General features: G+C 43.6%; 1 protein-coding gene across 1 annotated transcript; it reads left to right on the top strand.

Annotated features, from left to right (window-relative positions):
* The first annotated feature begins 25,160 nt into the window (after positions 1-25,160).
* Positions 25,161-132,204, top strand: LOC143958927 (scavenger receptor cysteine-rich domain-containing group B protein-like). Its single transcript, XM_077467912.1, has 10 exons — positions 25,161-25,327; positions 60,064-60,096; positions 67,859-68,164; positions 88,566-88,637; positions 97,760-98,074; positions 99,508-99,588; positions 99,679-99,753; positions 104,469-104,780; positions 118,543-118,620; positions 127,307-132,204. Exons 1-10 carry the CDS (start codon positions 25,177-25,179, stop codon positions 127,621-127,623), a joined length of 1,740 nt encoding a protein of 579 aa, XP_077324038.1. The 5' UTR covers positions 25,161-25,176; the 3' UTR covers positions 127,624-132,204.
* The last annotated feature ends 11,975 nt before the right edge of the window (positions 132,205-144,179 follow it).

Genomic DNA, 144,179 nt, shown 5'->3' with positions numbered 1-144,179 from the left:
AAATATGGTACTTATGCTTCAACAGTCTCATGGCCACAAGGTCTTTCGCTGGCACTGACATCTTCACCCTGGCTTCGTCCGGGTGCCGATATTTGTCTGATATGGGATGATGTTACTTCCCAACACACTAGCACTGTGTCAAAAATGTACATTCTGCAAAGGATTAAAAAACAAGTATTTATTTTTTTTGCCTTGACTTTCAGTTTAGTAACACATAGGGGATGATTTACTAAAACTGGAGAATGCAAAATCTGGTACAGCTGTGTATGGTAACCAATCAGCTTCTAACTTCAGTGTGTTCAATTAAGCTTTGACAAAAATAAATCTGGAAGCTGACTGGTTTCTATGCAGAGCTGTACCAGATTTTGCTTTTACTCTTTTAGTAGTTTTACTTAAGTTTGGAATAGATAAAATCAATTTGGGAAGATTCAATAAGAGTCTTTGCATATTCAAAGAATATTCTATAGACATAAATGTCATTTTAGTACAGGTATACCCCCCACTTTTAGGTACACAAGTGATTTGTTTACTAAAGCTGGAAAGTGTGAAATCAGGCTCTCTTCTGCATAGAAACCAATGAGCTTCCAGGTTTTATTACCAAAGCTTAATTGCACAAGCTAGGATTAGAAGCTCATTGGTTTCTATGCAGATGCGAGCCTGATTTTGCACTTTCCAGCTTTAGTAAATAAACGCCATTGTGTACTTATAAGTGGGGTATGCCTGTATTCCAGGTAGGAAAATAGTCACTGCAGATAGATGAAAGGGGAGATAGTCAAAATGATAACTGACATTATTAAGATGCTTGTGGTGACTGGTAGGGATTGACTGAAATAAAAACAGTGAACATTTCCATATAATTTTCGCTATCTATATCTCTAGATCTATTGATTCAGTACATGTGTTTATTAATTAAGGTAAATCTTTCTTATGCGCTTTTTTTATCATACGCTCAATTTTGAATTGTTCAGAGGAGTCAAAGGTTACCATTAAACTTGCATTGTTTATATCTACACCACTTACTCATAAAAAAAAAAAAACATAGTTACCTTTTTTAATGATTCTTGGATTTTGTAGTGTTATAGTTATTTGGAGTTCTGGAACAGAAAATCATAACTGTTATTGCTTATTTTTTAGCATTTTTGGGTGGTTTTTACAATTCAGAAAGAAATGTAAAGTTGTTTCCATGTTTTAGGGTTTCTAGGGCATTCAGCTTGGACGAACCTGACAGCTTTCAGCTGTCAATGATTGTTTAGGAAGCAGTGGGTGCTTGGATGTCTTTTTTTCTAGGTGTTTTTTTTTTGTGAATGAGTAGGGGTACTATGTATTACTATGTATTCATGTATGGGAAGAGCAGTATCTGGGGGCTTCCTTATTAGTAAAGGGGGCTTGCTGTTTCTGATTAGCTCCTCAACCCCGGAACCTTAAAACCACCAGACAAAGTTGTGGGTAAGAGAGACTTGTCCTCATTAATATGGGAAAAAGGTACTTTGCCAGGGGGAGTCCCCTTTGGCAAGGCATGTCCCATGTTGAGGATATGTGGCCAAGTATGGTTCAGGAGAGGGTGGGGGAGCATGGTCGCCCTCCCTATTTCCTGGCCAGCCTGGCTGCATGCACAGATTAAGGGTCTGGTATGAATTTCTTGGGAGACCTTACAGATTTTTGTTTTGGAAGTGGTACCCCCTTAAAATAAAAAGGGTCTGGTATGCATTTTAGGAGGTACTCTGCATTTTTTTTTGCTGTAGGATGTGCTATATCAAAAGTGACATTCACATAGAAAAATAAATACCATTCTTAATTGCTGGCATATAAAACTTAATTGCCTGCTTCTGAAAAAAAATGCACACAAACCACTTCAAAGGTTCCTTCAATACATAACAGACCCTTTGGGGGGACCTTTGGGTTCTGTGTGCCACTTTTCTTTTTTTAAAAGAAGCCAGGTGGGAGGTGATATTTGCCATCAATTAAGTGTCAGCGCTTGAAAAAAATGACTGCTTCTTGCCACATACAATTTAAAAAGTTTTACATTGGTACATGTTCCCCAGGGCAGTGCCCACCTCCTTGTCCAATTTTTTGACACCCTCTTGTCTATTAGCCCAAAAAATTGGCATTTTTAATTTACTGAATCAACTTCCATTGACTTCAGTGGAGCTTAGGTTTGATTTTCACCAAACCCCATTCAAACCGAACCCAGGACAGTTTGGGTCATCACTATTCCTCGTAGACACAGAGTTGTATTTACAATGGGACTTGGAGTATTGCCTAGAGAAACAGGGGTAAGACCTTTGTCAGTGGCTTTTTTAGTTCACCTCAAACAGATTTTGTATTCTCAATAAAGTCTACAGAAATGCACAACAGGTCAGAAGGAGGTCCACTGCAGCTCAAATTCACCTGTCAATTAATTCTGAATGATTGCAGAATCATCTCAAAGTGATGTCAAATTTGGTGCCATCAGCACCAAGCCAAAACCCTTTGACAGAAGGCCGTTTAGAAGGCAACAAGTATTAATATTTACAAATGGTGATATTCATGGCTAAATTCAGAAAGAGAACTGTGGGGTCATGGGATACAGTCTATGTTGAGAGGAGTAAGGATCTTCTTAGTTTGGGAAAGGTGAAGTCATCGTCCTTTCTTTTGTTTGGTGGCAGTCTTGTATATATTGGAGATATGCTGCTTCCAATGGAGAATTATAGCAGTAGCATTTGCTAACATATTCACATGACACAAGGGTGGTGCCTGTACAAAGGGGCATCTGTGAAGTGTACCTAGGACATCTTGACATCTAAATACAGCCTTGGCTAGATCGCAGAGATTGCTACTAAGTAGATTTAGACCTGTCTGAAGAGTGAATGTGACTGGAGATACAGGAAGGAAAGAGAGAGAAAAATTATACAACACATTCTTTGGGAGTATACTCCCTGTGACCTTTTCATGTCCTCTTTAAAGTTTTGCATAATTAAAAAAAAAAATAGATTTAGGTAAATTGAATTAAATTTCTTGCAGCCAATGTTTTGCCAGCTAAAGGAGAGGGCTGTGTGCTCCTGTAATCTATTTTCTTCTCCCCTGCCACCACTGGGCTACCGTACAGAGCGGGATCCATGTTTCAGCCTGTATCAGAGTGACAGTGTGCTTCTCTACTCACTCCTGCTCCCCCTCCCTTTTGGCAGCAATGGCCTGATCCAATCAGTGACAGGTAGGCAGAACTTTAGAGGAATACAGCTGCAATAGATCGCTTGCTGGAGTGCTGCACGGTACAGTGGATGGAGCTTGGACTTCACTACCCAGATTCCTTGCACTCAGGAAAGAGTACGTTTTCCCAGGCAATTGACCAATGGTTTGGGCAGACCAGTGCCAATCACTGGGATATTAATCCTTCCCATCACTGAAACCTGGCCTTTAAGAGGTTCTAAATGCCGGAAGCAGGCATTTAGGCGGAAGCATTGGTCTTGTAAGATGTTTACATGTGGCCTCTTGGCATTAAAGCACACCCGCCAGCATGCCATATATATGCTTACGCCAGCAGGAAAAGGTTTTAAATTGCTGCAGGTCCTCCATTACATCCAGGCGGTGTGGACTTTTTCGGGTTCAGGGCTGTCAATGTCTCCATGGCCATTATCTCATTAAGTATCTGGGCCCATTCCAATAAATTCGGAGGAGAGGTAGGTTTCCAGTGTTGGGAGATAGTAGTTTGAGCTGCCTTTGAGATAGAACCAGGCATCATCATCAGCAGAGCACTTGGAAGTAAAGTCGCTGTAGATCCGAGGGGGGCATGCATGGAAAATAAAAAAACAGCATTTTATCTTGCACATGATTGGATGATAAAATCAGCAGAGCTTCCACTCATTTCAGATCTACCCCTTAGATTTAGAGCAACTGCACTTCCAAGTGCACTTGCAGTGCAAAGTGGATTTGTCTTTCGTAAATAACCCCTATTGAATCATAAGAGGTGAAGATTTTTTGCTAGAAGACAGAGGTTAAGTGACATGTCAGATATGTTTGAATGATTAATTGAGACAGCTATATCGACTGTTTAATCAATCGATGAACAAAAGTGCCTCCAATACAGAAATAATTTATTAAAAATAATTAAGCGGCCTAATGAATTATTCCCGAGTAGGGATGAGCTTCGAGTTCGAGTCGAACTCATGTTCTACTCGAACATTGCCTGTTCGCCTGTTCAGCGAACAGTGAACAATTTGGGCTGTTCGCAGCAAATTCGAAAAGCCGGAACACCCTATACAAGTCTATGGGAGAAATCTAAAGTGCTAATTTTAAAGGGTAATATGCAGGTTACTGTCCTAAAAAGTGTTTGGGGACCCGGGTCCTGCCCCAGGGGACATGGATCAATGCAAAAAAAAGTTTTAAAAACGGCCGTTTTTTCAGGAGCAGTGATTTTAATAATGATTAAAGTGAAACAATAAAAGTGTAATATTTAAATTTCGTAGCTGGGGGGTATCTATAGTATGCCTGTGAATGGGCGCATGTTTCTGGTGCTTAGAACTGTCCCTGCACAAAGTGTCATTTGTGCAGGAAAAAAAGTCTTTTAAAATCACTTGCGGCTATTGTCGGGTCCCGTAATACAGAGAACACTCAATGAGTGTTCTCTGCATTAGCCGACAATTCATTCATTCATTGATAAAAAAAAAAATAAAAAAAAGCGCGGGGGTTCCCCTAAATTCAATTACCAGGCCCTTCAGGTCTGACATGGATATTAAGGGGAACCCCGTGTCAAATTAAAAAAAAAATTGACGTGGGGGTCCCCCTAAATATCCATAACCAGACCCTTCAGGTCTGATATGGATATTAAGGGGAACCCTGCATCAAATTTAAAAAAAAATTGACGTGGGGTCCCCCTAAAAATCCATATCAGACCCTTTATCCGAGCACGCAACCTGACAGGCCGCAGGAAAAGAGGGGGGGACGAGAGCGGCCCCCCTCCCTCCTGAACCGTACCAGGCCACATACCCTCAACATTGGGAGGATGCTTTGGGGGTCTGTGACCCCTCAAAGCACCTTGTCCCCATGTTGATGAGGACAAGGGACTCATCCTCACAACCCTGGCCGTTGGTTGTGAGGGTCTGCGGGCGGGGGGCTTATCAGAATCTGGAAGCCCCCTTTAACAAGGGGACCCCCAGATCCCGGCCCCCCCCCTGTTTGAAATGGTAAGGGGGTACAAAAGTACCCCTACCATTTCACAAAGAAAGTGTCAAAATGGTTAAAAAAGACAAACACACTTTTGAAAAATTCCTTTATTAAAAATAAAAAAAATAAAAAAAAGATTCCAGCGGTGCTAATCCACTCTTGCTATCCAGCGACGGGTCTCCGGGGTCCAGCGATGGATGATCATATCCAGCGACGGGGGATCTCTCAGTCGAGCGCTGTCCATACATCCTTCTTCTGTCTCCACTCCGGAGACACTGCAGAGATCCTAGCGCTGACGTTTCTATTTTAGGAGGGCGGGGCCACCCGTCACCTGACCCTGCCCCTCTGACGCTGGAGAGGGAAGCCAGGGGTTCCCCAGTGACGTGTGGGTGACCCCGCCCCCTCTGATGTAACGGAAACCTGCGTTACATCAGAGGGGGCGGGGTCACCCACACGTCACTGGGGAACCCCTGGCTTCCCTCTCCAGTGTCAGAGGGGCGGGGTCAGGTGACGGGTGGCCCCGCCCTCCTAATATAAGAAACATCAGCGCTGGGATCTCTGCAGTGTCTCCGGAGTGGAGACAGAAGAAGGATGTATGGACAGCGCTGGACTGAGAGATCCCCCGTCGCTGGATATGATCATCCATCGCTGGACCCCGGAGACCCGTCGCTGGATAGCAAGAGTGGATTAGCACCGCTGGAATCTTTTTTTTATTTTTTTTATTTTTAATAAAGGAATTTTTCAAAAGTGTGTTTGTCTTTTTTAACCATTTTGACACTTTCTTTGTGAAATGGTAGGGGTACTTTTGTACCCCCTTACCATTTCAAACAGGGGTGGGCCGGGATCTGGGGGTCCCCTTGTTAAAGGGGGCTTCCAGATTCTGATAAGCCCCCCGCCCGCAGACCCTCACAACCAACGGCCAGGGTTGTGAGGATGAGGCCCTTGTCCTCATCAACATGGGGACAAGGTGCTTTGAGGGGTCACAGACCCCCAAAGCATCCTCCCAATGTTGAGGGTATGTGGCCTGGTACGGTTCAGGAGGGAGGGGGGGGCCGCTCTCTCGTCCCCCCTCTTTTCCTGCAGCCTGCCAGGTTGTGTGCTCGGATAAAGGGTCTGATATGGATTCTTAGGGGGACCCCCACGTCAATTTTTTTTAAAATTTGATGCGGGTTTCCCCTTAATATCCATATCAGACCTGAAGGGTCTGGTTATGGATATTTAGGGGGACCCCCACGTCAATTTTTTTTTAAATTTGACACGGGGTTCCCCTTAATATCCATGTCAGACCTGAAGGGCCTGGTAATTGAATTTAGGGGAACCCCCACGCTTTTTTTTTTTTTATTTTTATCAATGAATGAATGAATTGTCGGCTAATGCAGAGAACACTCATTGAGTGTTCTCTGTATTACGGGACCCGACAATAGCCGCAAGTGATTTTAAAAGACTTTTTTTCCTGCACAAATGACACTTTGTGCAGGGACAGTTCTAAGCACCAGAAACATGCGCCCATTCACAGGCATACTATAGATACCCCCCAGCTACGAAATTTAAAGGAATATTACACTTTTATTGTTTCACTTTAATCATTATTAAAATCACTGCTCCTGAAAAAACGGCCGTTTTTAAAACTTTTTTTTGCATTGATCCATGTACCCTGGGGCAGGACCCAGGTCCCCAAACACTTTTTAGGACAGTAACCTGCATATTACCCTTTAAAATGAGCACTTTAGATTGTGAACGTTCGAGTCCCATAGACTTTAATAGGGTTCTAAAGTTCACACGAAGTTTAGGTCTGTTCGCAGGTTCTGGTGCGAACCGAACAGGGGGGTGTTCGGCTCATCCCTATTCCCGAGATACTTTGCCCAACGCAGATATTCTTTGTTCAAACACAATAAAATAATACCTATAGTTCAGACTGCGAACGATACAAATAACTAAAATTTATTTTACAGCAGTCACCTTACAAACACCATAAATAATAGTGAAATTGTTCTATGACACAGACACCAATATTCAAATCACAACAAATTCCTAAAAATTACCCTGGTACAACAGGTTTCTAAATTATACAATTGTTTCCCCCCTAGATATTCTAACTAGTTTTTACATTTTTGTCATAAAATTTGCCAAACAATAATCTGGGTTTGGCAAACTATATCCTTTGGTCCATTGCAGCCAGATCAAAGGGCATAGTCCATCTGTAAATTGTGCCCAACTAAATACAATAATCTTATTACAAGATGTTAGGAGATTGGAAGGGGATAGCAAATTGACCAAAACCTAACTATTGTAAACAGATAACAAATAAAAACATCAGGAAAATGGAAACTATAGTTACCCTCCAAAAGCGAATGTAGTGAATCACTAAGGCCGCGTACACACGAGAGGATTGTCCGTCCAACTTAGTCCGCTGAAACATGTTTCAGCGGACAATCCGCTCGTGTGTGGGCTTCAGCTGACTTTTTCAGCGGACAGTCTGGCGGACTAAGTCTTTCGGAATTTCCGTAATATTGTCCGTCCAAACTTGGTTTCAGCGGACAGTCCGCTCGTGAGTAGGCTAGTTCGACGGACTAAGTATGGCGCATGCTCAGAAAGGATTTACACGGCCGAAGGTTGCATTGCAGTGTATTGGACGTCGAATTTCTAGTCCCGTCGTACGTGCCGTACACATCATCGCGCAAGCTTTCAGCGGACTGTCTGTTCGTCGTGTGTGGTCAAGTCCGTTCATTCAAAAGTAGGACGGACTGTCTGTCGGATTGTCTGACGGACTTAGTTGGACGGATAGTCCGCCCGTGTGTACGCGGCCTAAGTAGAACAGGTAGGTTTTAGAATCCTTGCTATCCAAACCCTAAAAGATGTCTGTCAACCGATAGTTGGAGATAAGCTGAGTTTAGTGTGGAGTCTGTCTTCCCAAAATAGTGTCTAACTAAGATGGAAGATATATGTACCAAGATGTCTAATGGTGTATGATGTATATGTGATGTGTCTGATCTTCAATGAGGTGTGCTTCCCCCTTATCAACCTGAGTTTGTTATTTATTCATTGAAAGCAATACAACTCAGAAACCTGCCCAGATATCAGTCAAAATGATAACTGACGTTATTAAGACGCTTGTGGGGCTGGGAGGGAGGGGTAAGATTGACTGAAATAAAATCAGTGAACATGTGTTTTTTAATTAAAGTAAATCTAATGCATTTTTTTTATCATATTCTCAATTTTGAATTGTTCAGATGAGTCAAAGGTTACCATTAAACTTGCATTGTTTATATCTACACCACTTACTCATTAAAAAATAGTTAATAGTTACCTTTTATAATGATTTTTGGATTTTGTAGTGTTATACAGGCATACTCCACTTTTAAGTATACAATGGGATTTATTTACTAAAGCTGAAAGTGCAAAATCAGTCTCACTTCTGCATAGAAACCAATGAGCTTCTAACCCCAGCTTGTTCAATTAAGCTTGGTATACAAATAATTTGTATACTTAAAGCATAATTTCAGTTATTTTTTCATCTTTCCATCTATTAAATCCTCTGCCCTTTTTGTTTTAACATTTTTTTTCTGTCAGTAAATACCTTATACAGCCCACTTCCTGCTTCTTGTCTGGTAAAAAGCCTAGGCTTATGACATCATGCACAGCTCTGTCACTCACTCTCATGAGAAATTGCCAGGAAGGAGGGGGGTGAGTCATAAGAGGGCCAATGAGAGCTTCAGAGCTGGAAGTGTGTCTCTGTGTGTCTGTGTAAATTCAGGAAGTGAACAGGCAGCAGCTTCAGCTGCCCACAGTTAAAATGGATGTTGTGTGTGTGTGTTTGTGTGTGTGTGGGGGGGGGGGGTGTGGCCGGAACCCGATCTGCATGGAGGCATAGACCGGAGCTCTCTCTCAGCCCTCAGCTCCACAGACAATTTGCGACCTATCCCCAGCGTTTTAATGGGTGGCTCCAGGACGACCCGCTTGTCGAGGCATAGGGGCACCGCACAACACCCTCCAGGAACATCCTCAGACCTGCGGGATTACTTTAATCACCCGGACAATCCGCCGAGCAGAGCGGCCAAGATTGCACCGGCCGGTGACACAGGCGAGACCTCCAAAGCCCACAGGCATGTCACCATGCGGGAGGGGAGCCATCCCAGGATCCTGGATCGGTGAGTGCACTCAGTGAGCCCCTAATTAGCCTGAGGCCTTGCTACCAGCACTCCCAGTGGCCATCTTGGGACTCCCACAGAGGCCACCTCTGTACACCCAGGGTGTAGTAGACTGCTGTCCGCCCTCTAACCGGTCCCCAGACTGCCATCTGGACCCCCAGAGCCCACATTTGCAGCATCAAACAGAGGGGGGCTATCCCAGGACCCGGGAACGGTGAACCCACTTTATGGACCAGCACAAGCACCAGAGGCCTTCCCAGCAGGCTCCTCGGCGGCCATCTTGGGACTCTCACAGAGGCTGCTGCGTACTGCACCACCCCTGAGCACAACCATATCAGCCAGCAGCTCCCCAAACTCCACAGGGAGTATTGAGGACTATCCATCCCTGCTGGGGCCGGCCCACCCGCCCTTACTCACTGAGCATGGGGGGACTTACGCCCCCAGTGAACCCCCCTCGACACCAAAGCCCCAGGGACCTATAGGGACACAGGGCCCTTATCCACAGGATCCGCAGACTGCACAGGCCCATACGTACGCCCAAGCAGCCAGAACAACGGGCCCTACACGCCCTCTGCATCTCCCGGGAAAGGCCCTCCACCAGCCATCACATAGCCCGGACTGGGCCGAGACGTTGGATGATCCGCCCACCCACCATTGGCCCCAGAACCCCCCTGGGGAGTACAGCCGACAACCTAGGATGCCACCCGACAGCAGTCCGCGCACAGGGAAGGGACCACTACCCTTCCATACCCCCGCAATGGCACGCCTATCTTCAAGCCATACTGACCAAGGAGGACTTCAGGCAACTGGTAGAGGATGTGAAGTCCACTTGTAGATCAGAGATCCAGACCCTTCAGTCGGGCCTCAAACATCTAGTGGATAGAGTGGAAATGGCGGAGAAGGAAATCCAAGAAACCAAACTTGAGGTACACAGAACGCGACTCCAGGATTCGTAACACCGCTCCCTCCTCAGAGATATGCAGCTCCACGTTGAGGACCTGGACAACAGGGGACGCAGAAACAACATCCGTGTCCGGGGGGTCCCAGAAGCGGAAGGTCCTGAAGATGTCCAATCCACATTACAATCCCTTTTTAATGACTTGCTGGGGGAACCCCCCACCAATACCATTGTGATGGACAGAGCTCATCGGGCAATGAAACCCAAGGGAGCCAACGCCAAGTCCCGGGATATTATCTGCAGGCTCACGTCATTTCCCCTGAAGGAGGACATTATGAGACAAGCCCGACTTGCCCGCACAGTAAAGCTCGGGGATCACCAAATCCAGCTGTACCCGGACTTGTCCTGGATCACTTTACAAAAGCGTAGGCTCCTCCAACCCCTTCTGCATACTCTGCAGGAAGAAAATATTTCCTACTGCTGGGGGTTTCCTTTTAGCCTCACTGCCAAACACCAAGGCAAGACAGCAATCCTGAGATACTGGAGGGCTTAACGCCTTTTTGCAACACCCTGGAACTTAGGGTCTCCCAACTTCAGGAGTGGGACCTGATTGCCACCCCGCCTCCCCCCCCCCTCAGTATGGCAGAAGATCCCCCACCAAAGCGCTCCCAGGGACAGGATAAATCCCCAAGAGGAGGGCGTTCACATTACCGCTGAGGACACTGACATGCCTTTTAAAAAGTACAAACCTTCTTTTGGGACGTTTTTGCCTCCTACCTTTTTATTAGCCTTTTTTTTCTACCTCCTTTTTGGCTATAGGCAATACTCCATTGTTACCTCCAAAGAAGTGCCCCTAGCAGTGGGTCACTTACTACATAACTTGTGTCGTCCTGATTACAGGACTGATCTACACACAGGGCTAGTCTCCGTCAAGACTTTAGAGAGAGATCTTTCAGGCCACTTCCCTTACCCCCCCCCCCTCCCCTAGTCTAGCATATAGAAAAAGTTTACAGAATAAGTGGACTGCACATTTTCCCATTTTTTCCTTTTTTTTTCTTTTCTCTCTGTTTTGGGGTTCCCCTGGATTCCTCCGACTCATCCTGGGAAAGGTTGGTTCGGAGAGACTCGCGGAAAGCCTTTCTGACCTAGGCCGCAAGGCCTGTATTGTTCTGATAGTAATGATGTTCATGTCTATACATAATTTAACAATGCTAAGCAATCTTTTCTTTTTCCTAGCTTTCCTCAATCCCTCCCCTCCAGGTCTCGTCGGCTGGTTTAACCATGACGGTCCACCACATGCCCGGGTCTCCTCCCGCGTGGTGCCCATCATCATTGGCAGGGGCAGCCCGGAAGGCCTTCACCTCCACCAGATGAGTATCTACACCCCCTATCCTAGTTCCCATGGCTAAGGTTTTTTCGTTAAATGTTCATGGCCTGAACTCCAACCGTAAAAGGCATCTGGCATTGAGGGAGTTTAGGCAGTCAAGAGTGGACATTGTAATGGTCCAAGAGACCCACCTGGATACGGAGGGTACCTTCTCATTTGCCTCCAGGTACTACCCCCAAGCTTACCTCATCAAGGCCCCAAAAGGGTGGCCATCATAATTAAACAGGGATCCCCTTTTACTTACTCCTCTCACTATAGCGATCCTCAGGGCCATTTCTTAATCCTCCGAGGTCTATGGCAGAATAAGGAGGTCACGCTTTGCACGGTTTATGTCCCACGTTAGGCAGATAGGGTTCCTGAATAAAGTCCTTACACGTTTGTACAGAAGGCCACATGGGATGCTGGTGCTGAGCGGGGACTTTAACCTGGTTCACTCGGTGACCTCGGATCGCCAGGGAGTGGCCTCTAGGACACCCACAACCCGAGCACTGAGAGACTCAAAGATGTTTCACCAGTTAACCAGGAGATACACCCTCTTTGATGCGTGGAGAGCACTAAACCCTGGCGACCGACAATAAACCTTTTTCTAAGCCCCGCATCGAACGCACTCCCGTATAGACTGTATCTTTGTTGATAACATCGCCATGAATTTGACCCGAACTGCGCAAATTTTGCAGATTTCATGGTTGAATCATCTTCCCCCGTTGATGATAACTCTAGACTTAGGCACCCATACCCGCAGGCCCTATAATTGGCGTCTGAACACGTTCCTGCTCTGTGGGAAGCCCACAAGGTGGTGATGAGGGGCAAATGTCTGGCCCTCTCCTTGGCCTTGAAAAAAGATGCACACAAACTAAAAGCGCACACAGAAAGGGAGCTTAGAGTCCACAAAGGACAACTGCAACACAAACCTACTCTAAATCTCTTAAAAAAAATCACGTCCCTCAGGGCTACGCTAGGAGACTTGGCCCTGGGCCAGGTTGAAAAGGCGATAATAAAGCTGAAACAGATCTTTTACGACAAAGGTAACAAAGCCCACACTTTGCTAGCCAGGAAACTGAGGGATAATATTCAGACGTCAACCCCACACCAGATTAAAAATGGGGTGGGCACCCTGGTTTCACACCCGAAGGACATATTACACACCTTCGCAGACTTCTATAGAACTCTGTACAATAATCCAGATATCACCAGCAACCCCCCCACGCCGGAACTAACTGATCGTATACGGCAATACTTACAGGACAGTGGGTTACCCCAGCTTCAATCCGCAGACCTGGACTCCCTAAATGCGCTAATTACACCGGAAGAAATAGAGCTGACCATTAAATCCCTCCCCAACCATAAAGCCCCAGGCCCTGATGGATTCCCTTATGAATACTACAAAGAATTTCTCCCTCATTTGCTACCTCATATGTGTAAATTATTTAATGCCTTTCTGCATGACACTCCGATACCTAGAGACACGCAGAGTTCCTTTCTTACGGTAATTCCCAAACCTGAAAAGGATCCTTCCCTGTGCGCTAATTATAGGCCTATAGCCCTTCTCAATTCAGACCTGAAATTTTTTACCAAGCTGCTCTCAATCTGCCTGAACATGATCTTGCCCTCCCTGATCCATAAGGATCAGGTAGGTTTTGTTCCCCTACGACAGGCGGGAGATAACACCAGAAAGATAATTGACTTAGTTGAGGTGGCGAACAGGGAGGGCAAGCAAGCGCTGTTACTTAGTTTGGACATGGAAAAGGCGCTTGATCACTTGGGCTGGCCCTTCCTGTTTGCCACGCTGGGCCATATAGAATTCAGGGGACCTTTTATAAGGCCATCCAGCACCTGTATTTAGATCCTTCATCTCAAGTGAAAACCCCTTTCGCAGTATCTGCCTCGATACCAGTGATGAATGGCACCAGACAGGGGTGCCCTCTCTCGCCCCTACTTTTTGCCCTGTGTATTGAACCCCTAGCAGCCACTATCCGACGGAACCCGGACATTAAGGGCATGATGGTCCGAGATAGGGAATTTAAAATCTCCCTGTTTGCGGACGATATAATTCTCACGCTGACCCAACCTAGGACCTCTTTGCCGGTTTTCCATGCGGAATTGGAATGCTACAAAGCCTTATCAGGGTATAAAATAAACTCATCTAAATCAGAAGCCCTCCCTATAAACACACCAAAGGTAGAGGTAGAACACTTGAAAGCTAACTTCTCCTACAGCTAGAAAACCACAGCTTTAAAATATCTGGGGGTCAAACTTACCCCGCAATACTCTACCCTCTTTCAGAAAAAACTACCCTCCCCTTTTTCACACTATTAGAGGTCTCCTACAACAGTGGAAAAAACACCACATCTCATTACTAGGGCGGATAGCATCGATGAAGATGACAATCGTCCCGAAATGACTATATCTTTTCCAAACCCTACCTGTCCCCTATGGCCAACTAAAGCTTTTACAGGCAGAGCTCTTACAGTTTACCTGGAATTTTAAACGTCATAGAATCCCTCGCTCGGTACTGCAGGCAGCTCGGACTGATGGAGGACTAGCATTCCCCAACCTTATTAAATACCATCAGGCGGCGCAACTGAAGGCGATCACCTCCTGGTTCACGCTTCGCTCCTATAATAAATGGACCGAAATAGAGAAACTATGGCTGGCCCCCATACACCCAAATAGTTTACTATGGAGTGCGGGTGCGGAGGTAGACTCCTCACGGCTGCTTGGCCCCATGGCGCAGCTCAGGAAACTATGGCGCAAATTGGCGCAGCAGCATAATCTTTCCTCCATTAGTTCGCTCACGACTTCCTTTGCTTGCAACCCTGAGATACCAGATAGCCTGACCCACCAGATGGTTCTCCCTGCACCACCAGAGGACTATTCCACTATGAAAGTTTGGTGGATCCCTGCACGCGTAAACTGAAATCCTTCCTAGAACTGCAGGCCAAATTTGATTTGCCAAAGCAAGCATTCTATCTCCAAATCCGCCACTACGCCTTGACATTTGCACCGCAGCTGCAATTCTCCCCACCTACTCCATTTGAAAATCTTGTTCTAGCCGGATCCGCCCAAAGAGGCCTGATCTCTGACATTTATAAAATTCTTAACGAAAGATCTGCTACACTGATGGGCAAGCATGCTTACATGCTTAATTGGGAAAAGGCTCTGGGTGAGGAGATACCCATGGATCAATGGAGGATTATATGGACTCAGGCAGCCAAGAGCTCGATCTGCACGTTATATAAAGAAAACACCTACAAAATCCTATAGTTCTGGTACATGACCCCAGATGTGCTTCATGCTATTTATCCAGCTAGCTCAGACCGCTGCTGGCGATGCTTAGGAGCCAAGGGAACACTGTTCCATATTTACTGGGAATGCGCACAGATAGTCCCTTTTTGGGCTATAGTCCAGCAGCTAACATCGGCCCCTCAGAGGAAACTAGTTAGACACATCCTCACAGCGGCATGCTGTCTGGTGGCGCTGAATTGGAAGTGCAGCTCCCCCCCCCCGTCTGAAGGAGTCCTATACACTAGAATAAGGGATATAGAATTAATGGAGAAAATTACGATGAGGATTCAAGACCGTCTGGATGCTCATAATGTGATCTCGGAGTTGTGGTGACGCCGGGAGGAACAAAGAGACCCGGACAGTGGCACAAGCTGACATGGACACACCCTACCCCCCCCCCCCCCTCCCATTCTACTTTTTTTCTTTTTTGCACACTAATGGGAGTCCTTGTACTCCTACAAATGTTACAAGTTAAATGGTTTGGTTATTAACCACTTGAAATGGAGAATGAATAACCGGATATTAGCATTTTGGATCTTGTTTTCCAGATAGAGAGTAATTCAGCATTTAGGATATATAGCAGCTGTGTACACCAAGAAAGCAAGTACTTAATGTGTAAATGTATGACCACTGCATTTGAAATGTATCTGGACTAATACTAAACAAAACTGTTATTGATAAAAAAAAATGGATGTTGTATGGCTCTATATGATGTACATTGAAAATGTTGCATCTTTTAAAGTTACCAGTTGTACTAAATTCCATAATGTTTTGAATTATTTTGTCCTCATAGCATTGGAATATAGAGTATCCATATTTCATCTATAGAAAAATTCATTCTTGTCGGTTGTGTTTGTCGCTTGATAATCTTCCCAGCGTTTAGACAATGGCAAGTGGCAGAGTATACAAGGCTAGTTTGTCCTACCAATTTGGACAATAGAAAGAAATATATATACCATTGGTCCATGTTTGCTGTGTACGAGGTCTGGCAAACATAGAAAGTAGCTTCAATGGCAAGTGTAAATGGCGAGCGTGATGTCCTCAATTTGAGAAGGTGGTTACAGATAAACATGGTCCATTGTCATTGCTCGAGAAGTCACCTGTTTACCAGGAGTGTTTTTCAGGGTCTTTTACTGATTAAACTCCCTCCATTGTTTTGGCAAACAACTCCTCAAGGTGTTTTTACCACTCACTGGGAAATAGGCTTTTTGGCCTATCTGACAATCTTCCATAATTTAAAATTAGAGAAATCCTAAAATATAATTTTTTTATTCAGAGAAACTCTAACACCCACCAGATCTGTAACAGGGAACCAAGCTATTCCCCACACCTCCAACACTTTCTGGGAGAGGAATGATACATCTGATGGAGATCTACCAGGGTCCGATGCCATAGAGACAATATCTTGCTGTTATTTTCATGTGAGGCTTTTTGTCGCTTGAGTGGTTGCTCCAGCACATTCAACAGAATGTCCTCCCTCTCCCCCTCCTTTCCACTGCACGTGGTCTGTGTGTCAGCATACAGGTGGCTCTAGCAGGAATGACTAATGGGGCTTTCTCTTCCCTGCTAACCAATCAGATTGGACAGCTTTGTCAGAGGGTTCTTGCTTGCTCCTTCCCCAGACTGTACTGTGTGGTGGAGAGCAAGTTGCAGATGTTATGTGACCGAAGTATATAAAAGAGAGAAAACAATATTTGGGGCACTTATTTTAATGTGTGCTATATATGCTTTATTATATTGTTGTATTTAATGATGATCCATGCCTGTTTGGTAATATGGATTTAATGACACTTCAAGTTTAACTTTGGAGATTTTATGATTTAGCCCCGGTTCACACAGCAGCGACTTTACATGTGACAAAGTCACATGACAAGTTGCACCCCATTAATGGCAATTGAACCGTTCTAATTAGTGCGACTCAAGTGAAAAGGGTTCCTTCACTACTTTGGGGCGATTTAAACACGACTTGCATTGACTTCTGGCAAGTTTGTCCTACGAAGGGATGTCAGCTTGAAAGCCGCACAACTCTGAAGTCGCTCTGGTGTGAACCGGCACTAAAGCACAGCAGTAGTGCAGTGGCAGCTAACAGTGTATTTGGTTAGTGATATCATGAGGGATCTCTCATCAAGGATAAGGGTAAGTATTTTTAGGAGGAACATTAATATCCATACTAGACACTCTATAAGAGTCTAGAATAAAACCTTGGCTGTTTGTTTACAAACAAAAGGTAGCAGCTGGGACCTGTCATTTACCAGACATTTAGACAGCATTTTTTTTCTTTGTAAATGCAGTTTTGCTGTAGAATGTTGTATACATCGTATGCACCACTTAACCTCCCTGGCGGTATTCCGGAGTCTGGCTCCGGGTGGAATTCCAGTACCATTAGCGGTAACCCCGAGCCAGACTTGGGATCGCATTGCAGGATACAGAGAAAGTTACTTACCTTGTCCCCTGGATCCTACAATGTCTCCCTGCTGTGTGTGTGAGCTGTCTCCTCGCTCGATTCACACAGTTCAGAGTTCCGCCGGACTCCGTTCCCTGCGAGCGTTGCAACGCACGGGGACCGAGAACAGTAAAAACACAGTACATATACAGTACACTGTAATCTTACAGATTACAGTACCGTATAAGAAAAATACTGTTTTTTTCTGCCTGGAATTTGGAGATTGTCCATAGCAACCAAAAAGTGTTCCTTTATGTCAAAAGTGGTTTAGACCAGCTAGAAAACAGTGATAATAAATTAGAATCCCTTGTAGAATTGAGCGACAATGATTTGTGGGGAAATTTGTCATCAAACACTAAATCTAATGACAGCGACAATTCTGCAGCTGAGCAAATTTCACTGTTTTTGATTTGATTACATTATTGAATAATTTTTATTATTATTATATTATTTGTTATAATTATTTATAGTTATTTATTATATTATAAGTTATGATTCATTTTTCAAACTTTATCATACCTGGGATGTCTACTAGACTCTGGTTTGGACAGATTTAAGTTATTCCTAAGAATTACAGGCCTACAATATAAAACGCCAAATTTCCATGCAAAATAATTGTACTGCTTTCAGCACCAAAAATCTGAAATAATCATAATGCCAGGGAGGTTAAAAGGCTGGTTAAGGGCATCCTGCAGTCATGTTATTTAACCACAGCCCCGCGAGAGGCACGTTCTGGGAGGATGCCATATAACGTCCACTCAGAATGTCAAAAAACCTGCCTGCTTATCGTTTTACCATAAGCCAGGCAGGTTTTTTGACATTCTGAGTGGACGTCATATGACATCCTCCCAGAACGTGCCTCTCGCGGGGCTGCGCATCGGCACGATCTGCCATCTGTCATCGATCCGGTGGATGATGCCTGATCCCTATACCGACCCACTGCCAGTACCATGTGTTTGCTGTGACCAACCACAGCAGATCACATGACAATTGTAAACAATGGTTGGCTTCCCTTCATGCTATCCATTGTATACAGTTATGTTGCTAGCTGTGATTGGTCACAGTGATCACATGTTACAGACAGGACCAATCAAAGCCCACCTGTACCATATGATTAGCTTTGGCAAATCACACCTAATCACTCCAAAAGACACTGAATGAATCAGTTCAATTTAGTATAAATGGTTGCTTATACCAATAAAATTCACTGGTATAAGCAATCATAATGTCCTGATCACGTCCCCAGAGTAGTACAGTGTTACTATGGTAACACTGTATTGCTCTGGTCCCTGTGTGTTTAAAATAAAATTGAAAATAAAAAGTAATAAAAAAGATAAAAAATTTGGAGGGGGGTTTTTCTACATACTGTCACCAGTCAGTGTCTTTGATCACCACCACACCAGTTATATCATAACGCTGTACTGCACTGGTAACAGTACATTTTTTTTTTCATTTCTTAATTTTCCCACAAATTGTGACAAAAAATACAACTTCAAAAACACGCTATGCCTCTTAGTAAATACCTTGGACTGTTTACTTACAAAAAAAAGGGTAATTTAAGGGTATTTGTACTGTTCTGTCGTTTTTGTGCCTCAAGACATGAAATATACTGTATATACTATAGTTGTTGGACTCTATAACTCTCCTACAGACTAAATAATAAACACTGATTTGGATTTTCACCTAGGAAATGTAGAAGAATACATTTCGACCTAAATTAAAGAAGAAAGATTATTTATTTGCAAATTTTTATAATAGAAACAAAGAAAACGCATATTTCTTCAAACTTTTCATCTTTTTTCCCTTTATTTAGCAAAAAATTAAAAACCCAGTGGTGATTAAATAACACCAAACAAATGATAAAAATAACGGTACAGTGTTGCATGACTATGCAATTGTCATTCAAAGTGTGACCATGCTGAAAGCTGAAAATTGCCCTGGGCAGGAAGAAGGTAAAAGTGCCTAGTATTGAAGCAGTTAAAGGATTTTCACATTTGGAGGGGGTGTGACGGGATGTGAACCAGGCAGGACGTGTTTCACTGGAGCTCAACACTTCTCCTGCAAATTTCCTGCCCGCTATCCAGTACCTAGAGGTACCGGGTTCTGCCGCTCCGGGACACGAGAAAAGGGGCTTCCAAGCCAGAACACCAGGCGCAGAAGTGTCAGCGCCAGACTCGCTCCACAGGTAGCCCTGAGGTAGACCCCCCCCCCCACCATCTTGCCATCTCCACACACAGGAAAGAACGCCAAGAAGCAGGCCAAGAGAATGGCACAGGCAGTAGCTATGCAGAATCCGGACCCTGGAGTCTCCCTGTCTGCCTCTCAGGAGCAGGAAAACCCACAGGATTCCATTAGTCGACCCATTCTGGAGGCGATTAATGCAAGTAAGGCTGCTGTGATGGTAAGCATAGACCATCTGGCCACTAAGTGCACACTGCTAGACATGACTTGGACAAAATCTGGGGCAGGCTCACAGTAGTTGAGGACAAGATTTTCCTGCGCTAGAAGATGCCTCTCATTCCCAAGGCAATCAACTATATGAGTTGCAAGAAATGGGGAGATTGCTGCAAAACAGGGCTGATGACGCAGAAGACAGGCAGTGAAGGAACAATGTGAGAGTGGTGGGGGTTGTCTGAAGGGGCAGAAGGGGCTAAACCGGCCACATTTGCAGAACAATTCTTCAAACAGCTCCTAGTACTGGGGGAACGCCCCTACTTATGTGATTGAACAGGCTCACAGGGTCCCCACAGGCAGACGTCCCCTGGGAGAATTCTCCAGGCCTTTCTTGGTCAGATTCCTGAACTACAGGGACCGAGACATAATTTTAGTAGAATCCAGGAGCTGCGCTTTGAAAATGTGATGTTGTTCCCTGACTTCTCTGCAGAAACATAGAAAAGGAAACACTCATTCAATGATATGGAGAAAAGATTGAGAGCTAAGGATATATAATACAGCATGCTATATCCCAGCAGACTGCGAGTACAGCACAATGGAGCGGTGACATTTTTTGACAACACACTAGCTGCCTGTGAATGGCTGGACAGGAACCCAGGAAGCTTCCCTGGGCTCTGATAAGTATTGCCTTTATCTAGGTCTTCAAGAGAGTCCTGTTGGAGATACGTTTTGAATTACATATCCACTGTATGACTCTACATGTTGTACCTGCTAAATGTCAATAGATGGCGCGAGATGATTAGGACTCTTACTACTGCCCTTTCTTCTTTTTTCTTTATGTTACAACATGCAGTTGTTTCTTGATACTAGTCCTGTTGTAAGTGGAGCCTTCTGGTACACATAGGTAAAACAACTTGATCTATTGAACATTTAAACATCGGTTGAACTTCCAAGAAATTTTTGATAGTTATGTTTGGGACTGAAGCTACATACCAGACTTTGTTTTTCTTTTATTTCTTTTTCTATTTTTTCCTTATCTTTTTTGGTTCTGGTATAATCGGGGGGTTTGTTTCAGTTCAAGCTCAGTTCCCAGCTCTCACGGGTCACATTGTGACACTGTTTTTGCTTGGGCTCCCGGGTTCCTGCAATACAGTTTTTGGGCTCTATTGTCATGCCTAACCAAATTAAAATAGTATCTTGGCATGTACGGGGACTAAATAACAAATTCAAATGGGCCACAGTGTTTCAGTATTTTAAGAAATCTAGGCCACATGTTGTCCTCCTGCAGGAGACACACCTGGATGGGAACAGGGTCCTTGCTTTACGAAGGCCCTGGATACAAAGGGCATTTCATTCTCGTCAGTAAGGCTGTTCCGTGCACTATCCACCAGGTGTTCTCTGATCGGGGAGGGGGGTGGGCGCTATGTGGCAGTGGTCTTAGATATTTTCTGCTGTGAGCTGCTGTTGGTGAATATTTACTTACCTCCCCCATTTACTGTGCAACTGTTATATGACTTGCTAGTTAAGCTGGCTCCTCATGCCAATCTCCCATTGCTGCTCTTGGAGGAATTCAATGCCACTTTGGATGCATTGGACTTGTCCAATTCAGGTAGAATGGGGTCTGTGAAGCTTCTGTCCTAGGCCTCAGGGACTGGGCTGACAGAACTATGGCATTATAAAAATCCCACGATAGATGCTACTCACATCTGTTACAGTCCCATCGCTCGTCGGCCAGTATAGACCTGGCGTTTGGAAACACAGTCTTGTTGCCATATCTGCAGGAGGTTGCATATTTAGCAGGGGCATATAAGACCATAATCCACTTTCCCTCTCCTTAGCATTTCCAGCTGGGAGGAGGTCACGGAGATGGAAACTCTCTCTCCTGGTTGGTTACAGAATGATGGTGTGTCCTCTCATGCGTTGGACTCGATCACAACATATTGGGAAGCTAACAATGAGTCGGCAGACCCTCTCATAGTATGGGACGCATTTAAGGCAGTAGCCAGAGAGGAATGTATATCTGTTATAAAGATGGTGCGGGTGGAGCAGAATGCTGAGATTCTTTTACTGCAGGAAAAGGAAAGGGAATGTGCGGAGAGCAATGCTAATAACACATCGGACTCCTCCTACTCTGCCCTACTAGAGGCCAGGCATCTGCTCTCCCTACATTTCAATAACTTGGCACATACAGAGGCTGTTCACAGAGATAATTCTCTTTTTGCGGAGGGTGATAAAAATGGTAAACTGTGAGTTATGTTGGTGGCTGACTATAGCCAGATTGCAAATATTCCTGTCATCAGATGTAGGAATGGAGACCTGGCTAATGATCCTTTTGGTATTATGGATACATTTAGGGAATTTTTTCCAATCTATATGCACCCATTTCGAAATATGATCAGAATGCCCTGACTGCACTGTTGGATGGTCTTGTACTCCCAAGTTTGTCGGCATACATGATTCTCTTATTGAAACTGGGTAAGGACCCCCTTGAATGCTCTTCCTACAGGCCTATAGCCTTACTAAATATGGACCTGAAAATTTGATTTGGCTAATAGACTTACTGGGGCTATTTCCTCTCTGATAGATATCAGATGGGCTTTATGTCTGGTAAGTCTACTGACACAGACTTGCAAAGACTCTTTATGCACATGCAGTTACCTAACCTTAACTCCCCTACTAGAATCATAGTTTCTATTTCTATCAATATTGAAAAGGCCTTTGATTCTATAGACTGGCAATACATGCTCACAGTTCTGGAGAAAATGGGCTTCAGGCCAGTCTTCAGAACATGGATTTCACTTCTCTAAAGCAATCCCAAAGTGGCGATATGGTTGGGCCTCAATAAGTCCTCTTTCTTTTCGGTGGGTAGATGCACCAGGCAGGGTTGTCTTCTGTCACCCTTCCAATTTGCTCTCATGATGGAGCCATTGGCGATTGCCCTAAGATCCTCACCAAAGGTTGGGGCGATCAGAGTAGGCACCATTGATGAGTGCTCTATACCGATGATTTGTTGCTGTTCCTACGAGACCCAAGAGAGTCGCTGACAGCGGCTTTGCATATTATGATTAACTTCACTACTTTCTCGGGTTTGAGGGTTGACTGGAACAAATCATCTATCCTGCCACTGGATTCAGGTGCAAAGGAGGCGGCAGACCCCAATCTGCCATTGAAATGGGTGTCCACTATTACATATTTAGGAGTCCAAGTCACAGCAAATGCTGCCGACTATGTGCCCCTCAATCTGACACCCTTTAAACAGAAGGACCAAGCCATTATCCATTATCATTAATAGGGATGATTTACATGCTTAAGATGATAATTCTGCCAGTTATATTATATTTTCTAAGACACGAACCCATATGGATACCTAAATCATTCTTTAAAAATGTTGAATAGCATCACCAGTTTGTTTTTGTGGTCCCCTAAGTCACCTATTATAGGGCGGGAGGTACTTCAGGAACCCTGGGGTCAGGGAGGTTTAGCCTTGCCAGATTGGAGGAAATACTACATAGTGAGCCAGATGGTGTTTGTTCACCTCTGGCTGATTTCTGATGCTGAGCACACCTGGGATCATGTGAGTCTTTAAGACTGGCCATTCATAGAGGTTCTAAGTCAGATCTTCCCCTTACGTTGTCTATGAAAGCCACCATCAAGGCATGGAAAGAGGCGGTTGGACTGGCCTGCCCTAATCATTTGGGATTTTCTCCCACAACCCCCTTGTAGATGAATACAAATTGCCTCGCTTCTATTCTTGCCAAGACCCCATGGCATGGGTATCTAGGGGGATTAAACTTCTTAAAGACATCACTAGAGAGGGGGAATTACTGACCTTTGACCAGCTCAAAAGTACACATGATTCCCAATTCGCACTACTTCAGATTGCTCCAGCTACGTCACGCCTTCCAGGCCCAGTTTAAAGATGTGCCATTGAGTCCTTTCCCTCAGAATTAGAAAACCTGCTCACATCTTACGAACTTCCCGAAACACTATCAGTTACATACAAGGAGTTATTTAAAAAATGTCCATTGGCAGTGGTTAAATGTAGGGAAAGGTGGAAAGCAGAGGTCTCTAACATCCAGGGTGAGGAGTGGGATGACATGTGGTATCATCCCTTTCAGCACTTGATAGCGGTGAGAGACAGGCTGATCCAATTTAAATTTTTACATAAAATTTATTATACACCAGCTAGACTAGCTGCCATATACCCGAATGTTGCGGTGGAATGCTGGCAGTGAACCTTTTTGCCAGTGGCTGCTGACCATATTTTCTGGGGGTGCTCATGGATCCAACAGTTTTGCACCGAGGTTACCTCCTGCATAGCAGAGGTCCTGATGGTCCCTGTCCCTCAGACAATTAGAGTGTGTCTCCTGGGATTGGTGGAAGAGGTGGTCCCATCTCGGGCTCATAGAAATCTAATCAATATCCTACTGTTTTATGGTAGGAAGGCCATATTACTACACTGGAAGAAACCGGAGGCCTCATCCTTGCCCTTTTGGAAGGGGTTGGTAAACTCAATGATGCCATATTATAAAGTGACATATCTGTCAAGGGGATGTGGGAAGAAGTTTGATAAGGTGTGGCAGGCGTATTATAACTCAGATGTCACGGTGGAGTAAGAGTCCTAGTGACCTAAAACACTATTAAGTGTACATCCTCTTCATGACCTAGTCGGGGGTGGAAGGTATCTGAGGCTCATTGTACTCTAGTTTGCTTATACGGTTGGGGAGTTCAGCCATAATTGATGTTTGTGTTTAAACACTGGAGGTAATTGGACACTGCAAAAATACTCCTGGAGATATTTATTGAATACCAGGTGCACTAATGTCCAGATGCAAGGACTCTGAGAGGAGTGTGGAGAACCGAGTCTTAAGTTGTTGGGGGTGGGGGAGGGAGGGGGTAAAAGAGTCGTAAATGTCTAGATAGTACTTCTGTTAGTCAGTCTGTATGTTATTGTAATTGTTGGCCATATGTGTGGCTCTGTGTTGTACTGAGTCACGTTTCAAAAAAGTATTTTACAGAAAAAAAAAAAGATTTTCACATTTCACAGTTTTTAAATCACTGCACCCCAACCAATGGATTTTTTTTTTTGCTTTGTTACATTCCCCCAGGGTAGTGTCCAGCCCCCATACCACTTGTTTGACTATTTCTTGCCAATTAGCCTAGAAAATGGCCATTACTGATTTCTAAGATGCGTATACAATTATATATCTTTTTCTACAGTCTAATCTAAAGGTCTGCTGTACTGCAAATGACTCCTCATCATTTGTGCTTATGGTGGCTTCTGACGTCTGATGCAGTGTTAGTCAGAAGCAATATAAGCAGAGGGGAATAGTTATATTATGGGTAAGTATATCTATTTTCTACCCAAATATAAATCATAACTTAAGTGCATTTTTCTTTTAATTCTTAAATATAAACTTTTTTTAGGAAATTGTATTTTCTGTTCTCTTCAGGTCTGGGGTTATCTCCCAGAGTGAGGGAGATGTATGATACCTGGTGTTATAGTCTGACAGCAGAAATGAAAGGGAGTCCTTTTTACTTGTGGGAAAATCGACTACTGAGGCCAGTACTTTGGATGCTCACAGTCTATCTTGTTCCATCTGCATCCGTACTACTATTAGCCAACCCATCAGGTGAGAGTTTTCTTTATGTCATTTATCTGTCTGTGATTATTCTGAAATTGTACTGAGATCAAAAGTAGCAGATACACCATATTACCAAAAGTATTGGGACACCTACCTTTACACCACATGAACTGGCATCCCAGTCATAGTCTGTAGGGTTCAATATTCAGTTGGCCCACTCTTTGCAGTTATAACAGCTTCAACTCTTCTAGGAAGGCTGTCCACAAGGTTTAGGAGTGTGTCTATGGGAATAAAAAAATTGGAAAAAAACTGTGCTAATTAATAACCTCATAAGTAAAAAAGTATAAAAAGCAAACCTCCTATGAGTAAAAAAGTGTTAGCAGCAAACCTTTGTAATCAAACAAAATGTAATAAATTCTGATTAAAAATAATGAACAGTCCACAAATGTTGTCTATCTCCACCACCTTATAGTGATCTTAAACATCAATGCCCCCACCAACAGCTGGGAAACTCGCTTACTAGCTCCTGTGGACCCCTCATAACAAGGAGCTGTTTGTACTTATGGCTTTAGCCCAGCCAAGGCCTTTCTCCAGATCCAGTTACTCTCCTACACAGGATCACCCCTTGGCACCGTGTTACATGTAAGGATTTCTCCCAAAAAAAACAAAATGCTCCACATAGTGTAAAATTCTTTTAAAATGTATTAGAATATAAAATATTGCACTTACAACATCAGTTGATTACATGCGCCTTATGTTTAGTGTGTTGGCCAGCACACAAACAAACAGAACCCATCCTTGTAGGACCCACGTGGGATTGGTGACATGAGCACGTCACTTCATCCTACATGCTTCGTCATAGGTTGATGTCTTCCAGGGTCACGGGCGGCAGAGTCACCACACTTTATACATCGCACAGATGGCCAGATCTGTATTACTACATTACATATAACACTCAGATAACCAGGCCTCAATCTGAGCCTTGGTTGGCCATATTTTTATCTTCCTCTGCTGAAACCAAGCCTCATTGTGAAATCCAAAATACAGAGAGGGGATGCCTCTCTGTACTAAATGTCTTAGTTCCAGTGAAGGGAACTCTTAAGGTGTCAGCATACCAAGACATTTTGGACAATTTCATGCAGAACAGAAGGGGTCATCCCCAAACTCTTCCCACAAAGTTTGGATCACCAAATTGTCCAAAATGTCTTGGTATGCTGATACCTTAAGAGTTCCCTTCACTGGAACTAAGGGGCCAGGCCCAAACCCTGTAGAACAATCCCACACCATAATTACCCCTCCAGCCTATGATTTGGACCAGTGCACAAAGCAAGGTCCATAAAGACATGGATGAGCTAGTTTGGGGTAGAGGAACTTGACTGGCCTGCAGTCCTGACCTAAACCCAACAGAACACCTTTGGCAAGAATTAGAGCAGAGACTGTGAGCCAGGCCTTCTTGTTCATATCAGTGCCTGACCTCACAAATGTGCTTCTGGAAGAATGGTCAAACATTCCCATAGACACCCTCCTAAACCTTGTGGACAGCCCTCCCAGAAGAGTTGAAGCTGTTATAGCTGCAAAGGGTGGGCCAACTCAAGATTGAACCCTACGGGCAGAGACTGGGATGCCATTAAAGTTCATGTGTGTAAAGACAAATGTCTCAATACTTTGGTTAATATAGTATATATTCACATTTTTAAAAAATACTTTTAGAAACACTCATGAATTAATGTAAAACCTTTTGTAAAAGTTCATAGATATTAATTATAAAAGTGGATCAAGTCATTTTTTAGTAGTTTTAGGTATACCTATCTGTGTTCCCACTTTCTTATACAATATTCAGCAGAGCAGAAAGTAGGAAATCTCTCATTGAGAACCCATAGTCCACAAATATCACAAGGCTTACCATTCTTTTCATGTCATTTGAACATAAAATAAGTAGGAATCTCCCAAGCACCAACACATAGCAGCCCCCCACTATAAAAAAAAAGAAAAGAAAAACTGCTTTAAAAGTACAGAATCATTGAAAACAGCATTCCAGGTAATTAAAGAGCATATGTTGCATATGTATACACAGCTTTATATAATTTACTAAGCTCAGTAAACATTTAACATTCAAGTAAATCAGGTTCAAAACAGGTTTAAAATTATTTGTTACTGGCAAGCAGCACAACATTATATCTTGCCGTCTAGGATCAATTCAGGAAGAGAGATGGATGTGTAATTTCCATGCGATGACACAGCAAACATAATTGTTTGGCATTCACAGGCACTGGCAAAGATCCATTTTCTTTCTATACTTTCTGATACCGTGTACCACCCAAGCGTACATTTCCTCACAGGCGTTCTTAGGAATATTTCAAGAACTATAAGCATGACATTCTAGAAGTTATTTAAGCATAGTTGAAGTTTTGACAGAGTTTTCTAAATGAAAAATTTAGATTTAACAAAGAGTGCGAGGATAGGGAATCGTTTACTTAGAAGTATGTGTACATTTTGGGTAAACCTACAAAAGCTGGTGCATTACCCATTTTAAGTGCAAGCCAAAAAATCTGAGTGAAACTGCATAATTATAATAGTTAGGTATAAATATGCTAATAAAATAGCCCAACATTTCTATACTGCCAAATAACAAGCCATTAGCAGCGTAAGTTACAGCAGTATAACAGAGGATCTGAACACTCTGCCAAAAATGGAAAATGATGACAAGGAGAAGATGAAAAGACAAATGCTAAAGTCATAAATGGTTTAGAAAAAGCACAGGAACAAGAGCTGCCTAATGCAATCACTAAAAGACCTGTCATAGATTTATTTTGTAAGCAAATTTTTTATAAACAATAGTCTCATCATTTTCTGGATTTGCTGCTAAAGTAATCTTTAGTACAGGGGTTCTTAACCGTTTTTACAATTACAGAACCCCAGTGGATTTTCCAATATGACCCCATATTCCCACCGGCACACAAAATTCCCATCAAAATCATCACCAGAATAAGTAGGAAATTGAAGTACAGTGGATGATAATGTTATTCGCATGTCATCAAACACATCAAGTTGACTTCTCCATTTTGATTTCAGGTGTTGTTATGCTGAAAAAAGTTTTTTATTTTTTTTATTTTTTTTTAGTATTCCGATTTCTAGTTCCATATCTCTTTCATTTAGTTCCTATATCTACAAGTAGTACGAAAGTAGGAATCTTTTCCTTGATATAAAAAAAAAAAATTGCTTCAGTTCCTGAACTTGTAAACCCATTATGGGCCAGGTCTATTGTTACATCTCAGCTATGGATGTGTTGATTACTCAATAATTTTGACAATATGTGTCAGAGTCTAGGATGAGGCCGAAATGCTGAGAGGGCTCCCCTTGCGGCCGAGCGCAGCACAACCCTGAAGTTGGCACAGGGATGTAGTGCCCACAGTGGCACGGGTTGCCGGGTAGCAATAGTAGAGACCAGGTAGCAGATGGACAAGCCTGGATGGGCAACCGTGCTTAGGAGATCCGAGAATAGGCAGCGGAAGTCCAGAGAGTGGTCAAGACAGGCCGAGGTCGGGTTCAGGAAGCAGATCTGGAACGTCAGGTACAAGCCGAGAGTCGGAGCCAGGAAGACAACAGGAACGGGTCAGACAAGCCGGGTCGGTGCACAGAAGATCAGGTAACAGGAAGCACAGGTACAGGTTCTCAGGAGAGCTGACGATAATCCAGCAATGCAGGAGTGTCAGGCGAACGTTTAAATAGGTGAACTGGCCGGGTCACGCCGCGGGCGCGTCGGAGCGATCGTACGCCTACGTCTGGTACGTTGCGTATTCGTGGCATCACCGCGTAAGCCCGCCCGGTTAGACGTCGCGTCGGTCGTACGTCTAAAAACTACTTTGCGTTTGTGTAGGCGCCGACGCGCGTTAACACGAACGTGTCTCACAAAACTGCGGCTATTTCCCTGACAGTGCCCCCCCCCAAGGGGCAGCCTCCGGATGCCCAACCGAGCCCACTTTTCAGGATGTCGGGTGCGGAACCTTCGTAAAAGTTCAGGAGCATGTACGTGATCGGCAGGCTCCCACGAGTTCTCTTCAGCAGGATACCCTTTCCATTTAATTAAAAACTGAATGGTCCTACCTCTTCGACGACAGTCGAGGATGGACTCAACTTCGTATTCGGTTTCTTCACCAACCTGAACCGGAGGCGGAGGCATTTCTTCTCTTCCTGAAAATGGACTAAAGGTAACAGGTTTAAGGAGGGAGACATGAAATATAGGATGGATCTTAAACGAGTCAGGTAAAACAAGTTCAAAGGCTACGGGATTAATCTCTCGTTTGATTTCAAAAGGACCTAGAAATTTAGGTCCCAGTTTCCGGGAAGGACAAGGCAGTCTGAGATTTGCTGCTGAAAGCCACACCTTATCCCCTGTCTTAAAGATGGGGTTGGCTCGCTTCCTTCTGTCATACTGCTTCTTATATTCCTCCTGGGCCCTTCTCATGGTGTTTTGGAGTATTAGATAGTTCGAGTGAATAAATTTTACTCGGTCTTGAACTGCCGGGACGGATGACTCAGGGATGGTGTTAGGCAGGAATGAAGGGTGGAATCCGTAGTTTGCCCAGAAGGGTGACTGGTTGGTGGAGGCGTGCACGGAGTTATTATAGGCGAATTCCGCACAAGGTAGCAAGGAGGCCCAATCGTCCTGGGAGAAGGAGCAGAAGCATCGCAGGTACTGCTCTAGTGTTTGATTAGTTCTTTCGGTTTGTCCGTTACTCTGTGGGTGGTAGGCAGATGATAGACAAATCTTAATTGAAAGCAATTTGCACAGTTCCTTCCAAAATTTAGAGGTGAATTGAACCCCTCTGTCAGATACTATACTATCAGGTACCCCGTGTAACCGGACAACCTCTTTAACAAAAGTTTTTGCTGTATCCAGGGCAGAGGGAGTCCCTTTAAGCGGCAAGAAATGTGCCATCTTGGACAGGCGATCTACGACCACCAAGATGGCCGTAAATCCTTCAGAGGGCGGTAGTTCCACAATAAAATCCATGGAAATTTCTTTCCATGGTTTCTCCGGGACTGGCAGCGGTCTTAATAGACCCCAGGATCTGGTGTTAGGTCCTTTGTTGCGCTGGCAGATGGTGCAGGAATCTACGTATGCCTTACAGTCCGCCTTTAAGGTAGGCCACCATAGGGACCGCCGTACAAGGTCTGTCGTCTTCCGCACTCCAAAATGGCCTGCAAGTGGGTGATCGTGGAGGGTCTTCAGTACTAGTAGCCTGACCTGCTGGGGAACAAAAACCTTGTCCTGGTGCCATAGAAGCCCTCCTTGACTCCTCAGGGTAGAAGCTTCGGTCTCCGTGCACTGTCTAGTAGCCAGTTCAATAGAAGATTTCAGGTCTGGTTGTATTAACAGGAAATTCTGGGAGGATAAAATTGTACTAGGTGGGGCCCCCTCAGGAGTGTCGGGGAACATTCTAGATAAGGCATCCGCTTTGCTGTTTTTAGATCCTGGGCGGTAGGTAATATGGAAATGAAATCTTGAAAAGAACAAGGCCCACCGGGCCTGTCGGGGTCTTAGGCGTCTGGCCGTACGGAGATACTCCAGGTTCTTATGATCTGTGAAAATTAAAATGGGGTGAGCGGCGCCCTCTAGGAGGTACCTCCATTCTTCAAGGGCGGTCTTGATCGCTAGAAGTTCCCGGTCCCCTACATCATAGTTCTTCTCTGGGGGACTCATCTTCCGAGAGAAGAAGGCTACAGGGTGCAGTAAGGCTTTGGGACCTTGGCGTTGGGATAAGATCGCCCCGGTGGCCACCTCCGAGGCATCAACTTCTAGTACGAAGGGTAAGGCGGGATCTGGGTGTCGCAGGATGGGCGCGGAGGTAAATAGGGTCTTGAGTTGATCGAAAGCGGACTGAGCTTCTGGGGACCAGTGAAACTTGGTGTGCTGGCGAGTAGTCATAGTGATGGGAGCTACGATGGTGGAGAAGCCCCGTATGAACCTTCGATAAAAGTTTGCGAAGCCAATAAACCTCTGTACACCCTTCTTGTCAGCAGGAGCGGGCCAGTCCAGAATGGATTTCACCTTCTGCGGGTCCATGGCGATTCCCCCTGTGGAAATAATAAGTCCCAAGAAATGGATAGATTCCTTTTCAAAGTCACACTTTTCGGCTTTGGCATATAACCCATGAGTTCTAAGAATATGTAGTACTTTCTTGACATGTACTCTATGAAGCTCTAGTGAGGGTGAGAAAATCAGGATGTCGTCAAGGTAGGCGACAACAAAGTGGTCAAGGTACTCCCGAAAAATATCATTGATAAAATGTTGAAAGGTTGCCGGGGCGTTACATAACCCAAAGGGCATGACCAGATATTCGAAGTGACCGAATCTTGTTCTGAACGCAGTCTTCCATTCGTCCCCTTCCCGGATACGGACAAGATTATAAGCCCCACGTAGGTCAAGTTTTGTAAAGACACGAGAGGTACGGAATCTTTGAAGGAGTTCAGGGATAAGCGGAAGAGGATACCGGTTTTTGAGGGTAATATTATTTAAGTCCCGATAGTCCACACATGGTCTTAGGGTCTTATCCTTCTTCTCCACAAAGAAGATACCTGCTCCGGCAGGGGATGAAGAGGGACGAATGAATCCCTTGGCCAGGTTTTCGTCAATGTACAGTCGTAGAGCCTCCAGTTCCGTCTCCGAAAGGGGGAATATCCGACCAAAAGGAATGGGGGCCCCAGGTAGTAATTCAATGGGGCAGTCATAGGGGCGGTGCGGAGGTAGGGTATCGGCTCTCCTTTTATCAAAAACGTCTCTGAATTCCTGGTAGACTGTTGGTATGCGAGAAGCCGGACCGGGAGCGGGTTGCACGGTCAAACAGCCGGGCAATTCGTGAGGGGTGGAGTCCAGACAGTGCTGCTGGCAATAGGCCGATGTGAAGGAAACCGCCCTTGTGAGCCAATTGATCTGGGGGTTGTGAGCTTGTAGCCAAGGGATCCCTAGGATAACAGGGAACATCGGGGAGCTCAGAATGTCGAATTTAAGGAATTCTTGGTGACCCGAACCGGTGATTGTCAGGATGGGACTAGTTTCCTGGGTGACAAGACCTGAACTAGGTAAAGAGCCATCGGCCAAACGGACGGTCAGTCTCTGTTCCTTGCGATTCAGTGGGAGAGCCAGACTCCTGGCCAAGGTTAGGTCCAGGAAGCAACTACAGGCTCCGGAGTCAATGATTGCTTGTAGGGGGATCCTGCTGCCCGCCACCATCAACGTAACTGGAAGAGCGATGTGGGCAGAAACTGTCATTGCTACCTGAAGATGGGAAGGAGTGTTTGGAGCTGGCTTACTCGGCCTTGTAGGGCAGTTGCTAATGAAATGTCCTGATCCCCCACAGTAAAAACAGAGATGTGCCTGACGACGGAGGAGTCTCTTTTCAAAGGTTAAAGCGGGACGAGGAATGCCCCTCAGAACGGGGGATACTGCTGGGCAGGCTGGAGGTGGGGCCTGGATGGAGCACGCAGTCTGAGAGCGTTCTAGCTGACGTTCCCGTAAACGCCTGTCAAGCTGGATGGCGAGTTGGATGAGTTCTTCGAGCGTAGTGGGGATCTTTAGTCTGGCCAACTCATCCTTAAGAGCTTCGGACAACCCCATACGATATTGAAATTTGAGGGCCGCCTCATTCCAGCCAGAGTCAGAGCTCCAGGTACGGAACTCCACTGAATAGTCCTCTGCAGGTCGCCCATCCTGGCGAAGAGTATGCAAGGCTGCCTCGGCTGTGGCTGTCCGGAAAGGGTCATCGTACAAGCGGGCCATGGCTTCAAAGAACAGGTCCAGGGTATTCACACAAGGGCTGCATTGTTCCAGCAGGCCATGGGCCCACATCTGGGGATCGTCCCTCAGTAATGAGATGGTGAATCCCACCTTGGTTGTCTCTGAAGCAAAGGTCTGAGGTTGCAGGGAAAAGTAGAGGAAACATGAGTTTCTGAAAGATCTGAATTTTCTCCGGTCCCCGAAGAAGTGTTCTGGAACTGGGACTCGTGGTTCTAGGACCGCTGAAATTGTAGACACCGGAACTTGACCAGAGCAGGTGGGTGGTTCAGGCGGATGTTGCAGGCGCTCCTCCAGCCGGTGATGTTTCTCTCGGAGCTCCTGAATAGCTGGAGCAAGGGCCGTGAGTTCTCGTAGGACGGCCTCCAATGGGGAGTCACCTCTGTCGACCTCTGTCATGGCTGGATTATACTGTCAGAGTCTAGGATGAGGCCGAAATGCTGAGAGGGCTCCCCTTGCGGCCGAGCGCAGCACAACCCTGAAGTTGGCACAGGGATGTAGTGCCCACAGTGGCACGGGTTGCCGGGTAGCAATAGTAGAGACCAGGTAGCAGATGGACAAGCCTGGATGGGCAACCGTGCTTAGGAGATCCGAGAATAGGCAGCGGAAGTCCAGAGAGTGGTCAAGACAGGCCGAGGTCGGGTTCAGGAAGCAGATCTGGAACGTCAGGTACAAGCCGAGAGTCGGAGCCAGGAAGACAACAGGAACGGGTCAGACAAGCCGGGTCGGTGCACAGAAGATCAGGTAACAGGAAGCACAGGTACAGGTTCTCAGGAGAGCTGACGATAATCCAGCAATGCAGGAGTGTCAGGCGAACGTTTAAATAGGTGAACTGGCCGGGTCACGCCGCGGGCGCGTCGGAGCGATCGTACGCCTACGTCTGGTACGTTGCGTATTCGTGGCATCACCGCGTAAGCCCGCCCGGTTAGACGTCGCGTCGGTCGTACGTCTAAAAACTACTTTGCGTTTGTGTAGGCGCCGACGCGCGTTAACACGAACGTGTCTCACAAAACTGCGGCTATTTCCCTGACAATATGTATGCCACAAACACAATACATACAGTGCCTTAAAAAAAGTGTTCATACTCCTTGAAATTTTTCACATTTTGTCATGTTAACAACCAAAAATTTAAATTATTTGAGATTTTATGTGATAGACCAACACAAAGTGGCACATAATTGTGAAATCAAAGGAAAATGAGAAATGGTGTTCAAATTTTTTTACAAATAAATATGTGAAAAGTGTGGCGTGCATTTGTGTTCAGCCCCCCAATAGTCAATACTGTAGAACCACCTTTCACTGCAATTACAGCTGCAAGTCTTTTTGGGGATGTCTCTACCAGCTTTGCACCTCATTTTCCTTCAACTTCATAATTATTTGCCACTTTGTGTTGGTCTATCACATAAAATAAAATACATTTACATTTTTGGTTGTAAGTTGTAACATGAGAAAATGTGTAAAATTTTAAGCGGTATGAATATATGTTCAAGGCACTGTATATAGTTTATGTTTAGGCCAACAAGCCTTTCCTTGGCATTATATATATATATATATATATATATATATATATATATATATATATATATATATTTCCTGCGATATACAAGCAAAAAGATGTAACAAAATAAAATAAAATATTTTATCTAGTTTCACCAATGTTAGGTTTAAAATGACTAGTGTTATTAAGCATAAAATTGCACATTTTATAAATATAATTCTAATTTATAATTACACAAAATTACACTTCTAATACAATCCAATGGAGTTATTTTTAAATTAAAGTGTAAGTAAACCCCCTATCATTTTCAGCCAAGGAAGTTCCCACCTTGGCCTGTTTAGTCTACAACTGCCATGATGCTGCACATGTGATCAGTTAAGACACCAGCCATTGGATGGTTTGACAGTTTGGTTGAGGGAACAACCAATGGGAGTGTTACATTTACGGCACTTGCCGTAAATTAAACTGTTTTATAGATGAGTTTACTTCCATTTAAAAAAAAAAGGTGATTTTTTTAAATATATACAACACTACCTAAACAAACAAACAAAAACAGATATGTAAAATTTGGTTAAATTATTTAAAAAAAAAATAAACAAAAAATCTGCTTAAATAATACTTATTGGAAGAGTGGAAGTTGAAAGTTATTTAGAGTTTATAGGGGTTAACTAAAGGGTAAAAGGAGTAAATAGGAACACATTTTTTTGTTAGTTTTTCTTTTAACTATCATTATGTGCATATCCAAAGACACAGGTTTCATCAGTACATAAAAGAATGGTTTAAATTAATTAAAAAAACTAATATTGTAACTAGGTAGCTATTAACCACTTTCAGACCGGACCATTTTGCTGGTAAATGACCAGAGGTCTTTTTACACTTTGGCACTGCGCTGCTTTAACTGGTAATTGCGCGGTCATGCAATGTTGTACCCAAACAAAATTTGCGTCCTTTTCTTCCCACAAATAGAGCTTTCTTTTGATGGTATTTGATTGCCTCTGCGATTTTTATTTTTTGCGATATAAACGTAAAAAGACCGCAAATTTTGAAAAAAAATGATATTTTCTACTTTTTGTTATTAGAAAAATCCAATAAACTCAATTTTAGTCATACATTTAGGCCAAAATGTATTCAGCCACATGTCTTTGGTAAAAAAAAAGTCAATAATTGTATATTTATTGGTTTGCGCAAAAGTTGTCACATCTACAAACTAAGGTACGTTTTCTGGAATTTACGCAGCTTTTAGTTTACGACTGTCTATCTCATTTCTTGAGGTGCTAAAATGACAGGGCAGTACAAAACCCCCCCAAATGACCCCATTTTGGAAAGTAGACCCCCTAAGGAAATTGATAAGAGGCATGTTGAGCCCATTGAATATTTTATTTTTTTGCCTCAAGCGATTGAATAATGACAAAAAAAAAATTTTTTTTTTTTTTTTACACAAAGTTGTCACTAAATGATATATTGCTCACACATGCTATGGGCGTATGTGAAATGACACCCCAAAATAAATTCTGCTGCTTCTCCTGAGTACGGGGATACCACATATGTGGGACTTTTTGGGAGCCTAGCCGCGTACAGGGCCCCGAAAACCAAGCACCGCCTTCAGGCTTTCTAAGGGCGTAAATTTTTGATTTCACGCCTCACTACCTATTACAGTTTTGAAGGCCATAAAATGCCAAGATGGCACAAAACCCCCACAAATGACCCCATTTTAGAAAGTAGACACCCCAAGCTATTTGCTGAGAGGCATGTTGAGTCCATGGAATATTTTATATTTTGCCACAAGTTGCGGGAAAATTACAAACTTTTTTTTTTTTTTTTTTTTTTTCACAAAGTTGTCACTAAATGATATATTGCTCATGCATGCCATGGGCATATGTGAAATGACACCCCAAAATAAATTCTGCTGCTTCTCCTGAGTACGGGGATACCACATATGTGGGACTTTTTGGGAGCCTAGCCGCGTACGGGGCCCCGAAAACCAAGCACCGCCTTCAGGCTTTCTAAGGGCGTAATTTTTTGAGTTCACTTCTCACTACCTATTACAGTTTTGAAGGCCATAAAATGCCAAGATGGCACAAAACCCCCACAAATGACCCCATTTTAGAAAGTAGACACCCCAAGCTATTTGCTGAGAGGCATGTTGAGTCCATGGAATATTTTATATTTTGCCACAAGTTGCGGGAAAATTACAAACTTTTTTTTTTTTTCACAAAGTTGTCACTAAATGATATATTGCTCACGCATGCCATGGGCATATGTGAAATGACACCCCAAAATAAATTCTGCTGCTTCTCCTGAGTACGGGGATACCACATATGTGGGACTTTTTGGGAGCCTAGCCGCGTACGGGGCCCCAAAAACCAAGCACCGCCTTCAGGCTTTCTAAGGGCGTTACAGTTTTGAAGGCCATAAAATGCCAAGATGGCACAAACCCCCCCCCCCAAATGACCCCATTTTAGAAAGTAGACACCCCTAAATTTAGGGGTACACTAGTGAGACTAGGTAATAAATGGCGGGTGCCCTGAAACTATAAAAAAATAACTAACCAACCAGCGTCACCTGTAACAGTTATATGGTGATCACTGGTGAAAGGGTTAACTAGGGGGCAATCAGGGGGCTTTATGCGGTAGTATATGGGGGTCCCTGGCGCTATAAAAAGCTGCGGCGAACCTAAATACCTACCTGCCCAACTAGCGTCACCTGTGACACTAATACAGCGATCAGAAAAACGATCGCTTATTAGGCTGGGTTCACACTGGAGCGATGCGGGAACGCCACGAATGCGCGGCGGGTTCCCGCATCGCATGCCTCCCGGCGGCAGTTCACACTGCCCTATGCGAACTGCTGGGAGTGTCAGTGAAATGTTAATGACACCCCCAGATCAGTTCGCATATCGCAGTGCGATCTGCAAACTTGGATCGCATGGTGTGAACACCCATGCGATCCGATTCTGCTGCGGACCAAAAAAAGGGTCCCGTGCGAGTTTGCGGCGGGTGCGGCGGGTGCGACACGAATTCAGCCATACTATCTGTATAGCTGAACTCGAATCGCACAGAGATCGGATGTGATTTGCACTGCAGTGCGGTGCGAATCACATCCGTTCTCATAAACCGCTGCAATGTGAACCCAGCCTTAGTGACACTGGCGACGGGGGGTGATCACGGGGTTAAACCTTTATTGGGGGGGTTAGGGGGGTACCTTAGAACTAAAGGGGGCTAACCCTAACTGCCCTAACAGTTATTAGTCACAAATGACACCTGCCGGGTGATCAGGGGGTTAAACCTTTATTAGGTAATAAATGGCGGGTGCCCTGAAACTATAAAAAAATAACTAACCAACCAGCGTCACCTGTAACAGTTATATGGTGATCACTGGTGAAAGGGTTAACTAGGGGGCAATCAGGGGGCTTTATGCGGTAGTATATGGGGGTCCCTAGCGCTATAAAAAGCTGCGGCGAACCTAAATACCTACCTGCCTAACTAGCGTCACCTGTGACACTAATACGGCGATCAGAAAAATGATCGCTTATTAGGCTGGGTTCACACTGGAGCGATGCGGAAACGCCGCGAATCCGCGGCGGGTTCCCGCATCGCATGCCTCCCGGCGGCAGTTCACACTGCCCTATGCGAACTGCTGGGAGTGTCAGTGAAATGTTACTGACACCCCCAGATCAGTTCGCATATCGCAGTGCGATCTGCAAACTCGGATCGCATGGTGTGAACACCCATGCGATCCGATTCTGCTGCGGGCCAAAAAAAGGGTCCCGTGCGAATTTGCGGCGGGTGCGGCGGGTGTGGCGGGTGCGGCGGGTGCGGCGAATGGCTGAACTCGAATCGCACAGAGATCGGATGTGATTTGCACTGCAGTGCGGTGCGAATCACATTCGTTCTCATAAACCGCTGCAATGTGAACCCAGCCTTAGTGACACTGGCGACGGGGGGTGATCACGGGGTTAAACCTTTATTGGGGGGGTTAGGGGGGTACATTAGAACTAAAGGGGGCTAACCCTAACTGCCCTAACAGTTATTACAGTCACAAATGACACCAATGCAAAAAAAAAAAAAAAAAAAAAAAAAATGACATTGGTGTCACTGTGACTGGGGGGCAGGGGTAATTGGGGGGGTGATCGGGGGGTAAAGGGGGGGTGTGAGTGTGCCTGGCATGTTCTACTGTGTGTGGGATGTGTTGGTGCAACTCACTGATCCGCTCTCCTCCGTGTCGGAACGAAAAATACCGACACGGAGGAGAGAATACATCACTTCCTCTCCTGTGTTTACATTACAGGAGAGGAAGTGATGTCACCGGGGATTTCCATTCGTCGGGAGCGATCGCGAGGGGGTGGCCATGAATGAATGGCCGTCCCCTCGTCCGGGATCGCTCCCGAACGAAAACCGACCGCCGCAGGCACCGGGCGGGGGCCCGATCGGGCCCCCGACCCGCGGGAGGCAAAGCACGTACATGTACGTGCTTATGCCTGCCCGTGCCATTCTGCCGACGTACATCGGCGTGAGGCGGTCGGCAAGTGGTTAATGTCTGCAAACACTGGGGGAGATTTACTAAAGCTGTTGCACACAGAATCTGGCGAAGCTGTGCATAGTAACCAATCAGCTTCTAGGTTTTATTGTCAAAGTTTAATTGAACAAGCTAAAGTTAGAAGCTGATTGGTTACTATGCCCAGCTGGTGGAAAATGGGAGAAAATACTGCGCTAAACCTTGGTGCAAACTAATAAATATGTGTACAGCAGCTGACACTCAAACAAACAAAGTTCAAAATAGCGTGTGAAAAATATTTGCAGCGCTCAAACATGTAACCATATGAATGGGAACATGACATAAAATGACTTATATATGATTCACTGTGAATGGTGAAAAATAATCATATGGTGGTGATAAAGCAAACAAAGCACAAAAATGTGAAATAAACAAAGAAGAAAACTCTAACTGTGCTGATATAACACAATAGGTGTAGGACCTAGTCCTAGTCCATATGATGCATACATAAGCAATGAAGAAAGTTCTTATAGCCCAGCTTCCATATGAACTTGGCTGGAGTGTGGTTCTGATGGAACAGTTGGTATGCAAGGTACTTTACATTGTACATTGTATGCTCAAAGTCGATACAAAAGATATAGTAACAGTTGTGGACTTCCTTGCATTGTAAAATAGAAAGTTAAAGGGCATATTTTCCTTAAAAAATAGGTTTATTTTCCCAAAAAGTAGACTAAGCTCCCTCTCCTTATGACAAATTTACTTCAGCTTGTTGATTTCAAATGCACATATTCCCTTGGCTGATGTCTATTACCTGCTCAATGGGTTGTTATTGTGTTCATCGTTTATGGTGTTTCTCTTCCTCTTTGGCCTATGCATGCACTAGCATCTGCCATAGGGATAAATGGGCAATCTCCAGTGTTCTTGGTGGTAGCCCATTTATCAGTGATGCATGAGTGGGACAAAGGTAAAGCAACGTGCAAAAAAACGTATAAACGTTTTCATGACTTTAAAGCCTAGTACACACGGGTCAAATGCTGGGTGGGATTGGCCAGTTCAATAGAAACCCCCTATCAGAATACAACATCAGGGGAGATCACTGTACTAACATTAGATAGTACGTGGCTTCAGGTTTTTTTCGTTCATCCGTGCTGGTTTGAACAAAAAAAAAAGACTAGTGTGTGCTAGGCTTAAGTGTTCAGGCTAAATTCATATGAGACTGGCACATGACTCTTTAACCCTTTACATGGAATTATTATCACCATAAAAGTAATGGGCCCACATGACATTGAAGCATATAGCATTTTCAAAAGAAGATCAGCAGACCCTGTTTCCCTCATGACAGCTTTCCTTTAAAACTGTAGGAAAAATAAGTAAGGTGTAAAACAAATATTTCTTTTTCATTTGATATAGACAAAAAAAAGACATGGAATATATTCCGATTAACAATGTTGATATTTGAAACTAAACCTCTTGTGCACCTATCCAAATGTGACTAGTTTTAAACAAGTATAAGGAGATAAGAAAGTGGATAAAAAATTTCATTTTCTTTCTCACCCTTGGGAGCAACGCGATAACTGATTTCAATTTACGATAAGATCAGAGAGGTAGATGATTTGTCATTGGAGAAGAAGGTTAACGAAATGTCAAACATCAATCGTTGAATACAATCTCCTCTTGAATTCTTTTCTTCCCACTGACAGAAAATAAAGCATTTTCCATTTTTTTCATTTAGTTTTATTCACCGGGAAAATTACTAGACACTTTCTTATGTCCCTGCTTCTCGGCTGTATTTTTAGCAATGTGCCTATTGTGCAACAGTTACCTGTGAATGTATTCCTCCCATCAGTCTCATGTATGTCATAGGCTTACTTTATTTGGAAGCTTACAGTATACCTCTGTCTAACTCCAACTTATTCTCTGTAAATGGGAATTCTAACTTATATCATTTTGCTCTTATGTAAGTAGAAAAATATCCATATTGTTATACCATATATACACAGTACAGTATATATTTTTTTAATTAAATGAAGCTGTAATAACATATAAATTACTTACTTTTCAAGGACTGAATCTTTATTTTTTCATCCATGCCACATCCATGCAACATCCGTGCTCATTTGTGCCACATTCATGCCACATCATTGCTCATCCATGTCACATCCTGTCAGAAAACCACGATTCAGACCGAGACAGAAGTACAATTAAATCACACTTGTTTATTAAATAAAAATAAAAAGGTAAATAGAGTAAGCGTAGTCAAAGCATAGCCAGAGTCCAGTAACCGGTTTGAGTAGTCAGCCAGTCCAGAGTTCAATAACCAGACCGGGTAATCTGCCAGGCCAGAAGTCAGGGATCCAAGTAGAGCAACAGCAAGCAGGATAAGGAGCCAGAAGGGATGTCAGCAATCCAGTCTTTAAACAGAACCGCAGGAGATGGTTTCTAGTGATGTGACCAAGGTGAAGGCAGAGATGAAGTGAGCTGGACAGCTTTAAGTAGGCAGATCAGACGAGCAGGATTAGGAACAGCTGGGTAACTGTGGAGAGAGATGAGAGCTGGCAATTAGCCGACAGCTGAGCAGCCAGCCCAGAGAAGGAAGGGCTAAGCCAGCCCTGACACATCCATGCCACATCAGTGCTCATCTGTGCCACATCAGTGATCATCTGTGCCCATCTGTGCCACATCAGTGCTCATCCATGCCACATCCATGACACATCAGTGTTCAACTGTGCCACATCAGTGATCATCCATGCCCATCTGTGCCACATCAGTGCTCATCCCCGTGCCATATCCATGCCACATCAGTGCTCATCTGTGTAACATCCATGCCACATCAGTACTCATCTGTGCCACATCCATGCCACATCAGTACTCATTTGTGCCACATCCATGCCACATCAGTGCTCATTCATGCCACATCCATACCACATCAGTTTTCATCCATGATTCATCTATTGCAATTCATGCTCATCCATCCCCAACCATGGATCCAAGTAGAGCAACAGCAAGCAGGATAAGGAGCCAGAAGGGATGTCAGCAATCCAGTCTTTAAACAGAACCGCAGGAGATGGTTTCTAGTGATGTGACCAAGGTGAAGGCAGAGATGAAGTGAGCTGGACAGCTTTAAGTAGGCATATCAGACGAGCAGGATTAGGAACAGCTGGGTAACTGTGGAGAGAGATGAGAGCTGGCAATTAGCCGACAGCTGAGCAGCCAGCCCAGAGAAGGAAGGGCTAAGCCAGCCCTGACACATCCATGCCACATCAGTGCTCATCTGTGCCACATCAGTGATCATCTGTGCCCATCTGTGCCACATCAGTGCTCATCCATGCCACATCCATGACACATCAGTGTTCAACTGTGCCACATCAGTGATCATCCATGCCCATCTGTGCCACATCAGTGCTCATCCCCGTGCCATATCCATGCCACATCAGTGCTCATCTGTGTAACATCCATGCCACATCAGTACTCATCTGTGCCACATCCATGCCACATCAGTACTCATTTGTGCCACATCCATGCCACATCAGTGCTCATTCATGCCACATCCATACCACATCAGTTTTCATCCATGATTCATCTATTGCAATTCATGCTCATCCATCCCCAACCATGGATCATCCATTCCCATCCATGTCTCATCCATCCCCATCCATGTCTCGTTCATGCTCATCTATGACTCATACGTGCCACATCAGTGATCATCCGTGCCACATCCATGCCAAATCAGTGCTCATCCATGCCACATCAGTGTTCATACGTGCCACATCAGTGCTCATCTGTGCCACATCAGTGATCATCGGTGCCACATTACTGTTTATCCGTGCCACATCAGTGATCATCCATGTAACATCCATGCCACATCAGTGCTCATCCGTGCCACATCCATTCCACATTAGTGCTCATCCGTGCCACATCTATCCCACATAAGTGCTCATTCATGCCACATGCATGCCACATCAGTGCTCATCCGTGCCACATCCATGCAACATCAGTGCTCATTTGTGCCACATCCATGCCACATCAGTGCTCATCCATGTCCCATCCATGTCACATCCATGCCACATTAGTGCTCATCCATGCCACATCAGTGATCATCTGTGCCACATCAGTGCTCATCCATGCCACATCCATGTCACATCAGTGATCATTCATGCCACATTCCTGCCACATCAGTGCTCATCCATGCCATATCCATGCCACATCAGTGCTCATCTGTGTCGCATCCATGCCATATAAGTTCTCATCTGTGCCACATCCATGCCACATCAGTGCTCACCTGTGCCACATCTGTGCCACTACAGTGCCCATCAGTGCCACTACAGTGCCTCACAAAAGACTAATAGGTAGTCAAATTGAATTTGAAATGTATGCCCTTAGGACACCTGACAGTGCTCCCTGTATGTTGGGCCTCTATATGTGGCCAAGCTGCTGAAAAGTCACACACATATGGTATCACTATACTCGGGAGGAATAGCAGAATGTATTTTGGAGTGTAATTTTTGGTATGTACATGCTATGTGTTAGAAATATCATATAAATGGACAAATTTGTGTAAAATACGGTTTCATTTTCTTTCCACATTTTCCAAAAACGTGTTCAAAAGACTCATTATGCCTCCTAGAATATACACTTTGGTGTTTACTTTCCAAAATGGGGCATTGTTTGGGGTTTCGATTGTCCTGGTGCTCCAGGACTTTCAAAAGTGTAAGCCCTTGTACACACGGTCGGATATTCCGATGCAAAATGTCCGATCGGACTGCATTGTCGGATAATCCGACAGTGTGTGGGGTCCATCGGACTGTTTCCGTCAGAATATCCGACGGACCAAGTTTGAGACCTTGGCTATAAAACTTTCCGATAACATTATCTGATTGGACTTTGTCCGATCATGTGTAGAGAATTCCGATTGAAAAAAGTGCCATGCATGCTCAGATCAAATTCCTAGACCAAAGCTATTGGCTACTAGCCAGAACGTAGTCCCGTCGTAAGGAAATAATGTCATCACGTTCTGAACAATCGGATTTTCCAACAACTGCCTAATTAAAGAGGAAGTAAACTCTCCCTCTCTGATGCTTCTTTTCATTTAGTCCATTGTAATAAGTAATTATCAAACTATAGCCACTGTAATCCAGCGCAAATCGCATATTACTTACTATTTAAAGAAACTTTAAAAAACTTGTTTCCAGGGGTTAGGCAGCGCCATCTTAAGTATTGTTTTCTGAGTCCACAGTGGAGTGTATTTCCACCCTTACATTGAGCACTTCCTGTACTGTTAACCAAGCCTCCTTCTCAATCCAACGTTTCTATGACATCCTATGACATCTATGATATCCAACGCAATAACAGTGGGACAGACACAACACAAAATAGCGGCCTATGCAGATGACCTACTCTTTTCACTGACTAACCCAGTGATGTCCTTACCGAACCTCCTCAAGGCATTTGAAATCTACGGGAAATTATCCAATTTAAAGATAAACTTCTCTAAGACGGAACGATGGGGATAGCGCTGTCACCAAATATCCTCCCAAGGATACAGGCGAACTTTCGGTTTAAGTGGACGACCTCTAACTTGACTTATTTAGGCACCAAGATTCCGCCTGACTTTTCCCGCATATGCGAGAGTAATTTCCCCCTTTTATTAGCAAAGACTAGGTTGTTGCTAGATACATGGCATAAAGGGCTACACTCATGGTTTGGGAGATGTAATCTACTAAAAATGTGTATACTGCCAAAATTTCCTAACTTTTTCCAGGCCCTCCAGATCAAGATACCCCTTACATATTTTAAACAAGTCCAAGCTCTCTTCATCCACTTTGTTTGGGCACATAAAAAACCACGCACTCCTTGCACTCCACTATCTTTGCCAAAACATTTCAGAGGCCTGGCATTGCCAGACATCAGGAGATACTACCACGCCACACATGTAGGTAGGATTATTGACTGGAGACGCCATGGTACATTTAAATTAGAGGTAGAAATTGAGCAACACCAAACCGAAATACCTCTAAAGAACGCAATATGGTGTGGCAACTCTTCAGATGTGAAATCACACCCCTTGATATGGAACACACTGCGACAATGCACACAAGCTACCATACAGACCTTACCAATAACTAAGTCGTCACCACTCACTCCGATTATCGACAACCCCAGATTCCCTTCTGGTCTCTCATCAACACATTTCATATCACTGAGAAACTCAGAGTATGTCACCGCCTCCAAGTTTGTGAAGGGTGACAAATGGCCGACAATCTCGGAGCTGATGGACACCACAGGCCCTTTCCAGCTTAGATTCTGGAATGCGGCACAGTTACACCACTTCCTTCAGACTATCCCAAACCCCCAAGCATACACCACACCTTTGACCATATTCGAGGAGTATTGCTCAGAAACAGACCCTTTACCATATGTCCTTTCCAAAATGTATTCCCTTTTAAATACCACCCCCCCACAACAACCACACCTGACATGTATTGCGAAATGGAAATCAGACCTAAACCGCACTTTCTCCACATCTCAAAATCAGAATATGATCGGTTTCTCTCTCAAGTCCTTTTAGCACCAAAGCACAGGAAACCAATTATAAAATCCTGACAAGGCGGTACTTAACACCTAGTCGCCTGCATACAATCTTTCCTGATACTTCAGAACAGTGTTGGCGTTGCAATGAAGACAGGGGAACAATGCTGCACATATTCTGGACATGCCCTAGATGGTTTGCAACATCGCCAAGAAATGTACAGATTTTCAGATCTCAAATGACCCGGCATTTTTCCTACTACACGTATCAACCATCTCTCCCAAAGTCTATAAGAAATCCATACTACATCATCTGCTAAATGCAGCAAAATCATGCATCCCCTTATTATGGAAACAACAGAACTCACCGACAGTAGCACTTTGGCTATGAAAGTCAAACGCCACCCCTGCCATCATGCACCCCCCCCCCCCGCACTTTCCCTCCTCTTCCCTCTTTTCTATCTTTCTTTCTATATACTATAACTTATCTATAATTGCTTTAGCTTATTGCTTAGAAATTAGGTTATGGGCTGCCCGTGAAGCTTTTGATACACATGCTTATATACCTAACAATACAGCACTAGAGCCAAGGACAAGACATTCTATGATATCTATGCGGCCTCCACTATGAACACCGACTGTACTGTTATACTTTGTTATCTACTGCACCATGATATAAAGGAGGCTGTGCCCTCCGCTGTTAATGGCTCTTACTGTAACCTGTGGGCCCTGCCCTATTTTGTTTTTTATTTTTTTAGAAAATTTAATAAACTTATATTTGGAAAAAGAAAAGAAAAAGACAAACGCCTAGACTGTTTAATGAACTTGAAGGAATGTACTGTTGCTGTGGGCCTGGCTGCCTCTGCACTGTTGGGGAACAGAACCTATTACACATTATATATTCTGATGTATGCATTTTTGGATGGGGATAAAGGGCTCATTTAGGCTTAACGATAACATTAAAAAAAATAACTGATTCACAAGGACTGACAATTTTGTCTTTTAATATTGAAGTTTTTAAATAGGGGATTGGATAAATGTATAGGAAAAGTAGAAATCCTCTTTAATGTATAGCTTATAAATGCATTTATTTGCTTGTTCTAGGACAAGTTTTCCTTTCCAAATGATTTTTTTTATCTATTGTATGTATTATTTTAATACCTTTGAAATGTAATTATTCATTGAGGACCAATGGTAATGGATAACTGTAAGTAATACATGCCCACCAATTTGGCAACGATAGACTGGTTGTATTATACTAGTACTAATAATGGAGTCGTCTTTCCATTTTTTGGCAGCTTGTATTCTTTAAGGCCCTTTTTTCATAACTGTATTCAATATATTCAACAGTGGAACTTCTATCATGTACTCTTGTACTGCATTTCACTATTAAATTTAGAAGGGGGCGTGGCCAAGAGCTGCATGTGAACAGACATGTTTCACAGTGCTCCCGAGTAAGATCCTTCATTAGTCCTGCTCCCGGCTGATATAACCACCCGATTTTTGTCCACACACCTGGCACAGCTACAGTGGACATCCCTGGAAGCCGTGGGCATTCGATCCAGTGCTAGAGTGACCCACAAACAGAAGGGAGATGGCCTGCAGCCTGATCCCCAACATGCAGCTGCTATGGTTTCCTCCCAGTGTTTACGTGGAGATGCACAAAAAGGAGCTGGAAAAGCCCTAAAGCCCTAAGAAAAGATCCTCTAAGGGACATGCTGTATTACGCCTAGAAGCTAACACAGGTAGCCAAGCAACCCATGGAGGTGGACTTAGAAACCACCCCAGCTATCTTCCATGCTGCCCAGAAAGATGCACAGTTCATGGAGGGCCCCCTGGTTCCACTGACCAGCATGTTAGATACAGAGAAGGGAGAGGGGGAAGATGATGCAGATTTGCTCACACTGGCTAAAATACTCAAAGCCGTTCACAAGTGCACAGCGTCAGTTGATATGCTCAAGGATCACTTTGGAGGCTTAAAATAGGTAGTGGGGCTGATTCGCTATTATCTGCAAAAACTAAAATACGCACTACAGCAGCGGAAGGCCGCATAAGTGACAATAAGTATAAGTTACCACCATTAACGAGGGAGCTGCAATCCGCAGCACGCATTCATTGTTAAAGCCACTGAACTTAAAACTGATGATATTGAAAACCACCTGAGGTGGAATAATGTCTGGATAGTGTGGGGCTCCCTGAGAAAGTGGAGGGAAGGGACCCCACGGAATTTGTGGAACAATGGCTGTTGGATACATTTGAAAAGAACGAGTTCACTCCATTGCATTCGGTGGATCGTGCTCGCAGGATTCCACCTAGGCCTCTCCCGCCTGGTCACACACCCCGCACTTTATTGGCCAGACTTCCTTATTAAAAAGATAAGGAGATTGTGCTCCATCTGGCCAGAGAATGCCGCAACATGCGGTTTAACAGCACCTGGGTCTCCTTCCACCCTGACTTCTCGGCAGATGTGCAACGCCGCAGGGCAAATTTTACAGAGGTCAAGAAAAGGCTCCAATGACTCCAGGCCACTTATGCCATATTGTTTCCTGTTAGGGTCCATATCTTGGCCAGGGGGCAAGCCCACTTTTTTGATTCAGCCATGGAGACCTCCGACTGGCTGGATGCCAATGAACATATGCTTCATCAAGCTAGAAGAGATGCAGCAGAGGTAGACTGATGCACACTTTTGGGCTCTGATGCCTGTTTACCATCGCCCAAGGGGCCAATGACTGTCCTGTTACAAAGCCCTCAAGAATTCTGAAAATCCAGCTGGGAGACTTTGTTATCCTGTTTGTCTTTAGATTACAAAATAGGAGCAAGATTGCTGGTTCTTGGTTTGATGTTCTTATGATTGATTGGCTGGGGAATTTTACCTGACCCCAAGCTATTACCTCAAGTGAAGCCTGTTGCTTCTTACAGAGATGGTGCTCCACTCACTTGCAGGATCCTATCGGAGGGCTTCCAAACCCTGGGAGCAAGACTATCTTCTTGTGGGGATAAAACAAAGTTCTTTTTGTTATTGTGTGTTCAAGTTCAGTTTAAGTGCAATTATGGTTCCAACATTATTTGTCCAAAGTCGCACCACTGTGTTAACCCCATATAGAGATACTATGTTCCCTTACCCTTGAGGCCTACCTAGGCCTTTGTCCTACAGTCGCTCGGCTGAGCATAAGATGACTGAGATGTTTTTGACTCATAACCAGCCTCCAACTACTGCTCTATTATTTTGTAATAATGGCTATCCCTGTAGTATCTTGGAAACTTAGGGGCATCCGAGACCCCGTGAAGTGTACCATGGTATCCACTGCTCTCCCCAAGCACCTGCCTGCATGTGCACTGCAGGAGACTCATTTTGTACCAAAGAATCTGTCATGCCTGCAATTCTCTTGGGTGGGCTCAGCATATCACACTACTCATACCTCCTGCTCCAGGTGGGTGAGCGTTCTGATACACCGATCCTTGGATTTTAAGCTATTTGAAAAACTGATCCTGACCCTGAGGGGAGATATGTGATTCTGTTATGTAAAATATTTCAAGTTAAATGTATTTTTGCAGCAGTATATATATTGCTTCCTTTCAACTCCTTGGTGCTAAGAACTCTCTTGATGTACAAGCTGGGCAGCCCTGACATCCGCCTAATACTAGTTGGTGATTTTAATGGCTATCTAGATCCTGTGCTTGACAAACATCCCCCTCCAGTGGTGGGTAGGGATGGCCGAACGGTTCGCCCGGCGGTCGTTTCGCGGCGAATTTCGGCTGTTCGCGGTCCGCCTGATCGGCGGACTATTGCCGCCGTTCGCCCGGCGGACTTCCGTGTTTACTCTGTAAAAGAACTTTGACCTATGATGACACATCCATCATGGGGTACAGGACAGCCAATTGAGACATTACAGCACATGGACACTTGGACATTGCCCCTAACTTATAAATAGACCCGATCCGGCGGCCATTTTACATTCTTTCTTCTGTCACTATAGGGAGAGGTTGCTGTGTGGAGCAGGGAGAGACTTCAGTGACCCAAATCGCTATTTATTAGGTCCACAAAAGTTCTTTTAAGGACTGGTATCATGGTATAGGTGTTAGGTGTAGTTCAGGATATAGGTTTGAGGCAGTGCTGTGCTAGTGATTGTTGCAGCAGCCTGAGTGTCTTTTGTCAGTGTAGAGAAAGGGACAGGACGCTGTGTGCTGCAGGGACTGTCTGTCGGATTGTCTGACGGACTTAGTTGGCCAGACAGTCCGCCCGTGTGTACGCGGCTTAGCACCGCTCAATTTGACAGTTGGTAAAGTGGTGTGTGACAACGGTGCCACTCTGCTTAGCGCATTGAAACAGGGCAAAATTACGCACGTGCCATGCATGGCACACGTCTTAAACTTGGTCGTGAGGCGATTCGTTGTCAAATACCCTGGGGTCCAGGACATCTTGCGGCAGGCAAGGAAAATCTCGGCCCATTTCAGAAGATCTTACACGGCCATGGCTCGCCTTGCTGACATTCAGCGGCGACACAATCTGCCGGTCAGACGTCTTATTTGCGATTGCCCGACACGATGTAACTCAACCTTCTATATGCTTGATAGGCTGCTCCAGCAGAAACGTGCAGTTAACGTCTACCTGTATGAACTCTGCGGCAGAACAGGTTCTGGGGAGCTGTTTTTTTTTTCACCGCGCCAGTGGCTGCTAATGCGCGACGCATGCAGACTTTTTGCGGCCATTTGAGGAGATCACCAAACTGGTCAGTCGCAGCCATGGCGCCATCAGTGACATGGTACCTTATGCCTTCTTTATGGAGCGTGCATTGTGTCGTGTCATTGATCAAGCTGTGGAGAAGCAGGAGCAGGAAGATGAGGAAGTCGCAATGCTGGATGAATTCCCAGGGCGGGCTACTCTATCTGAGACAAGTCAACAACAGGAGTCTGAAGAGGAGTCAGAGGAGGATGGTGCCGGGGCGGATGAGGAGGAGCAAGAAGAGCATGCTTTAAACCTTTCTGGGTTCCCTATTGTTGTGCGTGGATGGGGAGAGGAGAATGAAGAGGACAACATTATCCTGGATGATGAGCAGGAGCCAGGCCACCGCACCGCTTCCAGTTTAGTGCAAATGGGGGCCTTCATGCTCCAGTGTTTTAATAGGGACCCCCGTATAAAAAGCATAAGGGTCAAGGACCAGTACTGGGTGGCAACGTACTTAGACCCCCGGTACAAACACAAAATGGCGGAAATGTTACCGCCGTCACAGAGGACTGTCAGAATGCAGCACTTCCAGGCCTTGCTTCGAGAAATGCTGCATTCTGCTTTTGCGTACGCTGGCAGAGGAGCAATTCCCACTCCCGGGTAAGGAGTTGCGGGTACCAATCCAACAGCGCCTGCAAGAAGAGGCCGGTTTGAAGATGTGTTGGTGACTTCGGATATGAAGTCATTCTTTCAGCCGACCCATCGACAGGTGTCATCCGGATCCAGCATCAGGGAACGCCTAGACCGTCAGGTGTCTGACTACATTGGGTTAATGTCCGATGTGGACGCTCTGAGGAGTGATGAACCCCTGGACTACTGGGTGGGCAGGCTTGACCTCTGGCCAGAGCTTGCCCAATTTGCAATCGAACTGTTGGCTTGCCCCTCGTCCAGTGTCCTGTCCGAAAGGACGTTCAGCGCAGCAGGGGGGATCTTGACCGATAAGCGTACTCGCCTAGCTCACGACAGTGTTAACTACCTCACATTTCTAAAAAGGAATGAGGCATGGATCTCGGAGGAATTCAACACATGTGACCAGTAGACCATGTATATGTCTATAAACAATTTTTTTAATCGAGCACACAGACCTTCTTTCTTAATTTGGCTCACTTCCTTGTCCAAAAAAAGCACACCGTACTATATGCCCGTACCCTCCTCTTTGAAGAGGTTGAGCGGTGTCATATTTCTACTGGGGCTGCTTATTATGAGGGGCTCCCACCATCCCTGTGCTGTGCTAACTTCCTCCTGGGGCTGCTTATTATGAGGGGCTCCCACCATCCCTGTGCTGTGCTGACTTCCTCCTGGGGCTGTACCTCTGCTGTGCATATTATGAGCGGCTCCCACCATCCCTGTGCTATGCTGACTTCCTCCTGGGGCTGCTTATTATGAGGGGCTCCCACCATCCCTGTGCTATGCTGACATTCTCCTGGGGCTGCTTATTATGAGGGGCTCCCACCATCCCTGTGCTGTGCTGACTTCCTCCTGGGGCTGTACCACTGCTAGGCATATTATGAGGGGCTCCCACCATCCCTGTGCTATGCTCATTATGAGGGGCTCCCACCATCCCTGTGCTATGCTCATTATGAGGGGCTCCCACCATCCCTGTGCTATGCTGACTTCCTCCTGGGGCTGCTTACGGTGCAGGTGTCAGTGCTGTATATCATGGTGCTGGTGCCAGTGCTGCATGTCACGGTGCTGGTGTTAGTGCTTTATGTCACGCTGCTGATGTCAGTGCTTTCTATCACGGTGCTGTTGTGAGATCACTCTATCGCAGTGCAGGTGTCATTGCTGTATGTCACGCTGCTGATGTCAGGGCTCTCTATCACGGTGCTGCTGTCAGTGCTGTATATCACGGTGCTGGTGTTAGTGCTTTATGTCACGCTGCTGATGTCAGTGCTCTCTATCATGGTGCTGTTGTCAGATCACTCTATCACGGTGCAGGTGTCATTGCTGTATGTCACACTGCTGATGTCAGTACTCTCTATCACGGTGCTGCTGTCAGTGCTGTATATCACGGTGCTGGTGTTAGTGCTTTATGTCATGCTGCTGATGTCAGTGCTCTCTATCACGGTGCTGGTGTCAGATCACTCTATCACGGTGCAGGTGTCATTGCTGTATGTCACACTGCTGATGTCAGTACTCTCAATCACGGTGCTGCTGTCAGTGCTGTATATCACGGTGCTGGTGTTAGTGCTTTATGTCATGCTGCTGATGTCAGTGCTCTCTATCACGGTGCTGGTGTCAGATCACTCTATCACGGTGCAGGTGTCATTGCTGTATGTCACGCTGCTGATGTCAGTGCTCTCTATCACGGTGCTGCTGTCAGTGCTGTATGTCACGGTGCTGGTGTTAGTGCTTTATGTCACGCTGCTGATGTCAGTGCTCTCTATCACGGTGCTGTTGTCAGATCACTCTATCATGGTGCAGGTGTGATTGCTGTATGTCATGCTGCTGATGTCAGTGCTCTCTATCACGGTGCTGCTGTCAGTACTGTATGTCACGTTGCTGGTGTTAGTGCTTTATGTCAAGCTGCTGATGTCAGTGCTCTCTATCATGGTGCTGGTGTCAGATCACTCTATCACGATGCAGGTGTCATTGCTGTATGTCACGCTGCTGATGTCAGTGCTCTCTATCACGGTGCTGTTGTCAGTGCTGTATGTCACGGTGCTGGTGTTAGTGCTTTATGTCACGCTGCTGATGTCAGTGCTCTCTATCACGGTGCTGGTGTCAGATCACTCTATCACAGTGCAGGTGTGATTGCTGTATGTCACACTGCTGATGTCAGTACTCTCTATCACGGTGCTGCTGTCAGTGCTGTATGTCACGGTGCTGGTGTTAGTGCTTTATGTCACGCTGCTGATGTCAGTGCTCTCTATCACGGTGCTGTTGTGAGATCACTCTATCGCAGTGCAGGTGTCATTGCTGTATGTCACGCTGCTGATGTCAGGGCTCTCTATCACGGTGCTGCTGTCAGTGCTGTATATCACGGTGCTGGTGTTAGTGCTTTATGTCACGCTGCTGATGTCAGTGCTCTCTATCATGGTGCTGTTGTCAGATCACTCTATCACGGTGCAGGTGTCATTGCTGTATGTCACACTGCTGATGTCAGTACTCTCTATCACGGTGCTGCTGTCAGTGCTGTATATCACGGTGCTGGTGTTAGTGCTTTATGTCATGCTGCTGATGTCAGTGCTCTCTATCACGGTGCTGGTGTCAGATCACTCTATCACGGTGCAGGTGTCATTGCTGTATGTCACACTGCTGATGTCAGTACTCTCAATCACGGTGCTGCTGTCAGTGCTGTATATCACGGTGCTGGTGTTAGTGCTTTATGTCATGCTGCTGATGTCAGTGCTCTCTATCACGGTGCTGGTGTCAGATCACTCTATCACGGTGCAGGTGTCATTGCTGTATGTCACGCTGCTGATGTCAGTGCTCTCTATCACGGTGCTGCTGTCAGTGCTGTATGTCACGGTGCTGGTGTTAGTGCTTTATGTCACGCTGCTGATGTCAGTGCTCTCTATCACGGTGCTGTTGTCAGATCACTCTATCATGGTGCAGGTGTGATTGCTGTATGTCATGCTGCTGATGTCAGTGCTCTCTATCACGGTGCTGCTGTCAGTACTGTATGTCACGTTGCTGGTGTTAGTGCTTTATGTCAAGCTGCTGATGTCAGTGCTCTCTATCATGGTGCTGGTGTCAGATCACTCTATCACGATGCAGGTGTCATTGCTGTATGTCACGCTGCTGATGTCAGTGCTCTCTATCACGGTGCTGTTGTCAGTGCTGTATGTCACGGTGCTGGTGTTAGTGCTTTATGTCACGCTGCTGATGTCAGTGCTCTCTATCACGGTGCTGTTGTCAGATCACTCTATCACGGTGCAGGTGTCATTGCTGTATGTCACGCTGCTGATGTCAGTGCTCTCTATCACGGTGCTGCTGTCAGTGCTGTATGTCACGGTGCTGGTGTTAGTGCTTTATATCACGCTGCTGATGTCAGTGCTCTCTATCACGGTGCTGGTGTCAGATCACTCTATCACGGTGCAGGTGTCCTTGCTGTATGTCACGCTGCTGATGTCAGTGCTCTCTATCATGGTGCTGCTGTATATCACAGTGCAGGTGTCATTGCTGTATGTCACGCTGCTGGTGATCATCTCCGGCACCCTCTTCTTTGCCTACCCTGACCTTCCCTCTCCTCCATTGCCTTCATGCGCTTCACAGTCCTGAATTGTCACAACACTTTCACATATAAAAAAAGAATGCTTGTAGTTGTCGATCCCAGATTCACCTCATACATGTGTTATGTCATTGGCCATGTGGTGGGACTATGTTTTCACAGCTATTAATTATTTTGTGGCTGCAAATTTGACCTGCAGGTTTGCAAAGTTTGCCTCCCATTAAAGTCAATGGGGCCCGCCGCGAACGTTACGGTTCGCGAACTATCGGTTCGCGAAACGTCCCGTCGGAAGTTCGTCCATCACTAGTGGTGGGGGCTAAACGTCCTCGCTCTACATTACTGAAATTTATAGAAGAAGCAGGTTGGATAGATCGATGGCGGTGCCGCAATCCACACCAGAAGCAATTCTCGTGCTTCTCTAAGTCCCATTTGTCCCTGTCTAGAATTGATTTGTCCCTCTGTACCCCGGCTGCCTCACTGTTAGTCCAGGACATACAATACTATGTAAGAGGTATATCCGATCACTCCCCCTGGTGGTTTATTTAATAGTAGGGTCTACCTCGACACTCCCAAGAGCTCCATGGAAGCTTAACGATTTTTAGCTAAACCTCTTCCCCTCTCACATACTGGGAGAACAATAGGGAACACCCAAATCCCCTATTCACATGGGATGCCTTTAAGAAATTTCTGAGATTCATGACTGAGGTCAATGGCCTTAAACACAATACTCAGGTACAGAGGGAGCAGGCTTTGCAGCATCAATTGGAGGCAGAGTTTATTGCCAACTCATCTGATGCTACTAGAGAAGCCTGGATGGCTGCTCAATCGGCTGTAGACCGCTGGACGACATCCTTGTTAGATAAGAAGCGCTTCTTCAGTAGGCTGGCTTTTAAACCTGGAAAGGATCTGTTATGCCGCGTACACACGATCAAACAATCGGGTGGAAAAGTCCGGCAAACTCAAGTCCGCCGAACAATCCCCCCGTGTGTAGCCTCCGGCATACTTTTTTGACCTGAAAGTACGGTGGACTTAGAAAGTAGTTTTACACTCCAATCATCCCGCCGGACCAGCATTTCGGCGTACAATCCGGCCGTGTGTATGCCAGTCCGCCGTACTTTTGAAATGAACGGACTTATCCCGCCCGGAGAAAAGTCCGCTCATTTCGAGCGGGTCTCCAGGTAGGCAGGGCCCGCGAAGGAGACGTCGCTGGCCCCTTCACCTGGTCTGGACTTAAAGGGGAACCCCAATGCCGAAAAAAGTCGGCGTGGGGTTCCCCCAGGCCTACATCAGACCCTTGTCCGAGCACGCTACCCGGCCGGCCAGGAAAGGGGGGGATGAGCGCGCGCCCCCCCTTCCTGAGCCGTACCAGGCCGCGTGCCCTCAACATAGGGGGTGCCTTGGGGAAGGGGGGCGGCGCGGCCCCCCACCCCAAAGCACCTTGTCCCCATGTTGATGAGGACAAGGGCCTCTTCCCGACAACCCTGGCCGTGTGTTGTCGGGGTCTGCGGGCGAGGGGCTTATCAGAATCCGGGAGCCCCCTTTAATAAGGGGGCCCCCGGATACCGGCCCCCCACCCTATGTGAATGAGTATGGGGTACAATGTACCCCTACCCATTCACCTGTGAAAAAAGTACAAAAAAAACACAACACAGGGTAAAAATAGTTTATTGCACAGCTCCGGGGGTCTTCCATCTTCGAGGGTCTTCTCGCCGGACTCCTCCGCTATCTTCTTGTAGCTCTTTTGCTAGCGGAGGAGCCTGGCTTTCTTCCTCGCCGTCGCCCTCTTCTCCTGACTTCGGGGGTCTTGTCCCCCTCTTCGGTTCTTCTGCCGGGCCACCGCTCCTTCTTATAGCTCTTTTACAGGCGGTGGCCCGGTCTTCTGTCGCCACCACTGCCGCCTTATGTTCTTCTGTTCTTCTCTTCTTCTTCAGATGTTGCCTCGTCGAGTCCTCCGCTCACAATGACGGGGACCGGGCATGCGGCGACTTATATAGGGACATCACCGGATGATGTCCCCACCTATTATGATGTCACAGTCCCAGCATCCTCTGGGACTGTGACACCATAATGGGCGGGGACATCATCCGGCAATGTCCCTATATAAGTCGCCGCGTGCCCGGTCCCCGTCATTGTGAGCGGAGGACTCGATGAGGCAACATCTGAAGAAGAAGAAGAGAAGAACAGAAGGCGGCAGCGGCGACAGCGGCGACAGAAGACCGGCCCACCGCCTGTAAAAGAGCTATAAGAAGGCGCGGTGGCCCGGCAGAAGAACCGAAGAGGGGGACAAGACCCCCAAAGTCGGAAGAAGAGGGCGGCGGCAAGGAAGAAAGCCGGGCTTCTCCACTAGCAAAAGAGCTACAAGAAGATAGCGGAGGAGTCCGGCGAGAAGACCCTCGAAGATCTAAGACCCCCGGAGCTGTGCAATAAACTATTTTTACCCTGTGTTGTGTTTTTTTTTGTACTTTTTTCACAGGTGAATGGGTAGGGGTACATTGTACCCCATACTCATTCACATAGGGTGGGGGGCCGGTATCTGGGGGCCCCCTTATTAAAGGGGGCTCCCGGATTCCGATAAGCCCCCCGCCTGCAGACCCCGACAACCAACGGCCAGGGTTGTCGGGAAGAGGCCCTTGTCCTCATCAACATGAGGACAAGGTGCTTAAGGGTGGGGGGGCTGCTCGCTCGTCACCCCCTTTCCTTGCCGGCCGGGTAGCGTGCTCGGACAAGGGTCTGACGTGGACCTGGGGGGACCCCCACACCGATTTTTTTGGCGTTGGGGTTCCCCTTTAAGTCCATACCAGGTGGCGGGGCCTGCGACGTCTCCTTCGCGGGCCCCGCCTACCTGGAGACGCGCTCAAAATGAGCGGACTTTCCTCCGCGTGTGTGGGCGAGTCCGTTCATTTCAAAGGTAGGGCGGATAGTACGGCGGACTTAGTACGCCATATTAGTCCGCTGAAAAAGTGCCGTGTGTCGGCAAGTAGCTGTTCGGAAAGTCTGACGGACAGTCTGGCGGGAAGTCCACCAGACTAAGTCCATCGGATAGTCGGCTACGTGTGTACGCGGCATTAGATTCAAGCTCGTACTGGACCATATCCCTTACAGGTGGATATTAAGATTCTGGCCAAAGATTCTGGCCAAAGTTCTAGCCATGAGACTAAATAAGGACATATCTTCAATTATCCATCCAGATCAATTGGGATTTATACCTGAGAGGTCTACTACAATTAATTTGTGTAGGCTTTTCCTCAATATACAGTCCCAAGCAGATAATATAGGGAATAGGCCCTGCTGTTATTGGATGCCCATAAGGCCTTCGACAGCGTAGAATGGCAATACTTGTGGGCCACCATGCATAAGTTTGGTTTTGATCCCACATTCCTATCCTGGGTGACCTCCTCTTTTAAATATTTAAGGGTGCATGTTACCCCACAACCCCTAGATTACGTCACCCTCAACTTATCACCACTACTGTGTCGTATAAGGGATAAAACCAAAATATGGTCAAAGCTCAAAATTTCACTGGTGGGAAGAGTCGATCTCATAAAAAAATGTTTTATGCCACAGCTCCTTTACATCCTGTATAATACCCCCATGGTTGTCCCGCTAAAAACATTTTGTATCATAAATTCACTTTTCCGCTCCTTTTTTTGGCTTAACAAACCTACGAGGGTCAAGCTCAAGCAACTGCAAAAACATAAAGAGAGTGGGGGTTTGCCCAACCTTTGGTTATATTACTTGGCAGCTCAGTTGCAACACATCTCTTGGGCTTTGCCCATGGAGTCAGCCGATGAAGGGGGGAGAGTGAACCCGACCACAGCTCTGTTGCACCATGTCACAGGGGTGCACAGTGTGGCCACGGGTTTGGAGGCGCTGGCTTTTGCTAAATACAACAAGCTTTTCCCACCTATGTGTTGATGCAGAAGGTGTGGAATAAAGCCAGGCAGCTGCAAGATATCACAGGATTCACAGGTCATAGCCCTATTTGGGACAATGGGCACTATAAGGAGCTGCATTTTTTGCCGTGTGGTACAAGATGGAAGCAGTATGGAGTTACAAATCTGGTACATATCTTCTCCAGCAGCAAACTGCACTCCTTTACATCTTTGCAGACTAAATTCAACCTCCCTCAATCAATGTATTTCCCATACCTACAGTTACATCATGTCATCCGGGCACATTTAGATGGGTCCCTATGGGTCCTATCCCTGCCCCCTATCTTTCATTATATGACAGAGATTTCTCACTTTAGGGGATTTATTTCCCCAGTGTTACACCATGCTTATGTCCACGCACTTGAAGGGCTTCCCAACCAGAGTGGCACCCCTATGTGAGAGTGAAGAGGGCACGTTTGAGGACAATCGGTGGGGGGAAGCACTACAGGTGATTCAACTGTTTCCTTTTAATATGGCACAACATCTGCCTGGCTGTACATTGTATTGTGGGCACACTTTACCCCTGCAAGGCTGTGTAGGAAGGATCTAAGAGAAAACTCAGAGTGTTCTAGGTGCTCTAAAGACCATGGTGATCTTATATATCTATTGTGGCGCTGCCCCAAGCTACATCTATATTGGTCAGGAGTTGTCGCTACCATTAATAAGGTATTTCAGGTCAATGTCCCGATGGATCCTAAACCCTGTATATTGGGAATTCTAGATGACCTCCATTGAGGAAATCCCTAAACGAGCCATATCCAGAGCACTCTTTCAGGCACGCAAGCTTATCCTTAGACACCGAAAAGGAACAAAGCCTCCTACTTTAAGAGAATGGACAACTCAAATGGGGGACACCCTGCGCTTGGGGAAGTACATTTTCCAGTAGAGGGGTCGCCCAGAAAAGTTCAACACTTTATGGTCCTCATGGATAGATACTCCCAGCCTTAACCCAGTGGATTTGGCCTTGGAGAGACTGTTTCTCTAGCGTGGAAGATCACAATATAACATTTTGGATTATGCTTGTCAATACTTTTCCTGGAACCTAAACTGTTGGATTGTATATTATTGTTTACTTCAATAAAACTTTTGAGAAAACATTTTTTTACAAAAGCATTTTGCCAAGTAGCCCATGACATTTGTCTCGTGATTTCAAGAACATCTGCAGCTTTCCTTGAAATTGATGTTTGTGTTCCAGGCTATAATTATAACTGTGAGAGCCTATGTAAATGCTATGGAGCCTAAGGACAAGGGGCCCCTGATGGTCTACAAAGGATTTGTAAAATAATAAAAACACTCCTGCTGTATTTCATTTTCCTACTTCTCACTCTAAAAAACAAAGCTGGCTAAAAATACAGGACTGCTTTTTGTGCATTGATCTACTCACCTATGTCAGCTGCTATGGAGTTACTCTTTCTGTGTGCATGGAGTGAGGTGCAGCAACACACAACACAATCAAAACTGCATTAAACATATTTAGTTTGTAGACGTTTTTTTCCATCTGTAGTATGATTTTATAGATGCTGTAAGGACAAATAAAGGAGTGCAGTTTAAAATATAGGGTTAGAAATGGTTTCAGAAAGAAAACTTTTTTTTACCTGTATGTTATACTATTACTAACACACCCTTATTTTGTTTTGTAGAAACGATATCTGTGATGAGAAGAGAAGAGGCGGGTGAGATTATATTACTACTTAAGTTGTCTAGATAATATTTTACTACTAAACATGAATAGAAGTGCTGACTGGACTCAGGCTAAAATGTAGTAAAACTACCTGAAATTTACAAACATTAACGTGTTACTAAACCCTCAACAGTAAAATAAGCCTGTATATGCAGTAAAGCATGCTTGTTATATTCACTGTGGAACCTAAGGGGTTAATCCTCCACATTGTGTAAAAAGGCTGGTTGATCCTGTCTCCTCTGATCCTCCCCTTCTTCCACTGTCCCCAATATATCTCCTGATAGTACAGAGGCTAGGGGACAAGCTGCACATGCTCAGTTTGGTGTGTATTGTTAAAGAGTTTTTATTTTTCTTGAGAGGGTGCATGTGATCAGCACAGGACCAGTTAGAATTGTCTGGACAGAGGGTCAGGGGCCCTGCATCCTCATAGGACAATCATGGGAGAATGAAAACTCATTGTACAAGCTTTAACCAGACACTGATAGAAGTCACAAGACTGCACTAACTGCTGACAAGAAAAGGTATTCAGCAGGTTATATTTACTAAAACCATTGCATTTCCATGTTCTGTGTACTGTGGGAGACCAACTATATTGAATGCAGGGTCCTGGGTTTAGTAAAACTTTATTAGATCTATCTCTCCATTAACTCATGCTCTGTCTTTTAACAGGGGCAAACGTTTAGGTGATAATAGAGGTCTTTGACATTTTTAAAGTAAAAAATGACACTATATCTGGGGATCTGTAAAAATGATTTGACTCATGAGCTATGGCATGTTATTGCCATCATCCCGAAAATGATACATATAATTGGATAACACCTCAAATTTATTGGGATTTTTAAGGCAATATAGAAAAAAATACTAAAATATATATGAAAAAATATATAAATTTTTATTACAACTATCAAAAGATATTACAAAACCACAATGATCCATAAAATAACAGTGTTGTGCTAACATATGTGTATGGCATAGAATGTTACTACATGCGTAGACTCTATCCAGCAAAACAGGCAGCTCTTTTCCAACGCGTTTCGAAAAATGTGCATTAACAATTTCTTCTTCAGGGAAGCCACTGTCTGCAAGCACACAACAAGCAATGAATATTACAGAAATTACATATATACAGATGACATGATACTTTGAAACCCAATACTTGAATACTCACATGCTATTTCTGTACCATCAGATTTTTCGAACAGTCATTCAGATGAGATTCAGATGGGAATCTCATCTGAATGACTGTTCGAAAAATCTGATGATGTTATTACAGAGAGAATATAGACAACAACTAGAGGAATTGAATATAGAGATTGACACTCTCTGTGCTCGTTTAGTCCCTTTAAAAATACATGAGGACTATGCGAGCCTAGAGGCAAAATTAAGAGACCATCTGAAGTAATATGGGAAATCAATCCTTCAAAAAAAAGAGAGGAAATATTGGAGGGATAAAAATGCATTTAGCGAAAATCGGGCATACAAATGGCAACAGACCAATAAAAATAAAATTGGTAACAAAAATGCAACCAAAACACATGAATTCAAGAATGACTATAATTCAGACACACCCTCCAATGATTCCTCGTCTTCGGCTTCCTCTCGTATGGAGGGACCAATGACAAAAAGAAAGGGTCCTTTTGCGAAAACACAAGACATAGACCATGAAACCCAACAGGTTACAAAAAAACGTACAACTGAAGTTCAACAAGGCCCACATCTATCTAAAAATGAGGGGCCGTCAAGAAATCTAAGAGATAGGAAAGATAACCTGAAAACTATTCCATCTGAGAAAAATAGAAATACCAAAAGCCCTAAGGAATTAGGGGCGGTTCCAAAAACACAAAAACAATTAGATGATTTTTTAGACAAAATAGTTCCAACCCAAACTCCAGTCCTAACCCAGTCTTAGAAGTAGAAACATGTACTAATATAGGTGAAGGTGGTTTAAACATCATAAATCTATCGTCACATACACTCACGGCTATTGAAAGCCAGGTGCTTTCACTTGGGCTGTCATTTTGCCCTAATAAATCATTAGATGACTTTGAAGTCATCAAAGACATTAACTTATTTGCACGTAAGGTACTCTTTAAATGCTTCTATAGCAAACAACCAAAACCAGAGGTTATTTCATCTAATCTTACAGCAGCTGATTTTAGGGCCCTGCGTGACCTTAATCAGCTGCTGCAGGAAAATGAATCAGTGCTGGAAGATTGGGAAGAGGAAATTGATAGTGAAGATAGTTCAGACGAAGATCTTGAGCAGAGTTCCCCACCTGTGATAAAAAAAGTATACAAGAAAAAATCCAATAAATTTCCCCCATTGAGTTCCAATCCAGCCCTAGCATTGTTCGTCAGGTTGACAACTAAAGTAATCAAAAAAATGAAAAAGGATAAGGGTAAGCAAAAAATCTTAATTTAGAACAGAAACATGCGCTAAAATCACTCCAGGACAATGTAGAAATTACAATAAAACAATAAGACAAAGGGGGTAACATCGTTTTAATGGATAACTCCATGTATGAAGCCATGTGCCTTAAAATCCTTAACGATCGGAAATGCTACTGTAGAATTTCGGCGTACTGTGTAGACAAATATAATCAAAAATTCTATGACCTGGTGGATGGAGCCTACAGAGATGGTGCCATTACTGTAGAGATGTGGGATTTTATACGTACTAAATATCCAAGAATACCTACCATGTATGCACTACCAAAAATACATAAAAATATTCAGAATCCCCCGGGCAGACCAATTATCTCTGATAATGGCTGTATCTCGGAGGCTGCAAGCCAGGTCATAGATGATCATCTGAGCCCACACGTTTTGGAATTAGCATCATACACTAAAGATACTATCCATTTATTGCAAATCCTGGAGGATTTGATAATCCCGGATACAGCAATATTGGTAACCATAGACGTTGAATCTCTCTACAATAGCATTCCCCACGATTTAGGAATAAAGGCAATACAACGAGTTTTACAACAAAGGTCAACTACCGAATGGAAATTTAATGAGTTTATTTTATTAATGCTTGACTTCATACTTAGACATAATGTTTTTTTATTTAAAGGATCCCACTACCTCCAGGTACAAGGGGTGGCCATGGGTACATGTTGCGCATCCTCTTATGCCAACTTGTACCTGGGGGAGTGGGAAAAAACCTTCTTGTCTGATGAGGCATGGGCCACATACACTAAGTACATCGTACTGTGGCAACGTTATATTGACGATGTATTTATGGTTTGGAATGGCCCGGAGGAAATATTAAAAACTTGTCTTGAAGTGATGAATCAAAATAATCTGAATCTTTTTTTCACTATGTCCTATAATCGGACCCAAATTGATTTCTTAGACATTACCATCATGAAAGATGCAGTGGGGCAACTCACTACAAAATTATTCAGGAAGGAAACTTCCGGCAACACGCTTTTGCATGCCGGCAGTTTCCATCCGGAATCTTTTAAAAAATTCATTCCATATAGTCAAATGTTGCGAATTAAACGCAACTGTACAACCAATGAAGCCTTTCAAAAAGAGGCGGATGAATTGAGCAAAAGATTATTGCTACGGGGATATACAAAAACCTGCCTGAAAAAGGCCTTCAACCGTGTTCAAAATCAAGATAGACAAACTTTGCTATTTGGTAAAAGTAAACCTAAGAAGAACGAGAATACAACTAGATTAATATTACGGTTTTCAAACGAGCATGACAAAATAAAAAATGTTCTTACAAAATATTGGTCAATATTAACAGAGGATCCAATATTATCGACGGTTGTTACCCCAAAACCTCAAATCACCTTTCGTAAGGCCGGCTCTCTTGGGGATTCATTGATACAAAGCGAATATAAGGGTAACCAACGCCTAGATCCGTGCAAAACTTGGGGAACATACCCATGTGGGTCTTGTTCCTGCTGTGAATACATAAAACAACGGACTACTTTCAAGTTACCTAACGGTGAGAGTTTTCGACTAAAACACTTCGCTAATTGCAAAACTAAAGGCGTTGTTTACCTGTTTCAATGTGAGTGCGGGGCTTTCTACATTGGAAAGACCAAACAAGAATTAGGCCAACGTATTAGTAAACACTTGTCTGCCATGAGGATCTGCAACCTCTATCTCCCTTTGGGGAGACATATTGCGGACGCTCATGCATATAGGATGCCGGTTGTAAACTTTACTGTGATAGACCGGGTACATATACCTATCAGAGGGGGGGATTGGAACAAGACACTCTTGCAACGTGAAATGCGTTGGATCAAATTCTTGGAAGTTACAATTTATCCAGGGCTTAATGAAACAGAGAGCTTCAGGCCATTCCTGGAGGGCTATGTTTCAGGTAAAACTGAATGATTAGCTGGTTGGTGGACAATTGGGCTCCTTACCCAGATGTGATTCTGTTTCTCTGTTTTTTTTTCTTTCTTATCAACAATATAAAAATAAAATACATTTGTATCTTTATACACAATTTTCTTTATGTGAACAATTCTTGATGTCTTTAACATGTTTTTAAGTGATTTATAATAGGTTTGGTGGGATCTGTGGTCACCGCGTTCCCGGCACAGGTAAGCCCATCGGGGTGGTTTTGTTGGGAGGGCGCTGTGGTTGGGGTTATTTTTACCCCTTTCTTCGCTCCCCTTTTCTTTGCCACTAATTTGGGCATTGGTTTTCGTTCCCGATAGCCACTGTGTGTGGCATCTGGAGGTTTATCCAGTTTATTCCTGTGTCGGTGGTTTTAGTTCTTGCCTTAGTGACACACTGCAGGTGACAAATCTAATTGGTGTATCTGTATTAGTTATGGTCACTTTTGTGGATTAATTTCCACATGCCCATTAATTTGAGTCTATTAGGATGAGCCCCCTTTCAAATGGATTGCAATAGATTTAGCGATTCATTTTGTAGTGTTTATTTCCTCCCATGTATTCTTATAATAACTTGCAGTCATTGCTTACAGTCATTGCCCAGTAAGATGTTTTCTCCAGGAAGTACAAAAGTTTTTTTTTGTGTGTCACTTCCGGTTCCGGGAAATGACGTCATTTCCGGTTCCGGACGGAAGTGACGTCACTTCCGGTTCCGGCGGAAGTGGCCATACCGGAAGTGATGTAAATGGCGGCAAAAACGCTGCGATTTTGACCAATAAGAATCTATATACCTGGAGCAATCACCTGGGTGATCCCCAATGAAAAAAAGTTATTGTTGAAAAGAGGAGGAGCTCTTCGGAGAACCTCCAATCAGAATGAAGTGGTTAGAGAGATGGGAGGAGCCTCTGTGTTGATTGGAGGAAGTTTTTTGGCGCCAATCCACTCAATAAGGGCTATTTAAGGCAGACGCCAGAAGCTCTAAGTAGGTGGGAATTTCTCCTATGTCCTTTGGATGCCCTAGATTCGGTGATATTCGTATAAAACTAGGAAACGATTGAACCTTGTTATGGCGGTAAGCTACACTTTGGGAATCTCTGTCCTATGTTAGATGTAAGGCTAGGGAGTAGACTAAAATGTTTCTTGGTTCTTTTTGTTGTAGTTCTTTTAGACAAGATTGAGGTTTATACAACATAACATCTTCCTATTTCATGGGCCATTGGACATTTGTGCAAAGGAATCTTTTATTCCCATCCTTTGTTGAGTTCATTTGGACTCCAGGGCTTTGAATGCGGTGACCTTGCAAACAGATCCATACTATCCTTACCATCTCCACGTTTGTGGCTCAATCCCCTCCTCTCTTGGCCTGTCTTTCCGTTTCTGGAACGGTCGCCTAAAGAGGAGATAGTGCCTACTTTTGGTACAGAAATAGCATGTGAGTATTCAAGTATTGGGTTTCAATGTATCATGTCATCTGTATATATGTAATTTCTGTAATATTCATTGCTTGTTGTGTGCTTGCAGACAGTGGCTTCCCTGAAGAAGAAATTGTTAATGCACATTTTTCGAAACGCGTAGGAAAAGAGCTGCCTGTTTTGCTGGATAGAGTCTACGCATGTAGTAACATTCTATGCCATACACATATGTTAGCACAACACTGTTATTTTATGGATCATTGTGGTTTTGTAATATCTTTTGATAGTTGTAATAAAGATTTATATATTTTTTCATATAGATTTTAGTATTTTTTTCTATATTGCCTTAAAAATCTCAATAAATTTGAGGTGTTATCCAATTATATCTGGAGATCTGTACCACTGCAATGGCCCAAAGAGCTAGTACATCCTATAATGTTTGAAAACTAGAATATTCTTCTTTTTTGCTGCTCAGCAATACACATTTAAATAAATCTGCAAGGTTCAATGCTGAGTATCAGTATGGTTCCTTGGGTTTTACAAGGATAGATCCAAGGGCTATAGCCACATTATACAAGCCCACATCCTTATTTATCACACAACTTTGCACCTGTAGACTTTTATGAGGTTGTGTAGTAAATACAGATCTGGTCTGGTACACTAAAGCTGCATATTACCTTTACTCTTGCCCTTAGTTTCAATAATGAAACAGAACCATTTAGACATCCCTTAGCTAATTTCACAACTTCACAGCTCTGTTACATCGACCAAGAAAATTGAAATGTGCTTTAAATGATTGTATAACATAGCTCTAAAGTTATTTCTAAAAACTGCTATATTAAAAGGAAAATCATTTTTTTATATGGTTTGAATGCCCTTACAGTCAAATGTCCATGGACAGATTTGCATGTTTAAAGTGTATGTAAACCCTAACAATGAACTTCTCCTATTTGCTCCCTTTGGTCTTTTTATATATCATTTTTTTATGTCTTGATAAGTGCAAAACAACCTATTGATCTTGTCAGAAAATCAGAGCTGTGCAGTGACCTGCAGACTTTCTGTCTTCCATGTTCTGTGTACAGGGGGTCACCGAGTTGCGAACGGGTTAGGGACTGCCTGTTTGTTTCTAAGTCAGATTTGTTCGTAATTCAGACGCACATGCGCAGAACAGGGTTTTCCAATGTTTTACACTGTTTTCCGCTGTTTTCCCATGTGCCCGCCAGCGCCACCTGCCATTCATAAGTAGGAGTTGTTCGCAAGTCAGTGGTTCGTAACTCGGAGACCCACTGTACTGTGGAAGACCAGATATAGTGAATGCAGGGTCCTGGGTTTAGTAACACTTTAACTGCATTATTATTATTATTATATTTGACTGCAATGTTAACCAAAAAATAAAGTGATCAAATATTTAAAGGTTTTTATTTTATCAGAAGATATAATTTAGACTGGAGTTGTGCAATTTACCATGTGCACTCTTGCATTATCCCTTATACTGTCACTACAAAAATTTGTTTGTAAATTTGCAATATCAGCACTGGCCCGACACAGCGTTATTAGAACTAGGCCAAGACACCCTGGATCCATTCCTATTGAGCCACGAATGGGTGTCAATCTTTTAGTTTTGCAGTTCTATGTAATAGGACCATGGTATGCTGTTTGAGATAATAAAAGTTGCCTGAATGATGTTTGTCTGATTATCATTCGTAAGTAGCAAACAGATCCATAGTGTGAGCAGAGGCTCATTTGACATCTTTATGTTATTTAATTTCAGTGTAAAGGTTATGTAGTTTAAAGCTGATGATATTTTAAAAGTATAGAAGTACAGATTCGATTCATAGTGGAATATTTCTTTGTGCTTTACGTTTGACTGTATTACAGGAATAGCATAATGCAAAAGGTTGGGCAAGGCTTCTGAAAAAACAAATTTATGTAGTAATGCAAATTCAAGCATTTTCATTGATTTATTTTTCCTGCAGAAATACGATTAATGAATGGAGCAAGCCGCTGCCAGGGAAGAGTTGAAGTTCTATACAATGGAACCTGGGGAACAGTGTGTGATGACGATTGGGACATTGTAGATGCAAATGTGGTTTGTCGACAGCTGGGTTGTGGCCATGCTATATCTGAACCCAACCGGCTCCTTTTTGGTCAAGGCACAGGACCAATTTACCTAGATAATGTGGACTGCAAAGGAAGAGAAACAGAACTAAGCCAGTGCAGAAGCCTTGGATGGGGAGTTCATAACTGTTATCACTATGAGGATGTCGCTGTCACCTGTAATGGTAAAAAGGTTTGGTTCCAGTCTGTCATAGAAATGATTGGATAAAAGGTTATATGTTTTATTATGATATTTATATATGATAAGACATGAATAATATCAATGTGTACCAGTTGTGTTCGGGGAACAGCATATATTGGGACTGATTTTGTTCCCCATAGTAATAGGTGATTACCTACATTTTGTCATTGCCAGTTTAGGAATAAAAAAAGTTCAAAATGGCATTCTGTTGTTGAACAGTATATTTAATATACAAAAGGCAGTTTGAGCCAAGTTTAATTAAAATACATTTAATAACATTTTATACCAGATGCCTCTGTAACTTTTACAATACAATAATGATGTTTACAATATAATTGTATTGATAGACCACTTGAGCCCTGGCCACTCTTTTATAATGGGACTGTATTTACATATTTAAGTCCTAATGCCAAGTTAAGTTGCCTGTTGTCAGTGGGGTTGTGCACTAGTACTGCTGGTGATTGGAGTGATTGGAGATTAGAGAACATCCCCCCTCTTCGATCTGCACCAGAACTCCCAAACGTGTAAAAAGTTTGGAGCCGAGATGAAAACTTGAAATATCAAAAGTCCCCATTTTAAAGGCTTATATGCAAATTATTGGCCATAAAAAGGGTATGGGGGACCAGGTACTGCTCTGGGGGACATGTATCTATACAAATATTGTTTTTTTTTTTTTAATTGTTTTTACAGGAGCAGTGATTTTAATGATGCTTAACCACTTTCAGACCGGACCATTTTGCTGGTCAATGACCAGAGGTCTTTTTACAATTTGGCACTGCGCTGCTTTAACTGGTAATTGCGCGGTCATGCAATGTTGTACCCAAACAAAATTTGCGTCCTTTTTTTCCCACAAATAGAGCTTTCTTTTAAAGGTATTTGACTGACTCTGCGATTTTTATTTTTTGCGATATAAACGTAAAAAGACCGCAAATTTTGAAAAAAAATGATATTTTCTACTTTTTGTTATTAGAAAAATCCAATAAACTCAATTTTAGTCATACATTTAGGCCAAAATGTATTCAGCCACATGTCTTTGGTAAAAAAAAGTCAATAACTGTATATTTATTGGTTTGCGCAAAAGTTGTCACATCTACAAACTAAGGTACGTTTTCTGGAATTTACGCAGCTTTTAGTTTATGACTGCCTATCTCATTTCTTGAGGTGCTAAAATGGCAGGGCAGTACTAAACCTCCCCAAATGACCCCATTTTGGAAAGTAGACACCCTAAGGAAATTGATAAGAGGCATGTTGAGCCCATTGAATATTTTATTTTTTTGCCTCAAGCGATTGAATAATGACAAAAAAAAATATTTTTATTTTTTTACACAAAGTTGTCACTAAATGATATATTGCTCACACATGCCATGGTTATATGTGGAATTGTACCCCAAAATACATTCTGCTGCTTCTCCTGAGTACGGGGATACCACATGTGGTCGACTTTTTGGATGCCTAGCCACGTACGGGGCCCCGAAAACCAAGCACCGCCTTCAGGATTTCTAAGAGCATACATTTGTAATTTCACTCCTCACTACCTATCACAGTTTTGAAGGCCATAAAATGCCAAGATGGCACAAAACACCCACAAATGACCCCATTTTAGAAAGTAGACACCCCAAGCTATTTGCTGAGAGGCATGTTGAGTCCATGGAATATTTTATATTTTGCCACAAGTTGCGGGAAAATTACAAACTTTTATTTATTTATTTATTTTTTCACAAAGTTGTCACTAAATGATATATTGCTCACACATGCTATGGGCATATGTGAAATGACACCCCAAAATAAATTTTGCTGCTTCTCCTGAGTACGGGGATACCACATATGTGGGACTTTTTGGGAGCCTAGCCACGTACGGGGCCCCGAAAACCAAGCACCGCCTTCAGGCTTTCTAAGGGCGTAAATTTTTTACTTCACTCCTCACTACCTATTACAGTTTTGAAGGCCATAAAATGCCAAGATGGCACAAAACACCCACAAATGACCCCATTTTAGAAAGTAGACACCCCAAGCTATTTGCTGAGAGGCATGTTAAGTCCATGGAATATTTTATATTTTGCCACAAGTTGCGGGAAAATTACAAACTTTTATTTATTTATTTATTTTTTTCACAAAGTTGTCACTAAATGATATATTGCTCACACATGCTATGGGCATATGTGAAATGACACCCCAAAATTAATTCTGCTGCTTCTCCTGAGTACGGGGATACCACATATGTGGGACTTTTTGGGAGCCTAGCCGCGTACGGGGCCCCGAAAACCAAGCACCGCCTTCAGGCTTTCTAAGGGCGTACATTTTTGACTTCACTTCTCACTACCTATTACAGTTTTGAAGGCCATAAAATGCCAAGATGGCACAAAACCCCCACAAATGACCCCATTTTAGAAAGTAGACACCCCAAGCTATTTGCTGAGAGGCATGTTGAGTCCATGGAATGATTTATATTTTGCCACAAGTTGCGGGAATATTACAAACTTTTTTTTTTTTTCACAAAGTTGTCACTAAATGATATATTGCTCACACATGCCATGGGCATATGTGAAATGACACCCCAAAATTAATTCTGCTGCTTCTCCTGAGTACGGGGATACCACATATGTGGGACTTTTTGGGAGCCTAGCCGCGTACGGGGCCCCGAAAACCAAGCACCGCCTTCAGGCTTTCTAAGGGCGTACATTTTTGACTTCACTTCTCACTACCTATTACAGTTTTGAAGGCCATAAAATGCCAAGATGGCACAAAACCCCCACAAATGACCCCATTTTAGAAAGTAGACACCCCAAGCTATTTGCTGAGAGGCATGTTGAGTCCATGGAATGATTTATATTTTGCCACAAGTTGCGGGAATATTACAAACTTTTTTTTTTTTTCACAAAGTTGTCACTAAATGATATATTGCTCACACATGCCATGGGCATATGTGAAATGACACCCCAAAATAAATTCTGCTACTTCTCCTGAGTACGGGGATACCACATGTGTGGGATTTTTTGGGAGCCTAGCCGCGTACGGGGCCCCGAAAACCAAGCACTGCCTTCAGGATTTCTAAGGGTGTAAATTTTTAATTTTACTCCTCACTACCTATCGCAGTTTTGAAGGCCATAAAATGCTAAGATGGCACAAACCCCCCCCCCCCAAATGACCCCATTTTGGAAAGTAGACACCCCTAAATTTAGGGGTACACTAGTGAGACTCACAGGTAAAAAAGCACCTAGGCTGTCAGCGACTGTATCAAAGTGTGAACCCAGCCTTAGTGACACTGGCGACGGGGGGTGATCACGGGGTTAAACCTTTATTGGGGGGGTTAGGGGGGTACCCTAGAACTAAAGGGGGCTAACCCTAACTGCCCTAACAGTTATTACAGTCACAAATGAGACCAATTCAAAAAAAAAAATACAATTGGTGTCACTGTGACTGGGGGTGCAGGGGTGATTGGGGGGTGATCGGGGGGTGAAGGGGGGGGTGAGAGTGTGCCTGGCATGTTCTACTGTATTGTGTAGTGTTGGTGCAACTCACCGATCCTCTCTCCTCGGTGCCGGAATGAAAAATACCGACACGGAGGAGAGATTACATCACTTCCTCTGCCTGTGTTTACATTACAGGAGAGGAAGTGATGTCACGCTGCACTTCCATTCGTCAGAAGCGATCGCGAGGGGGTGGCCATGAACGAATGGCCGCCCCCTCATCCCGGATCGCTCCTGAACGGATTCCGACCGCCGCTGGCACCGGGGGGGGGGCCCGATCGGGCCCCCAACCCGCGGGAAGGCAGGGACGTACAGGTCCGCCCATATGCCTGCCCGTGCCATTCTGTCGACGTACATCGTCGTGCGGCGGTCGGCAACTGGTTAAAGTGAAACCATAATAAATAAAAAAATCCATTAAATATAGTGCCTGGGGGTCCCCTTAGTCTGCCTGTAAAGTAGCGCACCTGTACCATGTATAGAACCTGCTGCAGCAAAACTGACATTTTTTAAGGAAAAAAAAATTACATTTAAATTGCCGGAAATACAATACCATTGTCGGATATACACAAATGTAAAAAACAACAATGTGGGGGTCCCCCCAATCCATACCAGGCCCTTTGGGTCTGGAAGTTTTTTAAGGGGAACCCCATGACAAAATAAAAAAAATCTAAATCCATATCAGACCCTTTTCCGAGCATGCAGCTTGACAGGTCAGGAAATTGGGGAGAATGAGCGAGCGCACCCTTTCATAAACCATACCAGGCCACATGCCCTCAACCTAGGGGGTGCGTTGGGGCAGGGGGCCTCTTCACGACAACCCTGAGCTGTGGTTGTGGGGGTCTGTGGGCAGGGGGCTTATCAGAATCTTGAAGACCCCTTTAACAAGGGAGGCCCAAGATCCAACCCCCTATGTCAATGAGTATGCGGTACATAGTACCCCTACCCATTCACCAAAAAAGTGTAAAAATAAATAAAAACACAATTCCTATATTAAAAATAAAAAAATTATTTCCCCCAATGTAGATCCATCAACAATCATGACACCCGCCGCCACTGCTTGACACAGAAAAAAAATGCTCCGCCCTCATGACTACCTGCACTGCTGTTTGACAGTTCTTATATAGGTAAGGGGTGAAGCCACCTGGCGATGTCACCTTGTGGCAAAGCCTCCATGTGATGTCACTGAGCGGTTCATGCTGGGTCGATGATGTCACAAGGGGGAGCTGCCACCAGGTGAAATCGCCAGGTGGCCCGCCCCTTACCTATATAAGAACTGTTAAACGGCAGAGCAAGTAGTTGGCAGTTAGCTTTGTCAAAAACTGTGTGTGTTTTTATTTCTTGTTGACACTTTTTTGGTGAATGAGTAGGGGTACAAATTGCTCCTACTGATTCACATGAGTGAAGTGGGATCTGGGGGCCCTTTATTAAAGGGGGCTTCCAGATTCTGATAAGCCTCCAGCCTGCAGACCCCCACAACCACAGCCCAGGGTTGTGGGGAATAGGCATCAGCATGGGGACAAGATGCTTTGGGATAGGGAGCCACCTGCCCTAAAGCAGCCCCATGTTGAAGGCATGTGGCCTGGTATGGCTCAGGAGGGGGGACGCTTGCTAGGCTGCATTCTTGGATAATGGCCCCCAAAGGGCCTGGTATGGATGACGGGACCCCACACTTTTTTAAAAACATTTTTATATTGCGCTCAATGTTTTTTTTAAAAATGCTGTCAGCAGGGAAGCCCTTTGACAGCTGGTGACTCATCTGTTGTTAAGTACGCCGCAGCCGTCTTCCCCGCCCGCTCCTTAACAACCAGCTCTTCACAAAGCTTTGCCCATTCAGGGCTTAGAATGCACTGTGCAGCCCCAAACGGGGTGAAGAGGCGATGTCCAGGCCATACATTTACTTGGCCCCAACAGCTCACCCAACTCTACTGGTGATTAGTGAGACCTAGGGTTTAGCGATTCTCTCACTATGGTGGCTTCTAATCCTGTTATAAACCACTCCATAAAAGTGTTCAACATGCAAACACAATTTTTCACACTGAAAATCCTGTGAAATATTCTCTGGATTTACTGGGAGCCCCAGCAGCCATCTTAGAACAGGCCACAACTGAGCCATACCCTCTACCCCCCGACCCCCCCCCAAAGCAGTAGATCTCTGCAGTGATGTTCTAGTGGTTACTGAAACTAGAGCTACTGAATAATATAGTAAGTGATTTATTGCTGCATAGAGGAGGTGGCTGAATCCGGCCCCCTTGGCCTGATCAGCTAACACATGAACAGTAAAATGGTTTAAAAGTATACATACAACAAATAAAATAGTTTTTTTTAGAAAAGATTTCCTCTCCCTATTAATTGTCAGGTCACAGTAAACACAATGGGTACTCTGTAACTTGGAGGAACCCTTGAAATAACTTTAAGGTTTCAGGAAACCTCTGCTTATATTTAGTATTTAGCTTACGTTGCATTAATGTGAACAGTAAGCAGCAATATATAAGAATAAATATAAGAATTAGGAATACGGCATGCTCTATACAACAAAATTATTTTTAGTAATAATAAAATGTTTTAATTAATAATAATGGACAAAAAAATAAGGTCTTGTTCACAGTGCAATTTTTTTTCCTGCATTTGCCACCACACTGCATCAGGCATGGCAATGGAAATCACATTATTATCTATGGTGTCCTTTCACATCAATGCAACATGGTGCAGTACCAGTACGTTTTTTGAAAAGGTGCGAATGCTCTGTAGGTCCAGCATAGTACATTTTTTGCCCCACAGAATTCTATGTGAGTGCATAAAACGTACATGCATTTTTAGGCATGTTTTTGGGAGGGTTTTGTGTATAACAACCTGTCTCCTTTTATAAAAAAACAAAACAAAAAAAACATGAAGCATGAAAATGCATCAAGAACATTTAAACAAAAACACACTACAAAGATGCACTGAAAAACATCTGGTTATGCAGCAGCACTAGTGTGAACCTAGACTAGGGGTCTCAAACTGGTGGTACTCCAGCTGTTGTGAAACTACGAGTCCCATGAGGCATTGCAAGCATGACAGTTACAAGCATGACTCTCACAGGTATAGGCATGATAGGACTTGTAGTTTCGCAACAGCAGGAGGGCCGCCAGTTTGAGACCCCTGACCTAGACTTAATGCACACAATAGTCAATAGTAAAAATGCCTCGCTTACAGATAATTAAAAAGATAATTAGTGTCAGCGGTTATTTATGTGAGAGTCAGAAATTTCACAAAAAAACCCTAACAACCTAGCGAAACCCTAGATTCCCATGAAACCCTGGCTGTATAATATCTGCGCTTATTGCATAGTTACTTAGTTACATAGTTGGTAAGGCTGAAAAAAGACAATAATCCATTCAATTCAACCTGTGTAGGTGCATGTATCAGTGTCTATAAGGATTTCCCATATCCCTGTATGTTGTGTCTTTTAGGATGTATATCTAAGAGTCTTTTAAAGATATCCATACTCCCCGCATCCACCACGAATTGCGGTAGAGAGTTCCACATCCTTATTGCCCTAACATTGAAGAACCCCCATGCAGTTTAAGGTTAAACCTATTCTCCTCCATTCTCATTGTGTGGCCCCATGTCCCTTTACACTCCCTATAACTGAATAGTTTATTTCCTATGCTGGGATCCCCATTGAGATATTTGTAGATCACTATCATGTCCCCTCTCAAGCGTCTTTTCTCCAGCGAGAATACATATATTGTTTGAAGCCGTTCCTCATAATTGAGGTCCTCCATTCCCCTTATTGGTTTTGTTGTTCTTCTTTGGACTCTCTCCAGTTCCAGCACATCTGAACTGGTGACCAAAACTAGACTGAAAACTCAAGATGAGGTCTGACCAGAGCTTTATAAAGTAGCAGAATTAGTTTTGTCCCTGGAGTATGTCCCCTATTTTATGCATGCTAATATTCTGCCTGCTTTGGTAGTTGCAGCTTGGCACTGCATGCTGTTGCTCAATTTGTCATCTATGCAAGTTTATTACTCTGCTTATCTTTGTGTCATCCGTAAAAACTGAGATTGAACTAGTTATCCAATACTCTATATCATTTATTAATATGTTGAATAGAATTGGTCCCAAGACAGAACCTTGGGGTACTTCACTCACCACTCCAGACCAGTCTTAGTACATGTTATTTATCACAACCCTTTGGACCCATCTCTGTAACCATTTTTTTACTCAAGCACAAACCCTGTGGTCCAAGCCTGCAGTCTCATCTTATAAATTAAGCGTTTATGGGAGATTGTATGAAATGCTTTTGCAAAGTCCAGATACACCACATCCTCAGGCCTCCCTCTATCTAGATGGCTGCTTACTTCCTCATAGAATGTTAGCAGATTGGTCTGGCAGGAACATCCTCTCATAAACCCATGCTGATTACCACTAATGATATTCTTCTCAGTAAAGCTTTGGATATAATCCCTTATTACCCCCTCCAATAATTTACCCACTATTAATGTTAGGCTGACTGGCCTATGGCCTTAAGCACTCAAACAAGCATGTGAAATGCCATTTAGCATTTTTGTGTTTGCAAGCCTGTGGAATGGACGCTCTTCTACTAATTCTTGTCTAAACAAACACGACTGGATCTTATTTTACTATTGCACTAACAATTAATGCAAATAGTTATTTATTACCCAGTGTACAATATGACATGAAAAGAAAAAATTGGTTTTCTAGATGAGTTATATTATTTCACTGCATTATGCAAAAAAATCATACTTATTAAGCATCTTTTCAGTCAGAAGATTTTGATTATACCTTGCAATTAATATCTGGTACTGCACTAAAAGTATATATAAGCTGAGCTGGGAAAAATTAAAATTTTTTTTTTCAAAATGTCCCTTTTGTCCCCTAAAACCTTTGGAATGAGGATAAATATATCCAGATTTTCTACTGCATTACATGTCTCAAATATGAAATATAACATGAAAAAGCAGACCCTGGCTTTTCAATCTGCTTACAGAGTAAAAGAAAAAAAAATGTATTACAACAATAAAAATGGGAACCAGCAGTCTAATATTTTAAATGGGAATCTCCCTTCTTAAGTTAGGGCGGGTAGCCTCACAAATATACTCTATAAAAGACAAAAGAAGACTACGTGATGGTCACCACTTATGAGTATTCCCAGATAATAGAAAAATGTATTGATACCACTTGTTCGGTATAATAAACATCTCACATTCTGTAGAAAAATAGCACACTTTACCTACCAGTAAACACAAGACAATGTTGTCCACAAAATCCATGTCATCAAATAGTCTGGAACCCACATTAGGATAGTGCAAGGGATCAGCTCTAACACAGTTTTCACATTAGTATCTACCCCGATACTGTAAAGCAGTACAAGGACAAGTTAGAAAAATGAACTATACCTACAGCAATACAGCCTAGCTACTGTAGGCCAGTGGGCTAACAAGTCCAGCGTTGGTGTCTTTGGATTACTTGTAGGAACACTCACAGCTGGGAGTATTTGTGTCAGGTCACCTGAGACCAGGTGACAGATGCACTCCATAGGAGTCAGAAGTGCACCGCTAGGTAGTGGACCTTAGGACTGACTGCTGCGGATTGTACCCAGGGAGATTCAGGACACAGGTCTACAGGATCACTAACACAGATCCCAATGGAACTAGAGCATAGATTGCCAAGGGCGCGGAGTCTAAGAGCCAGCGGGTGTTCGCCAGAGCCTCCAGTGGTGAGGATGGACTTCGCTGCAGTCTGGCTCCAGGTCGCGACCCCTAGGGTCTCACAGCTCACGCTCACAGTAGACTACAGGAGAAGGAAGCAGCAGGCTGGAACGACAAGGATAGTAAGGGGATATGGCAGAGGTCAGGGCAACTAGCAGACAGGAACAACAGAGTACACGCCAAAGGTTCAGGGTCACAGGCAGACAGGGATGGTCAGAGACATGCAAAAGGTCAAGGTCGCAAGCAGACAGGAATCGTAGAGAACACGCCAAGATCGGTAACAGAGTCAACGTAGAGCACACGGCAAGCAGGAAACAGGAAGCCAAACACACAATGATACACAATGGTTGATCAGCACTGCTGGCTTGCAGTGCACAGGTTAATATAGGGTTCCCTGATAGGGCCTGAGGTGGAGCCATGCTTAGAGGAGAGGTTATAAAAACCACCAGGTGGAAGTGGCTGGCCTCTTAGTCTGAACACATGATGAGAGGTAATCAAATAGAGGAAGATTACTGCATAACCATGACAATTTGTAATCCCAAGGTATATGGGCACAGCACAATCTGCTTTTGGCAAATGTCCTTTTTTTGGTGGAAGAATAATAACAGACAAATTAACTCTGTAAGGTGTTCAAAATAGGCCTCTCATTATCCTTGTATTGGGATACATCCTCCCTGATGCAGTGCAGTCTGTCCCTGCAACAGCCGCTCCATAACTCAGGATGGATGGTAATCGGATCTGGACCTACAGCTCCAGAGTATTAAAAGGCAAAATGTCACCAGGCTTTGGGCCTACCTCTCAAGTTTGCATCTGTTGGTCCTGTCCGTCGTCTGCTCTTTTCTCCAAGTACAGTAATTCAGTCTCAGCAGCACATGGTTCTACACAGCAGCATTGGATCAGTAGCACAGCTTAGAGTCATGTTCGGCAATGCAGTCTATGGTGGGCACAACAGCTATTAGCATGCTTTTGAAGAAACACAATACATTATATGGCCGTGGGGCTCTTTGGCGCACTCACCCTAGACACAGCACAGAGGCCATGTGGCTCTCAGAAGCAAAGTCTATTACATTTAACTAGCAGCACGGGATACTCTACACCAGCCTTTCTCAACCTTTTCAACACAGAGGAACCCTGGAAATATTTGTCCAGTCTTGGGGAACCCCTGCTAAAAATGAAAAAACTACAACTCATCATACATTAGTGTGATGGTCAATGAGAAGAATGCTTCTTACACTTGTGGTTATTGGAAAGAATTACCCCCTTACAGATAACTAAAAAGATCACTGGTGTCCTTGAGAAGTTACCTGAGAGGCAGAAATTGACCATTGCTCAGGGAACCCCTAGCAACAGAGGAACCCAAGGGTTCCACGGAACCCTGGTTGAGAAACCCTGCTCTACACAGTCTAGCTATGCAGCTGTAAAGCGTGTTTCTAGCCTCCTGGCACACTCAGTTCTAGCAGCAAAAGGGGGCACTACCCCAACTTTTCTTGGGATACACCCTACTCTACCCTGTGTCACGATGTTCTCCCCCTACAGCTTAGTCCAGGCTGCAGGGAAGGGGGCAACAGTCTGCAGGTGGAGGTGATGCCCTGCCAAGGAGCTTAAATATGCAGCCAGTGGGAACTACACATATGAAAAAACATTTGCCACCCTGACTAGGGATGAGCCACCCAATTTACACAAGCCAGAGTTTCTAGTTGTGTAGGCTATCTCTCTTGAGGAAGCTGCTTGAGGAAAATGAGTGATCTATTTTAATGCTATTTACATCATGTGCTACCATATGTGATTTGTAGGTCCTTTTCTATCAGCTCTAGCATTTTCTCAAATTCAGGAAAGACACCTAATGCTGTCTGCTACAGCCAGTCAGCAGGGATATAGGGCATGGACACAAAAACTGCAGCTGACATTCTGCATCAGCTTCTTAGACTTAGACTATTGACCAAATTGCCTATGTATATTGTGACAGTATGCGTGGTGAGGTAATGGATAATCGGTATATTTCACCTCGCATTCGGTCTGTTGTAAAAGACTGAACCGGAATCCGGCCTGGGTTTTTCCAGCCTCTGTGGCAGGCTTGGTTCCGGTCCGGATATTGTGGTCCACTTGAATCCACACTCAGTTGGACTTTAAATGAGCAGGAAGAGAACACAGGATAGCTCTGGCCTGAGACTCAGAAGGGAATCTGAGAGAGAGCTCTGTTTGGACTTAAAAAATAGGCTTGCTTTAACACATTTTTGTGGGTGTAGGGGACCAGCTCCACACTGTATAGAGACGAAGTCTGCTGTATAGTTTAGCCCCGGATAGCAAGGATTTGCTTTACTATTTTTTGTTTGTTTTAATTATTGTGGAAACCTCTGCTAAATAAAGCTGGGCAACCCACCAGATTTTAAAGAAATTTCCTACACGCTGACCTTATTTTGCAGAAAAAGGTGATCCCCATGAGCTAATCTCCCACACGTGGTGGACTCAGCGGGCGATTTCTAAAGATGGAGGAAATGTTAAAGGCCCTGCTACAGGCCAATGCAGCTCAGCGGGAAACCAACCACCAAGTCACAGAGGGCGCTGCAGCACAACAGGTGGTCCAGCAGGAGATGAACTACCAAGTCGCAGAGGCCACTGCAGGACGACAGGCGGCCTAGCAGGAAATGAAGCAAAATTGGTATGTGCCTCGTACCACCTACAGAATATGACACCTGCTGATGATGTTGAGGCATACCTTGTGACTTTTGAGAGAGTTGCAGTCTGTGAAGGATAGCCAAAAGAACAGTGGTTGGATCTGTTGGCCCCATTTCTGACAGGAGAACCTCAAAAGGCCTATTTTGATCTGGAACCGGATAAGGCACAGGAATATGAGACTCTGAAGGCAGAGATACTTGCACGCTTGGGTGTCACCATGGCAGTACAGGCCCAGCGCGTGCATCAGTGGACCTACTCCAGCAGCAAGCCACCTCATTCTTAAATGTTCGACCTGGTCCACCTTACCAGGAAGTGGTTGCAGCCAGAGACCTTGACAGGCCCTCAGATCGTGGAGCTTGTGGTAATTGACTGCTACCTGCTTGTACTCCCTGCTGCTCTGAGGAAGTCGGTTGGACAGGGGGACCCCAAACTGCAACCCAATTGGTGGACCTAGGGGAGAGGTACATTGCTACTGAGGACTTGGCGAACCCATCTATGCCCTACTTCGGTGTGTCTAGGGGTGCAAGATCGCCCATCGGTTCCAGTAAGACTGTTCCGGGGTTCAAGAGCATGGGGAAGTTGGATAAGACTGTTGTTACAGCTAATGAGACTGTGGGTCCTAGACCTGGAGACTGGCCAAAGAAGCCAGGAAGGTCTTTGGGATCGTTAAGAGGACTGGGGGTACAGCACATACAATGTTTTTGTTGCCATGCATTAGGGAATATTGCTGCAAACTGTCCTATAAGTGATCAACCTATGCAATGCGATTATTATTAAATTAAAAGACGCATATCTCTGTTTGCACAGGTCGCATGTACTGCATCATGTCAGAATTGCACTGAAAAACAAATGTGTGTTATTTCAGTGGATGGAAAGCCACTCACAGCCCTACTAGACTCTGGTATTGTGGTGACCCTAGTCAGAAATTATTGTGTAAACCCCACAAAACTACACCCCAGTATTATCAGGGTCATTTGCATCTCGAGACTACCAAACAGTGGTGGTCGAGGTTGATACTCCGTGGGGCAGTGTAACACATTTAGTGGGGGTGGTACCTTCACTGCTTCATAAAGCTTTAGTGTGGAGAGATTTTCCCCATTTTTGGAGTTTATGGGAGAGCAAGGGGAGGCTGGTTGATAGAGCTCCCCCTGCTAAGAAAACACAGGAACTCTCACCAGACCCTTTTTGCCAAAGGGAAGGGGACGCTGTTGGGGGGGATCGAGGAAGCCATAGATCCTCTTCCTTTCCCTATCATGGCTGGGGAGCTGGAGGACTTGTAAGCTAGCTCCCAGCCCAAGGGTAATGAACAGGAGAACATCTCTGACCCTGACAAGGAGAGTAGCCAGAATGTGGTACCCAACTTAGAGGTCAGGCAAGAGGATTTCTGTACTGAGCAACTGTGAGATGTCACCCTCATGAGAGTGTCAGGAACCATGAAACAGACAGAGACAGAAGTACAATCAAATCACACTTGTTTATTAATAAAAATAAAAAGGTAAATAGGAAAAAGCGTAGTCAAGCAAGCCAGAGTCCAGTAGCCAGATCGGGTAGTCAGCCAGTCCAAAGTTCATAAACCAGATTGGGTAATCAGCCAGTCCAGACGTCAGGGATCCAAGATGAGCAACTGCAAGCAGGATGGAAGCCAGGAGGGATGTAGCAAGCCAGTCTTGAAACAGCAGGAGATGGTTCCTAGTGATGTGACCAAACGGGAAGGCAATGGAGAAATGAGCTAGAAGACTTTAAATAGGCAGGCCAGACGAGCATCATTGGAAACAGCTGGTAACAGTGGAGAGAGAAGAGAGCTGGCAATTAGCCGACAGCTGAGCGGCAAGCCCAGAGGAGGAAGGGCTAAGCCAGCCCTGACAGAGAGCCAGAGAAAATGTTAAGATGGTGAATGGGGAACCAGTGGATGCTAACTGGGGGGTGTCTTTCCCCTACAGACCCTTAAAAACAATTTACTGTATCAGGTGATAAAACGCAGAGAGGACTAAGTAGAACAGCTACTAGTTCCAAAATGCTTTCTGTAGGGTGGTGCTAGACCTGGTTCATGGTCATGTAATGGGGGGGCATCTCAGTATCGAAAAGATCAGGGAGAGAATCACCCATAGATTTTTATGGCTTGGGTTATATGCAGATATCAGGGGGCACTGTAAATCGTGCCCCGAGTGCCAAATGGCTGCACCGTCGCCTCATTTATGCAGTCCCCTTGTCTCTCTACCAATAATCGAGGTCCTTTTTTGAGAGGATTGGCATGGAACTGGTGGGGCCGGTAGTGAAGTCTGTCACCAGCATATTTTGGTAATCCTTTACTATGCAACGCGCTATGCTGAGGCAATACCCTTGCGTAACACCTCTGCTAAGTCTATCACCGAAGAGTTAGTCCAGGTGTTTAAATGTGGGAATCCCATAAGAGATCTTAACTGATCAGGGCACCCCATTTATGTCCAGGGATACCAACGAACTGTGTAAGTTATATAAAATCTCCCATCTCCATACCTCTGTCTACCACCCCCAAACAGATGGTCCATATAGGAGCATCATAGAGCATGTCTCCTTGATGCAGGATAAAATCGCAGCTGTCCTGCCCCTGGTACAAGAACATATGGAGCGAGCCCAGGAGGCCCAGAGGAGGGTCTATGATCAGGGTGCCAAGGTCCGTACTTTCAGCCCCGGGAACAGAGTGTTGGTACTGGTTCCCATGGTGGAAAGTAAGTTCCTAGCCAAGTGGCAGGGTGCCTTTGAGGTTTTTGAGGTTTTCAAAGGGGTTGGGGTGGTAAACTACAAAGTCTACTAGTCAGGGAAAAGGAAACAACAACAAATTTATCATGTGGATCTCTTAAAGCCCTGGAAGGAGAGAGAGACTTTACTGGCCACATCCCCGCCTCCAACAGACCGGGTACTGGTGACACCTGGCATCCCCATAATTTATTCCCTGTCCGTGGCACAACAAAGTGACGTTAGGGCGTTTGTGTACAAAAATAGACTTTTTCTCCCCCTTACCCGCACTGACCAAGGTGATCCAGCATGATATAGTGACAGAACCTGGGGTTCGTGTAAATGTAAAGCCATATAGAATCCCAGAGGCCGTGCAAGAGGCAGTCGTGAAGGAAATCAAAAATATGTTAGAGTTGGATGTGATAGAGTCCCACAGTGATTGGGCGAGCTCCATAGTGCTGGTCCCAAAACCTGATGGCATGATCAGGTTTTGTAACGACTTTAGGAAACTCAACAGTGTGTCCAAGTTCGATGCATACCCAATGCCTTGGGTCGACGAACTCGTGGACAGGTTGGGTCAGGCCCGCTACAAACCCTAAACCTAACGAAAGGCTATTGGCAAGTACGTCTAACTGAATCAGCCAAGGAGAAGACTGCCTTTCCCACTCCTGAGGGCTCGTTTCAGTACAAGCGGATGCCTTTTGGTCTGCATGGGGCCACTGCATCTTTCCAGTGAATGATGGATAAAACTTTGAGACCACATCGCCCATACGCAGCTGCTTATTTGGACAATGTGGTCATCCACAGCCCAGATTTGGAATTGCACCTGCTCCGAGTATAAGCAGTGGTAGATTCCCTTAGGGAACCAGGTCTCATGGCAAACCCATAAAAAAATTGCTATAGGCCTGGAGGAGGCCAAATGCCTTGCGTACATAATGGTCAGGGACTGGTCAAGCCTCAGACCAATAAGATTGAGGCAATTCAAAAATGGCCCCAACCAGTAAACAAGAAACAAATTTGGGCCTTCCTGGGCATTACGGGGGATTTCATAAATTAAAGCAGGCCCTTTGTGCTAGTGACCCAGAACTTCACAAAGTAGTTTATGGTAGACGGATGTCTCTGAGGTGGGCCTAGGGGCTGTACTTTCCCAGGACAGAGATGGTGAGGAGCACCTGGTTGTATACCTAAGCTGGAAACTGAACAAACATGAAAAAACTATGCCATTTTCAAAAAGGAGTGTCTCGCTATTAAATGGGCCTTAGACCCCCAGAACTATTACTTGTTGGGGAGGTCATTTAAGCTGGTCACTGACCATGCTCCCCTAAAGTGGATGTGTGTTTTTCGTGACAAGATGATTCCTGGCTTTACAGTCTTTTAAATTTACAGTACAGCATAAGCCGGGCAAGTTCCAAAATGATGCCCTCTCCCGCATGCACTGCATGCTTGGGACAATTGCTTAGCCGCAGGGGCTTGAGCAGAGGGGACGGACATGTCACAGTATGCGAGGTGAGGTAATGGATAATTGGTATATTTCACCTTGCATGCGTTGTGTTGTAAGAGACTGAATTGGAATCTGGACGGGTTTTTCCAGCCTCTGTGGAAGGCTTGGTTCCGGTCCGGATGTTGTGGTCCACTTAAGTCCACGCTCAGGTGGACTTTAAATGAGCAGGAAGAGAGCACAGGATAGGTCTGGCCTGAGACTCAGAAGGGAATCTGAGAGAGAGAGAGAGAGAGAGAGAGAGAGAGAGAGAGGGAGAGGGAGAGGGAGAGGGAGAGGGAGAGGGAGAGGGAGAGGGAGAGAGAGAGAGAGAGAGAGAGAGAGAGAGAGAGAGAGAGAGAGAGAGAGAGAGCTCTGTTTGGACTTAAAAAGAAGGTTTGCTTTTCCACATGTTTTGTGGGTGTCAGGGATCAGCTTCACACCGTATAGAGAGGAAGTCTGCTGTATAGTTTAGTACTGGACGGCAAGAATTTGCTTTACTATTTTTTGTTTATTTCCATTATTGTGCAAACCTCTGCTAAATAAACCTGCAACCCACCAGATTTTAAAGAAATTGCCTGCACGCTGACCTTATTTTCCAGAAAAGGTGATCCCCACAAGCTTATCTCCCACAATATATAGACTGCTTACACAGGTGAATCATAGGCTGCAGCTGCATTTACTTTTTTATTTGAAGGACAATTAAACCTTCAGGTTAAATCAGTTAAATACTTTCAAGGCCAATCAAAAGAAAAGGTATTTAGTCTCTTTCAGTTCAAATTCCTTAGAAAGCTGCCACAGCCTGAGTGGAGGCCTGACCCCTGCCAGAAGCTGCAGAATGGTATTCTTGCACTCTGTGTGGAATCAGTGGTTTGTCTGCAGAAGTTTGGCACTTCCTCTACTCTGGTTGACCTCATGTGCTGCTGTCAACGAAGCTCATGCTCCTTATTGGTTTGAGAGATTTGTACTAATGGGCATGTAGAACCTATACCTAGAAGAATAAGGATTTTCTACTCAGGTTGTGACTGCTTTAAAAGGAAAATGAACAGTTAGACATTTTTTTAATGCACCCAAGGGCGGACTGACCAATCGGCAACGAGCACTGCCTGAGGGCCCCCGGCCACTAGGGGGCCCCATCAGGGTTGCCAGCCTCAGTAAAACCAGGGACAGTATGTAAAAATCTGTGGGTTTTTTTTACACCTGTCTCTGAAATGTCCCTTACCGACATCCTTTTGGTCTAAAAAACCTGAGATTATAGCTGCCCCACCTCTCCAGTACCTTCTAAGCCAATAGAAACATGTCTGTGTATACTGTGCCATTGTATACTATGTGTGTATATACTGTGTGGCTCCATAATCTCTGATTGCCTGGAGGCCCCATAATCTCCTATTGCCCGGGGGCCCCATAAGTTGTCATTCCGCCCCTGAATGCACCTGAAATGCATTTAGTTGATTTTAGCACCTCAGCACAACCCAGTAAAAATGAAAGTGAAAGGCAAAGGGCTGATTTACAAAAACTGGAAAGCAGGGACAAACTGGGAATAAAATCCAGCCCTGGAAATAATTTCATACCAGCCCCATAGCATTATTATACAAACCCAACAGCATAACATCACAGAGGCTGTGCGGACATGGTACAGGAGATGTCATAGGCTGTGCGGACATGGTACAGGAGATGTCATAGGCTGTGCCGACATGGTACAGGAGATGTGAGAGGCTGTGCGGACATGGTACAGGAGATGTCAGAGACTGTGCGGACATGGTACAGGAGATGTGAGAGGCTGTGCAGACATGGTACAGGAGGTGGTCATAGGCTGTGCGTACATGGTACAGGATGTGTTATAGGCTGTGCAGACATGGTATAGGAGGTGGTCATAGGCTGTGCAGACACGCTACAGGAGGTGGTCATAGGCTGTGTGGACATGGTATAGGAGGTGGTCATAGGCTATGTGGACATGGTATAGGAGGTGGTCATAGGCTGTTCAGATATGGTACAGGAGAGTAACAGGAGGTGGTCATAGGCTGTGCAGACATGGTACAGGAGAGTAACAGGAGGTGGTCATAGGCTGTGCAGACATGGTACAGGAGAGTAACAGGCGGTGGTCATAGGCTGTGCAGACATGGTACAGGAGAGTAACAGGAGGTGGTCATAGGCTGTGCAGACATGGTACAGGAGAGTAACAGGAGGTGGTCATAGGCTGTGCAGACATGGTACATGAGAGTAACATGAGGGGTCTGGTCTTACCCAGGCCGTGATGTGGAGAGGTGCGCACCACCACTGAGACGAGTGCCTTACATTTAAAAAAATGCAGCCTCACCAGTGTCCATCAATGTAGCCTCACCAGTGTCCAGGGCCGTTTTTAAGGCAGGGCAAAAGGGGCAGCTGCCCTGGGCCCTGTCATTGTTGTGGGGCCCAAAACAGCTGCCTCATACTTGCCAACTATCCAGGTTTAAATTCCCTTGTCCCTTGAAGTTTTAGTCCTGTGCTGTCTCCCAATATCTCAGTGTAAAGTGCTGGTACTAATGTTGCCCAGCTCTGCCTTATTGTTGTGTGCAGATGACTCACCTGCTGACCCTGTGTTTACATGTAAATTACCGGCATTCATATGTAAATAGTGGCGACAATACTAAGTAAATAGCTGTGGCCGATGCCATTGATATGTAAATAAAGGCGGAATTCATATGTATATCAGGCTCCCCTGCTGTGAGGAGATGATGTGCTGTAACCTCTAGCAACTAATCAGTGAGTCGTAATGTGTGCTGTAACCTCTAGCAACCAGTCAGTAAGCAGTAATGATATGCTGTAACTGCTGGCAACCAATCACAATTGCTGCCTGATCTGATACAGTAAACTGATTTTAAGTCTAGCTGCTATTTATTGTATTTCTCAGAGCAGGTGGAGAGTGAAATTGCATTGATGGGCAACATTTTTTTTGCCCAGGGTCCAATCTATATTAAAGACGGCCCTGCCAGTGTCCATTAGCTCAGCCTCAACAGTGCCCATCAATGCAGCCTTATCAGTGCCCATCAATGCAGCCTCGTCAGTGTCCATCAATGCAGCCTGATCAGTGCATGGCATTAGAGAGAGGAGAGCTACTGGATCTCCTGCTGTGACACAGTGTGGATTTGAATTAATTACCTGCCAGCTGCTCTCATACAAAGTCCCGCCTCCTGAACCAGCTCCTTTGATAGAAGTCACCCATTCTGGCATTGGACCAGTGTGCTGTCTGTCATAGGAGCCGATCCAGGAGGCAAGACTTTGTATTACAACGGCCACCAGGTAATTAATTTAAATCCATGCTGTGTCACAGTGTGAGATCCCCACTCTGTGTGATCGGTAGCGCTCCCACCCGGATCATGGAGCAGCCCCACACTCGGGCCACGGATCAGCCCTGGTCACAGCCACAGCTCAAATCGGCAAGTCAGGCGGCATACTGGGAAATTTCCCCCTATCTCGGTAGGCCAGTCCAGCCTTGTTGGAGAGAACAAAATCTGGTGCAGCTCTGCATAAAAACCAGTCAGCTTCCAGGTTTTTTTTTGGCAAAGCTTAATTTATCAAGCTGAAGTTAGAAGCTGATTGGCTACAACGCACAGCTGAATTAACCCTATAGTGTGTGTGTGTGTGTGTGTGTGTGTGTGTGTGTGTGTGTGTGTGTGTGTGTGTGTGTGTGTGTGTGTGTGTGTGTGTGTGTGTGTGTGTGTGTGTGTGTGTGTGTGTGTGTGTGTGTGTGTGTGTGTGTGTGTGTGTGTGTGTGTGTGTGTGTGTGTGTGTGTGTGTGTGTGTGTGTGAGGCACTTTAGAAAATAGTCAGAGAAAACTGATTTTCAAATCTGCTGGGGATTCTACATAAAAGCAGATTTTTTTTTTCTGCCAGTAAACACCTTATACAGCCCACTTCCTGTTTCTTGTCTAGTAAAAAGCCTAGGCTTATGACATCATGTAGAGCTCTCACTCTGGTGAGAGTTTGCCAGGAAGGGAGGGGGGTGATGCAATGAGAGCTGAAAAGCTGGAGGTGTGTCTGTGTGTCTCTGTGTAAATCCAGGAAGTGAACAGGCAGCAACTTCAGCTGCCCACAGTTAAAATGATTCCAGCCAGACTCTGTAGAGGGAGATTTCTGTAGCATATTTGGCAAGTACAGAATCACAGTATATATAAAATAATATGCAAAATAGTTGGAGGGAAGCTTCAGAATGGCAAAGATGTTTTTATTACAAGTTATGTGAGCAGACTGCAGTTCCTCTTTAAGACACATAAAATATTGCTTTGCTTGATTTTGACATACATAGTTTAGCAACTGATATTATGGCACTGTTTCATTTTTTATTTTTTTTTATAGAAATATTGCCCACGCCAAGTAACAAGGGACAGTCCACAAAAACGTCATCGACATCTTTGCAGAATGGTCTAAGTAAGTTGTATTACTCACTCATTTGTATTATATAGTATGGCAACGCTGTATATTGGCCTAGGCCAACAAGGCCCGGGCCTAGGGCAGCACTTTGCAGAGGGGTGGCAAAAAAGGTGCCTACCCACACGAAAAGAGCACCTGCCAGATTGTGCTACACTTTTAGAGTAGCGCCAGTCTTATGGGGTGGACTGGGCCAGGGGGGCAGGATCCAGGAGGCAAATTGGTCTGGCACCCCCATATAGCAGCCGCACTGCTGTTTGCCGGCTAGTGAGTGTGTACAGACAGACCAGCATCCGTACTTAATACAACTAGCTGCCACCAATACTTGTAGGTGTGGCACTGGCAAGTTTTAGCAGCTTAATGTTCCCCCTACCCTTCTCCGTGGCACGCATCATTTCATTATATATCTTTCATTTCTTTAAACATCCTTGAGTGAGCATATTGAAATGCATCATATACAAATAAGACTTTTAATTGTATGTGATGCAATAATATTTTGGACCTGCTCACCTATATCATATGTGCTATCACAATATGTCACTGGATTAGTAAGATTACTCCTCTTGTAAGATACAGAGAGAAAGAGGTGGAGCTCTAAGAGGAAAAGGTGGGGCCTAAAGAGGAAGGGATGTGGTTTACAGATGTCAGGACTGGTCTTAAACAGGAAGGGGTGGGTCATATTTAAATTGGGGGGGGGGCATGAGTTTAGTCAGACCTAAGGCAGCACAAAACCTAAATACACCACTCAAATGTGGCCATGAGTTGGTACTAATGTGGTAAACTCATTAAACTCACACATCTGGCTGTCCATTTTAAGCCATGCAGCAAGGCCCTGATCACAGCGGTTATTGATCAAAGGCTGCAATATATGCTGCACACTGGTAAAGTCAGGTGAGAGAAACAATTAGATAAATTGGAGGATGATGAAAACCATGAAGTAACCTTTATGTGGCCATATATAAAGCACACAGTCCAGATAAAAAACACAGTCATGTGTGAATGACATAATCTAACTTAAAAGGTAAAAGCCCAAGTCTCCTCCAGCCTTAAACACTAAATGGAGGGCCCAGCACTTGTGTGTTGGAAACAGGCTCAAGGGTCACATACCAGCCAGGAGAATCGCTGGGACCAGCTGTTGGTGTCACTTCAGAGTGGTATGTATTAAAGCCGGAGCCCACCAGGAAGATGGCTTCTCGCAGGACTGAGATAGTATTGCAGCAGGCCAAGGGAGATGATGCGGCCATTTCAGCGGCCCATGTCAGAGGAAGGGGAGGGACCAGGGGGGTATATCTGTCCAATCAGATAATGCTTTTCAAAGCTCCCACCTTTTTTGTCAAATCTCTTTGCCAAACTTTTTTTATTGATCAAATGTTTCAGCCCCTCCATAGCAGTTGCAGCTTACTACTGTTCCCTGGAGGGTGCTGCAAATAGCAGGACTTTAATAATACCCTCCAGACACAGGGAACTTGCTGGAAGTATGCTAATTAACAGTGGGGATTAGGAAGGAGTAGAGTATATGTGCATACAAAACTTTTTTTCTTTTTTTATAGCTGTGTTATGGTGATTTTTCTTTCTAACTGCCCAGTTAACAGGTTTCCCTAGACAGTACATGAGGGAAAATCTCCAAGAGTAATGCCCTCTACACACGGTCAGACATTCCAATGACAAAATCCATCTGATTTTTTCTGACGGATTTTAGCCCAAACTTGTCTTGCATACGCATAGTCGCACAAAGTTGTCAGAAAATCTGATCGTTCAGAACGAGGTGATGTAAACCACGTACAATGGGACTATAAAGAGGCCAATAGATTTCGTCTCGTAGTTTATTCTGAGCATGCGTGGCACTTTGTGCGTCGGAATTGTATACACACGATCGGAAATTTAAACTAAGGCCGCGTACACACGGGCGGACTGTTCGCCCAACTTTGTCCGCTGAACAGTGTTTGGGCGGACAGTCCGCTCGTGTGTGGGCTTTCAGCGGACAGTTTCAGCGGACAGTTGGACGGACAAGGTTTTTCGGAATTTCCGAAAAACTGTCCGCTGAAACCTTGTTTCAGCGAACAGTCCGCTCATGTGTAGGCTTGTTCGTCAAACAAAGTTGCGCGCATGCTCAGAAAGGATTTTCACGCCGAAAGCTATAATGCAGTGTATAGGACGTCGTATTTTTCGTCCCGTCGTACGTGCCGTTCACGTCATCGCGCACGGTTTCAGCAAACTGTTCGTTCGTCGTGTGTGGCCATGTCCGTCCATGCTAATTTTGAGCGGACTGTTTGCCGAAACTGTTGGACGGACAAAGTTGGGCGAACAGTCCGCCCGTGTGTACGCGGCCTAACTGATTTTGTTGTCGGAAAATTTTAGATCCAGATCTGAAACTTTGTGTGTCAGAAATTCCGAAGGAAAAAGTCAGATGGAGCCCACACAGTCCGATCGCACATGTTCCGTCTGTAAGTCCGGCGATGTGTACAGGGCATAACTCTGATCGAAATAAAATGTAATATTTATTTTTTTATTAAAGTAGTTGAAGTCTACTGTCAGCTTTTCACCTTTTAATTGCTGGCTGTGGACCTGTTACAGATTTTTCCTCACCTCCTAGCTAGTGAAACATTGTCATCCTGAAAGACAGTAAGGGAGGGTAAACCTCTCTAATCAATCCCTGGATAGCAGTATAAAATGGATAGGGTTCTAATCTTTCTTCGCATCCAGACCTAAAAATAATGTTTTGGCTGGACATGCATATCAAATGCATGTTGCGCTTTGTAAATATATTGGGTATTACTATTATATTAGGAGAATGATGCTACTATTATATAAAAGGCGGATGAAAGAATCAGACAGCAAAGAGATTTTTTGAGAAATTACTAACAAAATGTGTTCTTATTTCCAATCATTGTTTGATATCCTGTGACTGCACTTAAAAGATCCCTGCTTTTTTTTTTGTAAACTTTTTGCTGAAAATTCCTAAACTGCCCTTCACTTTAATTTATATCATTTGAATCGATCATCAACACTAAGCTGCATCTCTGAATTCCTGCTCAGCATGGTCATCCATGATTTACTGTTATAAAACGTTGTTCCTGGATGATGCTGAAATGCATGAAAAGAAGAATACTTTTGCAGACATTTATATTTTTTACTGATTTTCCTCACAACTCTAACTAAAGTGCCTGACCCAGTTTTTCGTTTTTTTTTAAAAGCAACACAACACGCGACATGTGTGTTGTGACACACTGCAGAGTGGGTGCATTACCTACTAATGTAACAGTATATTAGGATGACCCATGATAAATGCTTAAGACTGTCAAGGTCCGATGAGATGGATGTCGCTGGCTAGTGAGGGTGCAGGCTGAGGAAAGGTCCATCCAGACTCAAAGTATATAGCAAAAATAGCCCGGCCACCACACGCCTCAGTCGACCCGAAACGCTAGCAGGTACAAGCAGCCTCAGCTCAAATTCATTCAGACCACAACTCTAACATGTTTCGCCCCTGGATGAATCAAGCTCAAGCTGCTTTTACCTGCTTACCACCAGGTGAGGTGTGTGGTGGCTAGGCTATCTATTCCTATTTTTGCAGTATATTTGGGTGCCATTCCATATGAAGAGCACTGCAATACACCACGCTATATGCTTTGCCCATGTTGCAGTAATGTTTTAACACATATTACTGCAATGTAAACATCTAAAAATGTGCTTACAGTGCATCCGTAAAGTATTCACAGCACCTCACTTTTTCCACATTTTGTTATTTTACAGCCTTACTCGAAAATGGATTAAATTCATTATTTTCCTCAAAATTCTACAAACAATACCCCATAATGACAAAGTGAAAGAAGTTTGTTTGAAATCTTTGCAAATGTAATAAATTTTTTTTTTTTAAATCACACGTACATAAGTATTCACAGTCTTTGCTCAATACTTTGTTGAAGCTCCTCTGGCACCAATTACAGACTCAAGTATTTTTGAGTATAATGCCATAAGCTTGGCACACCAATTTTTGGGCAGTTTCTCCCATTCTTCTTTGCGGGACCTCTCAAGCTCCATCAGGTTGGATGGGGAGCGTTGGTGCAGAGCCATTTTCAGATCTCCAATCGGGTTCAAGTCTGGGCTCTGGCTGTGCCACTAAAGGACATTCACAGAGTTGTCCTGTAGCCACTCCTTTGTTATCTTATCTGTGTGCTTAGGTTCGTCTTCCAACAGAACAATGAACCTTTGCCCCAGTCTGAGGTCCAGAGCTCTCTGGAGCAGGTTTTCATCAAGGATGTCTCTGTACATTGCTGCATTCATCTTTCCCTTGTTCCTGCCACTGAAAAATATCCCCACAGCATGATGCTGCCAACACTATACTTCACTGTTAGGATGGTATTGGCCAGGTGATGAGCAGTGCCTGGTTTCCTTTGTGCATGACGCTTGCCATTCAGGCCAAAGAGTTCAATCTTTGTTTCATCAGACCAGAGAATTTTGTTTCTCATGGTCTGAAAGAGTCCTTCAGGTGCCTTTTGTCAAACTCCAGGTGGGCTGTCATGTGCTTTTTACTGAGGAATGGCTTCCGTCTGGCCACTCTACCATACAGGCCTGATTGGTGGAGTGCTGCAGGGATGGTTGTTCTTCTGAAAGGTTCTCCTCTCTCCACAGAGAAACGCTGGAGCTCTGTCAGAGTGACCATCAGGTTCTTGGTTACCTCCCTGACTAAGGCCCTTCTTCCCCAATCAATCAGTTTGGCCGGGCAGCCCACTCTAGGAAGAATCCTGGTGGTTCCAAACTTCTTCCATTGACGAATGATGGAGGCCACTGTTCTAATTGGGACCTTCAACGCTGCAGACATTTTTCTGTACCCTTCCCCAAATCTTGGCCTCGATACAATCCTGTCTCGGAGGTCTACAGACAATTTTTTGGACTTCATGGCTTGGTTTGTGCTCTGACATGCACTGTTAACTGTGGAACCTTTATATAGACAAGTGTGTGCCTTTCCATATAATTTCCAATCAACTAAATTTACCACAGGTGGACTTCAATCAAGTTGTGGAAACATCTCAAGAATGATCAGTGGAAACAGGATGCATCTGAGCTCAATTTTGAGTGTCATGGCAATGTACATGGGATTTTTTTGTTTGAAATCTTTGCAAATTTATTTAAACTTAAAAACAAACTTCTTTCACTTTGTCATTATGGGGTATTTTTTGTAGAATTTTGAGGAAAATAATGAGTTTAATCCATTTTGGAATAAGGCTGTAACATAACAAAATGTGGAAAAAGTGAAACCCTGTGAATACTTTCTGGATGCACTGTACAGATAGCAGAGAATGCTTGCTATGTGCAGCCAATTTAAGGAACATTCATATGTCTGTAGGCCAATCCCTAACTTCATCAGACATCCCCTGCCTATGCACTTCTGGGCTGACATTCAAACAGCTAGGATGGATTTTTTTTCTGGCCAATTTCTATAGTTTTTCACCACAAAAAGACCATTTTGGATGTCCCTAACGTGCCTGAATCCGGCATAATCCAAAGGCCAGACCTGGAATGTCTGTAGGCACCTTTTGGTCTGCACTTTCTAAGGACTTAGTGCATATTTTGGTGGGTAATTAGCATCTTTCACTTGACATTATACAATAATGTACTTTCTGCTCTCTAGATTGCACTGTTTAAAGCAGACCTAAACTATACTGCCAAATTATATGTATTATGTGCTCTGGGTATTTAATTGTACAGCAGTTACTGTACTTCTAAGCTGGGAATATTATAGAATTGCACTTTTATTATGAGCTGATTTGGCAACTAAAATTTTAGCTCTGGTTCACAGTACCAGCCATTCCTCCTACAGGTCAGAATTTCTGGGGACAGTAAGAGAATGGGAGAGATGTGGAATAAAATGTATCACTCAAATATACCAAGATGGTGCCCTGAAAACCTTTCAGGAACTGAGAGATTATTTTGCTCTACCAAATAAATCCTTCTATAAGTATTTGCAGGTCAGGCACGCACTGGGGGAGCAGTTTAGAGGGAGGACCTTAGAATGGAGCGCAATCCCAGTTCTTCAAAAAATAATTAATGCAGAAACAGGAAAAGGTTTAATTTCGAAAATATATCCACATATTAACAAGGGGAGAATGGGAGGGATAGAGACCCCTATGTACAAGAGGAAGTGGGGAAAAAGATGGGGGAGATATCTCCGAAATACAATGGAATCGAATTCTTGAACTGGCTCCGTTGGTATCCCTCTCTCCCTCTCAGAGGATGTCACATCTGTTCTTATTATATAGAACTTACTATACTCCTCGTAAACTTTTTCAATTTGGCAGACGGCCGGATGCAAGCTGGCCCCGGTGCGGGGACATGGAGGGAGACATGATTCACATGTTTTGGAGATGCCCAAAGTTGAGCCGCTACTGGACGGAGGTGACAGGAACCATTGATCTGGTGTTTGGAACATCCACCAGGATGGAGGCGAAGTATTTTTCTCCTGGGATTAGTTGAGGGAGTTGGAAACCTGGCAAGCAGCCAGACGGCGGTCCTGAGATGCCTATTTCAGGCAACGAAACTGATTGCCCTAAGATGGTTGTCAGTGTCGCCTCCGTCCGGTAGAGAATGGATAAATAGCATGAATGTGGTAATTCTTAAAGAGAAAGCGGTATATATAAAACAAGGGACTTTAAAGAAATATGACAAGATGTGGAAACCTTGGTGGGAAGCCAGAGGGATTGATATGTGAATAATAATAGTGTGAAAAAGAAATATTTTAACAAAGAAAAGTGACCCAATAAGAATTAAAGTAAGAGGGAAAATGAAGAGGGTGGAAGTGTGCGAGAATGGGGATGAGAGGGAAGTGTGATAGAGTGGGAATCTAGATTACATGGAACATCAACTAGGATGGCCCTCATGATACCAATCCCCTCTTAGGCCACCCAAGATATGAACCATCCTTTTTTATATTTTTATCTGATAAGGTGATGGGAGGGAGGGGGGACTGAGGGGATGTTCAATTTTGATGTATTTTGTAAACAAAATAAATATCTTAATAAAGAAATAAAGTTAAAAAAAAAAAAGAATTTCTGACAACAAGCTCACATCGAACATTTGTTGTCAGAAATTCCGATCGTCTGTACGCGGCATTAAAGTTGGCTTATGGCAAATCCTGTTGACATAATTTAGTTGCTCACAAACAGCTGAATGCATACTCATTTGTTAATTTTGAAAATGCTTTTGCGTAATCTTGTGGTCCTATGTACACATAAAAACACACACACAATCAGGAGATGATCTTAAAGTGTATCCATAGCCAAAAACAGTTTTTTTCTACTTTTGGATAGGGTATGGAAGGTTTAAAATCATTATTATAAAAAAAATTCTGTTTAAGTCAAGTTTCCACTTTCCCAATTTCTTTTTTCTTCCTGTCTCCCTATTGGTATATTTATACTCTTCCAGTTTTGGTGAAATCTGTAAAATGTTGGATTTCTCATCACTTTCCTTTTTGGCAACAATCATCACCAGGACAAACAGAGAGGTAAATCCCCTTCGCTGGCACAGAGACAGCAGTAAAAACCACCCGACAGAGGTTCTAATTCTTCCCTAATTAAAGTGTTGGCTATAAAAACACTTTAAGGCAACAGCAGCATTAAACTTTAGGGTAACTTTTTTAGACAAACTGATTTTAGATGAAGGTGTCCCTTAAATTCTTAACCATGCAAGTCTTCTCTACAATACTGGCTCTTACCTGAATGTTTCTCTCCCTTTTCCCTCTTATACTTTGGATACTTGTGAGGTTATATTGGCTCTTACAATGTAAAAACAAAGAGGTGTGAGTCATGTGTTTCATGTATATTACACATTATATGTCGGATGTATATTACCTTGACCAATGATTTGGATTATTGTTTTGAATTGTCATTTTCCTAGACATCATAGGTCTTACCCCTTCTCATCCAGTGGTTGTAATGGGCTAATTCTTGCTGCCTTAACCTACGCAACATTTCCAAAATTTGCCCCTTCCTGACTAACGACATCACAAAACAACTTATTCTGTCCTTGGTTATATCCCACCTTCACTACTGAAACTCTGTCCTCACTGGCCTACTCTTACACAGGCTATCACCCCTTCAGTCTATTATGAATGCTGCTGCTAGACTTCTACACCTTACTAACCGATCCATGACTGCTGCTCCTCTCTGACAACCCCTTCACTGGCTTACTCTCGCCCAAGGTATGAAATTTAAAATACTAACCACAACGTACAAAGTCATCCACAACACTCCTCTCAGCTACATCACCAACCTTATCTGCATATATCACCTAAATCATCCTCTCTGCTCCTCCCAAGATATCTTGTTCTCTAGCAAGACATCTTGCTCCCCCACCCCCCATGCTCACCTCCAGGACTTTTCCAGAACCTCTCCCTTCCTCTGGAATTCCATACCCCAGTTTGTCAAGCCAGTTCATACCCTGTGCGCCTTTAGGCGATCCTTGAAAACAAATTTATTCAGGGAAGCCTACCCTACCTCCAGCTAAAAAACTGTACTTGAGTCACCACCATCAGATCATCCCCTGCAGCTGTCAACTTTTATGCCACCTCCCCCTCCCTTTAGATTGTAAGCTCCACAAGCAAGGCCCTCCCATTCTTTCTGTATTGAACTGTGTTGTAACTGTACTGTCCCCCTTCTTATTGTAAAATGTTGCACAAACTGCTGGTGCTATATAAATCCTGTATAATAATAATACTTACTCCTGGGCAGCATATCACCCATGTAATATTGTATGAGCATGGTTTTGTCCAGGAGTACTGTAAACCCAGGCCAGTGTAAGGAAGTGCCTCCATGGAGTGTGTCCTTCAAAGCCTTGGTTCACAGGACGTGGGTTAGACGAAGCTGGGGATCATTCATTTCAAAAGAACACTGATGTTCAGTCACAGACCAGGACCAGAGAGGAGGTGAGTATTGCAGCAAAAGCTTATTTTTTTATTTTATACATTACTGGTGAACCTATTTTTTAAAACCTTTTTTTTAAAAAGTGGAGTTAAGTTTTAAGTTGAACTGTGACCCCTACTGAGAAGTTGGAAAGTGTTTTAGAGCTGTGTCAGTTTTTGTAACCATGTATTCTTTTATTAACTATAACTCTTTTTGTATTAATTTTAGGGGATGGCAGTATCAGATTGGTCAGTGGAGATGACTCCTGTCAAGGAAGAGTAGAAGTCTTTTATAAGGGAAATTGGGGAACAGTGTGCGATGATGACTGGGGAATGAAGGATGCAATAGTTGTCTGCAGACAGATTAACTGTGGTCAAGCCCTGGACTATAAAAGCAATGCTTATTTTGGATATGGAACTGGTTTAATATTACTGGATAATGTGAACTGCGATGGCTCAGAGACCTATCTATCAGCTTGCTACAGTCTCGGCTGGGGAATCCACAACTGTGGCCATCATGAAGATGCTGGAATCATCTGTGCTGGTAAACTACAGTACTGCTCACATGCTAGTGATTTCTGATATGCTATTTCTGGAAGCAACCATGATGTGCTGCAATTAGTACACAATGTCAACTTCATTTCATTCTCTCTCCATCATGTATACAATGATCTAACTGGTACTGAAGAATCACATTGAAGAGTAAGATAGAGATGGGCACATCACACGTCACCAGAGGGCATTTCTTCTAACAGTGAAGTGATTAAGATTGTGCAGTCTCTCAAAAGTTGACGTTATTTGCCTGATGTAATACACAAGTGCACTGAGATAATTAGCCTTTATCGGAAGTAGATATCCCCATCCTCATAATTTTTATAGAAGGTCTTTGTACAAAACATTCACATTTTAATATTTTATAATATTATGCTTAGTTATTTCAATGAGTAACAACACTGAATTGTGAGTGTCATTAAAAGGCGCTTAGATGTTTACCACAAAACCTTTGTTATCTAGAGCTGTGTTGCCTCAATCCATGTCAGTGTGCCTTAAATGAAAGGAGTTTTTTTGTTGTTTTTTTTTTTTTTTTTGTGGAATTGCCATTACAATTTACATTGCATGAATCGAAAAAGCGCAAATAAGCTTGAGGTTACTGCAGATATATTTTTTGGTAAATCAAACATTTTAATTATCTTATGGAGTTGCCAAATGCAAGCACACTGTGCACACTGGCATCAGATCAAATGTAGGATTTGGTGGTCTGGCACACTCCACCTTCAGCATCCTATAATGCAATAGCCAATAGACAATCTACATTTGATTTTGGGTTCATTTACACTTGCTTCAGCTTCAACACACATTAAAGCGTCTACCGCTTCAACAGGCTTTTATGATGCATTTGTGATGCTTCAGTGGTGCTTTGATGAAACTTTGATTATGCTTTAGTGAAGCTTTAGTGATTCTTCTGGGATGCTCTTTTGAAGTTTGGCAGATGCCCTGTATGTGTGTGTGTCGTTATCTCATGCCTGCAATTTCTCCAAAACAAAGGGAAGCTAAAGATGAATTAAAGCCTTAAAAGCTGCAGGTGCTTCAAGCGAGCTTCAAGTGAGTTTTGCCATAGAGTTCTGTGGAGGCTTTGAAGATGCTTTGAAGCCCCTCTAAAACTAAATGGGGTATAACTTGTGAAGTGAAGCCAAAGCAAAGCAAAAGCAAGGTGTAAATAGGACTGTAAGCTAACCATGTTATTTAGTGACGGGGACTTTGACTGGTGTTCAGAGAGCTTTAAAGGGTGTCCGAATTCTTGTTTTGAAGCAAGTGTAAACTAGCCGTTAGAGATTGCGAGTGGGGAAAAGCTGCCATTTGATGGGTTTAAATCATAGCTGCTGTACCATGTTCATTTTCACTAAAATGGAGAAGTCCTTTAGCTACTAGACTGCAACCTACATCAGCACCTCATGTACTATTTCTATTTTTATACAGGGCATGGAGTTTCAACAACACCCCCAAACTTCACTCCTGTAGCTCAAGATACTGCAGAGTCAATTACCGACTCAGCGACAGGTAAAACACAAGCCATTTTCTACTTGTTATCCTATTTCTTCAATGAACAGTGCTCAGTTTATCATTTGCGTTTTTCTTTTTCATTTATAGCTACATGGGGTGAAGGTCAACCTTCTCCTGAGACAGATTTATTTACAACTGCATTTTTCCATCCTGGAAGAAAGAGTAAGTTGCTTTAAGTAAAGTAAAATCTACCATCTGTTTCTCTTAATAAATATCGACCCGATTACAAATACCAAGACTGTAATCATTGTGGTCTTGCTCTACCACTGATCTTATGACATTATTAGACCAACATTTACAGTCAAAATTGTTGGCACCCCAGAAATCTTTTCAGAAAATCAAGCATTTCTCACAGAAAAGTATTGTACACGTTTTGCTATACACATGTATATTCTCTTTGTGTGTATTGGAACAAAACAAAAAAGGGAGGAAAAAAAGCAAATTGGACATATTGTCACACAACTCTAAAAATGGTCTGGTCAAAATTCTTGCCACCCTTAACTTAATATTTGGTTGCACACCCTTTGGAAAAAATAACTGAAATCATCGCTTCCTATAACCATCAATAAGGTTCTTACACCTCTCACCCGGAATTTTGGACCACTCTTCCTTTGCAAACTGCTCCAGGTCTCTCTTATTGGAAGAGCGCCTTTTCCCAACAATTTTAAGATCTCTCCACAGGTGTTCAATGGGATTTAGATCTGGACTCATTGCTGGCCACTTTAGAACTCTCCAGCGCTTTGTTGGCACCCATTTCTGGGTGTGTTTTTTTTTATGTACCGTATGTATCGGCGTATAACACGCACCCCAAGTTTAGGGGGGAATTTAAAAGAAAAAACTTTTAGGAGGGAAGTTTAAGGAAAAAACTTACATTTAAATGCCCATCAATGCAGCCTTATCAGTGTAATTTGCAGCCTTCCATTGCAGCCTTGTCAGTCATTTGCAGCCTTCCATTGCAGCCTTGTCAGTCACTTGCAGCCTTGCATTTAGCCTTGTCAGTCACTTGCAGCCTTGCATTTAGCCTTGTCAGTCACTTGCAGCCTTGCATTTAGCCTTGTCAGTCACTTGCAGCCTTGCATTTAGCCTTGTCAGTCACTTGCAGCCTTACAGAGTGGATGTCCTGTGTATCTCGATGGCGCTTGGTAGTTCTCGGCAGCTGTCGGCTATTTTCGGCCGCACTCGGCCGTTCTCGGCTATTTTCGGCTGCTCTCGGCTATTTTCAGCCACACTCGGCCGAACGGCCGAGTGTGGCTGAAGATAGCCGAGCTAGGCCGAAGATAGCCGAGAACGGCCGAGTGCGGCCGAAAATACCCCAAAGCCGCAGAGAGCGGCAGAAAGGGTTACAAACAGTGAGGGTTTGGCGTATAACACGCACCCCCGATTTCCCCCTGAGTTTAGGGGGGAAAAAGTGCGTGTTATACGCTGATAAATATGGTATGTTTGGGGTCATTGTCCTGCTGGAAGACCCAAGATCTCGGACGCAAACCCAGCTTTCTGACACTGGGCTCTACAGTGTGACCCAAAATCCTTTGGTAATCCTCAGATTTCATGATGCCTTGTACACATTAAAGGCACCCAGTGCCAGAGGCAGCAAAACAACACCAAAACATAATTGAACCGCCACAAAATTTCACTGTAGGTACTGTGGTTTCTTTGTAGGCCTCATTTCGTTTTCAGTAAACAGTAAACTTGCATGATGTGCTTTACCAAAAATCTCATCTGTCCACAAGACATTTTCTCAGAAGAATTTTGGCTTACTCAAGTACATTTTGGCAAACTGTAGTCTTGCTTTTTTATCTCTCTGTGTCAGCAGTGGGGTCTTCCTGGGTCTCTTGCCATAGCGTTTCATTTAATTTAAATGTCGATGGACAGTTCGCGCTGACACTCATGCTCCCTGAGCCTGTTTGGGGCTGCTTATCCACCATCCGGACTATCCTGCATTGCAACCTTTCGGCAATTTTTCTCTTTTGTCCACGTCCAGAGAGATTAGCTACAGTGCCATGGGTTGCAAACTTCTTGATAATGTTGCGCACTGTGGACAAAGGCAAATCTAAATCTCTGGAGATGGACTTAACCTTGAGATTGTTGATATTTTCCCTCAATTTTGGTTCTCAAGTCCTCAGACAGTTCTCTTCTCCTCTTTCTGTTGTCCATGCTTAGTGTGGCTCACACAGACACACAATGCAAAGACTAATGCCGCGTACACACGATCAGATTATCCGGCAGACTTGGTCCGGCGGACCAGAGTCCGCCAGACAATCCGCCTGTGCGTGGGCTCCCGGTGGACTTTTTTTTCCCCAAAAGTCCGGCGGACTTAGAAAGTGGAGGATGCTGGGACTATGACATCATAAGGGGCGGGGACATCACCCGGTGACCCCGCCCATTGTCCCAATATAAGTTGCCTAACACTGCGTCCCTGTCATTGCGGGCAGAGAGAGCGTCGACCCGGCAAGAAGAACCGAAGAGGGGGACAAGACCCCCGAAGTCGGAAGAAGAGGACGGCTAGTCCCGTCTACCTGGTGCCTCATTCAAAATGAACGGACTTTCCTCCGTGTGTGGGCAAGTCCATTCATTTCAAAAGTACGGCAAACTCCCGCCATAGTCCTTGTGTGTGGGCTGGTCCGCTCGTTCAGAAAGTCCGATGGACTTTCCGGCGGTTTGTCCACCAGACTAAGTCCCCCGGATAGTCTGATCGTGTGTACGTGGCATAAGTGAACTTCTCTCCTTTTTTATCTGCTTTCAGGTGTGATCTTTATATTGCCCACACCTGTTACTTTTATATTGCCCACACCTGTTACTTGCCCCAGGTGAGTTTAAAGGATCATTACATGCTTGAAACAATCTTGTTTATTCACAAATACTTTATTTTTATGGAAAAATTTCTGGGGTGCCAACAATTTCAGCCATGACTGTATGAAGCAAACATCTAAGATTTCCCCATAATGCGTTAAGCATTGTATATCAGGTATTGGTAAAGCTTTTTTTTTTGTTGTTTGAGTTGAGTGAGGCAAAGTTTGACCCCCCTATGAGATTTATCTGCTGTCTGTTAAAGAGGAAGTAAACCCTGATGGGTTTGCTTCCTCTTTGTCTCCCTGCAAAGGTAAAGCATAATGGACTACTATGCATCGCATAGTAGTCCATTATGTGTCACTTACCCGACACAGGAGCCAGCGATGTCACCGCTGTCCCCTGTAGTCCGGAGCGTCCATCTTCTTCCGGATATCGCTGCTCCGGCCACTCACAGTGCCGGAGCAGCGATGACGTCACTCCCGCGCATGCGCACGGGAGCCTCCACTAACGGCATATCGCTGTTAGCAGCGGCATGCTGCTAACTCCGATAGTGCGCCTGCGTGCCGCTGTCTATGGCACATGCGCCGTAGACAGCTGTGACTGTGTTTTAGTAAATATCTCCTAAACCGTGTAGGTTTAGGAGATATTTCTTGGACCTACAGGTAAGCCTTAATCTAGGCTTACCTGTAGGTCAAAGTGGTTTGTAAGGGTTTACAACCACTTTAACCTTTTAAGGATATGTTATTCCCTAGATTTCTATGCAGTATGTTCTTTATATATTCTGATGGAAAACCTACTAATGGAGTAGGTACACCAACATTATATTATCTTTGCAAATTTTGTGTATTCCCCATACAAATATATGAAGAATACCCTCTACAAAGCGTCAAATGATTTGCAATTTGTACATTTTGTTCTGTTATCCCTTGTTTAACATCACTGCTTACTGAATATGCTCACTGCTCATTCCAGACAAGCCAGAAACAGCAAGGGAACTTAGTAAGCTATGCTGATGAACCAGAAGATAATTGTGTCAACTGCCTGGCTGTGCAGTGCAACCTAGGTGTTTAAGCCACAAAACCAGTCATCCTGAAATTGAAATCCTTTGGCCTTAGAGGACAAGTAGTTCTTTCTCAAAAGGTTACATAGGAAGTCCAGTTGGTGAATGGCACAATGCAAAGATAACATAGTATTTGTAAGATTTTAAGATAAAAAGAATACTGGGGCTGCCACTGATCTCATTTTTGAAAATGCTAGTTCCTTGGCTATCATTCTAAAATTCTGACTTTCTGAGTTACTGATCCAAGTATGCACATCAGGAATTTTGACTTCACATGCTGCTGCATGGCGCTGGGACTTCAGCAGGCTCCGAAGCAGAGACAGCAAGATAAATAGCATTTTCAGAAATGGTAGCATACATGCTTCTTTCATGTCAAGTTTTTTTGCCAAATAGCTATGACCACTGCATGAAAACTTGTGTTCTTTGACTTATTGATCTCTTTTAACAAAGTAACCAACCTTTTTGTCTTAGCATGTATGATACATGTATGATACAAAAGTAAGCTGTCTTCATTTGGAAACGTATACTTCTGTATGCTGCTTCTATAATGATATGAAAATGTTGAATAGCTAATACATGCATACCCCACTTTTAAGTACACAATGGGGATTATTTACTAAACCTGGAAAGAAAAAAAAAAAACTTCTACTATGTAATATTAAATATATTACCCTCTCCCTTTTAGGGGCCTGCATTGGTTTCTATGCAGAAGTGAGCCTGATTTTGCACTTTCCAGGTTTAGTAAATCCCATTGTCTACTTAAAAGTAGGGTATGCCTGTACAGAAACTGTTGTAATAAAAAGAACAATTCTAAATAATGAGATAAAATAATTATTAAAATACAGTGGCATTTCAGAAAAGTAGAGATCAATAGTATGTGGCTAAAAGGGAGAGGGTAATATATTTAATATTACATAGTAGAAGTATTTTTTTTCCCTAAAAATAAAAATAAAAAATACAAGTATTGACCTGCCAATGCACAGTATGTAATTCACCTGCATAAGTAATGTTAATATTTTCCCACCAGGTGGCAGTATAAGACTGGTAAATGGAAACAGCAGTTGCCAAGGAAGAGTGGAAGTTCTGTACCGGAACACTTGGGGCACTGTGTGTGATGATGACTGGGATTACAATAATGCACAGGTGGTTTGCAAGCAGATGGGCTGTGGTCCAGCCATTGTAGCCACAACCCTTAGTTATTTTGGCTACGGCAGTGGATCTATACTCCTAGACAACGTAGACTGTGTTGGAACAGAGAAAGATATTGTGGACTGCTTTCACTTAGGCTGGGGCCAGCATAATTGTGGACATCATGAAGATGCTGGAGTTATATGTCAAGGTAAATATATTTGGTAAAGAGGAAAACGGGATTTAATTTTAAACACAAATGACATATGGACCTAAAGTAGAGTTCCACCCAAAAGTGTAACTTCCGCTTTTTTTATGCACCCAATTTTGCACCCTCCAGTATTAGTAAATCAACCCCACTATTACCTTGCCGATGCAAGGTCTTTGAACAGCCGCCCCCCCCCCCCCCCCCCCAAACCTACTTTACTAAATAATCTAGCGTCAATTTAGTTCAGACACTAGGAAAAGCAGTGATATTACTCCCTTGGTCATGTGGCAATGCCTGGGCACAGTGATTGCCTACTACAGTGGTCATCAACCCTGTCCCCAGGGCCCACTAACAGGCCAGGTTTGCAAGATAACTAAAATACATCACAGGTGATATAATTTGCTGCTCAATGATTGCAGTCTTCTAGTCTGCATCTCCCCAAGGTAATACATAAAACTTGGCCTGTTAGTGGGCCCTGAGGACAGGGTTGATGACCACTGGCCTACTAGATCTAAGCACTAACACAGAGGAGGAGGCCTAGAAATCCTCCATACCTGAAAGCACTTGGTATTGTCACCACCTGAGGAAGGAGCAGCAGAGGAGCACTGTCAAAATATAATTAAGTCAGGGGGGGAAGCCTATTGCACCGATGGGGTGCGACAAATTGCACCGGAGTGAAAGTGCGAAAATGAATTGTTCTTTCAATCACAATCTTGAGGAAGCACCAGATTTCAGAAAGTGAAATCAATCTCCAGCTCACACTGCAGTTATACAAGCAGTTACAGTAAGTTTTTTTTCCTTTTTGAGCTAAAGTTTTTACATGGATAAATAAAAGCTGATCATTGTAAGCACCCCATCAGAGGTAAATGGTGTGTCTCAACACATCCTGATACATTTTCAGGAAAGGTTGTTTGGTTGGAAAAAAACAGACTTAAGCCCCATACACACTATCAGGTTTTCTGCTGATTTTTTTTCTTCAGATTTACCAAAACCATATAATATGAGGTCAAACCTTAGGAGTTTCAATGTGTATGCAATCAGGCAGGCCCTACACTACATGGTTTTGGTAAATCTGAAGACAAAAATCTGCAGAAAATCTGATAGTGTGTATGGGGCTTTACTGGCAGGATCACCAGGTCAAAATAAAAGGAAGAAAGCCTAAAAATTAAAACGAATGCAATCATCTCATCTAAGAGTTGGTAAGCTGCAATATAATAAATGTTTGCTTTTGGATCTAATACTGATTTAGGATTCATGTACACCAGCAGCTCCTAAACTTGAATTTAAGAGCTTTGCCGTTTTTTTGCCAAAGCTCCTAAACTCAACTCCGTAACAGCCTATGGGGGTTATTTAAGAAAGGCAAATCCACTTTGCACTGCAAGTGCACTTGAAAGTGCAGTCGCTCTAAATCTAAGGGGTGGATCTGAAATGAGTGGAAGCTCTGCTGATTTTATCATCCAATCACATGCAAGCTGAAATGCTGTTTTTTAATTTCCTTGCATGCCCCCCTCGGATCTACAGTGACTTTACTTACAAGTGCACTTTCAGTGCACTTTCAAGTGCACTTGTAGTGCAAAGTGGGTTTGCCTTTAGTAAATAACTCCCATAGACTTTTAGTAGAGTTAAGGAGCTGTTTGGGTTAGGGGAGCTTCAACCTACCTTTCCTGAACGCGGAATAAGCGGGAAAGCACAAAATGCAGCAAAATCATGGCAAAATCATTCCCGCAGCCACAGTAAAAGATGTCCAAGTGTAAATTAAGTCTTAAGTTGGCAGAGTGACATCTGCAGTGCTAACCCCCTGGTTGCTCAGGTCATACTGGTACAAACTACCTTTTAAAGTATAAACCCAAAAGGGATGACATTTAGTTTACTGAAAGCATTATGTTTAATTTTCCAACTGTTCCTTCTTGCTTCTCTGTGATGCTTGTCTCTGAAGGCAGCCCCTACCTGTGTACGTATATGCATATTCTCCAGCAGTGACAACAAATCAGTATTCATGGGTGGCTTACTGATGGTGGCAATTGCAGAACATGGCCACACAATTTGCATCTGCACAGACACTTATAGTCTCCCCCTGTTTCACATGTGACAGGGTAACAACATAGAAAAGCAATTAGGAAATAGATACAGAGGGGGTTATTTACTAAAGGAAAAGCCACTTTGCACTGCAAGCGCACTTGGAAGTAAAGTCACTGTAGATCCATAGGGGACATGCAAGGAAAATAAAAAACAGCATTTTAGCTTGCACATGATTGGATGATAAAATCAGCAGATCTACCCCTTAGATTTACAGCGACTGCACTTCCAAGTGCACTTTCAGTGGGAAAGTGGATTTGCCTTTCGTAAATAACCCTGTATGTGAGTTGTCACCCTATATCAGAAAGTGCCTCCAAAGGATTACTAGGTATTATATTAATGAAAGCTGGCACTGCCAAGTCCTCAACAACCACTGATCTCACTGGCCCCATTCACTTTACAACGTGGGTGTTCCTCCATAATTCATACCAAGCCTTTGGGTCTAGTGTGAATTTTAAGGGGGACCATGTGCAAAAAAAGAAAGAACATGAGGTTCTCCAAAATTTTATACCAGACCCAAGGGGGAAACTCATACAAAAATCAATAAAAAAGTGAGGTATCCCCTGAAAAAATACCATACAAGATCCTTATCTGAGCATGTAGCTTGGCAGACTAGGAAAGGTGGGGATGAGCAAAGCTCCACATCCCTATTTTAATGGGGTCCAGAGCTTCCTCCCCCCAAGCCTGATCACAACCTTGCCTGGTGGTTGTAGGAGTCTGGGAGCTTATCTCACTTTGGAAACCCCCTTTAATAATCAGGTGGACCACAGATATTGTCCCCCTATCCAGAGGACGATTTACTAAAACTGGAGCACACAGAATCTGGTGCAGCTCTGCATAGTAATATCTTCCAGGTTGCATTGTCAAAGCTTAATTGAACAAGCTGAAGTTAGAAGCTGACTGGTTACTATGCACAGCTGCACCAGATTCTGAGTGCTCCAGTTTTAGTAGATCCCCCCTAGAGTTTTTTGACAAGTCCTTAAAGGGACACTAAAGGTTCTTTATCATACATATCATACTTACCGCCACTGTACAGTTAATTTTTCACAGAGTGGCCCCAAACCTGCTCTTCTGGGGTCCCTTGGTGGCTCTCTCGGCTTCTCCCTGCATCAGATAACCCCCTGGGAGAAGCGCTGTCCCAGGGGGTTACTTTGCAGGTGTGCTCCTGAGTCCAGCATTCAGCGTCCATAGACGCAGAATGCAGAACTCGGCCTGGCCCCCGAATGCCGCATCATTGGATTTGATTGACAGCAGCGGGAGCCAATGGCTGCGCTGCTATCAATCTATCCAATCAAGAGCCGAGAACCCCCTGCAGAGAGAGAGCACATGGGACAAGTTTGAGGGTTCAGGTAAGTAAAACGGGGGAGCTGGGGGGGGGGAATACAGGTGTTTTTTCACCTTAATACATAGGATGCATTAACCTCCCTGGCGGTATGATTAGTTCTGGTTTTAGGTGCTGAAAGCAGTACAATTATTTTGCATGGAAATTTGGCGTTTTATATTGTAGTCCTGTAATTCTTAGGAATAACTCTCTTAAATCTGTTCAAACCAGAGTCTAGCAGACATCCTGGGTATGTGAAAAAAAGTAGCTGATACACAGCAACTAATAAACTCCGCGCCACAAAAAATAATAAAAAAGATATCAAATTGACCAATAGTCAGTGAATCAAATATGTTGAATCAAACAACTAATAGCTGCTCCCTAAAAGAACAAGAAAAAAACATGTCATGCTGAAGATATACTGATGATAGGGGCGCTAGAGCAAATATAAATATAAAAAAAAATGTGAAAATTTGATAATCAAATGGTATCTAAAATAATACACACCATATTACAAAACTGCAATAAACAAAAAATTACAACCAAAATATAGTGAAAAACAATAATAAATAAAGTCCCAGTTGGGTGATGACACCAAAAGGAAACAAAAAGACTTAACCCCCCTGACGGTTTTCCCGAGTCTGACTCGGGGTGGATTTTTTATACCAAGAGCGGTATCCCCGAGTCAGACTCGGGACTGCATCGCTGGATCCAGGAGGAGGAATACTCACCTTCTCCCTCGGATCCAGCGTCGTCTCCCCGCTGTACGAGCGAGCCGTGTCTCGCTCGATCTATCACATCGGCGATCTCCGTGCCCTGCGAGCGTTGCGACGCACGGGCACGGAGATCGGCGCCAAATTCAAAAAGTGAAATAAACAGTAAACATACAGTATAATGTAATCTTACAGATTACATTGCTGTATGTAAACATTTCACATCCCCGTTGTCCCTAGTGGTCTGCCCAGTGTCCTGCATGCAGTTTTATATAATAAAAACTGTTCTTTATGCCTGGAAACTGGAGATTGTCCATAGCAACCAAAACTGTCACTGTACATCAAAAATGATTTTAGAGCAGCTAGAAAACAGCGATAATAAATTAGAATCACTCGCAGAATTGAGCGATAGTGATTTGTGGGGAGATTCGTCATCAAATACTGAAAAGTAATGACAGTGACAATTCTGCAACTGAGCAAATTTCAGTGTTTTTGATGTGATTACATTATTGAATAATTTTTATTATTGTTATATTATTATTTGGTACAATTATTTATAATTATTTCTTATATTATAATTTATGATTTCATTTTTCAAACTTTATCATACCCGGGATGTCTGCTAGACTCTGGTTTGGACAGATTTAAGAGAGTTATTCCTAAGAATTGCAGGACTACAATATAAAACGCCAAATTTTCATGCAAAATAATGGTACTGCTTTTAGCACCTAAAATCCGAAATAATCGTACCGCCAGGGAGGTTAAATAAATATAACTCCAAAGTCCAAAAACAGTGATTTTTTCAGTGAAAAACTCCTTCTGAATCCATAAATCAAAAGACTGCTGGAATCTTCTATAACGTAATGAAACGTCCTTTCACCAAAAACTTATGGACATAGAAACAACACCCCACTTGTGAAGATAAAGATGTCTTCTTACCAGATGCTGTTGACTACTTTAATTAAAAAGATAGTCAAATAGGCTTATGCAGGTTGATTCCCTGCTCACATGGAATAAGGTGGACCTCGTATGGACAGAAGCTTCTCCTCATAGACTCAGATAGGTCATAAAAAAAGCCAAACAAAAATCCATAGCGTAACACCGTTTAATAATAAAAATAAATTAAAAAAACATAAGGCCAAATGGCTGCTTACATATGTCGGTGCCCAACCTGGCACTGGGACTGCTTGCTTAAAACAAACATTTTGTAATAGATACGTAGTTCCTCGTGGTGTAGGCGTGCGTTCCACCAAAGGACAGCCGATAACCAAGGACGACCGGAACTAAACGTAAACGAACGTGACTGGATACTGCCTCGACGTACGTTTCGTTTGACACGCTTCCTGATGACGTGTCAAGCGAAACGTACGTCGAGGCGGTATCCAGTCACGTTCGTTTACGTTTAGTTCCGGTCGTCCTTGGTTATCGGCTGTCCTTTGGTGGAACGCACGCCTACACCACGAGGAACTACGTATCTATTACGAAACGTTTGTTTTAAGCAAGCAGCCCCAGTGCCAGGTTGGGCACCGACATATGTAAGCAGCCATTTGGCCTTATGTTTTTTAAATTTATTTTTATTATTAAACGGTGTTACGCTATGGATTTTTGTTTGGCTTTTTTTATGACCTATCTGAGTCTATGAGGAGAAGCTTCTGTCCATACGAGGTCCACCTTATTCCATGTGAGCAGGGAATCAACCTGCATAAGCCTATTTGACTATCTTTTTAATTAAAGTAGTCAACAGCATCTGGTAAGAAGACATCTTTATCTTCACAAGTGGGGTGTTGTTTCTATGTCCATAAGTTTTTGGTGAAGGGACGTTTCATTACGTTATAGAAGATTCCAGCAGTCTTTTGATTTATGGATTCAGAAGGAGTTTTTCACTGAAAAAATCACTGTTTTTGGACTTTGGAGTTATATTTATTTAAGTCTTTTTGTTTCCTTTTGGTGTCATCACCCAACTGGGACTTTATTTATTATTGTTTTTCACTATATTTTGGTTGTAATTTTTTGTTTATTGCAGTTTTGTAATATGGTGTGTATTATTTTAGATACCATTTGATTATCAAATTTTCACATTTTTTTTGATATTTATATTTGCTCTAGCGCCCCTATCATCAGTATATCCTGGGTATGATAACGTTTATAATATAATAAATGATAATAAAAATTATTCAATAATGTAATCAAATCCTAAAACACTGAAAAAAGGACACTTTCTGGTTGCATTATTTGCATTATTCGCGAACCGGAACGTTTGCAGCGGGCCTCATTGACTTCAATGGGAGGCGAACTTCGCAAACCTACAGGTCAAATTTGCAGCCACAAAATAATTAATAGCTGTGCAAACATAGTCCCACCACATGGCCAATGACATAACACATGTATGAGGTGAATCTGGGATCGACAACTACAAGCATTCTTTTTCTATATGGGAAATTGTTGTGACAATTCAGGACTGTGGAGAGCATGAAGGCAATGGAGGAGAGGGAAGGTCAGGGACCAGGGTAGGCAAAGAAGAGGGTGCAGGAGATGATCACCAGCAGCGTGACATACAGCAATGACACCTGCACCGTGATAGAGTCATCTGACAGCAGCACCGTGATAGAGAGCACTGACATCAGCAGCGTGACATACAGCAATGACACCTGCACCGTGATAGAGTGATCTGACAACAGCACCGTGATAGAGAGCACTGACATCAACAGGGTGACATAAAGCACTCACACCAGCACCGTGATATACAGCACTGACAGCAGCACCGTGATAGAGAGCACAGACATCAGCAGCGTGACATAAAGCACTCACACCAGGACCGTGATATACAGCACTGACAGCAGCACCATGATAGAGAGCACTGACATCAGCAGCGTGACATAAAGCACTCACACCAGCACCGTGATATACAGCACTGACAGCAGCACCATGACAGAGAGCACTGACATCAGCACCGTGATATACAGCACTGACACCTGCACCGTTAGCAGCGCCAGGAGGAAGTCAGCATAGCACAGGGATGGTGGGAGCCCCTCATAATGAGCATAGCACAGGGATGGTGGGAGCCCCTCATAATAAGTAGCCCCAGGAGGATGTCAGCATAGCACAGGGATGGTGGGAGCCCCTCATAATAAGCAGCCCCAGGAGGATGTCAGCATAGCACGGGGATGGTGGGAGCCCCTCATAATAAGCATCCCCAGGAGTAAGTCAGCACAGCACAGGGATGGTGGGAGCCCCTCATAATGAGCATAGCACAGGGATGGTGGGAGCACCTCAAAATATGCACAGCAGAGGTACAGCCCCAGGAGGAAGTCAGCACAGCACAGGGATGGTGGGAGCCCCTCATAATAAGCAGCCCCAGTAGAAATATGACACTGCTCAACCTCTTCAAAGAGGAGGGTACGGGCATATAGTACGGTGTGCTTTTTTTGGACAAGGAAGTGAGCCAAATGAAGAAAGAAGGTCTCTGTGCTCGATTAAAAAAATTGTTTATAGACATATACATGGTCTACTGGTCACATGTGTTGAATTCCTCCGAGATCCATGCCTCATTCATTTTTAGAAATGTGAGGTAGTTAACATTGTCGTGAGCTAGGCAAGTACGCTTATCGGTCACGATCCCCCCTGCTGCGCTGAACGTCCATTCGGACAGGACACTGGATGAGGGGCAAGCCAACAGTTCGATTGCAAATTGGGCAAGCTCTGGCCAGAGGTCAAGCCTGCCCACCCAGTAGTCCAGGTGTTCATCACTCCTCAGAGCGTCCACATCGGCCGTTAACCCGATGTAGTCGGACACTTGACGGTCTAGGCGTTCCCTGATGCTGGATCCGGATGACACCTGTCGATGGGTCGGCTGAAAGAATGACCTCATATCCAAAGTCACCAACACATCTTCAAACCGGCCTCTTCTTGCAGGCGCTGTTGGATTGGTACCCGCAACTCCTTCTTTGGGAGTGGGAATTGCTCCTCTGCCAGCGCACGCAAAAGCAGAATGCAGCATTTCTCGAAGCAAGGCCTGGAAGTGCTGCATTCTGACAGCCCTCTGTGACGGCGGTAACATTTCCGCCATTTTGTGTTTGTACCGGGGGTCTAAGTAGGTTGCCACCCAGTACTGGTCCTTGACCCTTATGCTTTTTATACGGGGGTCCCTATTAAAACACTGGAGCATGAAGGCCCCCATTTGCACTAAAGTGGAAGCGGTGTGGTGGCCTGGCTCCTGCTTATCATCCAGGATAATGTCGTCCTCTTAATTCTCCTCTCCCCATTCACGCACAACAACAGGGATCCCAGAAAGGTTTAAAGCATGCTCTTCTTGCTCCTCCTCATCCGCCCCGGCACCATCCTCCTCTGACTCCTCTTCAGACTCCTGTTGTTCACTTGTCTCAGATAGAGTAGCCCCCCCTGGGAATTCATCCAGCATTGCGACTTCCTCATCTTCCCGCTCCTGCTCCTCCACAGCTTGATCAATGACACAACGCAATGCACGCTCCATAAAGAAGGCATAAGGTACCATGTCACTGATGGCGCCATGGCTGCGACTGACTGAGTTTGGTGATCTCCTCAAATGGGTGAAGAAGTCTGCATGCGTCACGCATGAGCAGCCACTGGCGCGGTGAAAAAAAACCCAGCTCCCCAGAACCGGTTCTGCCGCAGAGTTCATACAGGTAGACGTTAACTGCATGTTTCTTCTGGAGCAGCCTATCAAGCATATAGAAGGTTGAGTTCCATCGTGTCGGGCAATCACAAATAAGACGTCTGACCGGCAGATTGTGTCGCCGCTGAATGTCAGCAAGGCGAGCCATGGCCGTGTAAGATCTTCTGAAATGGGCCGAGATTTTCCTTGCCTGCTGCAAGATGTCCTGGACCCCAGGGTATTTGACAAGGAATCGCTGCACGACCAAGTTTAAGACGTGTGCCATGCATGGCACATGCGTGATTTTGCCCTGTTTCAATGCGCTAAGCAGATTGGCACCGTTGTCACACACCACTTTACCAACTGTCAAATTGAGTGGTGTTAGCCACTGATCTGCCTGTGAACGCAAAGCTGAAAGGAGTGCTGGGCCAGTGTGGCTCTTGGCTTCCAGGCACAACAGACGCAGCACGGCATGGCAAAGTCTCACCTGGCATGTCGAATAGGTTCTGGGGAACTTGGGCGGCGCAGCGGAAGAGACGCTAGCAGCGGAAAAGGAGGAGTCAGCTGAGGAGGAGAGGGAGGAGGATGGAGTAGGAGGAGGAGGAGAAGAATAGTCAGCCCTGCATGCAATCCGTAGCGGTAAAACCAAATCTACACGGGTGCCACGGGTTACATGCTTGACGGCCGTCAGAAGGTTCACCCAGTGGGCAGTAAAAGTGATATACCTTCCCTGCCCGTGTTTGCTAGACCACGTGTCTGTGGTCAGATGTATTTTGGCACCGACACTGTGTGCCAGAGATACATTCACTTGCCGCTGAACATGGCCATATAGCTCTGGGATGCCCTTCTGTGAGAAATACTTCCTTCCTGGGACCTTCCATTGTGGTGTTCCAATGGCCACAAATTTGCGAAAGGCCTCCGAGTCCACCAGTTTATATGGCAGTAGTTGGCGGGCTATGAATTCTGACAAGCCAGCCGTCAACCGTTGGGCAAGAGGGTTATCCAGCGTCATCATTTTTTTACGCTCGAACATTAGGCCCACGGACGCCTGCCTTTTTGCAGAAAAACGTGAGCTTAGCGTGATGGAAGGTGGAGTGGAGGACAATTGTGAGAAGAGAGGAGAAGGAGAAGTAGAAGAAGAGGCTGGACGGTGAGAGCCTGCAGTGTGGCTTTGTGTGTTCCGTTGCTCCCACTCGGCTCGGTGATGGCTGCTCATGTGCCTTCTTAAGGCGGTCGTCCCTAGGTGAATGTTGGGCTTACCGCGACTAATGCGTTGACTGCAAAGATTGCAGATGGCAACGCTATTGTCAGCAGCAGACACGTTAAAAAAGCCCACACTGCGGAGCCATGTGCCGGTGTCCTGGGAGCGCCAGATGTGACCGTACATGGTCGATGTCCCTCCTGTGCAATGTAAGTTATTCCTGCTTCTCCTCCCTATCTGCTGGTCCATAGCTCCCTCTGAATTCCCCTCCTCTTCCTCTCTTGTGGGCACCCACGTGACATCACTAGACACATCATCATCAACGTCACCTTCCCCACCGCTATAAGTAGAGACCTCGGAGTAGGCAGCAACACCGGGAACCAACCTCCTCCTTGGGCTGATCTGGGTACTGTCGTCAGACTGCTGAGTAGCGGTTGTTGCTGCCTCCTCTTCCTGATCCAATACCAAAAGTGGCTGTGCATCAGAAATGTCTTGATATGGATCGGAAAATAATTCCTGTGACTCAAGCGGAAGGTATGTGGTGGTGGTGGTGGTGGTGTTGTTGGTGGTAGTGTCTTTGGGGGTGCACATAGCAGAGAGTGAAGAAGAGGGTGCAGATCGAGAGGATGAGGAGGGTGCAGAAGAGTAAGGCTGTGCGAGCCACTCAACCAAGTCTGGTGCGTCCTTTAACCAGTTGCCGACCAGCGCACGACGATGTACGTCGACAGAATGGCACAGGCAGGCAAATGGGCGTACATGTACGTCCCTTTAAATTTGCCGCCCTGCCATCGGGAGCGCGCCGCAGGCGGCGTGCTCCCGCCCTGGTCGGGACCCCCGTGAGTCCGGTCGCGGGACCCGCGGACTCGATCGCCGCGGGCATCCCCGCGATCGTCTCACGGAGCGGCCGAATGGAGAAGTGCCGTTGTAAACAACATTTCTTCATTCGGCCTAGCAACTAGTGACGCTGATCTCTGCTCCATGTGATTGGAGCGGAGATCAGTGTTCACTAAATGAAAGCCCAACCCCCCCACCGTTAGTAACACACCCTTAGGAACACTTAACCCCTACACTGCCACCCACTGGTTAACCCCTTCACTGCCAGTGTCATTTACACAGGAATCACTGCATTTATATAGCATTGATTACTGTATAAATGACAATGGTCCCAAAAATGTGTCAAAAATGTCCGATGGGTCCCCCACAATGTTGCAGTCACAATAAAAATTGCTGATCGCCGCCATTACTAGTAAAAAAAAAATAATAAAAATTTATTAATAAAAATGCTATAAAACTATCCCTATTTTGTAAACGCTATAACTTTTGCGCAAACCAATCAATAATCGCTAATTGCGATTTTTTTTTACCAAAAATATGTAGAAGAATACGTATCGGCCTAAACTGAGGGAAAAAAATGTTTTTTTATATATTTTTGGGGGATATTTATTATAACAAAAAGTAAAAAATAATGCGTTTTTTTCAAAATTGTTGCTCTATTTTTGTTTATAGCGCAAAAAATAAAAACCGCAGGGGTGATCAAATACCACCAAAAGAAAGCTCTATTTGTGGGGAAAAAAGGACGTCAATTTTGTTTGGGAGCCACGTCGCACGACCGCGCAATTGTCAGTTAAAGCGACGCAGTGCCGAATCGCAAAAAGTGGTCTGGTCTTTGACCAGTAAATTGGTCCGGTCTGAAAGTGGTTAAAGTAATTGAACGCACCTTCTGCAACTTCCCACTTTGGCTCAAGCCTGTTGCTCCTGCCCTACCCCTACCACCCCTGTGGAAGGGCCTGCCTCTTCCTCTGCCTGTCATTTTTTAAATGACCCTGTGACAAAACTCTCAGTCCCTATAACGATGAAGGACTGCTGCAGTATAGGGCAGCGGTCAGCAGTAGTGCACCTCAACCCTATGTATTGTGGACCTATACCAGTCCTTATAGAACGGCAGACTGTACCTCACTCAACCCTATGTACTGTAGCACCCTAGAAAGACCAAGTTACCAGTCCTTATAAGGACTTTTGTGGACCAAGTAGGTTGTGTGTGAGTGATTAGCAGACTGTATGTCAGTCCCTATACCGATGAAGGACTGCTGCAGTATAGGGCAGCGGTCAGCAGTAGTGCACCTCAACCCTATGTATTGTGGACCGATACCAGTCCTTATAGAATGGCAGACTGTACCTCACTCAACCCTATGTACTGTAGTACCCTATACCTTACCAGTCCTTATAAGGACCTTTGTGGACCAAGTAGGTTGTGTGTGAGTGATTAGCAGACTGTACGTCAGTCCCTATACCGATGAAGGACTGCTGCAGTATAGGGCAGCGGTCAGCAGTAGTGCACCTCAACCCTATGTACTGTGGACCTATACCAGTCCTTATAGAATGGCAGACTGTACCTCACTCAACCCTATGTGCTGTAGCACCCTAGACAGACCAAGTTACCAGTCCTTATAAGGAGCTTTGTGGAACAAGTGGATTGTGAATGATTAGCAGACTGCAGCAGAAGGGCAGCAGTCAAGTATAATATTCTTTCTATATTTGGAAGAAAGAATATAATACGTGTACAAACCTATTACCATACCACCGATACCAGTCCTGAAAAGAACCTTTGTGGAACTAATAGTAACAGCTACTGATTAAACTTACCCTCACTGCCTCACACACTGCTTCCTGCCTGTCCCTATATAAACTGACAAAACAGAGGCTACTGGAACAATAATTGAAATAGCACTTTTGTGGACCTGATAGTAACAGCTAATGACTAAACTGGCTGTCCCTGCAGCACACACCGTCCTGTCCCTTTCTCTAAACTGACAAAAGACACTCAGGCTGCTGCAACAATCACTAGCACAGCACTGCCTATCCTGAACTACACCTAACACCTATACCAGTCCTGAAAATAACTTTTGTGTACCAAATAGCTAGCGATTTGGGTCACTGTAATCTCTCCCTGCTCCACACAGCAACCTCTCCCTATAGTGACAGAAGAAAGAATGTAAAATGGCCGCCGGATCGGGTGTATTTATAAGTTAGGGGGAATGTCCAAGAGTCCATGTGCTGTAATGTCTCAATTGGCTGTCCTGTACCCCATGATGGATGTGTCATCATAGGTCAAAGTTCTTTTACACAATAAACACGGAAGACCGCCGGGCGAACGGCGCCAATAGTCCGCCGAACGGGCGGACCGCGAACAGCCGAAATGCGCCGTGAAACGACCGCCGGGCGAACCGTTCGGCCATCACTATTCACGTGTGTTTTGATACCCACACATCAGGCAAAAACATTCACTTTTATATTTAGTTTGTTGTACCATATTTTCTCATATATACTGTATATTATATACAGGATACACAAACAACCTATCCATACAAACATTAACATTTTTACTTTTTTTCTTACATTAACTGATGCATTTAACATGTATGTAACTAAAGATTCTGGTTTCTTTTTAAATCTGAACAGAGCCACAGCCTTGTTTGTAAAGGGTGTAAAAACTTATACAAGGGCGGGCACACCTATGCAAACAAGGCACTGTTCATAAAAACTGGCAATTTGTTTTCACTTTGGCATTCCTGGTTGCAAGATTTTATTAAAAGCAAAACTGATATGCCTTAATTTCCCCTTTTGAATACAGAAAATAAAATAATATACTTTTGTTGTTTGTTTTATTTGCTACTATTTAAAGTATTTTTCAAATATTTAAAAAATGGACAGAAAACAAAAAAAAGCTATTCCAAATGGACATCATGATTAATTTGAAAAGGAATTACACTGTTTTTGCATATTCTCAATAATATTACTTATATAAATATGTATTTATTTCATAGGTTTAAAGGAATCTGAACTGTTTTCAAAAGGGAGCAGCTTTGAAGTGACAACTGAATCTGTAACACCCCCTAAAGATGGTATGTGTTTCCAGATCTTGCATTCAGTACTGCATAGTCATACTGTTGTTATTGATCCAAGTCTCTAAAAAAAAAAAAAAAAAAAAAGGAACACTTACACCAGTGCTTAGTATAAAACTGTATTATTATATAATGTGCTGGGATCTACTATTAAAGTATTTATAAAATCTGCTGATTCCATTGCTGGTAGATACAGTAGAGTTAAATCACATGACAATTTCTTATATCTCTTTGAGACTGTATTGAAGAGTTCTTTGTGCTTGATTTTCTGGGCCTGCACAGCCTTTGTGGCTCTTCTATTTGAGTCTGTATATGTATGTTATTCATTTTTAATTATGGAAAATGCACTAGGAAAAGCTGGCACATACAAAGGTTGACCAGAAAGCTCTAGATTTCCAGGCTGACAGGAACAGAGTCTGACATTATGGTAGGGCAATCTCTGTTTCGTTTTCACTTAAAATACATACACCAGCATCTCAATGCAACTTTATTGTACCAAAACAGAACATTGACCCCACCAAAATCCTCCAACCGATGGGTATAATCATTGAGAAGGTTACATTCTTGATGAAAACCCATGCGAGTGAAGAGTGTGGGTAAACCCTGGGTTTGGAGGTGATTGCTGGGCCTAACTTTGAGTGGTCCTGACTGCTGGAATTTAGGAAGATCTCGCTGTTGCGGTATGACCCATATCAGGGCAGGGGTTATTCTGCCCTTCAGGCTCCACCTCTAAAACAAATAGAGTATCATTTTTTGGTGTAAAATTCCAGTTTGTTTTACTTTCAAAGTGAAAACATGGGCTCTTCTAGTACCTCAAAACCAAAAACCAAAAAGGATTTTGCGATCCTGAATGTACTGTTAGCAATGTATGGCCCTAAAAACCTCCAGGCTAGATTTAGACATGTGAGATCCGCCGCATTAATGTGTGTTCTGCCACATCCTAGACTAGAAACAAAAAGCAAAATTCCCCATGGAAATGGACTTTAACCTCCCTGGCGGTATGATTATGACAAATTTTTGATGCTGAAAGTGGTACATTGTTTCGCAATGGAAATTTGGCATTTTATATTGTAGGCCTGTAATTCTTAGGAATAACACACTTAAATCTGTCCAAACAAGAGTCTAGTAGACATCCCGGGTATGATAAAGTTTGAAAAACAAAATCATAAATTATAATGTAATAAACTATAAATAATTATAACAAATAATAATAAGAAAAATGTAATCAATAATGTAATCAAATCAAAAACACAGAAATTTGCTCAGTTGCTGAATTGTCGCTGTCGTCACGTTCAGTGTTTGAAGACTAATCCCCACAAATCACTATCGCTCAATTCTGCAAGTGATTCTAATTTATTATCATGGTTTTCTAGCTGGTCTAAAAGTACTTTTGACGTAAAGGGACACTTTTTGGTTGCCATGGTCATTCTCCAGTTTCCAGGCAGAAAGAACAATATATATAATATAAAAGTGCATGCAGTGCACTGGACAAAGCATTAGGGACAAAAGTGAGGTGAAATGATTTGATACAGTAATGTAATCTGTAAGATTACAGTGTACTGTATGTGTTTTGTGTTTTTCACTTTTTGAATTTGGCGCCGGGCTCCGTCTACATGCATTGCGACGCTTGCAGGGAACAGAGCTCGGTACTGTGACAGATCGGGCAGAGACACAGTTTGCACACACAGCGGGGAGACCCCGCAGGATCCTGGGGACAAGGTAAGTAAGCTGTACATGGATCTTGCGATGAATTGATAAATTCAAATAGAAAAATAATTTATTGCACACATAATTAAAAATGGTAACATGGAATGTACATAGCAACGAGTGACTTAAAATACACAAACTATGACATAATTGATGGTACAGAAGAGATATCCTTCATCCAACGCATTTCAGGATCTGTTTTATCTCCTTCCTCATGAGTAGGGAGGATATCAATGCTAGTCACTTCAGTTGTGCAAAAGCACACATTCCATGTGGATTAAAAGCAAAACACGCTGCCCCAGGCAACTGCTGCCTCCTTCATCTCCATCGAGCGGCAGGTGTGTTGCATTGTAGTTTAGAGTAAAATCAAAAAAACACTTTGCAGATAAATCAAGGGAATATAAAAAAAAATCCCTAAATATGGGAAGAACCAGACCCACTGAAGCCCTATAGACAGGATCCTTAATATAAAGGCTAGATGGAAAATGGACCTGCTCCTGATAAGTGGTGTTACCGGGGTACACCTAATCCAAAGATGGTTTAGCATTTCCTTGTCAGTGATCAGTACATCTCTATATATATGTATGCATGTACTCATACATATATATAGAGAGACATACGGATCACTGACAAGGAAATGCAGCATGCCTACATGATGCCAGGACCTACATGAGGCCAGGACCTACTGCTAAACCATCTTTGGATTGGGTGCACTCCGGTAACACCACTTATCAGGAGCAGATACATTTTCCATCTAGCCTCCATATTAAGGATCCTGTCTATAGGCCTCGTGGGTCTGGCTCTTCCCATATTTAGGGAAGTTTTTTTGATATTCCCTTGATTTATCCGCAAAGTGTTTTTCTGGTTTTACTCTAAACTACAATGCAACACACCTGATGCTCGATGGAGATAAAGGAGGCAGCAGTTCTCTGGGGCAGCGTGTTTTGCTTTTAAACCACATGGAATGTGTGCAAATGCACAACTGAAGTGACTAGCGTTGATATCCTTCCTACCCCTGAGGAAGGAGATAAAACGGACTCTGAAACGCATTGGGTGAAGGATATCTCTTCTGTACCATCAATTATGTCATAGTTGGTGTATTTTCAGTTGCTCATTGCTATGTATATTCCATGTTACCATTTTTAATTATGTGTAAAATTAATTATTTTTCTATTTGAATTTACGTTCACTACATGAGTTTAAGTGCCTTTAAAGCCCATTTCCAAGGGGAATTTTGTTTTTGTCACATGTTAATGTTCATTGTGGTAAGGCAGCCTATTCTTTTTGTAACAAGGGGGGAAAACACTGCGCTACTCTAATAGAATCAGCAGCTGCCACTCAAACAAACAAAGTTAGAATAAATGTGAAACAAAAATGCCTATTCTTTTTGAACAGATTGCCAATACTCCCCATCATAAGGTGCAAGCTATTTTTCCAGGGTGCCCCAATAAAAAGATGGTTCACATGTGTGCATTGCATTCAAAACAACCACAGTATTTAGTGTGTTAAAACCCTTTTTTAGTGCACATTACTGCAACACAAAAAGTGTACATGTCAGGGCTCAAGTAACATACCAACAATCTTAACTTATTAGACCTGAAATCATACAGTGCAGCTCTTCTGGCAGTGCTGCTGAATTTTAGACTAGAGCCCAGTAAACACTACAAGAAAATTGTACAAACAATCTTCCAGTTTTCCTAGATGTTTCACAGCAGGTCAAAACTGAGGATGGTACTAATTGTATGGAAATTCTCAAATGACAAAGGTTTTTTTTTGTTTGTTTGATTTGTTGTTTTTAATTGTTTACTGTTTTTCTGATCATGTGCAGTCTTTTGTATCTGTTTTTTTATCGTACAAAATCTGTACGAAAACAGTACACATTGAATGAAAATCGTTAGTTCTGTTCACGTACATGTAAAGTCTGAATCGGATGTTGAAAGTTGTGTACACACTAAACGTAAATCGAAAGATCGATCCTCGTACATAATTTTTCTTCCGATTTTCTCATAGTGTGTACCCCACTTAAGTAAATGATAGTTTATACATTTAAATTTGGTCCTGCCCACAAGAAGACAAGATGTAAAGAATTATAGTAGCTAATGGTAGGTCAGTAAGTAAAGCTACACCAGTCTTTCACCACATGGGGACCTTAGGCATAGGAGATATGTCCAAAAAACTTTAATAAAGTATCTCCTACGCTGTTCTACTCTCCCACTGTTCCCTCGCTTCTATTAGTGTGCTTACCAGCTGTCAAAATGACAGCTGACAATTTTTATACATTACATAGCAGTAGCGTCTGTCAAAACTCAACTGCATGTGTAAAATGACACTTGCAGATAGTCTGCAAGTGTCATTGAGTATTATGCTGCGCACACACGACCGGACTTTCCGGCAGACAAGGTCCCATAGTCTTCCCGACTGACTTTCGACGGAGTTCCAATGGACTTTCTGAACTAACGGACTTGGCCACACACGTTTTGAACGTGAAGATGTAAGACGGGTCTTAAAAAGTAAGTTCAATAGCCAGTAGCCAATACTTTCCCTTGCGTCGTATTTAGTCCGTCGTACCAGCATACAGACGAACGGTTTTCCCGATATGAATTGAGTCCATCGGACAGATTTTAAACGTGTTCTATTTCTAGGTCCGTCTGATTTTTTTAAATGAAAAAGATCGGATTAGCCCACACACGATCGAATTGTCCGACGGACTGATTCCGTCAGACCTAGTCTGCCGGAAAGTCCGGTCGTGTGTACGTGGCATTTCAGTGTAACAATTGCATTGTTACATTGTATTTACTATTTTGTTTATATATGTAGATCAAATGTGCGACCTTTTGATCTGCCTGAAAAAATGGTTAAAGAAACTTTATAGGTAAAACAAAATTCCCCTTGTTAACCTTAATCAGCTGATTACCTCCTCCCTTTCTTCTCTTTGCTAACTTTTTTCCACTGTTTTTTTCTTTATTCTTATTGTTTAAACTTTTTAATTTTCCATTATTTTTTTTTTTGTGTCACATAACAAAACTATGCAAAATGGAAAAAGCACATTTTTCATTTGTAAATAACTTTGCCATGTTTTGTACCACAAACATGAATTTGTGTAATTTTAAATGGTATAATTTATAGTATAAAATATATACTTTTATTTACAGTAACACTACTTACTTTAAAGCTAACACCGGTCAACATTAGGAAACTAAAGTTTGTCCCTTAAAACAATGTATGTATTATTTTGTTATCTTAAGTAATAACAAAGCAATTCTCAAATAAACAGCTCAAAGTGGAAATGTAAAATTGTTAAAGTTCATGAGGTGCATCAAATTATGAGAATTGGTTACAGCAATTCTGTCATATTGCAGACATACTGTATGTCAGGGTATGCTTATAAACCTGAATTAATAAAAGATTATTTATATTTATATTATTTATATATTTCTAAGACACATTTATATCATACGAGGGGAGGCCAATAAGTTCTTACCCTCACTAAGATCCAGATGTGCTAGGGATCTTAAATTTAGTCCACTGATACTTCCTTCTCTACCTATCCAACCTCCTATGGTTACACATTTATCACATCGAGGGAACAGACCTTTAATACCATCTGCATAGAAGTATGCAGATTTGGAGGAAAACCAGCTATCGACTTCAGTAATGACTGCCTCATCATTGTGGAAATGTCTTCCCCATAAATGTCTCTTCAAATTTGGAAAGTCCGAAGGTGCCAGGTCAGGTGAGTAAGGTGGATGGGGCAGAGATTTAGAGCCACAATCGTGAACTAAAAAGTGACAGTTGGTACAGGTCCAAAATGCTTTGTGCAAATTCTACTTGTTGCTGTTTTTGGAAAGGTGTCAGTAACTTGAAAACCCAATGTGCAGCCTCTTTGCTTATATGCAAGATGTTATGTAATAGGTTGTAAACTGACCCCCTACTAATGTTCACCTCCCTAGCTAATACATTAATAGTCACAGGTCTATATTAAAGCACTAGCTGTTCAACTTTCGCCACCACACTTGGTTCTGTGGCAGTTGACGGATGACCTTCACTTGGGTCATCCTGTATATTTGTGCGACCACACTTGAATTCTCTCTTCCATCGTTAGACAGTCTCACATGATGGACAATGCATCTCCATACACAGCTGATATCTCTTCATGGATTATTTGGGCAGATTTCTCTTGAAGATGGAGGAACCTAATCACGGCTCGGCATTCAACTTTTTCCAGCATGACACCTACTCCATTTCTCTTGGCACTAACTATAATTCATCACAACCTACAAAAACAAAAATTGGCATGTGCAGTATCTCACAAAAGTGAGTACACCCCTCACATTTTTGTAAATATTTTATTATATCTTTTCATGTGACAACACTGAATAAATGACACTTTGCTACATTGTAAAGTATTGAGTGTACAGCTTGTATAACAATGTAAATGTGCTGTCCCCTCAAAATAAATCAACATACAGCCATTAATGTCTAAACCACTAGCAACAAAAGTGAGTACATCTCCTAAGTGAAAATGTCCAAATTGGGCCCAAAATGTCAATATTTAGTGTGGCCACCATTATTTTCCAGCACTGCCTTAACCCTCTTGGGCATGGAGTTCACCAGAGCTTCACAGGTTGCCACTAGAGTCCTTTTCAACTTCTCCATGACGACATCACAGTGCTGGTGGTTGTTAGAGGCATTGCACTCCTCCAGCTTCCATTTGAGGATACCCCACAGATGCTCAATAGGGTTTGGATCTGGTGACATGCTTGGCCAGTCCATCACCTTTACCCTCAGCTTCTTTAGCAAGGCAGTGGTTGCCTTGGAGGTGTGTTTGGGGTTGTTATCATGTTGGAATACTACCCTGTGGCCCAGTTTCCCAAAGGGAAGGGATCATGCTTTGCTCCAGTTCATCACAGCACATGTTGGCATTCATGGTTCCCTCAATGAACTGTAGCTCCCCATTGCCTGCAGCACTCATGTGGCCCCAGACCATAACACTCCCACCACCATGCTTGATTGTAGGCAAGACTCCTTACCTGGTTGCCACCACACATGCTTGACACCATCTAAACCAAATAAATGTATCTTGGTCTCATCAGACCACAGGACATGGTTCCAGTAATCCATGTCCTTAGTCTGTTTGCCTTCAGCAAACTGTTTGCGGGCTTTCTTGTGCATCATCTTTAGAAGAGGCTTCCTTCCTCTGGCGTATGGTCTGAGCACTGACAGGCTGACCCCCAACCCCTTCAACCTCTGCAGCAATGCTGGTAGCACTCATATGTCTATTTCCCACAGACAACCCCTGGATATGACGCTGAGCATGTGCGCTCAACTTCTGTGGCCGACCATGGTGAGCCTGTCCTAAGTGGAACCTGTCCTGTTAAACCGCTTTATGTTCGTGGCCACCATGCTGCAGCTCAGTTTTAGGGTCTTGGCAATCTTCTTATAGCCTAGGCCATCTTTATGAAGAACAACATTTCTTTTTTTCGGATCCTCAGAGAGTTCCATGCCATGAGGCGCCATGTTGAACTTCCAGTGACCAGTATGAGAGAGTGAGAGTGATAACACCAAATTTAACACACCTGCTCCCCATTCACATCTGAGACCTTGTAACACTAACGAGTTACATGACACCGGAAAGGGAAAATAGCTAATTGTGCCCAATGTGGACATTTTCACTTAGAGGTGTACTCACTTTTGTTGCCAGTGGTTTAGGCATTAATGGCTGTGTGTTGAGTCATTTTGAGGGGACAGCAAATATACACTGCTATACAAGCTGTACACTCACTACTTTACATTGTAGCAAAGTGTAATTTCTTCAGTGTTGTCACATGAAAAGATATAATAAAATATTTACAAAAATGTGAGGGGTGTACTCACTTTTGTGAGATACTGTATATTACTAAGATATCCACCTGCAAAATGTTAGATCCCTAGCACATCTAGATCATGGTGAGGGTAAGAACCTATCATCTCGTATAAATAAGAAAATGTATTAAACTACAGCCAAAATAAATTTGTTTTAGTTTTGGGTAGCATGGCAAAGGAGTTCTTCTCTTTTCCTACTTTCTGCAAAAATCTGGCCGCTCCTACACCGCCCCTGCTCCTTGGAATTAATGGGCAGCGCTTCCAAAGCGCCTGTAGAGTAACAAGGCGGTTTTACCCCTTTCTTCTGCCTCTAGCGGCGGTTAAAAGCTCCCCGCTAGCGGTCAAAAAAAGCAGCTAAAACTACGGTAAAGCGCTGCTAAACCTGGAAGCTTCACTGAAAATATAAAATCTTCATCTTGCAGAAGAACACTGCCATCTTAAAGAGGAAGTAAACCCTGAACTCTTTGATTCCCTGCAAAGGTAAAGCATAATGGACTACTATGCATTGCATAGTAGTCCATTATGTGTCACTTACCTGACACAGGAGCCAGCAAAGTCACCGCTGTCCCCTGTAATTCCGAGCGTCCATCTTCTTGGTGGGTCTCCGTGGGTTTCGCTGCTCCGGCGAATCACAGCGCACGGGAGCCGACACTCGTGGCATATCGCCGCGATCTGTGGCTTACCCAGTGCGCCTGCGCGCATGCGCCGTAGACAGTGGTGGCTATCTTCAGGTAAATATCTCCTAAACCGTATAATGCAGCTTGTATTTAAAAAAGTCACAGCATTTTTTATTAAAATGGTGCACCAAATAAAGTTACAAATGTCCTTAAAAAACGTTTAAAAATGAGGTAAAAATTAGGTATGTAAATGAGTCATTGGGGTAAATTTAAACAGCTGTAAATATTCCTGGTGCATGTGTTTCACCTGCAGTATGTTTGCTAAATGCCACATTAAGCCTAGGTTCGCATTGGTCTGATTTGTCATGCAATTTGACATCAATGACTTCTGTAATGGTTTATGAAAAAAAATATGTGGTTATTTAGTAGTAATAACCTGATATAATAAAAAAATGGACTTTCCAGATTAAAATTATGAATAAAAAGTTTTATTTTGCCAGGGTCTATCCGTTTAGTGAATGGAAGCCACCGGTGTGAAGGTCGTGTGGAAATATTTTTCCTATTGCAGTGGGGAACGGTTTGTGACGATGCATGGGACATGAAGGCTGCAAAGGTGGTGTGTCGATCCTTGGGCTGTGGAGCACCTTTTAAAGCCTGGGGAGAAGCATGGTATGGACAGGGAACTGGTATCATCCTCCTTGACAATGTTAAATGTCATGGCAACGAAAGTTCCTTACTTCAATGCTCTTACATCCGATGGAATGTCCATAACTGTGATCATTCAGAGGATGCTGGGGTAAAATGTGGACTTGACTGAACAATGCATTATTATTTGAATGCAAAAAAATGTAAATGTATAAATTTTGTAAATATTGTTGTACCTTTGTAAGTTTGCACTTTATTACCCCATTTAAATCAAGAAGACATAAACATACAATGTGTTAAACAGTAGCCTTATACAATAAAGGTTTAAAAAATGTTGAAGCAGTTTAAGCAGACTGCCGTTTGTGCCTATTGTGGTTAGTTGGCTTACCTTGTAGCTGAGAGATCTACTAGCCATTGTCCCACTGCTAATGACATCCTAAACTAAGCCTGTGGGTTACCTTACATTATTCAATGGCCGAAGGTCCAGGATTTGCACATCCAGGTGCCTGCTTGCATGCCCCAAAGTTCTTTCTGCTGTATAGCCTATTCCCAGAACCCGGGCTCTCTTTTATGCCAATATTGGGCTCAATTTCAATGGTTGATATCTGGCTTGACTCCCCTCCCCCATGTACTCTATTGAATGTGGTGAATATTTGTATTATATAGTTCTTGTTTTTTTAGGATACTCAGAAACTATGAAGGTAATCAAAAAATGGAAGTAGGTACCAGCTCTTCACCTGGGGTCAACTCAGGTAGTGTAATTAATCCACATGTTTACTTTAGGCTTTAGATAGCTATAGACAAATGTATCTCTGGTATTCATTAATGGCAATCTGGAGACTTCAGACTTTGGTTTGCAAGACTGTATTGGGTGAAAAATAATACAGTATGATAGGGGGATATAATAGTGGCTTGCCTTATTCCTGCTCCAGCAACCAATGTTCTTTTCCATTTAATTGGTCCTACATGATAACATCCAGCAAGGGGCGACCCCACGATTGGAGAAGAGGAGTGGTTTTGTGAAACCAGTTACAAATACAAAAAAGGTGGGGAGGAACCCCACAGAAGCAAGGGATAAACTAAGTGTTCCTCTTTGTTATGTCACCCAAGACCAAACAATCATATTACCCTTTACAAAATGGGGGGCAACAAAGCGATTCTTTTCTAAGCTGACTGCAATTCAGCTTTAATACGGGGAAGTTGCAAAAACTCTGCCAAATAAGAAGGTAGCCTGATTTGCAAAAGATCTGAATCTAATTGTTTAATGTTGTTGTTAAATGCCCCTCAAGGTATTCACCACAAATACAACATGCGTAACATATAACAAGCTTTATTTGTGTTTTTTCTGTACTGTGAAGCATTTAGCATTATGAAATTGCTAACTCTCATACTTTGAAGTTGATCGGAATCACATTTTCTAATGTTGTAGGGTTTCTTGATAAATGTCTTTCAAGGTATTTACTCTATACAGTATGTGCTATACAAAAACATAACAAACTTAAAGGTTTCTTATCTGTAGAGTCGAGCATTTAGCACTCTGGAATTGCTAACCTTCATACTTTGACAAAGATTACATAGTGATATCCTGAGCTGTTGTCATTAAAAAAAAACTGTACATCTTTAAAATAAGCCTCTCTTGTTAAAATGTCTTTTAGGTAAGATTTCATGACTGTTTTGGTGAAAAGGAGTTGTATGCATTTCATACTATATCTTACTTTACAAGTCACCTTTCCAGGCTAGGTATCATTATATTGATTATGTTGGTGTGACAACAAAAAAAGGCTTATGTAAAACTTTGAATAATACGATAGTAGTTTTCAGTTTACACTGAAAATATTTTTATATGATTATTGTAAATGAAATATATTGAAAATATACCTTTTTGGAATCTCTGTGATTTATTAGCTTGTGCTGTGAATAATGTATACTGTACATTTGTAATTATTTTTTTTGTGTTAGATCATTATCAGATTCAAACAATTTCATACATAAACAAATCTGCTATGACAAAGCCTTTTTGTTTTCATGAGAATGCAAATATAGACATCTTATAGCTTATGCAGTAATAAAGATACTAAAATCTAAACAAAAATTCCTAAAGCAAACCTGTAAATAAGAAAAAAAAACTCAAGTCATCCTTCACCCATACTTGCCATCTGCTGGTGCTTATACATACCTAAGCAATGCATAGGCACACGGCTTGCTTTTGAGTGTGACATTGGCACCAATACTAATAATAATAAGTATAATTAATTATTTCCAGTGACTTTGTGGAAATGATGATAAAAAAGTATAGGTATCAGGACTCATGCACACTGGATGTTAAAATAATGTTATAAAAGCTACAGAAGCCTTGCAATGAGTTTTTCAAAGTTTTTTAACATTTTTGCAATGGTGTTTCTCAGCGTTTTTCCGCGTTAGTGCTTTTAATGGGTTTTCTTTTTTTAAGAAAATATTTTTATATATTTTTTTTTCATTGGATCAAAAACGTTAAATGTCGGTGAGCCATGTTTTGAGCATTTATCAATGTTTATGCACGTTTAACATTTTTAATCATTTTTTGTGGTCAGAAAAACAACTCCTGAACGCGATTTTAGGGTATTCAGACAAAAGCCCATAAACTCCACTGCTGATAAACGTCCAAAAAACATCCATGTGTGCATGGACACATAGGTTAACATAGAGGGGAGTTTATGGGCTGTTAAAAAAAAAAAAAACACCCAAACTCCCAAAATGGCCATTTATGAGCTTCAGTGTGCATGGAGCCTCAGAGGGTGTCTGGTACAGAGTGGGAAGGGTTGTGGATTTCTTGAGCTAGCCATACACAAGCCACATACTCACCTTTTCATTTTCTGGCATTCCCACCAAATGAGCCCTCTGGCAACCTCTGAAATATAAGGGGGAATGAGTCGGAATTGCATGGAAGATTCTCAAAGATACTAGGTTTCAGTGGAGAAGTAGCTTCTAACTGGTCTCCCCCCCCATTACCTGGACAAAACTTCCAGGAACATCTGGTTCTAATCCAATTCCACTGTATTTCCATTTCAGTCTCTCTCCCATTTGAAAATGTAAGGAGACTGGAATATACCAGGGTAATGAGGCACTGGCCTTCTGTCTTGTTTAATTAGGATACTTCAAAGGGTATATGGGAAGATAGGACAGTTTTCTCAAGAAGTTCATTTTATGTTAGAGTTAATTTTATGTTTTCCCTTGAGATTCTCAAATGGGATAATCCCTGAGTCCTCAGGAAGTCTGTGCTTACAAGTTTTGACAAAGCCAGATAATAAATTCTTGTGAGTTTCTATAGCTTGAGGGGACCATTGGGTTACCTAATATCGCTAGTAAAGGGATGTGTGGTGAAATTAATTTATGTCTAAGTTTAAGCTGTCCCAAAGCCTTAGGGAATGTTTGGCAATGGGGCATGTTATCACCACCCAGGCCTTTAAGGGCAAACCAAAACAGGCTGCCTATTGAGACTGGGGTTCAAAAGCACGCTTTCAAGGAGACCCACAAGGAGGTGCTCTTGTCAGACTGTCACTGTGCTACTTGGGTGATATGGGCTGTTTGGTAGTACCTATGAAGAAGGGGGAAGTCTAGACCTCCTTGGAGTTTGGGTCTTTGTGGATTGATTTAGCCATTTGAGGGAAGATACCCTTCCACACAAATTTTAGGATTTGCTTCTGCAATACTTAAAGTTGGTAGAGCTAAATAGGCATAGGCAATATTTGGGCATGATAGAGAAATTTGGGTAACAATGTTATCTTCACTGTTGTCATCCTAACTAACCAGGATATGTTGTGTATTTCTCAGGAAGTCAAGAATTTATATAGGTGAACAGTTTAAGATAGTTGGCTTGATGGAGAGTGTGACAAAGATATGACCAAGAGAGATTAATACCTAGATAGGGCAAGGAGGAAGGGGTCCAGGAGGAGGCAAAATAATTGCTGAAGAGTATGTAGCATATTATTATTTGGGAGAAAGATCAGGGGGTTGGCTAAATTAAGAGGGGCATCATTGGCAAATAAGCACATTTTATTGAGGGGGCCTTGCCACTTCAATCCCATGCATGTCCTTGTGTTGATGGATAGTCTGTGTCAGGGGTTCTATTGCAAAAACAAGCAGAAATGGGGATAGCAGTCAACTGATCTGTTAACAGACAACTTGTGTGGTCGAAAACCAAAATATCTAATGTGGGCCTGCCAGGAGCCATGCAGAACCCTGATCCAGGCCAACAATAGTACAAACTGCAGGTAATTTAAGTTGGGGGAATTGAATGCCTTTTTGAAGTCCAAGGAAGGGAGCATTAGGGGGCTCCTTCATATGTTGTTGCCTGCCGAAATGAGATGAAATCCGCAAGCACTAAATTTACCCTGGTTGGTAGTACTTTGGCAAGTTGTTACAACCTTCATAAATATATATATAAAAAAAAAAGTATAAGGAACTGGACAGGTATTATATATACAGGGACAACTGTTGTGTCCCACCTACAATGTTATTTTCTGAATTGCACTGAATGTCATTACGTTGTGTGGTCTACTGTCATCTAGTAGCAGTGTGGTGCTACGGCACTTTATGTTCACTTTGTATCTCCCTTTTGTTTTCCCTTCCTGTTCACTGTTCTTAGGAAAACCCTATTTTCATGTTCCTTCAGTTATTGTGAATTCCTTATAGTGAAAGTACGCTGGGAAGATCAGTGTCTGGAAAAACCTATTTGTACTGTGCTCTGAGAGAATAAAATGACATTGGATTTAAATTCTGTGTTTTACTGGAGAGTTAAGCTGTATGTGGATTGTGCTGAATCAACAAGTGACCATACTATCTGGACAGATTGAGATCAATGGAGGTATGTCAATGCATGAAACAGAACAACAGTTTTTCACAATCACAGGACTTTTTCATTGGAAGTAGAAAAAGATTAAAGCTAGTCTCTTGCTACGCCTTAAAAAAGCATAAAAACATGTCAAATAAATTGGGGAATTGAGAAAGAGTTGTGCAAGCATACGCTTGCACAACTCTTCTAATCATAAAAAAATTGGATCACATGCTGCTCCTAGGTTATAATTAACAAAAGGTGCGTTTGGTTTTCTGTTCTCCTGTGTCTGTGACTGACAGAACTGAGACATAAGAGCTCTCTGCCAACTCAGCCCACCCACTATACTCAGAGTGGAAGGGAGAAGAAAGGTTGTTAACCCTGAAAGCTCTGCACATGTACTGTGATCACTGCATGGGAAGACAGGGAGATGGGAGCTGTCTGCTGACAGTTCTCATCCTGTAGGACAAGATCACACCTGGCGGGAATCTGTGACAGTTTTCTTCTTCTTTTTTTTTTTTTTCTTCCATGAAAATTTTTATTGAAAGTAATGAGAATACAGATTACTTGACAGTGTTATAGAAGCGGTTGTTATTACACAAAAAAAAAAAAGTGAGCATAACATTTATCCAGAACAAAACATCAATTCATCCATTTGATCGTGCTGTGGTTTGAGGCAAGAGGTCAGTGGGGATATATTTCAAGATGGTTAGCTTACAGGATTAAGCCTTTGGGAACGGGTTGGTACTACACAAGCTACGCCTCGTTTCGGGTAGGTTCCTTGACTCATTCTTTTGTAGGCCTTTTGTGGGTGTTCCCGTGGTGAGAGGTTTATTGTCATTCTCGCCTCAATCGTCGTAAGGGGTAAAATCTTTACCTAGCCTATATGAGTCTGGATAGGGTGTTCAGCTTCTAGGTGGGTTTAGTGGTCTTCAGGAAGATCACAAGGAGGGGTTAGTAAAGGAGGGGTGAAGTGGGTGTGGGAAGGGATAGAGAGGCATAGAGGGGTAAGGGGAGCAGAACGGGGGTGTGAAATGGGTATCATCTCTCTATCCCTCCGTAGGGGTAGATGTAAGGGTGGCGAAACCAGTTCTGCGCCTCTACCGTGGTTTGAAGATTCTACACTTTGGGCATGTGTTAAAGGGGTTGTTCGGTGTAGAATTGGGTCCTCCAATTTAGGGTTTGCAGTCTTCCGGGGGGCTTGCTTGCCTTATACTAGGGGTGGTTAAGTTGTGATATTCTGTTGTTGTTAGGAAGTGAGTCCAGCAGGCCCATTTTGCAGAGAATTTTATGGGAGTGTCATTCGCTATGGAGATAAGTCGCTCCATTTCTGCTATTCTGGCTGTGGCAGTTTTCTATATGGAAAACTGTTGATTACCCTCTATTAAATAGGGGCAGACCTGTGCTACTTTCTACAAAACACAAGAAAGAGAGGGCGCACCAGCCTAGCACATTACCCCATTGACAGTTATTAAAAGAGGAAGTAAATGTATCTAATCATAAACAAAAACTGTCAGACACATTAAAATGTAGCAATTTTGCAGTCCCTTCCACATGCTCTAAGTCCCTTGGAGGACAACACCTGGATGCAACTGGCTGATGTGTTTCAAGGGTAAACCCTCTTCTTCAGTGCCAAATGTTTGTCTCTGAAAAGCATGGTTTACCCTCAAAATGCATCAGCCAGTTGGATCCAGGCATGGTTCTCCAAGAGGCTAATGCACACACGACTGGACTTTTTGACAGCAAAGGTCCGACGGAACAAATCCGTTGGACAGTTCGATTGTGTGTGGGCTTCATCGGACCTTTTTTGTCCAAAAATCCGATGGACTTTAGAAATAGAACAACATGTTTTAAATCTTCCTGCCGGAACTCCGCCGGACCCTAGCGGAAAACCAGTTTGTCTGTATGCTGGTCTGATGGACCAAATATGACGCAAGGGCAGCTACAGCACCTGCCCATGAGAATGTTTCCAGTGCGATCCAATCACGCTGGTTCTTGGCTGCAGGGTACTGTACATCTCGCGCTCGCTGCAATAGGAAAAACACATTTTCCTATTGAAGCGAGCGCGAGAAAGAGACGAAAATGTCCCTTAGGTCTGGTATGGATTTTAAGGGGAACCCCTATGCCCCGAAAAACAGTGTGGGGGTCCCCCCAAGGTCCATACCAGACCCTTATCTGAGCATGCAGCCCAGCCGGTCAGGAAAGGGGGTGGGGATGAGCGAGCACCCCCCCTCCTGAACTGTACCAGGCCGCATGCCCTCAACATAGGGGGTGTTGAGGGCAAAGCACCTTGCCCCCAAGTTGATGAGGACAAGGGCCTCTTCCTGACAACCCTGGCCGTTGGTTATCAGGGTCTGCGGGTGGGGGGCTTATCGGAATCTGGGAGCCCCCTTTAATAAGGGGGGCCCCCAGATCCCGGCCCCTCACCCTAAGTGAATAAGTATGGGATACATCAAACCCCTACATTCACCTGGGGGAAAAAAGTGTCAATAAAAAAACACACTAGACAGGTTTTTAAAGTCATTTATTAGGCAGCTCCGGGGGTCTCTTCCGTCTTCAGGGGTCTGTTCCAACTCCTCCGTGCCTCTTCTCCCGCTCTCCGGCCTTCTCTCCCAGTCTCCGGTTCTTCTCCCACTCTCTGGCCTCTTCTCCTGCTCTCTGATACTTCTCCCACTCTCCGATTCCAATGATGTCACCCAGTGTCCCTGCCCTATGCCTATATAAGTCATAGAGCACCGGGCACACAGCACTGCAGCGGGAGAGAGTGTTGTATCAACATCGGAAGAAGACCGGAGGGAAGCAGACAACGGAAAACACTGGGCCACTGCTAGCAAAAGACCGGCAAAAGAGCAGAAGATAGCGGAGCAGCCTGGGAGAAGAATCGGAGAGCTGGAGAAGAGGCCGGGAGAGAGTCCCCCGAAGACGGAAGAGACTCTCAGAGCTGCCTAATAAACTACTTTAAAAATTTGTCTAGTGTGTTTTTTTTATTGACACATTTTCCCCCAGGTGAATGGGTAGGGGTACTCCCGGATTCCGATAAGGGGACTACCAGATTAAAGGGGACTCCCGGATTCCGATAAGCCCCCCGCCCGCAGACCCCGACAACCAACAGCCAGGGTTGACGGAAAGAGGCCCTTTTCCTCATCAACATGGAGACAAGGTGCTTTGGAGTGGGGGGGCCCTCCTTCCTCAAAGCATCATCCCCACTCCCTTTCCTGACCGCTGGGCTGCATGCTCGGATAAGGGTCTGGTAGGGACCTTGGGGGGACCCCCACTTAATTTTTTCGGCGTAGGGGGTTCCCCTTAAAATCCATACCAGGTGCCGGGGCTTGCAAGGTGTCAATCTCACCCATAAAAACAGCGAGATTGACTTTCTTCTCTAGTCCCGTCGTAACTCATCATGTTCAAAATGAACGGACTTTAGTCTGGTCATGTGTGGGCAAGTCCGTTCGTTCGGAACTCCGCCAGAAGTCCATCGGGAAGTCCATCGGACCTAGTCTGCTGGAAAGTCCGCTCGTGTTTAGGTGGCATTAGAGCATGTGGAGTGGACTGCAACATTGCTACATTTTAATGCCTCTTTGACAGTTTTTGTTTGTGAGTAGATCCATTTACTTCCTCTTTTAATAACTATCAATGGGGTAATGTGCAGCAAGGCATGGTGCATTCATACCCTAAGTCAAGAATAAAAAGTGTCACAGGTTCTGGAGCTTTATTACCATACCACACTCATGTGCATAAGGTGTTTATTTTGTATCATCTGCTAGTTTCTTTTTCGCTTTAAAATAGAAACCAGTGTGGTTGGCACAGATAGACCTGAAACAGGTCTTTCTGCTTAGTTAATGTGGGGCATGCCACTTCTGACTTTAATGGCACAAGAAGTTTAGATTATTCCATGGAATGTATCTATTGTAAATTGAAAATGTTCATTTACATTGACGGAACACAGATTTCTGGGAAAACGAAGACCTTGCATTCCGTTGTTTGGAGAAGACACCTTTACTAAATGCCAAACAGGAGCTATTAATTATAGCTATTTTCACACCTTGAACCTGAACCTGGTCAGGCTCTTAACTCAGCTCAACCCAGCATTGTTCCTGTCCCACTTTTTTCTGAGCTCCACATCTGCATTTTTACTAAGCTGCCCAACTTCCACTCCTTTCCCTTCTCTGGCTGTGTACCAGCAAACTTCGCACTGTATATGTGATCATTGGAGAAAGAGTTGAACCTGACTTCCTTATTCCTCCTCCAACAACTATTGTTCCCTGTCCCAGAAATGCATACTCATAGTGACGTAAACATTTAGCTAGTCACTGAGGTCTAAAACCTGAGCCCTTAGCCACCCACCATGCCCTAGGCACGTGTCCAGGTCTTCTTGTGGGTGATATGCCTGTGTGTGAGACTAGCAGTCAATGACAGCAGTCCTTTGGATCTTACACTACAGATGTACAACTATGATGCTGTAGTCATAGTAGTGCCTAGGCACCATCACACACCAGGAAGTGCACTACTATTTCTCAGAGGAGTTCCAGACCAAAAGTACATTTTTCAGGGTACTACCTGGGCATGTTCCCCCCAAAAAAGTAAATCTGCACAGGATAGGGCAGAATTTTTGACATGATTAACAAATATTTTTTTGCACCATTTCAATATAACAAAACACTTTTAATAATATATTTAACAGACCAAAATACAGCAAAAGAAGAAAAATATATTGTTAGGGTTTACATACACCTTAACGTAAAATGCAATTTTGTTAAGAGATGACCAGGATAAATATGATTGGTTGGTAACATTACCAACTAAAGACATTTCAACATCTGAATAACTGTGCACATTTAATTATTTGATTTTTTAAAGAGAGAGAAAAATACACAATTTGAAGCAAATTGATGTAAAAGGCGCCATGTAATGTGACTTTGTAGCAGTATACTTAACCTCCTACAGCCACTCATTTATGTCTCTATTCATGTTACTTTTGTGACACCTCCTCAAATTCATAATATACCTTTTCAGAACAAATGTACCATTTACATCTAATACAAGTGCTTAATGGGACAGAAAGCTAAATGTCATATGAACACTGACATTATTTTCCTTGAATACTTCACTGTGAAAATGACAAACAGTACATATCAAACACAATAACAATAGTATTCTCTGCATCTTAGAAACATATTACACACAGATTCTGACATTCTCAATGCAAAATAAAAGACATTTTTCAAAACTATTTTTGCTAGAAGTGTGATTAACTGGAAACACAAGCATTCATGTTGAAAGAAGTTAGTAACAATATTCACAAATGTATGTAGAAGCTTTCAGACCAATGCAGAACTGGAGTACAAGTAAGAGCACACAGCTTCAGTTATGCCATGTACACACGATCGCATTTCTTGTCGGAAAAAGATATGACGTCTTTTCCAACAGGATTCCGCTCAAGTTTGCCTTGCATACACACGGTCACGCAAAAGTTTGCTGAAATTACGACCATCAAGAACGCAGTGACGTACAACACTACGACGAGCCGAGAAGATTAAGGTCAGTGCTTCCGAGCATGCGTCAAATTGTTTCCGAGCATGCGTAGGAATTTTGCATGTCGGAATTGCCACAGACGAGCATGCTCTCAATCTTTTGCTGGCTGGAATTCCGCCAGCAAAAGACCGATGGAGCATACACACATTGCATTTTCCGACGAAAAACTCTCATCGGTCTTTTGTGGGCCGAATTTCTGATCGCGTGTACGTGGCATTAGACACGAGTTGTCTCATATGTGGTAGTGGTTGCAGCTCCTGTCAAAGTTTTCCATTGTCTTCTGCTGCTGCAGATAGTTTGCTGCAAAAAATGTTTTTTTTTTTTTTCTAATGTAGCCCAAACAGCTCTAGACAGAGTCTGTCAGGAGGTATGAGGGCAGCATGATGACAGGACATTTTTTGTTCCCCACATAACTATGTGTTAAACCAAGGTTTTTTATTGTGTTGTTCATATAGTGGTGTATAGCTACTGTAACTCACAGACACAGGGCTTAGGAAGGTCAGTGTCTTTATTCACTTCAAAGGACTGGAAAGATATTCTCTATAATTTACTTTGTGAAGTAAAATTTAGATTTAACTTGTGTCTTATTGGAGAGTCAAGCTATCTGTGGATTCTGCCGATTCAGCAAGTGGCTATACTATCTGGACAGAGCAGAATCTATGGCGGTATGTGAGTGCATAAAGTGGCAGCTGAGACAAATACCTTTTATTCCAGCAAACTATCTGTATATGGCCCCCACCATCAGCTTCAGTGCATCCCCCTTTGTTCATCCTCCGGGAGCTTCGATGCGCACCAGGCACCACCCCCCCATGCCTCCAGGCATCCAATCTGTGGGCATGGGGGATTGGATGGGAGGATAGCCTCCTATGCATCAACGCCATGCCCTTACCTCACATGTGATGTCCTCATTGGGTTGCGGCCTTTACATCTTGTCTAATGATTGTGGCGGGGACGTTTTGGCGCCAACCTTGGTCAGCAGGTGCCTCCCACTCCCCATGACATCAGCGTGTGTTGGTGGGGATCTGTTGGTATATTAGCGGGCCCATCCAGGCATTCCCATTTAAAACATCTAGGCCATCAGGTCACACAACTTGGTCACATTGCACCCTACCCTTCCATTCCAAATGTTTAGGTTCTCACTGTCATCACCTTGCATGTCTTCAATGCACATGTTCCACTCCAACTTGGAAGTGGAGGAAAATTGTTGTGACAAGGCGTCAGCCCTTACATTCTTGTCTGAGGCTAAATGCCTCTCTCCCAGAAGGGCGCGATAGCCTTTTTTCTTGTCAAGTTTCAATTACATTGTCTCATTCTTACCCAGTAATGCGCCTACTGACATAAACCATGAAATCAGGCCGAGACAGAAGTACAGTTAAATCACACTTGTTTAATAATAAACATAAAAAGAACAAACATAGTCAAAACATAGCCAAAGTTCAGTAACCGGAACGGATAGTCAGCCAAGCCAGAAATCAGGGATAAAAGTAGTGCAACAGCAAACAGAATCTGGAGCCAGAAGGGATGTCACCAAAGCCAGTCTTTAAACAGGAATGCAGGAGATAGTTTCTTGTGATGCGACCAAGACGAAGGCACAGCTCCTCTGGACTGATTGGATCATCAACAGCTGAGTAACTGTGGAGAGAGATGGGAGCTAGCAATTAGCCGACAGCTGAGCAGCCAGCTCAGAGAAGGAAGGGCTGAGCCCAGCCCTGACACTTACTCTCTGGGCTTCCATGTACCCCCATTGGATATTGGTTTGCATACAACTCTATTAGCAGTGTCAACTGATTGCCCACACATAATAATAATGTTTCTACTTACTTCACAGACCCTGTTGTAGCCAATTATTGACACAATTTTTATTATATCACAATGACCTTTACTGTTTACTGGGGATGCTCATGTGTGGCCCGCTGTTCCTGCAGATCCAAAAACCTCAGCTCCCAGAAGATGCACATATGTTGACCCTCCCACACCAGTACCGATCAGGTTGAATCTTTAATGTGATGCAAGTCTTTTGAAGTAGACTATTATTTTTTCTATATTTTTTACAACATGTTTTTCCACCTAGACCAGGGGTGGCCAACCCGCGGCTCCCGAACCGCATGCGGCTCTTTGCCCGGTTCCATGCGGCTCTTACGTTCATATTGTAGCGTTCTGCCAGACGTGCAAGAATGACGAGAAGTAGTCGAATGAACTGTCATTTATTGACAACAGCAGAACTCCATTACTGTTGGCCGTAACCACGCCAAAACAACACAAACAAAAAACAATCTTCGTTTCTCTTCCTTACTCTTTTCCAGTCGTTCGCCATCCGCTCTCACACACACCTCCGCTCACCCCTCACTCTCAATCCCCCGCCCCCTTGCTCTCTCATCTATCCTGATGCATTCGCAGACAATGGAAAATCATAACACTCTAATTTAAGTCTCTAAACAGCGTAACATTCAGTAACATTCAGCACATACTGTAGGGTCGCTATAATATCCAAGTTTCGCTTCGCTTGAGTTCAATACGGTATTGTAGCATCCGACCGGACATGTTATGAATAATGAGGCGTTCTTCAATAAACTTCCTTTTATTGCCGAACGTCTTGCAGAAGTTGGTTACTGTCGGCCGTAACCACGCCAAAACAAAAACAGGGCAAACTCGGTCTATACATCAACTCACTCATTCACCGTGCTCCTCTCACACTCTCTCACCCAGGCGCGCTCTCTCTCACCTGCTCCCCCGCCCCCTCGCTCTCACATCCAGGCAGACGCAGTCACAGACCATGGGAAAGCACACAACTCTAACATAAACATTGTAACACTCAACATTACTGCAGGGTCGCTACAGTATTTTTGTCAAATGCGCATGTGGGCAGTTTTTCATGTATGTATTGTAAATTGTTCTATTATTGTTTATGGATTTGGTTAAACAGAGTTTGTCTGTGTGAGAGTGCACACAGTGTTCATTGTTGAAAATGACTGGCCTGTGGTCTTTGTAGTGTTAAAACAGTGTGTGACATTTACAATAAATCCAGCTGAGCAAAAGTATTTGTGTATGAGGAAGGGATGGGGTGATGTTCATGTGTGCCCATGCGTATGATGTGGATCTTTGCGGTAACTTGGTAAAAAATCTGGCTCTTGGTCTTTGTCTGGTTGGCCACCCCTGACCTAGACCATTACAGATACCTTTTTTACTTTCATCTTATATATATATATATATATTCTTAATAGACTATGCAGCATCCACTCCTGATGAGTTGGATTTATCGACGAAACACGCCAAGTTTTACAGCATGCAGTCTCCACCTTATACATTTCACTACCATATTTTATTTCCATCTACTATGGTTACCCTACCATACCTGCCTATATTGCATGTGTGGTTTTTGACATGGTATATACTGTCTTATATGGACCTGCTTTATATGTATTTATATTTCATCTTGCTAATTTACATTCTGCATGTACACACTTGTTGTTATGGGTCTTCATTGCTCGTGTTAATAAATGTGTCAATTACTTTTACAATTGTGTTATTAACTGCCTCATTTAAAGTCCCAAACCATTTATTTTCTATCCAGATTAGGGATGGGAGTGCATCTTTCCTTATGCACCTCATTTAAAGTCCCAATGTATTGGTTATACAGTTCCCCCTTTCTTGTATCCAGTGCATGCAGTATCAGCAGGGGCATGACACAGTGGTGGAGGGGAACCACCAGACAGAAGTGGATGTAAATGGAATGGAAATGTTGAATTCCATGAACCATGTAAGGTTTATAAAAAAAAATTAAAAGCAAAGCAAAAAAAGTATTCAAGTGTCACAGAACTCCAGAACATCAGCCAAGAACACTATAAAATATACAAATATTTGTATTTCTCTCCATGTATTTCTAACATTTGCATAGCCTTTCCTCTACTGCAGCTAGGTCATAAAGCTAAGCCATCTCTCTACTTGGACAATGAAGGAAAAGTAGCAAAGTGATGAGCTCATCCCTCTTTTCATTTCTTCATTTCTACTGCCAGCATATTTCGCTACAGCACAATAGCACTTCAGCACACCTGATTGGCTTCTATTTTTGACCCCTACAAGTTTATTATAGGTGGGCCTACAATAGGCTGACAAATCTATTCAAATCAATGTATTAATTTCAACTTCTAATGGAAATACATTTAACGATTCTAATGGATTTATACCTGCATTATTTGGCGTCTAAAGCTATTTACATAGTTACATAGTAGGTGAGATTGAAAAAAGGCACAAGTCCATCAAGTCCAATCTATGTGTGTGATTAGATGTCAGTATTACATTGTATATTCCTGTATGTTGTGGTCGTTCAGGTGCTTATCTAATAGTGTTTTGAAACTATCAATGCTCGTCCATGAGACCACCGCCTGTGGAAGGGAATTCCACATCCTTGCCGCTCTTACAGTAAAGAAAGCTCTATGTAGTTTAAAGGTAAACTTCTTTTCTTCTAATTTTAATGCGTGGCCACCTGTCTTGTTAAACTCCCTTCCGTGAAAAAGGTTTATACCTATTGTGGGGTCACCAGTATGGTATTTATAAATTTAAATCATATCCCCTCTCAAGCGTCTCTTCTCCAGAGAGAATAAGTTCAGTGCTTGCAACCTTTCTTCATAACTAATGTCTTCCAGACCCTTATTAGCTCTGTTGCCCATCTTTGTACTCGCTCCATTTCCACTACATACTTCCTGAGGACTGGTGCCCAGAACTGGACAGAATACTCCAGATGTGGCCGGACCAAAGTCTTGAGGAGCGGGAGAATTATTGCTTTATCCCTGGAGTTAATCCCTTTTTAATGCATGCCAATATTCTGTTTGCTTTGGTAGCAGCAGATTGGCATTGCAGAGATTCTCACCCTAGTGAATAGCTTGCATTCATATTTTTGCCACCCAAATGTATTATTTTACATTTTTCTTTGCCATGTAGTTGCCCACCCCATTCATTTGTTCAGATCTTCTTGCAAGTTTTCCACATCCTGCGGAGAAGTTATTGCCCTGCTTAGCTTAGTATCGTCCGCAAATACAGAGATTTAACTGTTTACCCATCCTCCAGGTCGTTTATGAACAAATTAAATAGGATTGGTCCCAGCACAGAACCTTGTGGGACCCCAGTACCCACCCCTGACCATTCCGAAGTATTCCCCATTTATCACCACCCTCTGAACTTGCCCTTGTAGTCAGTTTTTAAGCCAAATGTATTCACCCTATGGTCCATGTTAACGGACCTTATTTTGTACAGTAAACATTTATGGGAACCGTGCCAAATGCTTTTGCAAAATCCAGATATACCATGTCTACGGGCCTTCCTTTATCTAGATGGCAACTTACCTCCTCATAGAAGGTTAATAGATTGGTTTGGCAAGAATGATTCTTCATGAATCCATGCTGATTACTGCTAAGGATACCATTTTCATTACTAAAATCTTGTATATAGTCCCTTATCATCCCCTCCAAGAGCTTGCATACTAGTGATGTTAGGCTAACTGGTCTGTAATTCCCAATGATGTATTTTGGGCCCTTTTTAAATATTGGTGCTACATTGACTTTTCTCCAACCACTAGTACCATTCCAGTCAGTAGACTGTCATTAAAAATTAGGACAATTGGTCTGGCAATTACCTGACTGAGTTCCCTAAGTACCCTCGGGTGCAAGCCATCCGGTCCCGTGATTTATTAATGTTAAGTTTCCCAAGTCTAACTCTGTCCCCTGTTAGCCATGAGGGTGCTTCCTGTGATGTGTCACGAAGATAAACACTGCAGTTTTTGTTACTGAAGCCCCCCGAATCCCTTGTGAAGACTGAGGAGAAGAATAAATTCATTACCTTCACCATCTCCCCATCCTTTATAACCAGATGTCTTTCCTCATTCTTTATGGGGCCAATATGGTCTGTCCTCCCTTTTTTACTGTTTACATACTTAAAGAATTTCTTGGGATTTTTTTTGCTCTCCTCCGCTATGTATCTTTCATGTTCTATCGTAGCCGCCCTAATTGCACCCTTACTTTTCTTGTTGCATTCTTTATGAATTTTGAATGCTGATGTTGATCCCCCAACCTTGTATTTTTTGAAGGCCTTCTCTTTTACTTTTATATGCATTTTTACATTGGCGTTGTCATTAAGCCATCCATGACTTTTGTTTGCTCTTTTAAATGTATTACCCAATAAGATGGACTAGCTAATATGCTCTTAAATTGAACCCATCTCTCCTCCGTTTTCTGTGTTCCTAAGATTTTATTCCAATTTATATCTTCTAGCAAGGTTCGTAGTTTAGGAAAGTTGGCTGTTTTGAAATTCAGTGTCTTTGTATTTCCCTTATGTTTCCTATTTGTGTGATTTATACTGAAGCCAATTGACCTGGGATTGCCGTTTCCTAAATT

Source organism: Lithobates pipiens, unplaced genomic scaffold (assembly GCF_037356315.1).
Source record: "Lithobates pipiens isolate NorthernLeopardFrog02 unplaced genomic scaffold, aLitPip1_a1.2 Scaffold_65, whole genome shotgun sequence".
Classification (NCBI taxonomy): Eukaryota; Metazoa; Chordata; class Amphibia; order Anura; family Ranidae; genus Lithobates; species Lithobates pipiens.
The sequence above is the reverse complement of the archived record's forward strand: the minus strand, read 5'-3'. Positions and strand labels throughout refer to the sequence as shown.

Bases quoted from the DNA above. Each gene is read 5' to 3' on its own strand.
- LOC143958927 (XM_077467912.1), top strand. From the start codon at position 25,177: ATGTATGATACCTGGTGTTATAGTCTGACAGCAGAAATGAAAGGGAGT. The intron at 98,075-99,507 runs GTAAACTACAGT...ATTTTTATACAG, and splicing joins TGCTGGAATCATCTGTGCTG to GGCATGGAGTTTCAACAACA. The intron at 99,589-99,678 runs GTAAAACACAAG...TTTCATTTATAG, and splicing joins AATTACCGACTCAGCGACAG to CTACATGGGGTGAAGGTCAA.